General features: G+C 47.2%; 1 protein-coding gene and 1 pseudogene across 1 annotated transcript; one reads left to right on the top strand and one right to left on the bottom strand.

Annotated features, from left to right (window-relative positions):
- Nucleotides 1-59,773: 59,773 nt before the first annotated feature.
- Nucleotides 59,774-123,084, top strand: NECTIN1 (nectin cell adhesion molecule 1). The gene is made up of 6 exons (XM_054592435.1): nucleotides 59,774-59,901; nucleotides 106,183-106,533; nucleotides 107,035-107,337; nucleotides 107,729-107,846; nucleotides 110,086-110,237; nucleotides 119,078-123,084. The coding sequence occupies exons 1-6, from the start codon at nucleotides 59,823-59,825 to the stop codon at nucleotides 119,623-119,625; spliced, it is 1,551 nt and encodes a 516-aa protein (XP_054448410.1). The 5' UTR covers nucleotides 59,774-59,822; the 3' UTR covers nucleotides 119,626-123,084.
- A 14,754-nt stretch (nucleotides 123,085-137,838) lies between these two features.
- Nucleotides 137,839-140,269, bottom strand: LOC129085856 (asparagine synthetase [glutamine-hydrolyzing]-like; annotated as a pseudogene).
- Between the last annotated feature and the right edge of the window lie 3,910 nt (nucleotides 140,270-144,179).

The raw sequence follows: 144,179 nt of genomic DNA, 5'->3' as shown, positions 1-144,179 counted from the left end.
TGACTGGATCTAAAAATTATGGTACATTTACACAATGCAATACTATGCAGCACAAAGAAAAAAAGAAGTACTACACTTCGTGACAGCATGGATGGAACTAGAGAGCATTATACTAAGCGAAATAAGCTAAGGGGTGAAAGACAAATACCATATGATCTCACCTATAAGTGGAACCTAACCAATAATACAAAGATGCAAGGAAAATAAGACCAGAAACACTGAAAGGAAAAGAAACCACAGAGACAAGAGGGAAGGAGAGGGGGGGGTGGGCGGGGGAAAAGGAAGGGAATAGGCAAGTCAAGGAACATATAGCAATGACTCATGGACAAAATCAAAGTAGGGAAGGACTGAGCAGGGGAGAGGGCAAAGGAAAGTTGTGGGGGGAAGGCAGAGACAAATGTATTTGGAAAAATACATTAATTTTAAAAAAAGAAACTGAAAGAAAAATAAAATAAAATATTTTTAAAATTAAAAAAAATAAGTATTCCCCTCCACCAAAAAAATGGTAGCACATATTATGAATAAAGCTTATTTATCATAGTTCATTTTTAACCCTCACATTTTAATCCTTACATTTATAATATTTTATTGCTAATGAAACCCTTCCACTTTTGTCATTTCATTTGATCCTTATAACAAATTGTGAATACAGAAGACCAATGCTTTTAACGCCATCTTACAAATGAAATAGCAGAAGCCCAAAAGGGTAAAAAATAATTTTTTTAATGTGCAATTTCCACAGGCCGTCATGAGCATGCAAAACCAGAATTAAAACCTGTGGTTTCTAGCATGAATTTTTTCCCCACTGGAATTCCACTTTTCCATGCAAATCCCTACCTCCTGGGATCCATTGGGTTCAGCATGCAATGCAGCAATCCAAAGATTTCAAAGTCTTTGTGGGGGTTTTATTAGCTGAGGCCCTTTTCTTCCTTCTGAAGGAAAGGGTTTGGGGAATACACATCTGAAGGTCTTTGGACAATGCTTTTGCTTGGGAGATGGGGGTGAGGCTTCTGCTGGCATTGGGGTTGGGATAAAGAATTTTCCCCAAAGGAGTTTGGAAGGGAAGTTCACAGGAGTAAGGAGGAGGAAGAGAATACCAATTGGAGGGAAAGGTAGTAACATTAGGCCCTCCTCCCAGCCTCCTTGATGGGAGGTTCTTTTAAAACATATGAATGGTGGGAGGACCCAAGAGTGTTGGGCATTGGTTCTTCCAATAGCAGAAATTGAAAAGTGAATTAAAATTCTTCCTGCAAAATGTCAAATACCTGAGAGAGACAAATGCATACAAAGTACATTAATTACCTATTGCTGTGTAACAAAAAAATCCCAAAATGTAGCGGCTTAAACAAAGAAATATTTATTATCTCAAAGTTTGTGTGCATCAGGAATTTGAGAAAGGCTTGGTGGGGTGGTTGGTTCTGGCTCAACCAACCATGGTTATGGTTAAGATGTTGACTGGGAAACAGGCATCTGAAGGCTTGACTAGGACTAGAGACCCACTTGCAAGGTAGCTCCCTCATGTGACTGTGGGCAGGAGGTCTCAGTTCCTCCTCACATGAGCTTCCTATAGGGCTGTTTGAGTACCTGCGTGACATGGTAGATGCTTCCCCAGAGCCAAGAGAAATCCACAATATTTTTTATTACCTAGTCTCAGGAGTCACACACTCATTTCTGCCTTATTCTATTTGTTAGAAACAAACCTCTAAGTGACTCAAGGGAGGAGAATTAGGTTCCACCTTTTAAAGGGAGCACCAAAGAATTTGTGGGCAAATTTTAAACCATCACAAAGGATTAAACACCCTCAGCTAGGCAAAGTATGCTCAGGGCAGACCCAGGAGACAACTTGTAGGTCAGGACAGCATACTGGAGGCCCTCTCACACAGAGCCAGAGAGGCCTCCTCTCACCACCCAGAGTCCCTGACTCCTGCCCTTATTGCTGCAACAACTTGGGTTACCCTAGATCATAGGGAGCAGGTGCCCCAGGGCAGTAGCTGAGATGAAGGAAGGGAAAAGCTGCCAGGGCATCAGGGAGGCTGCCTTTACTCAAGCCTGAGCATATGAGGAAAGGAGACATTGTGGTATTTCACCCCAATAAAGAAGATTCCTACCAAGAAGGGCTCTTACCTGAGCTCAAATTTAAAAGCAGAGCCCAGCAGCTTTTTCTAAACAAGGGCTTCTTATACAAGCTATCCCCATCCACCAGCCTTCCTCCTCCACACTGCCTGCCTGTAATGTATTTCTGCCATCTGAGCCAATCCTTATAAAGGAGTTCCTGGAATCTTGCTTCAACCAACAGGACTGAGACTTTCCCCATCATATCTGAGTTGTGCAGCTATATCCCTATTAGCATTTTTCACTAACCAGAGTGATTAGTTGAAAGAGTGCTTCTTGGACCAAACTGTGAGGATTTGGAGTCCCCATTTGCATGAGGATGGACCAATCAGGGACCAGAGGCAGGGACCTCTGTCTATATAAATTGGCTCTCCTCTGGCTCAGGGAGTGCCTTTTCCCTTTCTAACCAAACTAAAAACAGCATTCACATGTTCTCATCTGACCTGAGCACAGCAGGGCAGAGCAGGTAGAGCAAAGTAAACCAGACCAAAAAGAACAGAGCAGAGCAAACAAAGCTGCCTCACCCCTGGGCTGCCTCACAGTCATGCTGTTTTATACTTGAGATATAACTCTATTGAATTGCTCTATAGCCATGTTATTCCACAGCAGTGTTGTGTCATGACTGAGCTGTTTACACTGAAAAAATGTTTTCTTCTTCACTGCTCCCCAAATGGGCCATTCTTTTTAGCAATGAATTGGCTACAGCATCCATCAATTGACAAGGTACTGCCCACTCCTGGCCCTGTGGTGCCCTTTCTGCAGCTGAGGTGAGGAGAGCCCCATCTCTGTCCAGCAGAGATTACAGAAACATGACTGGGTATAGCCTTGACAATACTCATATGTCTGGAAAGGAAACTGCCTCCCACTGAATCTTGGCTGTCCTAGAGTCAAAACTCAGGTAATCAAGGTGAAGGCTGCCTAGTCCAGCTTCCCCTTCTAACAAACCTGCTCAGTCACTATCCTAAGAAGACAGCGTTGGATACCACCTACCCCTGCCTATTGGCCTCATACAATTAGGTCAGATGTGGACACCTGACCCAGCAGGAGACAAGCCATTGGCTGACCAAAAGCCGATCAGGTACTCTTTCTTAAGATATAGGCACTAAGGGTCTGAGATCCTGGGAGTCACTATGGGGCTGGGGCTGGGGCTGGAGCTGGAGCTAGAGGTCAGGCAGTCAGAGCAGGCTTAGGGGATATGGGAGCAACTATTTTAGGACCATGATGTGATGAGCAAGCAAAGAAAGTTGATCTGAAGAATAAGGTAGGAAAATGGAGGATTTTGAATTATTCAACAAACATTTGTTGATCCCTTTCTATATGCCAGGCCCTGAACTGGGTACAAAAGTGAACCCAATACAACCCCTGTCCTCAGAGAGCTACAATCCAGTGGCCATGATGAGATATGAGGAGCTAGTTTTCCTTCCTAGTAGAGGTCCAGCAAGTCACATGTCTAGAGTCACAAAACACCATGAGACTGCCTACACAGCACAAAATACCGACAGCTCAAAACATTCAGCAAGTCTCCAGATGTCATCAGTTTCCCAAATACCTAGATGCTTGCAAAGGGCATGAGAGTAATGGGCTTCTCTGCTCCTATCCTTCAGGGTCCCCCCAAACCACTCTTTAGAAAGGCAGCAAAGATGCTGGCCAAGGTGCTGGGCAACCCCCCACTCTCATCCAAAACGACACCACATGAGTATTTCTATCACATCAATCGAGAGCAGAGCCTACCCTGGATGGGCTCAGGCAGGCTGAGTGGAGCTGTACTATGAAAAAGGAATAGCACACACACACACTGCAATCAGCTGTGGCATCTGAAGCTATTGAGGTGATAGAAGGGAGTCTGGTAGGGGAACAGGGAAGCAGCCTCCCAGAGCTCCACACCCATGATGCCCTGGAAACATCCAGAAGTCAGGCTCCTGACACAAAGTGCTGCCTCCACACCAGCCCCTTACTGAGCCAGAAGCCCCACCAGTAGTATTCACATCCTGCTTTTTCCCTGCAGGCTTCTCTACAATGGCCAGCTTGGAGGGCCTTGTGGGACCTACGGGAGCCTTGAATGAAAGGCAGAGGGACCACAGGCCAGTGCTGCCTAGGGGTGGAGGACAGTAAGCACCAAGGAAGCTGGGCAGAGCAGGATATAAAGGGCCTATGCTGTCCACTGAAATGGGGGACCTACTGCTGTTGCCTCTTCTGTCTACCATCTTCCTGTTCTGTTAGGAAGCACAGCTGCACTGAGAGCCCCTACAGAGACTGTGTCCCTTCAGGATGGGAGGTTAAGTAGGCAGCCTGGGTGCACAAGTGAACCACACTGAGACTCAGAAAGCCTGTATTATGAATCATTTGTGTCACTCTGTGACAGACAGGGCCCCCAGCAAGGGTCTCCCCTTTCTGGCCTGCATGACTCTATCTGTAAAATGATGGGGATGGAATAGAACACAGACATCCCAGATTCTCTGAGCCAGCAGCAGCCTGAGCATAGAGTGATGGGTGCTTCAGGGGCCCTGGTCACACTGCCTCCCCTCCATCCCAGAGTAGAGGACTCCAAGCTAGGGCAGAGCTTGACCCTGCAAAAGGAACTTCTCAGTGCCCCCTTCCAGAGCAGAATCCCTGGACACTCTACAGAAAATGGGCTGATCTGGGATGGTTTGGGAGTCATTATCCTGTCCAACCAGAACTGAGAAGACTCTGTAAGAATGGGGAGAGAGATGGGCAGGCAATGAGGACACCCAAGTTATCAAAGTAGAAGGGACTCTAAAAGCCATGCTGTCCCACATCTCCATTTCACAAACACTGGAGCTAAAGTGAACAAGAGGCAGTTGAGTACCAAAGACCCAGCTGGCATGTGCCCATGTGGCAGAATGCATGAACATTTGGAGGCAGGGGCCAGGTCAACTTTTTTAGTACTTCCCCCAGATGCTGGTCCTTCAAGTGCCCCTTCCACTGGGGCCTCCAGAACCCTGACTTATCCCACATCTAGCCCTCAGCCTCACAGATGAATATCTCATCCATCTGTCAGCCTGCATATGAGAGGGCATGGGCTACTGTGTTTGCTGAATTTGTGGAGGAGCATAAATCTGCACCAACTTGCTTCAGAACCATGTTCAGATGGCAGACATCTTAGAAAGATACTTTGCTACCTGTCCCAGAACATTTTACATCCTCACATGAAGAAGCACTTTGATGGATCACTCCATCCATCCCCTTACTTCACTCCCCTCGCCACAAACATGCCAAGTCAGCCTCCTTAACAAAATGTCTTGAATAAATGGGCTCAATAGCTGGTTAGCCCTGCAGATGTTCAGCAGCTCATCAAGTCCCCTGCCACACATGGGAACTGTCCTGCTGCCTTCCCTCCCAGGGCCAAGTTGAACATATGCTCCTAAAGCCAGTGACAAGAGGAAACATTTTTGTTCCCTTGTCCATCTCTAGCTGCCCTGCAGGCATCATGTCCTCTCACCTGGAAGGTGGGTACCTACACCCAGGGTGTGAAGCCTAGAGCACCCCAAGGATGACTTATGGCAGATCTACATAGTGCATTACTGTGCTATGAACATGTGGTGCTTCCCATGTTTCCTTAACACCTCAGAAGGTAAAATGAGAATCGGTAGTATGACAGCCTCAGGCCGCACAGCCTGCTGAATGCTCAGTCACACACCTAGCAATGTAGGTGTCTAGGCTGAGTTGCAGGGAGGAGTCATCAGCTTTCTCACTGCTGCTGCTCAGCCTGGAAGATCCAATAATGTCTACCTCCCAGGGCAGTAAGGGAGGACCAGAACTTCTTCCTTATTCCAGGGTGGCCAGCTAGACAGTGGTAGGTTTAACCACTGCCCTCTCTGAGCATGAAGAGGCTTTCTGCTAAAGGCTAATATCCCTCCAAAAGCTTCTGCTTGTGAAGGATCCAGAGAGGTACTGGTTGGGACTCAGTAGAGGGTGAAAAGAAGAAAACTGCATGAAAAAGAGGAGCAAGAAGATGGGTATCTTTCCGAAAGAGCCAAGATGACTTCTCCCAGAAGGCAAGATGAATGTCCATACTCCAAGCCAAGGAAACATTCACAACTGAAAGGAAAGAGACCCTGGGAGGGCCAGAGCAATAAGGAGAAAGTGGAAAATTGGAGGTGGGTTAATGCTAACCCTTTCTCTCAGCAACATATAAACTATAAATTCTCACTATGTCTCATTGTTGCCCCACTCTTAGGAGGAAAAGATCTCTGCTTGATAGATAGGAAAATTGAGGTTCAAAGAAGTTGAGTGACTTGGCTACCACCACACAGCTAGCACTGAGACCCAGAGGGAAACCCCATTCCTAGTTTAGACATGAAATCACCAATCCCCATGAACCCTGGGTTTGCACCATATATTCCCCAAAGCCCTGAATAGTGAAGCCCACAGCCAAGGCTCACATACAGCAGGGTAGGCAGTCTCATGTGATTTCTGTGGGTTAAAGATATCCCCTTCTCTGGGGCCCTTTTCCAGCAGCCTGTTGGGCTGCTAGTTTCCGGTGTGAAGACATCCTGGAAAGTCTGTAGGTGTAAGACAGCAGGAGGGAATCTTGGGCCACTTCTTGGAGGAGCCCCCTAAAATAAATATCATCAATGTATAATCTTTTTTAGGGCAAAGCCAGGGGCAGGATCCAGCTGTGTAGTCTGAAGTCACCTGTCCCCCACTCCAGTCTCAGTTTCCTCACCTACAAAATGTGGGAACCGGACAAAGGAATCCCTGAGGTCCCTGCAAGCTCTGACTTTACGACTCTAGAAATGAAGAAACAAAAGCCAGTGACTCTATCCCTGACCTCCATCTCTCTCCATCTGTTGCTCCATCTGTTCATTTGAGCATCTCAGTGTCTGTCTATGAGACCTGTATTTCTCTCTACATATTTTTCAAACTCCTTTTGAGTCTTCCCTTGTGTCTACCTACTTGTGTCTTCCTCTCTCTGGTGATGTCACTCCAACTGAGAGTATATATCTTGAGCTGTGCTACACTTGTAGAACAGCAGCCAGAAGGAGGGAGGTCAAGATCCAACTCTCCTGAAATTCTGTATTTCAGTCCTGAATCTCCCATCATGAAGGGAACACTGACAACCAAGGCCCCTAAGTAGGACAATGGGGGGGGGGGCCATGCAGTGACAAAGGTCATGTGCTTAATTTTACAAATGCTTATGTAAGGCTGTATCCACAGCTTTACTTCCAGTTCCCAGCACAACTATTAAGTCCTATATCCTCATGATGACTCTATAAATCAGGTATTATTATCAGCCCACTTGTGGGAAGAGAAAACTGAAGCACAGAAAGCTTAATCAACTTGCTCAAGGTCGTCCCCCAGGTAAGTTGAATAGTCAGAAGTCACATGCAGGAGATCTGGCTTCAGAATTCATATTCCTCATCCCTATACCCTGCTGTCTCTCATAAAAAATGCTGTGCAGAAACCAGGGAGTCTCTATCCTACAGAGGAGGCTCAAGAGCCGCAAGTAAGCAGCAGCATTTCCTGTCGCACAGGCAGCTGGGTGTCACAGGACTGCAGCCTGAGCATCAAGACATGCGGAAGGGCCAGAATCCAGCTCTGTATGAGGAAGGACAGTTCCTCCTCACTTTTGCTTCCACTCTGTGCTCTCAGGGCTTCCACACTCTCCTACTGTCCCAGTCCTCTAGGGCACCTGTGCCAACACCTAATTTTTCTGGAGAGTTTCTGTGTGTCTGTTTTACCTCTCCAACTAAACTGTACATACTCTTTGGAGGCCAAGACAGCATTTTATGCTTCTTCAGGTCCCTTAAAATCTACTTCCACTCTAGGTGCTTGATGGAATCATGGAATACCAAAAATGGGAAGTTACTCTCTGAGGTTCTTTTGCTCAACTTCTCACTGCAGAATTGCTGGGGATACAAACAAAGGGGTTTGTATCATCCCAGCAACAATAGTACATTAGCCTTGGTAACTTCCAGTAATGGAGAGCTCAGTACCACTTGAGGCACCTATTTCAGCAGTGGGTAGACAATTCCATTAAAATTAGAGCTTCCCAATATTCTAGAACAGCTTGTTAGGAGTGGTGTGAGAGGAGGGAAAGGTGATGCAAAGTAAAATGTAGGGCCATATAGGCTAAGATCTTTCATGCAAAAGGAAATATAGCACCTTCTATTTGTAGGGATCCTGAAATAGCAGGTTAGAGCCTCTGGTGCTATAGAGAGGAAGCCAAAATGATCCCCACCTTTTATAGGAGCAGGTGACTGAAACACAGAGGATCAATCCCAGATAATAGTTGCAGAGTAAAGAAAGAGAGGTAAAGCAGGAACCCAACATTCTGGCTTTCAGCTGCTCTCTAACCTTGTGACACCCAGAAAAAAAGACCTTCCTGCATGTACTCAGGTGACCTGTTCTCAGCACCTAAAACTTTAAACATGCTGTCCACCACACCTGGGACTACTGAGCACTGGAAATGTGACTATTATGAAATAAGTGCTCAAAATAAAAAACACACTATGTATTTTTGAAAGGAAGAATGTAAAATATCTCATTAACATTTTTAGTTTTTTTATTTTTTTAATTTTAATTTATTTTTTCAAATCCATTTGTCTGCCTACCCCACACCACTTTCCCTTGCCCCCTCCCTCCTTCCCTCCCTCAGCTCTTCCCCTTTGGTTTTGTCCATGAGTCCTTGCTATATATTCCTTCACTTTCCCCTTCCCTTCCTTTTCCATGCCCCACCTCCCTCCTTCCCTTTTGTCCCTGTTGATCCCTTTTCCTTCAGTGTTGCTGGTCTTATTTTCCTTGCCTCTTTGCATTGTTGGTTAGGTTCCGCTTATAGGTGAGATCATGTGGTATTTGTCTTTTGCCCCCTGGCTTATTTCGCTTAGCATAATGCTCTACAGTTCCATCCACGCTGTCGTGAAGTTTAGGAGTTCTTTTTTTCTTTCTGCTGCATAGTATTCCATTGTGTATATATACCATAACTTTTTGATCCAATCATCTACTGATGAGCATTTAGGTTGCTTCCAACACTTAGCTATTGTCAATTGTGCTGCTATGAACATTGGGGTGCACAGGTTCTTTTGTATTGGCGTTTGGTGTTCTTAAGATATAGTCCCAGCAGGGGAATGACTGGATCAAAAGGCAGTTCCATTTGCAGCTTTTTGAGGAAATTCCACACTGCTTTCCACAGTGGTTGCATCAGTCTGCATTCCCACCAAAAGTGTACTACTGTTCCCTTTCCTCCACAGCCTCGCCAGCACCTGTTGTTTGTGGATCTGTTTATGATGGCCATTCTGACTGGTGTGAGGTGGTACCTCATGGTGGTTTTGACCTGCATTTCTCTGATGGCTACTGATGCTGAGCATTCTTACAAATGGCCCTGGGCCCTCTGTATCTCTTCCTTGGAAAAGCATCTATCCAGGTCCTTTGTCCATTTTTTGATTGGATCATTTGTCTTCTTGGAGTGGAGTCGAGTGAGTTCTTCATATATCTTGGAGATCAAACCTCTATCTGATGTATCATTAGCGAATATATTTTCCCATAGGGTTGGCTCCCTTTTCATTTTGCTGATGTTTTCTTTCGCCGTGCAGAAGCTTCTTATTTTGGTGAGGTCCCACTTGTTTATTCTTTCCTTTATGTCCCTTGATTTAGAAGACATATCAGTGACAAAATTGCTGCGTGGGATATCTGAGAGTTTCCTGTCAATGTTCTCCTCTAGGACTCTGATGGTGTTGCGACTTCTATTTAAGTCTTTTATCCATCTTGAGTTTATTTTTGTGTATGGTGTCAGCTAATGATCCAATTTCAATTTTTTGCATGTAGCCGTCCAGCTCTCCCAACACCTTTTATTGAAGAGGCTATTATGGCTCCATTTTATGCTTCTGCCCCCTTTGTCGAATATTAAACGCCCATAGAGACCTGGGCTTATTTCTGGGTTTTCTATTCTGTTCCACTGGTTTCTGGATCTGTTCTGGTGCCAGTACCAGATTGTTTGGAGTATAGTGGCTTTGTAGTAGAGTTTGATGACCGGTATTGTGATCCCTCCTACTTTGTGTTTCTTTCTCAAAATTGCTGGAGCTATTCCGGGTCATTTATGGTTCCATATAAATTTTTGAAATGTCTGTTCTATTTCTGTGAAATTGTCATTGGTATCTTAATAGGGATTGCATTAAATCTATAAATTGCTTTGGGTAGTATGGACATTTTGATGATATTAATTCTTCCAATCCATGAGCATGGTATATGCTTCCATTTATTTGTGTCTTCCTTAATTTCTTTATTGAATGTTTTATAGTTTTCTGCATACAGGTCTTTTACCTCTTTGGTTAAATTTATGCCTAGGTACTTTATTTTTCTTCTTGCTATATCGAATGGTATTTTTTTGCTGATTTCTTCTTCTATTTCATTGCTGGTGTACAAAAATGCCTTTGATTTCTTAATATTGACTTTGTATCCTGCTGTTTTGCCAAAATCACTTACTAGGTGTAGGAGTTTTTGGGGAGTCCACAGGGTTCTCTATGTACACTATCATGTCATCTGCAAACAATGATAGCTTTACTTCCTCCTTTCCTATTTGGATGCCTTTTGTTTCATTTTCTTGTCTGACCGCTGTGGCTAGGACTCCCAATACGATGTTAAAAAGAAGCGGTGAAAGCAGACATCCTTGTCATGTTCCCGATCTCAGTGGGAAGGCTTTTCATTTTTCCTATTGAGTATGATGTTGGCTGTAGGTTTTTCATATATGGCCTTTATTACATTGAGGAATGCCCCATTTATTCCCATTTTGCTGAGTGTTTTGATCATAAGTGGTTGCTGTTCCTTATCGAATGCTTTTTCTGCATCTATCGATATTATCATGTGGTTTTTGTCTTTTCTTTTATTTATGTGATGTATCACGTTTACAGATTTGCGTATATTGAACCACGTCTGCATCCCTGGGATGAATCCCACTTGATTGTGGTGGATAATCTTTTTAATGTATTGCTGGACGCTGTTGGCCAATATTTTGTTGAGGATTTTAGCATCTATGTTCATCAGTGAAATTGGCCTGTAGTTTTCTTTCTTTGTAGGGTCTTTATCTGGTATTGGAATCAGGGTGATGCTGGCATCATAGAAAGAGTCTGGGAGTCTTCCCTCCTCTTGAGTTTTTTGAAATAATCTGAAAAGGACAGGGGTTAGCTCTTCCTTAAATGTTCTGTAAAATTCTCCTGTGAAACCGTCCAGCCCTGGGCTTTTGTGTGCCGGGAGTTTCTTGATTACTGCTTCCATTTCCCCAGCTGTTATGGGTCTGTTCAAGTTTTCTGTTTCTTCCTCCTTCAGTGTTGGAAGATTATACTTTTCTAAAAATTTGTCCATTTCATCAAGATTTTCAAATTTCTATACATATATTTGTCCATAGTAGTTTCTGACGATCCTTTGAATGTCTCTGGTATCAGATGTTATTTCTCCTCTTTCACTTCTGATATTATTAATTTGGGTCCTCTCCCTTTTTTTCATTGATGAGTCTGCTTAAAGGCTTGTCAATTTTATTTATCTTTTCAAAGAACCAGCTTCTGGATTGGTTGATCCTCTGAATTGTTCTTTTTGTCTCTATGTCATTCAGTTCTGCTCTAATCTTGACTATTTCCTTCCTTCTACTTGCTCTGGGATTTATTTGTTCTTGTTTCTCCAGTTCTTGAAGTTGTAGTGTTAGGTCTTTTATTTGAAATGTTTCTATCTTTTCTAGGTAAGCCTGTATTGCTATGAACTTCCCTCTCAGGACTGCCTTTGCTGTGTCCCATAGGTTTTGGGCTGTTGTCTGTTCATTTTCATTTGTTTCTAGAAATTTTTTGAATTCTTCTCTTATCTCATTATTGACCCATTCATTGTTTAATAGTGTACTGTTCAGTCTCCATGAGTTGGCAAGTTTTTGAAGTGTCTCTTTGAGGTTGATTTCCAGTTTCAAGCCCTTCTGGTCCAAGAAAAAGTTTCATATTATTTCAAATTTCCTGAATTTGCTGAGGCTTGCTTTGTGTCCTATCATGTGGACTATCTTTGAAAAACTGCCGTGAGCATTTGAAAAGAATGTATTTTGCTCTTTGGGAAGTAAGGTTCTAGATATGTCAGTTAAGTCTCTTTGATTCAGTGTGTCATTCAGCGCCACAATATGTTTATTAATGTTTTGTTTGGAAGAGCTGTCCATTTTTGACAGCGGGGTGTTGAAATCCCCTACTATCAGTGTATTGCTGTCTATATCTTTCTTGAAGTCATCCAATAATTTCCTTATATACTTGGGGGCTCCTATATTGGGAGCATATAAGTTTACAATATTGATGTCTTCTTGATAGATTCTTCCTTTAAGTATTATAAAGTGCCCCTCTGGGTCTCTCTTTATGGCGTTTGTTTTGAAATCTCCTTTGTCTGTTACAGGTATGGCAACCCCGACCTTTTTCTCATGCCCATTTGCTTGGAATATATTTTTCCATCCCTTTACTTTCAGTCTGTGTAGGTCTCTTGCTCTGAGGTGTGTCTCTTGTAGGCAGCATATGTGTGGGTCATGTTTTCTTATCCATTCAGCTACCCTGTGTCTTTTGATTGGGGCATTTAGTCCATTCACATTGAGAGATATTACTGATAGAAACTTACTCATCTTTTCTCTTTGTACCTGTGTTCCTCTCTCTCTCATTCTTTTCCTTCATCTGCTTAAACCAGTCCCCTTAGCATATCTTGGAGTGCAGGTTTGGTAGAGATGTATTCTTTTAGTCTTCTCTGGTCTGGGAAACTCCGTATTTCCCCTCCTATTTTAATGGAGAGCCTAGCTGGGTAGAGCAGCCTTGGCTGAAGGCCCTTGCTTTTCATGGCTTGGAATATTTGGTGCCATTCCCTTCTGGCTTGTAGTGTTTCTGTTGAGAAGTCAGCTCCTAGGGATATCGGGGCCCCCTTGTGTGTTACTTTCTCCTTCTCCCTTGCTGCCTTGAGGATTCTCTCTTTGTCTTTGACATTTGCCCTTTTAATGATGATGTGCCTTGGAGTGGACCTCCTTGAGTCCCTCTTGAGTGGGGTCCTCTGTGCCTCCTGGATCCATGAGAGCCTTTCTCTCCTCAAATTAGGGAAATTTTCCATCATTACTTTTTCGAGGAGGTTCTCTATCCCTTGCTCCTCTTCTTCTCCTTCTGGTATCCCTATTATATGGATATTATTGCGTTTCAGGTTGTCCTGCATTTCCCTAAATGCCTCTTCATTCTTTTTGAGCCGTTTTTCCATTTCTTGTTCTTTCTGGAAGCTTCTTCCTACCTTATCCTCCATCTCACTGATTCGATCCTCGGCTTCATCCAGCCTGCTTTGGATTCCTTCTACTGTGTTCTTCAATTCAGAAATGGTACTCTTCATATCCTCTTGTGTCTTCTTGATAGTTTCTATGTCCTTTCCCAGGCTGATATAGTTTGCTGTAAGATCCTGCTAGTTTCTCTGCAGTTTCTCATAGTTATCTTTGAGCTGGCTGAGCTCATTGAGCTTCCTTAGAACCATTGTTTTGAATTCAGTATCTGATAGTTCCCTTGCCTCTATTTCATTTAGCTCTCTCTGTGGGGAGTCCCTTCTTCCACTCATTTGGGGGGAACTTCTCTTTCTTCCCATTTTTGTGAGAGTCTGTTAAGTATTTTTGTCCTTTACTTTTCTTTCTGGGCCTGCCTCTGATGATGTCAGTTGTTGACCCTATAGGACCTTGGGTTGTTTGTTTGAGCCTTCCAGGAGTCTACTGTCTGTGTCTGACTCCTGCTTGGGGCACCTCTGTGACCCCTTCGGTCAGGGCTGGGCTATTTTTTGGGATCTCTCTGCACTCTCACGCTGGCTCCTTGAGCGCGCTCCTGGCGCGGCAGGATCCCCCCGCCTGCCTGGGCTCGCATGTGCTTGCCCCAGACCAGGGTCGCGACCTCGCGTACTCATCTGGCCCCCCTGGCCGGCAAGCTCCGCTGCACTGGTCAGTTTAGGGCCTTCTATTGTGTGTTTTCCCCGCTTTTGGCTCTTTGGGTGCGTTGCTTGCCCTCGCCAAATGGGGACTACGGACATGGGAGGAAGTCAGCTCCAGGACTCTCCGGTTAATCCTGTCTCTGGTCTCTCCTCCAGGGAGTCTGGGCAGCTCTACTAATTTTGTGGGCCGCTCCGCAATCGCGGGCGGGCGGGTCAATTTACGCCTGCCCTTGCCGCTCTGTGCACTCCCTCGCAGGCCGGATCGGTGCCAATCTGTGGGAGGCCTTGCCGTCCGGGGCAAGCGTTCGCCAGCCCGCGCCGGTCACACACACGTCGCCAACCCTCGCCGGTCTCTTGGCGCAAGTGTGCGCGCCTGCACTGGGTGTTTTTGGGGTGTCTATGTGTGCTTTTCGGCTTTTGGCTCTTTGGGGGTGTGGCCTCTTCCTGCGCAATGGAGACTACGTCAAGGAGAAGGAGTTGGGACTGCCTGGTTCCTCCTCCCTTTCTTTCCCCAATGCCTCGGTTTCTAGTCTCTCCTCAGGCGCCTCTGGGCAGTTGTGTGACCCCTTCCGCCAAGGATCCACCACCTGTGCGACCTGCGTTTCAATCGCAGGCAGTCTGGTTCCTGCGCGCCCCTCTTCTGCCTCTTTGGTGTTGCGCCTTTCCTGCCCACAATGGAGACTACGGAACGGGGAGGGAGTCGGGGCTCCCTGGTTCCTCCTCCCGTTCTTTCCCCAATGCCTCCATTTCCAGACTCTCCTCAAGGCTCTCCCAGCCAGTCTGCACTCAGCCCCGCAGCTCACACACATACAAGCTGTGTGTGGAGCGCACAAAAGGCAGGTTAATTGATTCCCTTATGCCTGAGCGAGATGGTAGCTGCAGAGTGGGAGGTGAGTTATCACCCGGGCTCCACCGGCCGCTGTGTCAGGTCTCTTCACAAAGTTTTCCTCACCAGTCTTTTCCCAGGCACCAGCCCACCCTGCTGCTGCCTCTACCCAGAGATCAAGGAGGGTGGCTGCCACTGCAACTTTTGCGTTGGCCCTTTAAATGTCTCTTTGCATCCCCAGCCACCTGTCTCTGGCAGAGAGCGCCCCTAAGCTTTTTGGGGTTGTGTTTTGTCTGTATGTCCTTGGTTTTAGCTGCTATAGTTTAGGGGTCCCTGTTTATGATTCAGACGCCATTCTTCTCGGGGGAAGCTAACTGGCCGTTTCAATGTCCCTCTGGCGCTAGTTTCCATGGGTACCCAGCCCACCCTCTTGAGCCTCCACCACACTTCTCACTCGTTGGGATGTGTGAGAGTCGAATCCACTGTCCGTAGCACCAAGGCTCCTCTCCCACTATCGATCCACTTCTTTCCAGGTGATTACTCCACTATGTAGTTGCAATTCCAGTTTGGTCTTGGGAGGAGGTCAGCGTGACTCTCATTCATTCCTCCGCCATCTTAATCTCTCATTAACATTTTTAAAACATGGGACATGTTAACATAATGCTACTGGACTGTGTAAAACATAGTATAATTTTTTTTAAAAAATACTTAAATGATGGCATTCCAACATGGACCTGAGACACATGTACGTAAAATACAAAATTTTCTTCAGTGTGAAAAGGGCGGGAAATTGATGCAAAATAGAATGTAGGTTCATATAGAGAAAATCAGAGCCCTGTGAGTTTAGGAGAGAGAAATCTCACCAACCTACGTGTCAGGGAGTGGGGAGGTGGTGGCCTTGGGAGAAGTATAAAATGACATATAAGAGGTTAGAAAACATCAAGAGAAAAGAGTATGCATGGCTGTAGAGAAGTGGGGTGCACTAGGGTGACTGGTGTGGAGGTGGGCAGTAGAAAGTGAATTGGGGGGAAGATATCTCCTGTCTTCGTTATCATCAAGTTCCCAATCTAGTCTTCACTCTCTGTGGCCTCTTTCCTCAAAATTCCATCAATAATTAATCACCAAAAAGCACCTGCCATGGGCCAGTTACTGTTAGTTGTCAGGAGCATAGTGGTGAACAAGATATACTCTGTTCCTGGCCTCAAGCTTACAGGTATTCAAACAGGCACAGTATGATAATGCTTGTTCACTGACATTCTCAAACTCAGTTCCAGCAACTTCAGTCCTCGATGCATGTCCATGAGTCCACCCCGAAGGAATAGCCCAATCTCTGCCTCCCTTGGGTTGGCTGACCAGTCCTATGCATTCTTCTGAGAGTCTGGTCATGACAGCCCAGTCCACCCACTAGCCTGGGCAGCCAGATATTTATGTATTAGAAACTGAGGCCCTGGCCAGGTAGCTCAGTTGGTTAGAGCATTGTCCCAATACACAAAGGTTTGGGTCTGATCCCCAGTCAGGTGACATACAAGGAATAACAAATGAATGCACCAGTAAGTGGAACAACAAATCTCTCAAATCAATAAACCAAAATTAAAGGGTTAATCTGAAATGGCAAAAAGTTCAGTTAATTAAGAAAATAAAAATAATTCTAAATTTTTTAAAAAAGGAAAAAAAGAAAGAAAGAAACTGAGTGTTAGCACCATGACCATTGTGCCTGCAGGCCTGGTGGGGACACCAAAAGGCATGAAGGGCCCTCTTACCTTTATAAGCACTGTCGTGAATCCTGTCCATGGTGCTGAATCCATTGAGAGGACTGGCTTCTACCAAAAAAAATACTGTTTGACACTAATACCCAACAAAATAATCCTCAAGAAAATGGTGTCCATGAACTTTAGCTCATGTCCTCAGACCTGCCAGACACGAGTTCTAAGTCCTTTCTCCTCTGATCTAATTTCTTCCTTAGTCAAGTTTATTGAAGGACCAAGCCACAGAAAGCAGGAAAATGGGGGCTGGGACTAGCTCTTTCCCCAAACTTACCAGCTTCACCCAAAGGAAGCCAACAGAGTCAGGAAAAGCATCCTTGGTCCTCCTGAATTCTGCTCTTTTATTTATTTGTATGACTCCTTGGATCTCGCAAAAACACAAGGGGAGGTTGAAGAAACCTCATTATATCACACAAATCAGAAATTAAGATTGAAGCTCTGCATGCATATTAGTATTAGAGCCTCACACAGTCTGAAGCCCTCCTCCATCTCACCCCACAACCCACACACATGGGAAAAAGTGAAAACGACTAAGGAAACAGAAAATATCTAAGGATTCCCTAGGTATAAGAGGCACTGCCACATCCTAGGTTTTGTCAGTAGGCTGGCAAGCTCATTCTAGTCACTAAGAAAACCAGGCCCACCACTCAAGAAAGGAGCTGGATTAAGTTCAGAGGCAGGGGTTCAGAGAGGCCATCCTCATGCCTTAAATCTCCTTCACTAAAAACTTTTACTCTTCTTTACCATTTCCCCTGCAGCTCAGAACCTCTCAGTGGCCATGTCCCTGACTCCAAAGGAGAATTAAAGTGCAGTAGGAGTAATAAAAGCTGAATATGAGAACAAACTCTAGAATGGGAATTGGGAGAGGCCAGTTTTATAAGACTTTGAGCAAGTCATTTTCAACTCTAGGGAAGTGAATGAGTACTAAGGCCACTGACAGCCTTGACATTGAAGGCTCCTGGTTTACCTGGGCTTGTTCTCTGGAGCTTGGCACACTGAGAACATGCATATCAGAGCTAACATGTGTGATTTAGGTGTGAAAGGATGGCAAATGTGTATACAGAAAATCAGCCTGTCACTGCCTTCTGTAGGAACATTGTAAGAACACATCCCTCCCCTGCACTGCAAGACAGCCTGAAGCATCTTTCTATTTACATTGTTAATCAGAACAAGTCAAAGAGACTTACCCAGTGCTTGACACACAGCATCTACTCCAGAAGGGCCCAATTTTTCTCTCTTGCCCTCTCATGCCTTGAATTTTACCTTTTTTCTTAGAGGATGGTGGAGACAGGGGGAACTAGAAAGAGGAAGGGGAATAACAAGGTCAGGGAGGCTGGGAAAGTCAGAGGACAACAGCTGCCATTCATTAATCACCTTCCTTGGAAAACTATCTCAGGAATCAGCATATGCGATACTGATAAAGGCTGCTGAAGGGATGGAAGTGACACAGTCACAGGCAGGATATGACTGCATGGAGTAGGAGGTAAGGTTGAGTCTTGCTTTCAGGGTTTAATCCTAGTTGGAAACACACACACACACACACACACACACACACACACACACATTAGCATTGCTATTCTGCAGGCAGCAGAGTCCCCTTCACCTGCTGCCACCCAATCTATGCTCAGGCTACAGGCCCTTCTGTCTACTTCCCATAGCCAAGCATGACAAAGAAGGCAACTGCTATGTAATATCTTACACCTTAAGAATTGTACAAAGCTATGTCCCATTAGGGGAGCAGGGACTGTGTAATGAGGCAAAATGATATTATAGGAAGTGCCTGAAATGGCCTAGGACTCATCTGCCCTCTCCCAATCCTCACACAGGACCTCCTTGATAAACTTAGTAGACATTGGTTCATTCCCAGTAAACCTGCTGGGTTTACCTTGGTGTAGTCTACCTGGTAGAACTAGCTGTGTGACCTTGACAGCTCACATCTCCTCTCTAGGCCTCAGTTTCATCATTTGTACAATGACTCGGTTGACTTACAAGATCCACAAAACCCTCACTGTCTCCAACAGTCTGTGACTCTCTGATTCTATGAGCTATTTTCTTGTCCCAGCAGATGGCCAGCAGTAACAGTCATTGGTTGAGCTGGTTCCCACCAATTTCCTGTAAGAAATGAGCACATAGAGCAAATACTCTTTTTGGTTCCTCTCCCTGCAATAGTCATTGTTGACAGTTAAAAATCTGAATTAACAACTGTTTTTATTCTATGCAAGAAAGGGGAGAGCAGAACAGAACAAAATTACAGGTGGACTCTTCACAACTCTTGTTCTGTGCTCACCACTCCCTCTTATCAAATCTCTCTCTCTCTCTTTCTCCCCACCCTCTCTCAATTAAATATCAGGATGGGCAGAATTCTAAGATAGTCCCAAGATTATTGCCTCCTTGTCTATGCACACCATACAATTCTCCTCTCTTGTAGTATGGGCAGGCTCCTGAATATGAAGGCATGAGGTAATGAAGGTCTCCAATCAGTTGATTTTGAGTTAATGAGAAAGAATATCACACTGACCAGTGTGGCTTATTTGGATGGGCATCATTCTGCAAAGCAAAATATTGCCACTTCAATTCCTGGTCAGGTCACATGGCTGGGTTTCAGGTTCGGTCCCCAGTCAGGGCATGTATGAGAGGCAACCACTTGATGTTTCTCTCTCACAATGACTTTCTCTCTTCCTTCCTACCTCTAAATAAATAAATAAAGTTTTTAAAGAGGAAGATCATCCTGGTGGAGCTTGACTTAATCAAATAAATCCCATGTAAAAGGGACTGGTCCTTCCTGGGGAGAGAAAGATTCTCCCAGTGACTTTAAATAAGTAAGCTGCCATAATGTAAGGGAGCTGATGAGACTGATACCAGGCAAGAAACTCAGCAGCTTCTTGAAGCCAAGAGGGACCCTTGAATGATAGCTAACAAGAGAATGGGATTTCAGTCCTACAACCTCAAGGAACGGAATTCTGCCAACACCAGGTGAGCCTGGGAGAGAATTCCACACTCCAGAAAGGAAAACAGACCAGTCAACACATAGACTTCAGTTTTATGAGACCCTGAGCAAAGAACCCGATTAGGCTATGCTTGAGCTCCTAACAGAAACTGAGGAGACTGGGAGGAAATAAAATGTGTGTGCTTTACGCTGCTAAGTTTGAGACAATTTGTTACCCAGCAATAGAAAAGGAATATGAATATCTAACCAAATAAAATATCATACAACAGCACCTCCTAATAGGATTTTGCTTGTATCCCATCCTAATGTCAAGCATAAGTGGCCTGCCTTCTTTATTGTTTGGGAATTGACCAAGACCCTCCCCCTGACCCCAGCCACTGAGACTAGGCCATAAAGGTAAACAGCTCCTCTACCTTCTCACATGAAGGCAATGACATCTGTCCAGCCCTGTGCCCAATACACAATGGCAGAGACCACCCCAGGGGACAAGTGCCCTTCTATTTCTCTCAGCGAATCTGGTAATAACATGCAAATAACTCTATTAGCTTCCAAGCCAATTGACACCCAAGTCATGCATTATGTAAATTGTCTCCAGGAGGATATCCATTCCCAACTCCCTAACAGAGCACCTTGGTACTTAGTGCAGATGCCTGCCCTCTGCCGTTCCTTTTCTGTGTACTCCCTCTTGTCTTCCTCTCTGCCTGCTCCTTAGGACACCAGCCCTCACTGCCTCTGCCTGCCACTTTTGCCTTACTGCAACAGAAGCCTCATCCAATGTTACACCAGAGGACAGGAGAACAGGGAACCCAGCTGAGCCTTTGGAATGTGCCATACAAAGGCCCAGAAGATGAGAATGGAGCTCAGGCCCTATCCCCTTATCCAAGTATCCCTTCCAACCTCCTCTCATCCCCATTACATATATCCCATTCCTTTCTCCATCCACACAGGTTGAGTGTGAGCCAGAAAACTCCCAGAGATGAGTAAATCCTATGGCCAATCCCAGGGCCTAGAGTCTTCATCTGCCCAATGCCACTACCCTGTATGTGCCAAGAAGGCAACTACACCTACCCCCTGAGCGGAGGCGTCTGCCAATTTAGCTCTCCCTAGTAAGTAGCCAGGACTTCTGTTTCCCTGCCATCCTTCCCACATTTCCTGGTCACCACACCCCGTGGAGCAGGCAGGAAGTGAGGAATGGACCTAGAAGGAGCAGTGAGGTTTCTGGGACCTTATCCAAGAAAAGACTGAAAGGCTTCTATAGTTTATCTTTTTATTAAAAGCAGGAAATAGCACTGGCCCTATTTCTGGGCACTTGAAAACCACAAGAGTAGAGGGAAAAAGAATTGGCTCATAAATAAGCCATAGACCCTGAAAAAAGACTTGATGAAGTTGATTTAGCACCCTTGGGACTTGTTTGTGCATATCTACACATGGCTTATCCTCCAAGGCTAAGGTCCTGAATATTCAGGATTTATAACCATTCCTTCTGGTGCTCCAGAGTCTGTATGCACTAAGTGCAGAGGAGACCTTTTTCTTCCTGTGCATTTGTTCAGGCTCAGTCGGAGCCTCTCACAGTGTGGTATCTTGATGATGAACACCAAAATCTCCTGGGGGGCTTATTAAAAGTATAGAGTCCTCACCCATTTAATAAGATCTCCAAGTGAGTCTCATGCACACTGAGGTTTGAGACATACTGTCTAATTTCTGTATAGGCATTACTCTGATATTTTGCTACCAAGTAAATATTTATCTAGAGAGAAAACAATGTAAGGGCAAGATCACATGTATGATCCACTTATTAGGTTGTGTGGTACTTACTGGACAATTAACTTAACCTCCCTAAGCCTCAGTTTTACAAGGATAAAATAGGAATATCCATGTTGCAGTGCTCTTATAAAGATTAAAATAACATCTGTTTAATCCACAATTATTAACTGAGCTCATACTCAGTCTTTATTCACAAATGGCATTATCATCTATGCATAAAATACAAAAAAACTGTTAGAACTAATAAATGAGTTTAGCAAGTTTTCAGAATACAATCTCAATATACAAAATCAATTGTATTTCTATATAAGATCATCAATCAATTGGAAATTAACCTTTAAAATGTTTTTTACAATAAAAAGCATTATAAAATGTGAAATATTAGGGATAAATCTAACCAAAAATGTGCAAGACTGGTATGCTGAAAATTATAAAATATTGTGAAAGAACAGAAAACCTAAATAAATGCATAGATATACCCTGTCAATAGACTGAAAGATTTAATATTGTTAAGATCTCAATTTATCTAAATTCAATGCAACCCCAATTTTTAAAAAATCACAGCAGCTTCTTTTTTAAACAAATTAGCATGTTGGTTCTAATTTATGTGAAAATGCAAAAGACCTAGAAGAACCAAACAACTTTGAAAAAGAAGAAAAGAAGGGCTTACACTACCTGACTTCAAGGCTTATTATAAAGCTAGAGTAACTAAGCTACCGTAGTATTGGCATCCAGATAGGCAAAAAAACCCATGAAACTGACTAGAAAGACTCAAAATAGACCCGCATGTGTCTGGTTAATTGATGTTTCACAAAAGTGCAAAGACAACTCAGTGAAGAAAGGAGAATCTTTCAATAAATTGTGCTAGAATAACTGAATATCATATGTAGAGAGAGAAAGAGCTTCTATCCATACTTCATACCAAATACTCAAAATGCAAAATTATTCTATAAAATAAATGCAAAGTACTAAAGTTAACTCAGAATGGATCAGAGACCAAAATGTAAAACTTAACTCTATGCAACATCTAGGAGAAAACTTTCCTGGTCATGGGTTAGGCAAAGGTGTCTTAAATATACCAAAATCATGATACATAAAAGAAGTAATTGATAAATTTGATTTCAGCAAAATTAAAAACTTCTGTCCTTTGACAGACACTAAGAGACTGAAAAGACATCCTGGAGACTGGGAGGAAATACTTACAAATCACATATTTGATAAAGGACTTGTACCCAAAATATAAAAAGTACATCATACAACTCAATAACAAGAAAACAAATAACCCAGTTTTAAAAGGAGGTATAAAATATTTGTACAGTTCACAAAAAAAAAATCTACAAATGGCAAAGAAGCACATGAAAATATGCTTCACATTATTGATCATTAGGGAAATGCAAATTAAAACCACAATGAGAGACCACTACATAGCTATTAGAGTAGTTAAAAGAAAAAAATGGACTGAACATCTCAACATACTAATTTTTGTCAAGGACATGGAAGAACTGGAATTCTCACACACTGCTGGTGGGAATGCAAAATTATACAAACACTTTGGAAACAATTTTGGACAGTTTCATTTAAATATGACCCAGCCTTTCCACTCATGGGTATTTAACAAAGAAAAATGATCTATACATAAATGTTTATGCAGCTTTATTCTTAATAGCCAACCCTTGCAAACAATCCAAATGTCCATCAGCAGGTGGATAGATCAACAAATGGTGGTATACCTATGCAGTAGGATGTTACTCAGCAATATAAAGCAATAAACTATTAATATATTAATGTGTATAAATCTCCAAATAATTATGCTGAATAAAAAAAATCCAGATTCTCTAAAAAAAATAGAATACATCCATTTAAAAGAAATTCTAGAAAATGCAAATGAATTTATAATTCCAGGAGACGAGAAGGTGGGAGGGGCAAGAGGCAAGGGTTACAAAGGTGAATGAAAAACTTTTGGGGATAGTAAATACATTTACTACCTTGATTATGGTGATGGTTTCATGGGTGTTTACATATGTCAAAAATTTATCCAACTGAACATTTTAAATATGTACATTTTATTGTATGTCCATTACATCTCAATAAAGTTATATTTTTAAAAAATACAGTGATAGGATATAGTGTCTCAAGGCTACTTCAGATTAGTAATCAGGGAAGTTATCTCTGAGGAGGTGACATTAAGCTGAGACCCAACTGATGAGAAGAAGCAGCTAACTAGAGGCCTGGGGAAAAGCATTGCAGAGGAAACAGCATGAGCAAAGGCCTCAGGAGGTGAGAAGGAGACCAGCCTATTTGCTGAACGGACTGGTTCACTGTTGGGGGAGGGAGTGCACAGTGGGTTCAGAGAGTCAGACAGATCCCAGATCAGGGAGAGCTTTGTAGGCCAGGCAGGAAGTTTGGGTTTTGCTCTAAGTAAGTGAGAAGTCATTGAATATCCTAAACAAAGGAGTGACATGATCTGACCCTAATATTTTTAAATCATTCTATTTTGTACAGTGGGCATGTATTACTTATTAAAAATATTAAAAATAATATATATTATTTTTAAAATAATATATAATATATAAAATATATTATATACTTATATATAGATATAGAGATATATATCATTTATATATAAATATCATTTATATATAGATAGACAATAGATAGATAGATAGATAGATAGATAGATAGATAGATAGGTAATTTCTGCTATATATGGAGAACAGACTGCAAATGGGAGCCCTGTTAAAAAACAATTGCAGTCACCAGGTAAGAGGAGAATGCTCAGACCAGGGCAGTAGACATGCAGGTAATGATGCTACCTGTGGGATCTGATTTGGGGATTGGGCCTAGTTTGGCGGGTATGGGATGTTCTGGTTGCTGCATAAGTGCAAGCGTCTGGCCCTCAGGACATGGTGGCTCTTAGATCTCTACTTCTTTACTGTCCTCTTCCCTGGGCAGCCCAAGCATCCAGTGCAAACCTTGACTACACTGGCTCATCTGACTATGGTTGGTTATGTGTCTACCTCCCTCTCTGGTCAAAAACCTCTTCTTTTTACTCTAGCACTTAGTACAGTGCCTGGCACAAGGTAAGCATACAATTAATGTTTGTTAAATAAATAAATGAATGGTTAATTCTCAAATTAATTGATGAAAGTGAAGCAAGGAAAACATTTCAACCTGTCTTGACCTCAGTGTTAGGCCTTCTCCTCTACCCCCTGCTACACTGCACCCTCAGATATGACCACCTGAGTTCAGCAGCTTTCTTGCTCTTATCATCTAAAAGGGGCAATGCTGCAGCTAGGCTGCCAGGCAGTCACTGCTGGCTCCTCCACCAGCAGCAGGGGCTGACCCAGTTTGGAGCTGACTGAGGTTTATGACATTATGGCAAACACAGCTCCTGAGACTGGCGTAGCATGTTGGTGCTGAGGCTGGATTTAGCTTTGAATGCCAGAAATTTGATAGAGTGCTGTCCATGGGGATATTCCAGAATGATGGGGAGCGGGAAGGACTGGGGGAGGCTTTTGAAGATTCTCTTCTTTTCCTGGGAGCCCAGCAACAGCTTTCCTTCTGTGGGCATCCTGGGCTGTGGGCCCTGAGCCCTACTTCCCCTGTCCCATGGGACGTGTTGGGGACATTTGGAAGGAACAGAGGATGGGGAAGACTCCTTGAGCCCTAGTCATTGATTTGCTTTTTAATTCAAGCATTTTACAAACATTTTAAAATATCACCAATGCCCTGAGGTGATGAAGACACTGTCTCAACTCAGTTGCTCACTGTCAAGTGTCAGAGAGAAATATCAAACAGCCAAAATATAAACAGATAAGAGTTACAATAAAAATGTATGACCTATTAGGTAGTATTTCACAGGAAAAGAGGCCAGAGGATGCCTCACAGTGAGGTGGATCTTTAGGGGAGACAGGAAGGATGAGTAGGTTCTTTTTTTTTCATTTTTATTTATTTTTTAAATCATTTTTATTATATTACAGTTGTCTCAATTTTTCCCCCTTTGCCCTCCTCCACCCATCTCACCCCCCACCCTGTTCCCACAATCAATTCCCACACTGTTGTACATGTCCATGGGTCAAGTAGGTTCTTTCTATGCAGAGTAACAGTCGGTCCTACAAGGAAGAGGTCAGCATGCATGAAGGTCCAAGAGGAAAGCAAACATAGTGTGTCTTGGGTTGCACTGGTTCACATGGCCAGGACACAGCCCTAGCATAGGGACTAGGAAGAAGCAGAGTACAGATGGCAGCAGGGCTGAACTATGATGAGCCAATGTGGTCCTGTTAGCAATGCGGAGCTATTAAAGGATACGGAGAAGGGAGAAGACATGGTCAGCACTTGAGGTGTCAGCAGCCTAATGGATGCAATGGGGATAGGGTCAGTGGGGGAAGGCTGCAGGCAGGCAGGGCCCTGGGGATACTAGAGTCTGGGTGGGCAAAGAAAATATATGGGGAATGGAGCTGAAAAGGCTCAGGCCAGACTCTGAGAGATAGTTAGGAAGGCCTTGGCAGGAGAGGGATGGACACAACTGAGCCCCTATATTCTGGGGCTTAGTTCTATTCCCCCACCTCTGATTCTTCCTGCCAGGTACACCACAGAATCATGTGCTCCCCTCAGAAAATACTTTCTTCTTCTGGAGAGTAGACATGTACCCTTTCTATTAACCCATTCAGCCATCCTCAACCAAATGATGTGTGCAAAGGGAATGGGGGAGAGCTAGAGGAATAAAACTGAAGATGAGAAAGGCAGGAAAGGTACCAGCCTAATAGGTCTTCTCATTTTGGGAAGCAAGGCCTGAGGTTCTCCTGTGCAGTCTGTCCTTGCACCTAGGCTCTGCTGAGTGCCCCCTTTGAGCTGAGGATTACCTACAGAGAAAGACTAATGGATCCTTAAAGCCTGAGCTCTTCCCCACCAAACCAGGAAACAGGAGCCGGCCCCTTGGGAAGGCCAGATGGAACTGTTGAGGGGTCAAAGCTTTCTGTCCCCAGTTGAACATTGAGTTCCTAGGAAGTGGCACGTTCTGATGCCCAGGAATCCAGGAGACCCCAACTCTATCCCCAAGGGTCAGGAATGCCATCAAGCAAAAGAAGCATCCAGCAAAAGGGCATGCCATCAAGCAAAAGGGAATCCAGCAAAAGAAAAAGAAAGAGGGGCAGGCAGCTGATCTGTTGGTTCAAGGAAGTAGGCTCTAGGTGCCCACTTAATGCAATGTGACACCTAGACCTCTGTAGCAGTATAAATATTCCACGTCATGGTAACTGAATCTGACATTTTCTTCCTAGCACGTCAGGCATACACCTTTGCAGCCATCTTTACCCTCAGACCCAGAGGGTCAGGGCCAGGGATGAAAGCGCTCCATACCCCATAGTGGTCATACCAGATTTCCATTGCAGGAACAGGCCTGTCCATACACCAGCACAGGGTATTAAGAGAAGGGGATTCTCCCAGGCCTTTGAGTCAGCTGGGGCAAAGTGAAAGACAGGAAAATAGTGGGAGAGGGGCAGGGAGAAGATAGATTCATTGATACAACTGAGGCAGGGAAAGGAAGACAGTTTGGTATGATAGAAAGAGACCTGCAAATAAGTAACCTAGACCTCATCCGAGCTGGGACACTATTTTTGGGCAAGCCTTAACCTCCCTGAGCTTCAGTATCTTTAAAAATGGAGGAAATAATATGCCTACAGCATAGGGTTCTTGTGGGAAACAAATAATATATATGGGAAAATTCATTAAAAAGAAAATGCTAAATAGAGATCATTCAAGGATATGAAGAGATGAGGGTAGAGTCTGTAGCAGTATGAGAGGGGTGTGGTAGGGCTAGGCAGTGTTAACCTTGAGAAGAAAAAATAGATACCTACTAAGAAGGGCTCCTGGTGGCTAACTGCGCTCAAATTTTTAAAAATAGAGCCTAACAAGCATTTCTGCATGGGACCCTCTTACACAAATTGCACTTCATGGAGAAGCCTGCTCTGAAACATGTCTGCACTGAACTGCCTGCCTGCACTGTATTTAGTTCCTGGAATCCTATTTCAACCAATAGGACTGAGGCTTTCCTGGTCCTATTAGAGATGTGCACCTCCAACCAATCAGAGTGGCTGTATTCTGACCAATCAGGTCAGTGGCTTTTGGACCAATCAAACAGTGATGATTTGGAATCCTTTTTTGCATGACAACAGACCAACTGGGGACCAGAAGTGGGAACTTCTGTCCATATAAGCCAGTGCCCTCCGCAGGGTCTGAGATTGCACTTTCCCTTTTCACAGAAGACTGGAGATGTCTAACCAGAGCAAAGTGAACATCGCACACAGCAGACCAGAGCAGAGCAGACCATTGGAGATCAGCTAGCAGAGCTGTCTAGCAGGACAGCTCTGTCTAGCCTGGCTCCTGAACTGCCTCACAGCCATGCTGTTTTCACAGCCATGCTGTATCACAATTGAGCTGTTTTGCACTGAACAAAGTTTTCTTCTTCACAGCACCCCAAATTGAGGATTCCCATTGGCATTGAAATGGCATCAATGGCCATTGGTTGACAGCAGGAAGGCCAAATTATCTTTCCCAGTGAACAGAGAGGAGGGTGGGGCCAGTTCCTGAGTCTAGTGTGGGTCTGGCTCCAATCCTGGCCCTGGGGAATAGTCAGGAATCAAGATTCTGGGAGTTCACCTTCCCCAAGACTTAATAAACTGTTCATTCCCATAGTCTATCAGCCCTCATAATAGAAGGAGCAGGCAGAGACTAGGCAGGAGGTATCCCAAGGCCACAGATATCCCCATCACTGAGCCCACTCACCATGGGCTGTTCTGATGTGCAGCTTGAGAATCTGCCTTGATCTTCAAGAACTATGCAATCCAGCAGAACCCATTCTATGAGTTAAATTGTATCAAGTAGAACTAAGTAAAAAAGCTGATTACCCATATGTCCAGTAATAATAGTAACAATAGTTACTAACATTTGCATAGCACTGTAGAATATACAAATCACCCCCACGTTTAATTATCTCCTTTAATTCTTACTGCACCCTCAGGCTGCTAGGTGCTAAATTATTATGCCCATTTTTCAGGCGAGAAAACTAGGGCTCAGAGAGTTGTACTACTTGTCTAAGATCACACAGCTGTGTGGTGACAGAGCCAAACTCTGAGCTCCTGCTTGTCCAACCATAGCACCAGTCAGCTGATATTGGCTGAGCACCTATTAGGTGTGGGCATTGTTGGGGCTGCTGGTGACACAAGGATGAGTGCAACTCAAACCCTCAGGGACGGAGACGAGAACTGTGTAATGCAGAATCCCATCTTTTCCCATCAGGAAGGAACCTCTGTGGTACCTAATTTAGACTCTGCATTTCAAAGATGAGGAGCATAAGGGGCAGACAGTGGTTTCTATACCAGGGTCAGCAAACATTTTTTTGTAAAATGCCAGAGGGTAAATACGCTGGGCTTTGCAGCCATATATGTCTCTGCATATTAGCCTATGGTTGTTTTGTTCTGTTTTGTTTTGTTTTACAATCAATCTTTTAAAAATGTAGATGACATTCTTTGCTTGAGGACCACACAGGGCAGGCTGGGTGCAGGAGGAATTGGGCCACAGGCTATAGTGAGCCCTCACTTCTTCTAGGGGACCATGCAGGCAGTTGCTTCCTGAACTGGGGTTAATTTAACCAAACAACCAATCCTTTGAACACCTGCTATGTTCTGAGTACTATGCCAAGAGCTGGAAGTACAGAGAATGATGTCACATCATCCATGCCCTAGGGTTGCCTATAGTTGATGGGCAAGATAAACAGGTAAGGAAATAATGTCACCTCAACACATGATTGGAGGCTAAGAGGGACAGGATACCAAAGGAGAAGCCAGCTCTTCCTGGGGTCTCCTGTGTGCTCTCCCCTGTGGTGGGAGACATCACAGCATATTTTAATCTCTATTTAATTCTCCCTGCCCCTGCCACATCTGTATGTTACATGGGGGCAATGACCTACTCCTGTTGTTCACTGCACAATCTGAGGACCTAGGACAATGCCTGGAAGTAGTTAAGTAAGCAATAAGGAGTGGGGAATAGTAGGTTTACAGTTGTTCATATAGAAAAAAAGACATGCAAATATTATTACAATAGCTTTATTAACTGTTTCACATACAACTGTAAATCTACTTTTGCTCACCCCTATATTTGCTGAATGAATAAATGAATGAATATAACTACAGAACCACAGCACTGGGTACTAGGGTAGAGTGGCTGGTGAGACCTACTAGAGGAATTTGGAGTAAATGAAGGGTTCACCCTGTTCCTCTCAGCTTTTGAACAAAGTGGGTTGATTGAGCCTGGAAATACAGCTCTGGGCACCAGAAGCCTTTTGCTCCATTCTCTTTCCATTCCCTCCATCTTCTCCCCATCCTGACACTCAGCTGACTCACAGCAGCCACTAATCACATCCCAGTCACACATGCTTAATTAAGCCCCAGTTATCCACAACTTCCTAGCAAGAGAAAAGGATGAGACTCTAGTCACATTCCAGGCCAGAGAGGACTGGGCCAGGTGTGGGATACAGATGACAGTAAGGCATTCACTGGGAACCTGCAGTAGAAATGGTAATAATAATCATATAAATAATAATAATAATAATAATAATAGTGCAGATTTACAGAGCGCCTACTCTATGCCAGGCATGACTCTAACACTTTCTATGTATTAACTTAATCCTTCTGAAAGCAAACTTATGACATAGGTACTATTATTCTCTCTACTTTATGGGTGAGATTAAGACTCAGAGAATCCACATGTCTTGCTCAAAGTCACACAGCTAGTAAGTAACAGACTTTAAAGCACTCTTCTTTTCCTGTGTTCCATGGCCACAGAGGTGGGCATGTTTAGGAAAAGGAAAGGCAGCCTTGTCCAGAGCTCTGGCCCCACAGCCCAGTAGTTTGGGCTCCTCCAGAGAGAAAGGCCATCTCAGCCCATGCCCAGGGATGCAATTCTATTTTTAACTTAACCCGTATTTATTATACACCTGTATGTGCCAGGCCCTGGAGGCATGAGTTGAAGAGATAGACACCTCCCCTTAGGGAGCTCAAAGACCAGCATGAGCCAACATGTCCACCTTGAAAGCAGCACTATAAATGCAGCAATAAATACATCCTGGTGCCAGGCTGGGGCAGGGGGAGAAGAGTAGCATTTATTAAATACCTTCTAGTACCAGACACCAAGGATATCACACTCTTTACTTTTCCTTCATAATCTATAATTAAATATGTATTGGTATGTCCCTTTATTTTTATGGTTACTGATGTGACGGCTTCTTTCACCCCAGACCACATGCTCCATGACACAGACCAAGTACCTCATCATCTGGCTCAGAGCTCAGCATATAGTTAGTGCTCAGTGTGCATTTTAAATAAATGTATGGATAAAACAGTTCCTGCCCTCAAGAAACTATGGTTTAGGAGAGGAAATAGAGATGTGAACAGGTGGTTGCCATAAAGGGTGATAAATGCAACAGGAAGAAGACAAAGGGTGTATTGGAAGCAGGGAGAAGATACTCACTTGGAGCAGGAGAGCTAGGAAATGTGTCCCAGAGAGGGCAATGTGGAAACCAGGTCTTAAAGAAAGGACAGAAAGTTCCTAGGGAGATAAGGGTATGGGTGGCAGTGGGGGTAGTTTCTCAAAGCTGAGAGCACAGCCCTAGAAAAGGCACAAAGGAATGACCAACCAGCTGTGTTGAAGAAACTCTAAGTGGCTTTATAGGGCTGAATATGGGTAAGTGTGAGTGGGGAGGGAGAAGAGGGACACAACTGGAAGAAGTACTAGACAAGATCTTAGAGGGCCTTGACTGCCATGCTTAGGAGACTGGGCCTCATTCTTAAGCAATAAGGAGTTCTGGTAGGGTTTTTAAGCAGTGCATATGTGGTTCAATATATTTTAGAAAATGGCCCTGGCATGGGATGTGGAGAATGCTTTGGAAGAAAGTAAACTTGGGAACAGGTGGACCAGTTTGGAGACTGGTGAAGGACTATGAGTGTTTAAAGTGAGCAGGAACAGTGGAGATGGGCAGGTAGATAAAAAGAGACATAACAGTGAGCATAAATAGATAGATATGACTGTGGCTATGAAAGAGCAAAGAGGTCACTGAAGTTCTTAGACTCTCAGTCTCTTCCTCATTAAAAAGAGGATAAAATGATCATGAAAGAGGGTCATTGTGGCCTTCACAGAGGCAAAGACTAGAAAAACCAGATGGGGTCTAGCAGGCAGTAGGTGGCTTTTTCCTCTTTGCACCTTGCTGTTTCTTGGTGCCCATCTCTCGCTTATGCAGCAGAGTCAAGCTTAGGGGGGATGAACAATTCTGGGCTAAGAGGGAGATGTCACCTGGGCTACAAGAGCATCTCTGTATCTCTGTATCTCTGTGCTACCGCATGGACCTTGGGGATGGGATAAGGTGTCCTGCCCAGAACAAGGCTGCCTGTATGACTCCAGGTCCCAAGCAGATCAAACCTGTTCAGATCTGCTGCTCATACAGTCTTCTTTCTGACAGGGATAGGCAGCATATTCACTCACGCATCCCGCTGAGTCCACAGAGAAAACAAAAATCACTCTAGACCCATTGAGCCAAGGGATTTAAACCAGGGATTTGGACCTACAGGTGACAAAATAGGTAGGATGACCCTGAGATTAGCAATAACAGGAAGCTGTTACCTTCCTGAGGTTGGAAGGAGAAGGCAGTGTTCCTGGAGCTGAGGTCACCAGACTGTAGTTGGAACCACCACAGACCTGCCAGAGGAAGCAGAAGCTGAGCCATGCAGGACGCAGCTGTTTGTCAGGAGCCAGAAGAGATACACATGCTGCAAAGACCTGGCTGTTAACAGAGAAGAGAAGAAATACCCTGACTTTCTCTCTCCTCCCAAGCTCCACCTTTTTTTTTCCAGTGGCTCTGATTGGCTGAATCTCTCCAGAAGCCTATATGAATGGGAGCCTGGGAAATGTAGTTCTGTGTGCCACAAAAGAGGGCAGAGCAAGGCAGGAAATGAATCTGGGAGCAAAGGCAAATATCAGTACACTGATTCTGGCTTTCACTCACTCATTCAGTAAACATTTATTGAGCACCTAACTGCTGGGGAGATAATGACAAATAAGAATTCTGGGTCCTATCCTCAAAGAGCTTAAAGTCCAGCAGTACCTAGACTGTACCTCCTATTACCCAACCCCAGATAGTCACGGGGACTTGTTCAACCAGCCTTGGGGGAAGGGGGTTGGTACAGAGCTTTTGGGGGGGCCCTGGGAAGCTTCCAATGTGCAGAGAAGATGGAACCAGACTCTGCTTAGGCTGTGGATTTGGAGGAACAAGGAGCTCAGCCAACTCTACCTACTCCCCAGGTGAAAGCTCACAGCTCAGAATGAAATGTCTCCAAAGAAGGAAGAAACCCCTTAAATCCCTCTGTTTGTCTTTGGAGCCTGGGAAGCCAGGATCTAATGAACATGAAACATGCCCGTGGCTCAGAAGTTGCCTTTGAAACCTCCCCAGACCAGTTTTGTCAAGAAGTAGTACTGCCTCTCAAAGCTTCCTGGCTCCAGTCTCCCTCTCCTCCTTCATAGGTAGCAGGCAGCAACTAATTAGCTGGAAATGTTAACTGCTCCCTAATTTATCAGAAGTTTCCAGGCTTCTGGGGAACTGAGAGCAGGATGGGCAGCGGGGCTGGAGAGCTGAGTACTTGCACTCCTTTACACACGTACACATATACACGCATCCTAGCCCATGTCACTCCTCCCCTGCCAGCATGCTTCCAAACTAGGACCTCCAAGATCTCCTCTACACCCAATTTGCCCTCCCTACTCCCTCACGCCAACCTGTGCTCAAACAATGCTGTTTCCTAAAGTCACCTTCTGGAATCTAGCTCTTCCAAGAAGACTCCTTAGATGTACCAGCCACTCTCCAAGTCTCTGCCCTTAAGGGGGCCCTTATGCACCTTGCCTCATGTGCAGGCCAAGGGTTTCCCTCAGTGGCTACCACTCAGTGCAGCCTCCTTGCAGGAAAAGAGCTCCAACCTAGCCTGTCCCTGAGTGTTCAAGCCAGCCCAGGAGAAAGAGGGGCAACAAGACAGCAATACCCAACACTTCACACATGGACTCTTACAGATAGGCAAATTGACCTAGAGTCACAATCTGATAATAACACTACTTTCTGAGACCTTCGGTAAGATGCACCCTGCTCTAGGCCTTAACTCCACATCTGTAAAGCAAGAGGGTTGTTCTAGTCCAGTACTGCTCAAGTGACCAGGTGACTCTGATGCAAGCTTGAGAAGCTTGCCTCAGGTGATTCTTCTCAAGTTTGCATCAGAGTCACCTGGAGGACCTAGGCATAGACTTCTGGGCCCACCCCCACAATTCTCATTCAGCAGGTCCAGGGTAAGATCTAAGAACTTGCATTTCTAATAAATCTGCAGGCAATGCTGCAGCTTCTGGTTGAGGCATCACACTGCAGAAGGAATGGGCTGGGTGAATTGCTTTTAAGCTGTATTTATCAAAACTCCAGAGGTTACAAGAAGTTCGCTCATTCAAGCGGCAATAGGAATGGTGTTGGGGTCAAGGGGATGCTGAGTAGGGGGCCGCCAGCTCCCACCCATTCTAATCTCATCAGTTCAGCTCTAATTGGTTTTATTTGTTTTCACATAAGAGTTGGTCAGAACCAAAGTCCCATGATGTAAGTGAGATGTTTGGAGACCTGTTGACTAGGGAGGTCCCTGCCAGCTCTGACATTCCAAGGTCCCATGCTTATTCCACACCCATTCCTGGGCGTCTCCCACCTCCCTTTTCTTCTTTGTAGTCAAGAAAGGAGGGCAGCAAGAACAAGCCTGAGGATTCAGGACTTTTCTAATAAGGGATGAATAGAGAGGCTGGTGACTTCCTGAGTCACTGTCTGTCATCTGGAGGCATGTTTCAAGCCAGAGATGTTCCTTGGAATAGTGTGGAATGTGTGTGTGCATGCACATGCACATGCACTCACACTCCTCTGCCTGCAGCCTCCATCCTGAGAAGGGGCCTAGAGCCCAGATGAGTTGGAGAGTTTCTAGAAAACAGGGAGTAGCTAAGGGGCATTTGGATGGTAAGGGGTGGTACGTGTGTGTCTGCACATTAGTATGTATGATGTCTGTGCATACAAGCACACAGAAAGATTTTAATTGGAATGATGAGAATGCAGACAGATTCTAAACAAAGCGAAAGTCTCCTAGCATCTTGACATTTTAGAACTAAACTAAAGATTATTAGTTCCAAACCCCTCAGATATGTGATGAGTAAACTGAAGTTTTTCTGGAGGTTGTACCTAGGGTTCCTGACTCCTGGGCCTGCAATCTACTCCTGCTCTATGTGAATAGGAAAACTTGGCCACACACCATAATGACATTGGCTGAGATCAATGACAATGAAACACCATGGCAAACAGACAAAAATGTCCATAGAGAAGAATTCAAGGCAAACAGATACCTTCCTAGCCCTGACTGCCCCACCCCCACAACAATTGCCAGCCAGTTTCTCCTGGGTGCCATATCCAGGAGGGCCCTGTCAGTCTAGTACTGGGCTGCAAGAGCCTGCAAAATGAGCAGTGAGAAGAAAAACAAGAGAAGAGATAGCCTTTAAACATTAATGAGGCTCTCTGGGACCCAGAGTTGTACACATGGATTGACGTGAAAGACCATCAGACAAGAAGCAAGGAGATAGACATGTGTGTGCGCACGTGCATGCACAAACAACACAACAGAAATAGTATCAGATTGTGAACGTGTTTGTGCAAACCCAGGAGAGGCCAACAGATATTAGGGAATGATGCAAGCTGAGGGGGGAAACCCCTCTCCCCTCCACACACACTGGATGTGGGTGGGGCTGAGAACAGGAGAACACCAGGAGATGAAGTGCTGTCAGAGTGAGCCAGGGCAAAGTTCTGCTTGTGTCTGTGATGGGTTGTGAGACAGAGGATGACAGACCATATCTGTGCATGTGTGGTTTGGGGCATACCCCAGGGACCTGGGGAGAGAGTAAGGGCAGGTAGGCCATGGGTCCTTTAGTCAGGAGCCCACAGGATGGGACACCCCTCCCAGACATGCTCTCACACTTCTGGAGGCCAGGCAACACCGCCCCCTGCCACCCCCTGCTGCCACCATGTTCCCTTCCCTGGGACCCGGCCGACTGATAGTCTCTCTCAGCTGCTGCACCGTCTTCTCCTGCCTTCACATCCCATGCTTGCCACCCACTCTTCTGCTGGAGTTCCCTCTTTCCTCCCCAGGAGTTAATGCCCCTGTAGTACAATAGTCTCCATCCCTGAACTAGTCTCTCTCCCTCACTACAGCAACAATCAAATACCTGCCCACCCCTTGCCCAACCTCCCCACCCTACACCCACTTCTATACCTAAGCAGTACACCTCAACTTCAGATTTTTTTCTCTACCTCTTATATTGTGTTACCTTGAGCAATACTTAGGTCTTTGTAAGCTGTAATTTCTTCTGTTTAAAAAAGAAAAAAGAACAGAGTTCTAGTAAGGATTAAATGAGATAAATATGTGAAGCTCCTGGCACTGTGCCAACCATAAAGTTGGTATTTTCTTTTCTAGTCTTTTTAATTCATGTTCCCAGGGGTAAGCTTTTGTTTTAAAGCCCCAGGAGCTCCCCAAATAACTCTATCTTCTTAAAATCCTAAAGTTGGAAGTGTCTTTAGTAGTCACATAGTCCAAGTCCCATCTCAGCCCCATGTTTTAAGTGAAGACATGAGGCTTGTACATACAAGACACAACTTGTATTAATAATAGAGCTGAGACTAGAATATAGGCATCCTGCTTCACTACCAACAGCCTTCAGCTTTCTTCCTTCAGTCAGAGCCAGAGGATATTCACAGTGATATTCGTGGAAGGTTTGTTCCCCATTGGTTTGGAGATGAGACTGAGCTCTGAGGTGTTGGCTGGGGCAGAGGTCAGAGAAGAGCTCCAAAGGACAGAGCCATACCTCCCTCTACTGTCCTGACCAAGTTAGCTCTGGCTGCAGTCTTGCATTCTCACTTAGCAAAGCCAAAGTTCTGCAGAAAACCAATCTCATCCCCACTCTCCCCACTGCCACTTAGAAGACAGTTAGTGCCCCACTGCATCCCTCTCATATGTCCCTCAGCAGTTAGTCCCCCCACTCATAGTAACTGAACAAAGGATTTCCACAAGCTGTACTGTCCCTGAAAGTGAGATCTCAATTCACTTCTCTACAAAGTAACACTTCTGTAGCACAGAGCAGGCCAGATAGCCTATAAACCTGGCTCTTTATCCTGGCTCTGTGTGCTTATCACATTCCAGTCATGGCCAACAGAATCAATGGTGCTAAGGACTGCAGGACTGTGCTGAATTATGCCCCTCCCTGGAGGACAGGAATCCCAGGGGAGGAGCTAAAGCTGGCTGCTGAAAGGACAGCAGAGGTCATGTTCCTTGTGTTTGTTCATCAGACACAAAGGGAAAGCTCCTGGGACAGGGAGCTAGTACATGGGAAGGAGGTGAATGTGGCAGATGGAGGCCTGGCCAGAAGAGAGAGCAGGACATGCCATGAACCAAAGAGTCAGGAAGAGAAATGCTGAGGGAGGTTCAGGGATATCTGGCAAGAAGAGGGCACAGCTGGGGGACCCATGTGCCAAGAACCCCTCCTGCAATGACAAAGCAATCCCCCTACCCTACTCAATCTGCATGTGCTAGAAGCACCTAGAAGGGACACAAGAGGCCTGGGAGGAGGCGAAGACCAAGACAGGGAATTCAGAGGTTTCCTGTATCCATGCAATTCCTTAATCCTAGAGGGAGCCAAGAACCCCAGTATGTTAGACACACCTGAGTGCAGTCAGTACCCTTCAGCCCCTGATTGGGAAAGGCATGGGCAATGGGAAAGAAACTTTTCCAAAAAGCCCTTCCTGGGTTCCCTATCCCTCCTCAGAAAACAAGGTTCCTGCTCATCACTATTGTGCAGCCTAATATACAGGGGTCACTCCATTCACTCCTTCCCTCAAAACTCATTTGTCCAAATGCAGTATACATTGCAAATACATAATGTGGTTCATTCATTCATTCCTTTGAAGAGTCATTGTAGCACAGCAGCTAAAAGCATAGACTCTAGAGCTAAATTGCATGCTTTGAATTCCAACTTTACCAGCTGATGGCTGTATGACCTTGGGCAAATTACTTAACTTCTCTGTACTTCAGTTTCCTCATCTATAAAACAGGGATCATATTAATAACTACCTCTTAAGAGTACTGTAAGATTTAAATGGGTTAATATTAAATGGGTCTGTCCAGAAAAAGTCCAGCCATTGTTAACATAATGAGAACTGTTTCCATGACATCGATATAACCTGGCAGTCAGGGAGAATGTACTGGAATGTACATGCATGGACAATGACAACTTCACTGTACTACTCAGTGGAGTCATAGATGCCATTGAATGAGTATGTGTACTATATAGCCATCCTATTCAAAATGACTGAGTGAGTAGAGCAACTAATCTGCATCAAATTTTGCATTAAGCTTGAACATTCCTCCATGGGAACTATTCAGATGAGTCAGAAGGCCACAGCTATGGACAAATGGTGATCTGCAGCTTCATCACAACACCACACTCACTCATGCATCATATCTTGTGCAGAGTTTTTTAGCTAACATCAAGTCAGCCCCAGGTGACTTGGCCCCTCTACAGCCCAGATTTGGCACCCTGCAACTTCTGGCTTTTCCCAAAACTAAAATCACCTTTGAAAGGGAAGAGATTTCAGATCAGCAATGAGATTCAGGAAAATACAAAGGGGCAGCTGATGGTGACTGTGAGAACTGTGTGAGGTCCCAAGGTGCCTACTTGGAAGGATACTGAGGCATCATTGTCCTATGTACAGTGTTTCTTGTATCTTGTACCTTCTTCAATAAATGTCTCTATTTTTCATAGTGCATGGCTGGATACTTTCTGGACAGACCTCGTATGTCAAGAGCCTAGTATAATGGGTGATATATAATAGAAGATAAATAAGATCTAGCTACTGTTATTATTCAATCATCAAGAAGTTGTTGAGCACTGACTACATGCTCGGTGCTGTTCCAAACCCTAGGATCCAATGGTGAGACATTCAGACATAGTCTGTACACTCAGGGAACTTACACTTTAGTGGGAGAGACAAATATCCAATAATAACTTAATTATTACATATTTACAATTGTGATAAGAGCTATAAAGGCAAAGAATAGAGAACACTGAAATCATATAACAGGGGACCTAAGAGATTTGCAGGTTAGGGAAGGCTCTAGAGGGTATGATATTTATCTTGCTCTCCCTTACCTGCCACTGGGTTCGACCACTCTGGGTGTCCCATAAACAGAAGCATATACCTGCCAGTGGCAAAGCCCAGCTGTGCTCTTCACATGTCTGGCAGTGTGTCTGCTCACTCTCAATATGAGAAGCCCAGGCAGGGCCCAGATCCCACCATCTTCCCTGCCACAACAACCACCCCACTTCTGGTCCTAGGGAGGCCTGGGTATGAACCAGGAGTCCTGCTCCAAGTCTTCCCATTATCTAATCAAGGGCAGATAATCTTCCTATGGAATATTCTGTCATAATTTAGTCATTCTGAAGGTCGCAATTATTTATCAGAGTCCCGCCTGCTTCCTTAGAGACTGTCCTAAATCTGATCTCCAGACAGAAGGATGAAGTAATTATTGTGCTATGTACTGTACAATTAATTTGGTAAATTTATTTAGTTGTCTCATTTAATTCACAACAGCTCTATGAAGTTGGTATTACCATTATTATATCTGTTTTACAGATAAAGAAACTGAGGCTCCAAATGGTAAAGCCACTTTCCCAGGTTCTTTGCGACCTAAAGGTCACACATCTTTATTAGTGGAACAGCTAAGACTCCAACTTAGCTTTGCCTGGCTCTAGACCCACAGTCTTAAAACAATATAATATGGCCTTTTTGATAATATGACTAATAATAATTATAATAATAGCTATACTTATATAACACTTTCTATGTGACAGGTACTATTTTATACACTTTATATATTTAAATCATTTACTCCCCATAATAAGGCTATGAGGTAGATGTTATTGTTATTCTCAGTTTGCAAGTGAAGAAACTGAGGCACAGAGAGGTCAAGGCCAATTAAATGATTCAAGAAGTAGAGTTACCATGGAAGAGTCACAGAATGGTGCGACTGGGAATGACCTTATGATTAAAGGCAGCAAAGGACCTATGAAGCTGGAGAATTGTGTTTGCTTTTGTCTTTGCACCTGTGGCAACATCCTGCAGCACACCATGGTTTGCATACCTTCCAATAGCTTAGCCTCCTTTTCCTTGGGAAAAAAAAATAAGAGGAAGAATTTATTCTGGAGTTGCCCCTGGCAGGACAGTGGAAAGCCCTTCCAGTGGATGGCTGGTGTGGGAGCACAGAGGGTAAGGGGTCAGGAGCAGGGGTCACTAAGCAGCCTGCAGGCCAGCAGGGTGACTTGTCATTGTTTTTCTCCCTCCTCTGGCTCCCTGGGCTCCACACTCCTCAGATCTGTGTGGAGGACAGAGCAGAGCATGGAGCCCACAGTGTGAGGCTGAGCATGCCCCATGGGCTGACTTGATGCTGGTCTTGGTGGTCCCTGTGGGCAGAAAAACAGGGTCAGCATCGGGTTGGGGAGGGGACGGCCTCCCTCCTAGTTGCTCAGAAGCATCTAGATGAGGCCTGGTGCTGAGCTAGCCTATGTCTGCCTCCCAGCTGGGCCACAAAATGAGAGGAAACATCCATAAACTTTCTGAGCCACTTACATGGCCTGAAGCCCTGACAAGGGATTGCTGGTTCCCCTGCTAATTGGGCTTAATTTCCATGATTTGCAAGTCCCAGCCTCAATAAGTGTCATTCCTCCATCATGAGCCAGCCCCTACAATCTCTGGGTTGACCCAGCAGGATCCTACGGGAACCAAGGCAACACAGTCTTCCAGCCAGGCCCACCTAGATAGAGCCCAGGACCCTAAGAGCACAATCCTTTCTCCCAGTTAACCTCTGCAGTTAATCTTCCCATCCCTTTAAAAAGCAGCAGGACATAGAAAGACAATGAGCTTAGCACTGGGGCACAGGCTAGAAATCTGTCACATCCTTTGGAGAGCACCTCCCAGGGCCTGACAAATAGTGGTGCTCAAAAGACACATGTTACTCTACTGCTTGACTGGTCTAGGTTGACTTGGCCTTATCCCATATGAAACTTAACCACATCTGCCTCCTGTTCTTTGCTTCTGCTTTTGTCACAATGACAGCAGCCTGCCTTACTTTTAATACCAAATACAGCCTGTCCACCTCTTTTTCCTCTCTTGCAGAAGCCCTTTGCCTCCAGTTTTCCTTCTCAGTGACACCCATCCTCCCTGGTTACTGGGCAGGCCTCAGAAATTTGGTTCCACTAGATCTATTTATTAAGAGCCAGTAAGGCCCAAATTAGTAGCCTCTCATATTCCCTACTACTGGCAAGGTAATCTGGGGTAAGATATTTAGCTTCTCTGTGCATCAATTTTCATATTTTAAAAATGAGGAATAATAACTTTATCCCAACCTTCACTGGTCCATTAGACAGAAAAGTTCAAGTATGAATGGTGTTGGGAAAACTGGATGGACAGACACATGTAAAAAAAATGAAATTAGATCACTTCCTTATACCATACACAAAAAGAAACTCAAAATGATTTAAAGACTTAAATATAATACCTGAAACCATAAAACTCTTAGAAGAAAACATGGGCAGTAAACTCTTTGACACTGCTTAGTAATATTTTGGGGGTTATTGTCTCCTTGGGCAAAAACAACAAGAGCAAAAATAAACAAATGGGACTATATCAAACTAAAAACTTTCGCACCTCAAAGGAAAGTATTAACAAAACAAAAATGCAACCTACTGAACCGAAGATATTTGCAAATAATATGGCCAATAAAAGATTATTATCCAAAATATTGGGTTGGCCAAAAGGTCTATTTAATTTTTTCCATAAAATAAAAGACAAATTTTTCATTTTCACCAATAACTTTATTGATTTGGATATTTTGAGGATGTCAGATATCTCCCGCTATTAGCTTCTAGTGGGTAGAGGCCAGGGGTGCAGCTAAACATCTTCCAATACATAAGACAGCCCCACAGCAAAGAATTATTTGACCGAAATATCAATAGTGCAAGAAACTTCGCAAACCACTTTTGACACGATCAGTCACAGCACCTTGTCCATACACTGCACAAATCATTTTTTGCATTTGTTTCACTTTTACCTTTCTTGAAATAATAAAGAAAACATAATACACCAAACATGTTGCATATTACCTTCCATTTTCAATATTAAAATGGCTGCACAAAAATTCACCAATTCTGATTTTTTTTAAATGCACACTGATATGACAGCTGTCACAATACAATCTAACAACATTGTTTCAAATGAAGTTAAAGATGACTAAGCACTACTAGAGCCATTGTATGAAAAAAACTAAATAAATTTTTTGGCCCAAATTTATTGTACTGAGTGAAATAATTCAGATAGAGAAAGACAAATACCACATGATTTCACTTACATGTGGAATTTAAGAAACAAATGAAGAAACAAACTCATAGATACAGAGAACAAATTGATGATGGGAAGGGAGTTGGGGGTATGGGTAAAAAAGGTAAAGGAATTATGAAGTACAAATTGGCAATTACAAAGACAGTCAGAGGGATGTAAGGTACAATATAAAGAATATAGTCAATAATATTGTAATTGCTATGTATGGTGTCAGGAGGGTAGTAGATTTATTGAGATGATCATTTCATAAGTTGCATAAATGTCTAACCATTATGGTGTACACTTGAAACTAATGTAATATTGAATGTCAACTGAAATTAAAAAATAAAAAAAGATTTTTTAAGAAAAATTAAATTAAAACCTCAGAAAAAATATATATGCATATCTAATTTTATGTTCAAGAGTAGAAACTTATCGCTTGCCTTAAATATCACCAACTTTTTTAAAAATTTCAATATGTTGTGGTGGCAGAATAATAGACCCTCAAATGTTCATTCCCTAATCCCTGGGACCTGTGAATATGTTTTGACGTGGCAAAGGCACTTTGTAGATGTGTTTAAAGTATGACCCTGGAGATGGAGATATTATTATGGGTGGGCCCAACCTAATCACATGAGCCCTTAAAAGCAGAGAACCTTTCCTGGTTGGGTTAGAGAAATGTGACCATAGAAGAAGATTCAGAGATGCAATGTTGCTGGCTTTGGAGATGGAAAAGGGGACCACAGGCCAACTAAGGTAGGCCTCAGGAAGCTGTAAAATGTCAGGAAATGGAATCGTCCTTAGGATCACCGGAAAGGAGTACAGCCCCTCCTACACCTTGATTTTTAACCAGTGAGACTTGTATCAGACTCCTAACCTATGGAACTATAAACTAATAAATTTGTGTTGCTTTACACCACTAAGTTTGCAGTCATTTGTTACAGCAAGAATAGGAAGCTGATATATATGTGTAAGCACTTAGAACCGTGTCTGGCACATAGTAAGAGCTCAAATGTTAGCTCTTTAATATAAATACTATCATTATCATCATCAGCAGCAGCAGCATTGTTATAATACTAGGTAGAAGACACAGACACACTGCTGCTTTCATCCCAGGGCAGCTGCTCAGAACCCTCTCTCTCTTCACTGGGTGTAGGGTGTTGGTTTTACCTCTGATGTAGATGGACTGATAGGAAATTTGTGCAAGGCAGCTGGGGTTAGAGAACATACTCAAAACAAAATGTCACTTGGTACAGGCACCTGAGAGTAAGAGACAGATGACCAGCCTCCCTGCAGTCCCTTTCTTTTAAAGAACAGGAGTGGAAAGCACCCTGAGAGGGCAAGGTAGGCCTGCCTAGTTCAGGCAGGAGAGCATGCCTGTAGCTGTCACTGCAAAGGTGACAGTTTCAAAGCTTGAGTGTGCTTTGAACCAACCCTACATAACTGGGACTACTGCGAAGACAGACTGTCCAGGAAAAGCTGGGCTATTCTGAGGGTTTGGCATCCAAAACCTGTGCCTGCTGTGCTCTATGCCATAGAGTCTATGGGAGTGATGAACAGAACATGCTGGAGGAAGGACTTCAAGTGAGACAGAAGAGGAACTTTCTCTTGTGAGAAAGCACAGAATGCCAGGTAATGTGAGATTTACTGGGAAGATCCAAAAGAATGAGAAGGGGCACTTATTCTGAACAGTTGTGTGCTGAGGAGAGGCAGGGGAGGGAAGTGAAATGGTCTCCAGAGGCCCAGTCTGTGATGAGCAATAGGTTGTCCTCACAGAATAAGCCCTTCTCCCATGCCCCATCTTTCTCAGTCCCTCTCCTGACCAAGTGAAAGTGACAGAAACCCCCCTGCCCACCCACCTCTCCTTCCTCCCTTCCAGAAGCCCTTTGCTCTTCAGTGATCACCCATCTTCCCTGAATAATAGGGGACCTCAGAAATCTGTTCCCAGTAGATCTACTTCACAGGAGCCAATGAGGCGCACATTGGCAGCCTTCCACAGTCCTCAGTTCTAAGCTAACACCTTTCCCCTCAGACTGAGCCCAGCATAGACACTAGACCTCCCCGACCTCAGAGGACAGGGGCCATTTCCCCTCAGGCCTATGACAAAAGCACTATTAGAATGAAGAGCAGGATTCATACCTATCTATTCACCACAGAGCCTGGCACAGAGTAGGCCTCCAAAACCATTTAATGAACAATGGAACACCCTCTAAAAGAGTCTATAGCCTTCTAAGAAGGCCCCCCAAAAAAATCCAAGCTCTTCCCATCTCCCTCTAAATGGGAGCTCAGCAGAAAGAGCCACCCCAAAGAGGCGGACTGCTTTGGAGTGACTGGAGACAGGAATGGGTTAGGCTGGGGAAACAGGGAGAACATCATTGCTTTCAGGAGTAGCTTAACCTCGGCCCAAGGGCCCATGAGTCTATCACTGTCTGCTCAGACCTGCCTCCCTCCCTCACTCACTTACTCCCAACTTCCCTTTCTGAGGTTGAGCTCTGAGCCCATGTTCTTCCACTGCTCCCTGCTCAGCCAGCATTCTTGGGCAGTTCATAGATAGTGGAGCTTCTCCTTGGTCTGCCCTCCACAGTCGTTATGCTCCATCCCTCAACTCCCATCTCACTTTCTGATAAAGAAACTCCCCTTACCACCACCCCTCAAATCTGCATGGGGACCTTGCGGGTCTGCTGCTGATCCAAATTAGAAAAAAAAATGCCTCTTTGGGTGGACGCAGGCCCCACCAGGGTGTATGCCTGATGAGAAGAGCCTAAGCTGGATTTCAGCCCCTTTTACCTCTTGGCCAAGTGTCCTTGCACAAGTGCACTGCCTGCCCACCTGCACACAGCAGACCTATTTGACAGACTTCAGGGGATATACCCATTTAAGAGGCCTGATAAACCAATGAGTGCTAGCCTCTCATTTTACAAGTGAAGGAGTAGAGAGAGACCCAAAATGGCAGGGTAATTTATCCAAAGTCACTCACCAATCTGGTGGCAGGCACAAGGCCAAAGATCCAGGTGTCCTGACTCCCAATCTAGTGCTTGTTCCCTTGCACTACTCTACCCAAGCCTCGCTCTTGAGAACAAAAGGCAAAGCCAGGACAGCAGGAGAGCTCCCAAAAGCAGTGTCTGGGAAAGCCTTCTTGCACTGATTAGAAGTGATAACCTCATCCCAAACTCTGTCCAGACATAAAATTGAACATAAAACACTTCGAACCTTGTATTGCCTAACACTTGGCCGTCATGGACCAGAAATATAGATCTTCTCCCTTTACTTCCCACCTACCAACCAGCACAGACCAGTACATCTGTCTTGCCCTAGAAACTCCCAGAGTTTCTTGCTTCAGAGCCCCTGAACCCACAAGTACTCAGAAGATGACTTTTAATTCAGGTGAAGGCAAGGCAATGATGATGGCGCTGCATGTGTTGGTAAACACTTCAAGTTGGGGGAGGAGTGGAGAAAGGGAAGGGAAAAGGAAAGAGCAGGGAGAGAAAGAAGAGGGCAATTTCTGGTATCTTGAATTTTTGTCCAGGGTTCCCAGTTGCCAATAATACCTGTGAGTTCTGCTTCCCCAATGAGTTCACCAGTGAGGTTGAGAAGATACACATACACACACTTTCACTCTGTCACTCTCTGTGTTGTGTCTACAATACAATGTGCTGACTAAGCTCAGGCAGACTCATAGCTTCTGGTTTTGAATCCTGGCTTTGCCACTTTGGGCTGTGAAATTTCAGACAAGTACCTTAACTACCTTGTGCTTGAGTTTCCTTTTCGGTACAACAATAACATGAGTTCACAGAGTTTTTGAAGATTATGAGAGGGAATATAGCAGGTGCTCAGGAACCATTGCCTATAACTATATTGTAGTGGTGTTTTTTCGCACCTTGTCTTGGCCTTGTTTTCCTGCAGTGAGGATGGGTTGCTGCTTATCATAGTTTTCAACTCATTATTCCAGTTGTCAGAGCTGAGATGAACTGCCTTGATAAGTAGTGAGCTCCCTGTCACCAGGAGCAAGCAAGTAGAATCCAGGTGAGCATTTGGCATGAATGTAGCAGAAGTGGGTGGGAGTGAGGGATCTCTTCCAAAGTCCCTTCCAGCCCAGAGAGACTGTGAATGTGTGAATAAACCCACACCTCCCAGCACCCACATGGGCAGAGCTTTACCCACAAATGGGGATATACATACAAAGGCACACCCTCAACACTGGCTTTAGGAATCAGGGAGGAGTGTTTTAAACCAGGCAAGCCAGTAGCCCCACTCAGCCCCTCCCCCAGCACCCAGCCAAGTCCTGTGTACACGCAGGCATCCAGGTGGCAAGCAGGAGCTTTGAGATGGGCACTGAGCAGGATTTCAAGTAACCTACTTCCTACCACTGCCAGTTGTCTTTTTATGGGTACCAACTGCCAGCCCCTGCCCCTTTACTGCACTCTAAGACAGGGTTAGGGCCGAGACCAGGACTAAGGCAAGGTTGTAGGGTGTTGGTTTTACCTCTGATATAGATGGACTGATAGGAAACCTGGGGCAGTCTTGGTTTACCTGAAGTGTCAGGGTGCCCAGAGAGGTAAGGACTTCCTATCACAGAAGTGAAGCAGGAATTCGTAGAAGGTTCAGAAGCACCACCTCTAGTCAAAGTTCAAATCCAGCTCCACCTCTGGGGGTAAGGTCAAAAAAGAGATTCAGGAAATCCTTGCTGGCAAAACTATTCCTGCTCCTGCCTCCCCCAGCTCCACCCACCCCTTTCTGTGGAGAGGATCTAGCACTGATAAACCAGAGCCGCAGCACATTCAAACCTTCCCATCAGCCCAAGATGCATCACTGCATATTATTTCTCCTTGCAGCAGCTGTGACAGTTGTTAGTCCTCCCTAACAATATTGGCTTCACCTGGTATTAAAAAGCACCCCTAAGTGCCACCAACATCTTTGCTGGGAGAGAGCACACACTAGGAGGTGGCAGAGGCAGGCCAGTCTGCGATAAACTATTTGCTGCAGATTCACCCAAAGATGGATGCAAAAATTAGGCAGAGATGGGGGAAACAAAGAGCTAGCCTCACAGAGGCAGAGCTTTCCCCAGGACCACACATCCAGCCCCATGCTGCCTGGGAGTGTTGAGTGCTGCAGGAGGCAGTGCGTGTGTGTTTGCGTGTCTGTCTGTCTGAGTATCCCCTCCACCTTTCCTACCAAAACCTGGCCTCTTCCAAATCATTCCTTGTCCCCTTCTGAGACTGAGGAGGGTCAGGGAACAATAGAAAGTGTGGGGGGAGGGATGGAAAGCCACCTCATGAGTACTTGCTGCCATTGAGCCAAGGGGCTTAGGACTCCTCAGAACCCAGATGAAGTATGCTCCTCTGGAGGCTCTCCACAGTCTCTAAACATAGAGGATGGGGCCAATAGAGGCAGTGGCTGGAGCCTTCCCAGACTGTGATGCAAGTCAGTCCCATCCTACACTCCAGGGAGCACAGAGATATGTTGGCCTCTGGCCCCACACCCACTGGGTGATGCTAAATAAACAGTCATCCACCTCTCACCAGCAGCAGCCCCAATAGCACAGAGGATCCTAAGGTGCCTGGAGGTGGGCTGCTGGTGGCAGGAGCCTAGTCTAGGACCCACCAGATAGGGGAGGGAGATAGGAGCAGTATTCCCTCCTTCATTTATTCATGTCCACTGAATTTCCAAGGCCTTGGCACTCAGTTGCATGTCCTTCTCTTGACAGACTAAATACCTTCCTGGTGCTCAAGAAGCCCACACTCAGAGAGACAAGAGATACATGTAGGAAGAGCTCATCTAAGGTAATCTACGCAAAGGCCAAGTGAGAGGTACAACCAGTGCTCTGAGCTCAGGAACGATGTAAAATAAGACACTACCAAACTCTGAGCTGGGTTATCTTAACCATTCTGCTCTGGACCAATCAGATAGATAGGTGAGACTCATCATTCCTTCCAGTACCAGGCACAGGGCTAGGCCTTGAGCATTCAGTTGTGAGCAGGTAACACAGTCCCTGCCCTTGGAGTGTTTGTAGCCCAGTGAAGGAGGAAGACACTAGGCAAATAACTACACAAATAATTAACTATAGCTGTCATAAGTGCACGGGTATATAAAGATTTAGGGAGGAAGTTTGCACACTTAACTCTTGGTCACCTGCTCCAGTCCTAACCAGAATTGAAAATGGGGAAGTTTATGTTGGGGAGAACAGGAGCCCACTTCCTCTTAGTCCAAAGTAGACCTAAGAAACTGTTGCTAACATCCAAAGCCCAGTCAAGGTTAGGGTGACTTGTTCCTCCAAGTAAAATGGGAAAAGAACCAACACTTACTGAGTTCTATGTGCCAGGCATGGTTGATGTCTTTTCAATCATCACTTCACTCTGTGAAGTATATGTTGAACCCACTTCACAGAAGAGGAGACTGAGTCTCAAGGAAGCAAAAAGACAGAACCCAGGTGCCAAGAGACTTCAGGGAGAGCTAGGATTGGAACCCATACTTGCATGAGTCTAAATCGCATATCTCTCCTGCTGTAGTATGCTGCCTCTGGGGCCATGTTTAGATGTCCTGCTGGGAGCCCAAGCAGGTGGCATAGGGGAAGAGAGAAATGGAAAGAGAAAGGGGTAAGGCAGGCTAGGAAGCACCAGACTGTGGCTCTTACCACCTCCCATTCACCACCTCCAGCCTTTTCTCAGCATTTCCTGACCAAACCACCACATGCTTAACATTCTGCTCAGTTTTCACTCAGCTCCAACTCGAAGTGTTTACCAACACATGCAGCTCCTGGGAAAATACACACCAGGAATGGATGCTGATAAAAGTGTCAAACAGATGCCCCCCTCCCTCCCAGCCTCCCAGCCAAAGCAGCACACCTAGCAAGCACCTTTTGCCCTGCTACTCCCACAGTCCTACAGTGAAGGCCTCCTCAGGCAGCAGAGACAGTGACCTGGCAGTATGCCAAGCATGGTGCGGAAGGTGAAGGGTGCTTTCCACACCTCATCTCGTCAGGTCCTCACAGCAACACTGTAAGGCTGGTCTTTCCGTCCCCATTTTGCAGGAGTAGAAACTAAGACACACAGTGATGATAAAACCAGAGTGAAACAGCAGCAGCATCAGAAGCAAAGGAAGAGATGATCTCTCTGCCTGTTCTTTCACCATCAGGACACCTTCTACTCTACAGGGCATAGAGCTTTGAAGGAAGCTATCTCACCCCTTTTAAAGTTGTTGGATCTGAGGCCTGAGGCCCAGGCCTCCATGCACTTGGCAGGCCAGATATAAGGGGGCTGGCAGCCTTTTCCCCATTTCTGCCCAAGCCAGGTAGGGAACAGGGTGCTCAATGGGTCCTGAAGGATCAGCATGAGCAAAAAAAGGGGGTTCACTGTGATGGGAGAGGAATGAGGGGCTCAGAGGGAGGGGGCACTTCCCTTGTCCTTTTCTCTCCCCTTCTCCTAGAATAAGACCTCAAAGCCAGCCCAGACAGAGAGGAAAAAGCATGCATGCAGCTGGGAAGAGAGCCCAGATGGGACAGGATTGCCCCATCCCCCACCAAGACCTCCAGGATCTCTCAGGATCAGCTCATGTGGCTATACAATCCTAAAGGAAATCAGAATTTGCTTTTCCCTCCAACAGTCAATTGTTACTTTCTTCTGATGGGAGACGTAAATGAGACCTTATGGGATTTCTACTGATGGTTATATCCCTTTATTATGCTCTAATCCCCACTTCTTAGCCAAGGTTGACTCTGGGAAATGTTTTGGCCAGGAATCCAGAACCTAGTAGCAGGTCCCTGTCCTTGTCCTTGCTTTCCATTGTGAGACCTGTAAGTTGTCAAACAGGCATGGGCCATGGGACATTCACATGGGGAAGTCAGATCTGGGTTCTATGCCACCTCCCAGATGGCATATTTAACCTCTTCAGTAATGTCTTCTCCACCTACCTACCTCACTGGAATGCTATGAGGATCAAAAAGGCTGTAGTCCTGAAAGTCTTTTAAAAAGTATAAAGCAATCCCCCAGCCTGGATTTGCTACTACTATTACTGTTGTGGTTGTGTTTAGGTACAACTGAGAGAGCAAACTGGCATTCTCCGTGAGAGTGAGTTTGTTGTCCACAGAAGGATGGAGTTCTTGTGTTTGCACCTGCCTTCAAAGGAGCATATAGGGCAATGTATATGATTCTATATTGGTGCATATTCACCCATTTTAGCATTTTAATATAGTATCAGATTAAAAATAATAATATAATAATCTATATTCCAGGCAACACAATACACGGGTGTGTGCCTCCTTGGGTGAACAAGCATCTAATAGAATGTGTACTCATTCATCTCATTCAGGTAGCAGGGAATCTCTCCACATGTTTGCCTGAGTTTCAATGAAAGTGTGGGCATAAATGTCAGTGAATCTGTGTGGACACATGCACATGTGTGCAAATATATGTAAATGGGTGTATGCCTGCCTCCCTGTACCTGGACCGATTGGTGTAATTGTTCATTATTTATCAGCTGCCTGGGATGTCCTGAATTCATTGTCATGCAGCCATCAAGCCCACACATACATTGTGGTGACAGCAGCATGCTTGGAAGGGTGGAGAGAGGGGTGCCACTCTGCTCTCTGGAGCCACAGTCTGTGCCAGGCAGCAGGGCCCCTGCCAGGGGAAGGTTCAAATTGACTATAACAGGCTTGGAGCCACAGGAGTACTCAGGAGATGGGCCAGGCTCAGGGACTCTGGGAGCAGGACAGACAGAGCTGGCACCTTCAGGTTCAGAGGACATGGCCATAACAGGCTAAACCTGGTGCCTGGCCCCCGAACACCGTCTTAGGAAAGTAGGGGGTGGGGCTGCTGAGTGGCCAGGTGTGAAACATCCTGGCCTCCTTGGCACTCTCAAGATTAAGTCTAAACTCCTTAACAGCATGAAAGGCCCACACAACCTGGGCAAACACCTCCCCAGCACCTCTCTCCCTCTACTCAGGTACTGCACCAGACAGATTGGACTACTCTCAGTTTTTGATACACCCAGTTCCCTGGACCTTCTGGCTGCTCTCCTCTCCGCCTGATTTCTCTACATGACTCCCCTGGCTAGCCAGCCCTCATCCCTCAGTTCTCATCTTACCTCTGCAGGAATGCCTCCCTGACCTTTCCTTACCTCCTAGATTAGAAGCATCCCCCCACACAGGAAGTTCCTAATGACATCTGAATTTACCTTTTATCCCACTTCCTGATAGATCCTTTCTTCCCTATTAGACTTTAGCCCCAGGATGGAAGGGAGCATGTCTCAGTAATTCATGGCTTTATTCCAATGCCTGGCATGGTATCTGGTCAAATATTTGTTAAACTATTGTTAAAAGCCTGCTATGTGAGAGCGGTTAAGCTCTTCCTATCTAAATCATGGTATGCATCTGAAGAGGCTCTTCATCTCTCAGATCTCAGGGCTGGGGAGAACTACCCCTTCCCCCACTCCCTCTCCTCTGTTCCACCCCACCAACAGTAATCATCATCCTGAACAGGTGTAAAGATGGTAGAGTTTATAAGATACTTTTACAAACGCCCTGAAAGACATAAACACCATTTTACAAATAAGAAAACCAAGGCACAGAGAAGTTAAAGTGGCTCATTAATAGGGTGACCAATTCATTCTGGTTGTCCAGAACTTTACTAGTTTAAGCACTGAAAGTCCCATGTCCTAGGAAGCCCCTCAAGTCCCAGGCAAACCAGGACAGTTGGTCACCCTTCTTGTACACAGTTAGTAATGGTAGATTCAAGACAAAATCCTTGGACTCCTGACTTTAAATCACATGCCCTCTCCCCGCTCAACTTCCTCCTGAGGTTCCTCAAAATTCAGTGTCCTGCCTGGGCATTGTCTACTCTTCGTATGTCATTTCCAGGCTACTTGACATCTTCCTGGAACATGTCTTCCCACAAGCATATGCTCAAGGAGTGCTGGGCATTCGTATTAACCTAAATTAAATATAATTCAGAGGCTGATTTCTGGAGGTAAAGCACTTTACATAATATAGAAAAATTAAATCTACTATTACAGTAATTTCAAAATGATATTGAAGTAAATTTTAAAATAAAAAAAAAACCTTTACCCACAGATTGTTTTCATTTATCCATGTTGCCTTCACTTCATAGGTGCATTTCTTTTTTTTTTTTTTTTTTTACAGAATTGTAATGCAATGTATATATCATGCTTGTTTTCTTTCTACTTCACATTATAGAAATCTGGTTTTGATTTTCTTCATTCTGGATCCTCCACATCACTAACACCCCTCATTAGCCTGGATCATAGGGAGTCTGGGTTCAGGGCTGCCTGCTTCCTGAAGGACTCCCTCCTCAGGGCCCCAGCTGGGCTTCTACAGGTTGCCATGTAAACACTGTCTTTGTGCATGTGTGCTGTTTGCAGGGCAGAGGGACATAGCTTTCATCAAATCCTAAAAAGATCTGAAGCCTAAAGAAGTTAATTAAGGCCCATAACCCCCTAGAGAAGGATATGCAGGCTCTACACTCCCAGGGCTGCCTTCTCTACTGGGTTTGGGCTGATCCAAGAATTCTGTTCTCCCTTACAATTAATTCCATTACTTAGCTTCCATATGACTCTCAAAAAAAAAAAAATCAGGTTCCTCTATAAAGTAGTCCATCCTGATAATTATTTTGACCACAGCATCCCCTCATCCTGGATCTAAAGGCACCATGGAAAGGAAGAGAGTGTGGGTGGGAGGTTGAGTATCTTTTTCCTCTTTTGAAGTCTTTTTCCTTTTTGCCTCCTTCTATATTGGGCATGCTCCAGGCTAAAGCCATATGCAACCCTATCCTTTCTGCTGGTCTAAGCTTCCTGGTCCATGAAGTTCCTCACTGAAAATGAAAACCTCTTCTCAGTACCACTATCGAGTTTTAAGTATAGGCACCCCAAGTCAGGAAGGAATACCACATCCAGTCATGTCCAGAATGCCTTAGGATTTTTGATGTGGTGATTCACAGGAATGTATTGAGGGCCTCCTGACCAGATCCAGAGCATAGACACATTTATCTTCCAGATTCCTTTCTTTCTGAAAAATTGGGTGGTTTAAGATGGAACTGGGGCCTTTCTACCACTGCTTAGAGCTCCAGCTCTCAAAGTAATGCAGATCCCTGTCACACCACAGACGACAAGGGAGAGGCTGGCTGCCTGTTTGCCATCGTAGCACCACTTCGAGGTGGTAGATCATTGGACCTGGGGGGCAGCTGTGTTCAGCTGCACCATTGTCCCCAACAGCAATGGCAGTCATGGCAATAAGGAGGCTCTATAGTGATCTCTGTAAGACTAACAATAATTAAATGTTGCATAGCACTGTGGGATAAAGGGGCACCATCATAATCGCCACAGCTACCAGAATTGTGGTAACAGTAATTAGATGCTGTGGCTTCCCAGCTACCCCCCAGGAGCACTGCCAGGGGTGAGGTTGGACTGTCAGGTTACAGAAGGGGGCACCTATGCCACGCCAGTGGGTCCTCTCTGGGGCTGGCTAGAGCTTTGACCATACTCCCTCCATGGGATTTCTCCTCATCCTCTCCTCTCTCCTTGCCCTCAGTTTCAACTGACCCCAGATTGAGGACACAGGAGAGGGTGACCCCCATTCAGCATACCACTCTAATGTATGTTCAAGTTTATTTTCTCCTAGCAACAGATAACAGGGGGTTGGGGCATCTTGGGGACTTCTTAATAGGATTGACCTCACATCAAAGTGAACTTTATTAGCCAATTACTGAATGACAGAGAGGGGCCTGCAATATGGCCTGGAGAGATAGTCATTATTGTATTGACTTTGGGCCTTTGCCAAGCCTAATAGATGCCTCTGAAAGAGTCTTTGGAAGCCGAGGAAGGGCTTTGGAGACAGTTTCCTGGGGATCTCACCTCCCACAAGACTGATCTCTGTTTGGTCACTGCTCCCAACCATGGAGTAGATGAGAAAGCTGAGTCCAAGTGCCTGTCCTTTGAATGCACTCCTGCAGTCATCCAGTCCCAGAGCCAGTAGGGAATGTGGAGCTCATCTTGCTGACTCTCCATGCCAGAGCAAGTACCCCATCTACAGCATCCCTAATAAATGGACCTGTGCCTCAGTCTGAAAAGGGACAGGGAGTTCATTCCATTGCCAGTTCCCTAAATATTCTTCCCTAGAAAAAAATTAAAGTTTACTTCCCCATCACATGTACCCACTAATTCTGATTCTTCTCTGTGAAGGCACATAGACTACACTGGTTCTTTTTCCCTTCAGGTTTTGGAAGATTGCTAAGTACATTTCCCTTCCACCTCCTTTGGTTTTCCCATTATGAGATCTGAAGCCACCTTCTATCCTCACTCTACATGTAACCTCAATTCCTACTTAGCTGCAATGACCTTATTATTAACTTCCCTGCTTTCTACCCCAAAACTTCTATCTTCACTGCTCTCTTCATCTTCCCTCCAGGCTCAAAGAAGGGTGAGCCCCCTCCTTTCTGAGGCTGACCCCTCCTCCACCCTAGTTTCACCATAAAGGACTTCTCCAGGGCGTGATCTGTGAGGTACACATTGCCACTTACTATACTGTTTCTCCAGCCTTCTCTGTCTACTACCACTTTTCTCTCTGCTTACAAGATACTCAGTAGCTTTTGATTTCCCATCAAAAAGGAGAAAATAAGTTCCTTGGTGTATGTTATGGTAACTCCCTCCAAGCTCCTGATCCATTTTGCTCATTCTGTCTACCACCAAACTTCTCAGAAGTCGGGTGGACACTTGCTGCCTCTGCTTTTTCACATTCCATTTGCTCTTTCTCTCACTTTGATCTGGATTCTGTCCCTTCCCAGCCACCAACACCACCCTCTCAAAGGTCACTAGCGTTTTGCCACTGTTTCCAAAGACTCCATCTGATCCCCACCTGTGTTCTCCAGTTTCAGACAGTGTTGGCAACTTCCTCCTCCATTAAATTCTCTTCTCACTTGGCTTCCATGACCACATTCTCTCCTCACTGACCAATCCTCATCTGTCAGTCCTACTTATTGCCATATTCACCTGAAAGCACAGCTCCAACAGCCCCCAATAAGTGCTTCTCTGTTCAGACGCCTTCAATGGCTCACCGCTGCCTGCAGGGAAAAAAAAAAGTCATGGAATTATAAAATAATGAAACTATATGCAATACATAATATATATTGCAAGAATATATCGGGGGGGTCCAAACATTTTTAAGTAGCAGAACCCAGAACCCATTAAAAAGAATTTTTCTCAGCACCCCAATGTTTAAAGAGCACGAAAACAATGTGCTTTTTAAACATGGATCCTATGAAAGTGGGGAGTAGGGAACCCAGGAAATTCTAGGGCTTTCACAACACTATTGAAAAAACACTGAATAAATTAAATTTCTCAGTCTGCAGATGAGAAAACGGGCCAGGAGAGAGGGAAAATGATTGGTATAAAGCAGCACAGGATGTGAGGCAGTAAATCAAAACATTTTCATTAAGTGCCTACCAAGTTCCAGGCACATTCTAAGTACTAGGGATAAAGCACAAACTAGACTACATGGGCCTACCCTGGAGGGGCTGACAGCCCAGTAGGGAATTAATCAAGTGTTATAAACAACTACTGAAGTGGCTACAAACATGCAAAGGGAGCCGTGAGAGCATGTAGGAAGAGACGCGCCTGGTCCGAAGAGCAGAGTGGGCCTCCCTGGGGAAGTCACATATGTAAACTGAGCCCTAAAGGACAGATAAGTAGCTGGCTTAAAAAGAAGGAGAAGGCCATTGGTGCAGATGGAACAGCTTAGGTTAAGGTCCAGTGGATGAGTTTGATGGCTGGAATCTCAGGAAAGCCCAGCAGCTCCTACTAAAAGCCCTGGAGCTGTGTGGAACAGGTTGCAGAAGCAAAAGACCTACAGGCCTTGCTGAGGACTTGATACCAGCCTCAGAGGCTGGCAGGCCAAGGAAGGGTTCTCAGGTATTGAGATCTGATCATTGAATTGAATTAGAAGACAATCCACTACTAAGTTCAATGTGGAATGGAATTATGGGTTGAGTCCTGGAACATAAAACAGACATTAGTGGAAAAATGAGAAATCTGAATAAGTTCTATAGTTTAGTTAATGGTGTTATATACCATGCTAATTTTTTAGATTTGACAAATGTACCATGGTTATATAAGAGTTACTATTAGGGGAAGCTGAATGAAAGACATACAGAAACTGTATTATTTTTGCAACTCTTCTGTATATCCAAAACTATTTCAAAATAAAGAGCTTTAAAAATACATATATGCCTAAGGCATCATAGCAGAGAGAAGCAAAACTGGATGTGGAGAGAAAGATAACAGTAATAATAATGACTAACACTTAAACAGTTCTTCCTGTACACTAGGCATTGTTCCAAGCACTTAATTTAACCCTAACAACTCCATGAGGTAGGTGCTATTATTTCCCCCTCATTACACAGAATGAGGAACCTAAGCACAGAGAGGTTAAGTCACTTGCCTAATGATAACACAACTACTGAGTGGAAGAACTGGGGTTTAAGGATTTGAATCCAGTCTATCTCCAGGATCCTGGGGATTTGACCATTACATTTTATTCCTCCCCTTCAGTGTGTACATGTTATACTGCCAGATCAAGTAGAAATTATGTGTGCATGGGCTAGGGTGATAACAGTAGAAATGGAGCAATATCACTAAACTTAAGATATATATCGGAAGCAGAATCAACCTTTTAAATTGGATATGGTGGTTGAAGAAGAGGGAACAAACAAGAACAACTCCTGGATTTCTAGTTTAAGAGTAAGGACCAGAACCTAGTCTCCTGATGGTCCTGTGCTTCTTCCCACCACTGAAGGGAAGCTTCTAGATGGTTCACAATCTGTCTGCCCCTTGCTCTTACACATCCCCAGAATGCAAAACAAACTCGATCACTTGCTGTTCCAACATAGACCCTGATCTCTCCTACCTTCATGTCTTGTACAAGTTGTTCCCTTCACCAAAATTCTCTCCTCCATCTCCCTTGGTTCAAATCTGATCCACATCTCAGGGCTCATTAAAACGTCATCTCTTCCAGAAGCCTTTCCTGCTCTTCACAATGAGAAACACTCACTCTCTCCTCTAGAGGCCACCATGTTTTAGCTCTCTTTGGCGGCAATCTCCCATCCTGCAATATATTTATTTGAGGAGGGTATTGGCTGTTGCTCACTCTTGTATCCTCAGCACCTAGCATAATAGGTACTCAGAAAGACATATGTTTACTTTCTGAGTAAATCCGCTACACACAAACACACACCATCTGGCACCCATGTTGGTGCTCTGCATGTTTTAGGGCCTTGTTTTTAAAGATGCTGAGTGGGCGATCAAGTGATCTCATTTACTTGCCTCCATCCTCTCCACCCAACCCATCCCAAGCAGTTCTGCCCACACCCAGATGCATCCTCTCTGGAAGCCCATTAGCAGAAGATCAAAGAAACTTTACCCAAAGATGGAGAGGTGGGAGAGCATGAGCAGGAAGTGAATGGGCATTGGTGTACCTGGAACTGCCCCCTCAAACCCATTCATTCAACTCTTACAACATGCCAGGCAGAGTCTGAGACCACAGCAATGAACACAATTCAGCCCTGGCCCTTAATGTATTTAGAGGCCATTGGTGAGCTCCCTGGCTGTCAGACTGAGCTACCACAAATCATGATTAGGCATTTCCTAGTGTAAAATCCTCCTGGTGGCTGCCTGGGATTCATGGATCTGCAGGCTTTTCCTTTCTCCAAGTCAGGCTCATGCTACAAACAACCATTCTGAGGTGCTACTCACTCAGCTGTTGCTGGCCTTCCTGCCTTTTTTCATGCTGACTGTGCTACTTTGAATCCAGTCTCTTTACTGCCTTCGCCCTCCAGTACATGCCTTTGTCTGATAGACGACTTGCTCAGCCCCTGTGGAGACCCCCTCACCATCTCTCCGCTGAACTATGTGTCTTCCTCCCTATTCCCCAACTAGACTGAGTGCCTTTAGGACAATGACAACATCTCTGTATATCCAAGCCTGGCACAGTGTTTGGTCACAAGAATGCACAGTTAGATTTGTTAAAGGTAAACATTTGAGTGTGGGAGTACTTCTGTGAGTGCAGAATTAAACTGCTTCAGCCAGAAACCCAGAGAATAGTGGGAAAGTGGTGCCCTGCTTGCCGCCCTCTTGCTCCTCCTACTCCCTGGAAGTAGCATTTACATTTTGTGAGAAACAGCCACTACCCCTCTGCTCCTGCTGGCTGGACAAAGCGCAGCAATGGGTAAGGAGCAGCATCCTATGGCCCAGTGTCTGAGTAGGGCTAGGTTCTACTTAGTGGGAAACCCTGTCTGTCTGTCTGTCTGTCTGTGCTTGTCTGCCTGACTCCTTCTGGGGGAGAGGGTGGGGATAAGAGGTCCAGAGGGAAAGAGAAGAGGGTAGGCGTCGAACTGCCAAGGACCCCTATGGCCCGGGCGCCTTGGCAAGAAACCAAGCCGACAACACCGGGATGTGGTGGGTGATGAAGAGGATGGGACAGAGAGTGTCCGCCTTGCTGAGAACGCTGACGAGATAGACCACTTTCTCAGGAATCCCCCAAACGACTCAAAACAAAAGCGCCATCAAAGGGAACAGAGAGCCTTTTAATGCTCTATTTGGGGAGGGAAGGGGTTCAGTTTTTAGGAAAACGAACCCCTGAAGGGAGTGGGAATTAGAGAAGACAAGAAACCTCAGTGGCCCCATCTCACCCTCTACTGTCCACCGCTGGTTTCTCCAGAAGCTTCCTCTCATAGCTGTTTCTCCATTTGGCATCCAGATGATGCAAAGGAGCTCTGGCTTTCAGTTCTAATCCGACTCTGCCATTCTCTGCCCTTGTGCCCTGGGAGAGTCGCCTTACCCTTTGGGGGCCTTTGTTTTCTCATCTGTAAAATGGGGCCAGGATTGGAGTAGAGGTCCTGTGGAAGCCCTTTCAGCTCGGACATTAATAGATCCAGTATTCTGGCGGACTGCGGGCTTGTCCTTCCACGGATCTTAGTTTCACCCCAACCGAGGAGCTCCTTTCCCGACGCCGGCCGCTAGGGGTCACTGCCTCTCTTTTTCAGCGACTGAGGAGCGTGGCTGGCCGGCCCGCCCTCTCCCGGGCAGAAGAGCGACGCAAGGGGTATTTCCAGAACCAGTGGGCCTGAGCTGGACACCGCGGCCCTCGCTAGGGATCAGCCTCCGCCTGAAGCCGGAAGGTGTGTGCGGTCGGGCGGAGACCGGGCCGGGCCGGGAGGGGGTTAACGCTAACCCCTCCCATCCCCCTGACATCACGGGGCGAGCGAGGGAGAGGCTGGCGCTAGGCGAGGGAGAGAAAGAGCGAGAGGAGGGATCACCGCTCTACTCGGTGCCCGGGCAGCTCCACATTGTTGCGGATCGCCAGGGCCCAGCTGAACGGCGGTGGCGGCGGGGACGCGAGGCGCACCCGACTGACTCTCCTCGCGCAGAGTCGCCCAGCCTGAACCGCCTGGGCAGCTGGCTACCGAGCCGCAAGCCTACTGCCTGGGCCCCGAGCCCACCGCGCCGCCTGCTCGCCGCCTGGGCTCGTCCATCCTCCCTCCCCCCTCGGAGGACCGCGGGCCATGGACGCCTGCAAGTTGGAGGCGAGCGGGAGGGTGTGAGCGCGCCGGGGCCGGGAGCCCGCGCAGCTGGGCAGCCGGACGCCTCGGGGGTGGGTCCCTCTCTCCAGACCGCTCTGCGTGGAAGAAGAGGGCGGGGACCGGCGCGGGGAGGAGAACTGAGGAGGAAAGGGGGCATGACTCGTGCAACTTGCGACGGGCATCTGCCGAGCCTCTGAGCCGCCGGCAGCCCAGGGCCCGGATTGCGGCCGCGCCGAGCCCACCCAGCCCACCCCGCCCCGGCCAACCGCTGCGGCTTACCTGGATCCTCAGAGCGCGCGCAGGCCGGCAGCGATCTGCCTTCGTCTTCCTCCTGGTTTCTGCAGCGCGAGGAGCGCTCTCCTCGAGGCCCTTCTCGCCGGACCTCCGGCCCCCGATGGCTCGGATGGGGCTAGCGGGTGCCGCTGGACTCTGGTGGGGACTCGCTCTCGGATTGACCGCATTCTTCCTCCCAGGTAAGCGCGTCCCGCCGCGGCCTTTTTATTATTTTTTTTCCCACCCAATGCCTCCCCGGGGCAGGAGCTGGGTGGCGGGCACGTCTGGGTTGTAGGGATTGAAAGGAACCAGAAAAGTTGGGTCTTGGCTTAGGTAAGGAGCGGTGGGGGTTGGGGGGGGTGGGGGGGGGCGGGTAGCACGGCAGAGAAAGAGAAGCCAAATAGCTTGCCCCGTAGGGAGGCAGTCGAATGCAAGTCTCTATGTAGCAAGAAAGCACCTTCTCCCCTCAGTTTTTCACACACACACACACACACACACACGTATGTGTGTGTACATATAATGGCGTTCTATTTATTTAATAACCAGGTCTCTGCTTGGGAAGCAGTTTGGAAACACTGCTCGTTACGTAAATGCAAAATAACCACCGCAGTCACCGTCTCGGGAAATGAGATAGGAGACCCAGGGGGGAGGGCGTCAGTCTCCGTGGTGGTGGGCTGTAGGTTTGGAGGGTGGTAGGGTGCTTCGTTTCTTTCTCAGGCCCCTTTGCCAGACTGTTGGGCTCTCGGGCCCCTCCCGCACCAATCTCCCCACGTCAGGCGCGTAGACCCCGCTACTGCGGCACAGGCAGCTTGTCTCTCACCTGCGCTTCCTTTCCAGAACGGTGAGGCCGGGCCAGCGCGTCAGCGCAACCTACCAGCCTTGGCGGGGCGGGGCTTCTCCTCTGAACTCGGCTCCGCGTTTAGGGGCTCTCCTCCGAGGAGGTGCCGCGGGCTGCGTGCCAGCCAGGTGGCTGCATGACCCACTTTCCCGAGGGTGGAAAAAATGTCTCCTTGAGGGTCTGGCGGCCGAGGAGTTAACCGGACGCTCGACCCCGCGGTGGCCTGCTGTGGCCCCTCTGATGGGTAGGGTGGGGGCGGAGGCTGGGACCAGTCCCAGCGTTTAGTGCTGGAGAATCGACTGGAAAATGCGTTTAGGAGGCAAATCCGACAGAGTCCCCTTGCCTAGATTTAACCCTTTGTCTCCCTGAGGAAGCTGCCGGGCTCCCTTGGTAGCTGGCGACACCAGTGCGCCTCGGAGACGGGTGGGGGTTCCTCCAGGAAGAAACCCGAAACCACCCCCCAACTCCAGCTAGACGGGCGTTTTAGGGGCAGGGTGAGGGCTTGGTTGGAGCATGTGGTCGTGGCCTTAGGGTGGCAGAGTAAAGGGTCGGAGTACAGAGAGACCAGCTCCGCGTGGGACAAGAATATGATATAGCGGGCGCCGCTGGCAGCGACCGAGATGAGATTCCTGCGGTGTAGCAGACTCGCTGGGCACTTTGTTTCCAGGAGCCATCCTGGCTGCCAAGTTTCGGGGCTGGAAGGCGGGAACCTGGCCTCATCACGTCTGTACCCCATCTGTCTCCAGCTCACTGCCCGAGCTTCGAAAATCTCACTCAGAGAGTGGCCAATGATATCTAAAACACTTTGTGGAAGCTGGCACCACGGTCCTCCGACTCCTGCAGCCTGTAGGTGCTGCGCAGGTAGATGTGTGGGGGAGGGGAAAATTCCGGGGCTAAGGGGTGTCACCACCCATTTCAAATCGGCTTGACTGAGTCCCTCCCAGTCAGGGTGGTCTCATACTGGGCTTCTTGGGAAATCGGCAGGAAATTGGCAGGAAATTCTTCTGACCCCGGGATCTGGACTTCTGTTCAGTTTCGTATTGCCCACACCCGGGACCCAGCTGAAGGAGAGCTTTCCTGGAGTTCTAGTTGGTCAGGCACACTAGGGGTTAACCTAATCTTGGGTCAGATAAAGGGATGGAAAGGTTTGGGGGAAGGGGAATAACTCAGGCCCATTCTCCCCTCCTTTGGTTGTTTATTACCCTAGCTTTGGGATGTTTAGTGGTTAACTCCTGCTTTGGGGCCTGGATGCCTGCCCTGCTCCACCTCCCTCAGGAGACAGAGAGGTGTCACCTGGCTCAAATATGGACACTCTCTCCACCAAAAATCCAGAGGGAGGAGGAGGGATACAGAGAAGTAACCACAGCCAGAAAGGCACTTAATAAGAGCTCACTGATTGATTGTAATTATTATGGCTGGTTAGCATCAGCAGCTGCCAAAGTTCCTGGACTCACTATGCTCCTGAACCTAGAGCCTGTACCCTTTGTCCCGCTGAAGGAAGGCGCATGGATATGCCAGTAGGCCCAGAAGTTGCTCCCCACAGCCCTCCTATCCACCTCTCCCAGGCTTCCTCCTCATTGTCTGCTGCTGCTTCTCTCAGGGGGCTTGCCATCCTGATGTTCTTTTCTGGGTTCTCCTAAGCATGGAAGGGTGAGGAGAGGAGCCCACATGCAGGGTAGGAGGTCAGGGAGCCCCTGGTGTGTGTGATGGCCCCCTGACCTCAGAATACTCCCTAACTGGCTATTGAAGTGTAAACACAGAAGTATGTTTTCAACAACACAAACTTTACCGGGCAGGGTGATTGGAAGCCCCACAGGCCTCTGAGACTACATCCCTTTAGTTAGCTCAGAGGAGAGAGCAAGTGAGGCATAGGGGCTATGTCCCAAAAGAGGGATGGGAGGAGCCCAGGGAAGAAGAGGCAGAGAACCTGCCTAAGAAGCAAAAGCAGAGCTGGTGTCCCACCTATATACCACACCCTCCCTAATTGGCTTCCCCAAACCTTTTGTCTAGAAAGAAAACACACACCCCAGGTGTCTGCATACCCTCAGAAGACCTGTCTGGCCACAGCACAATCCTTCTTTGCACCTGTGCAGACCTTGCTGTTATGTTGGCTTCCTTTGAAATTAGGAGCGTCAGGGTTGTTGGCTTATTTTTCTCTCTCCCCATTTCTCACAGTGGCGTACTTGGCCACTGTCTGACCCAGGATCCAGTAGTATGCTGCCAGGATGGCCTCACAGGCCAGAACCCTTGTACTGATGGCTAAGCCAGTGGGCCAGGCTGCAGGACAGAGAGTAAGCCCCAGGTGCTGTGTCTATGATACTGCCATTGTTTAACAGCTGACTAATGTTCATTGTTCATCACAAACAAAACACCCAAGGGAGGTGTAGACTATACCTTCAATTTTTCCTGATTGTTTCTTTCATAGTTCATCTGGTAAACTGAATGGCTCCCACTGAGAGAAGGACGGAGAGGGCATCTGTATGTTCGCCTGTTTTTCTGATTTTTTAAAAAATTTGAATGTTAGCCAGTGTGCCAGGGTAAAATGTACATTAGCCAGCTGCGGAGCTTAGGCTACAACTTTTCTGACAATCTATGTATAGTCTCACATTCAGTATAGAGTGGGTGCATGAACACATATACAAGGCTTTGTGTGCTTGAGTTAGTTATCTACACCTCACTGAGATGTGAATGTGCAGGCGAATGGGCACTAGGACAAGGAGGTATAAGCACTGATATCTATGGGTCACCATGGTCATAAATCAAATATACTCATATAAATAACTACCTGTGTCTTTCCAACTAGGATTTTGTAGTGACTCTGAGCCTTAATAATGTCTGTGGCTATGTCAGCATCAGTGAGAATGATTTTAGGAGGAGACTTAGGATATGCCCTTAGCCAGCTCCTTCTAACATAGGCTGCCAGGTCCTTAAGGAGTAGAAAGCCTGGACACTACTTTCTTTTTGTGCTCTGCCCTTGACTTTAGACTGGGCCTCTGCATCCTTGCAGGAGATGCTTACCTAGAGGGACTTTTCCCTCTTGTTTGCCTCCCCAGCAAACAGAGCTGTACTGGAACCTGTGTCAGCTGGGGCCTGGCTTGCCCTGAGACTTCTCAGTGTCCCTGAAAGGCTGGGGGGGACCTCAGGAGATAGGTTTTCATCTACTAATTTAGCACCTTTGCTTCCAGCATGGATACTTGGAGAGAAGCATCATCTGAGGGGAAATGTAGCATACTCTGGGCATTTAAAAAGGGGTATGAATGTGAGCTTCAGTCCTCCATGAACAGCATGTAGAAAGAACCATATGTGCGTCCAGGTGTTCAACATAATGTGCCTGAAAGCATCCCTGGTCCATGCAGCAGAAAATGGCAGCCCCTTTTTTGGAAAGGGAAGTGAGTATGAGGGGCAAGGAGTGGGAAAGAGAGCTGTCCTGGGAGCCCATCACCCTGTACTGAAGTTCAGCTGGCAAGTGTTTATCCCCGTGTTGCCCACCCTCTTCATAGAGACCATGTCTGCAAAGCCAGCAGCAGATGTGCTGGCTTGGGCAGGAGGTAACTTAAGATCTGAGCAGGGATCATCTTGCAAAGGAAATGCCCTGAACTGAAGATAACACCCTTTAGTCCAGTTAACCCTTTAAACTCTGGATTCTGTTGTGCTATTTGGAGTTGGGAGATGGAGAAGGGGAAGGAATAGGAGAAAACACATTTTACCTAATATACAAACCCTGATCCACTCTACAAGGAAAGATGAACTCTGCAGCAGGAGAGACCAAAAAAGGATACAAAGACTTCCTAACAGCACAGCAGATTGGGGGCTCTTCAGGGAAATGGATATTTCCAAGGTTTATCCTGGTGTGAGGGAAGAAGCAATCGGTATATGTTCTCAGGGACCTATGGCATCTGTGCCTTCATAGCCTTCCAGGGCAGAGCAGCAGTCGTCCTAGGCCCTGGTTAGAAGAAAACAGCAGATAACTCAGTTCCCTCCCTACAAACTGGAGATTACCCCATTTGGCTGCCCAGCATAGTGAAACAGCAAAGTGGGGCCTGGTGGAATAGGTTTGAATCCCAGTGCAATCAATTGCTAGTTGAGTGGACTTGGTAAAGCCACTTTGTAGGCCTGAGCGTTCCCATCTATAAAATGAGTTTCTGTTAATACAGATTTCGAAAGAAGTTTGTGAAGACTTGATCAACAATAATGTATGAAATATATATAGCATATCACAAGGCATGTGTTAAATGTTCAGTAAGTGGTAGCTACTACTATTCCCTGTGCCTTCCCTCTGAGTGGTTCTGGTCTGCTCTTCAGCTGCCTACACACTGCTACCTCAGTTCCCTTGTCTCCAACCAAGAGCTTCTTTGGGCAATATGCCCCTGTCCCTACCTGGAAATTATGGTAGAGCCTGCAGCAGCCCTGAGGGGCTGGAGTGGCCTGGCTGGCTGCAGACACCCCATCCTGGGGGTTGGGTGCTCCATGAGCATCAGGGGCTATGTGGCCTTTGTTCTGTATTTCACCAAGGGCTCTCCCCAGCACCTACCTTTCTCCTGGCTGTGGCCCATCTGGGCACCATTACCCAGCTGGAGCGCTTGCTGTGGCAGCACCCTGTGGCCATCAGGGAGGGCCTGGAACTGGCCTCTGCCTTCCCTCCAACTTACACATTTTGGGAAAGGGTAGGCAACAGGACCCTCTCTCCAGCAATTCATGGTACCATCTCATTCAGTGAGATCCTACAGCCAGGTAGATTGAGAATCCTCCCAGAGTCACCTGCTCACTGGCAGAAAGGCCTCTCAGTTTCTCCTGTTGCAGACTGAACCTTTTGCCAATAATAAAAATGTCTTTGGCACTTTTTACAGCTCCTACTTTCAGTTGACCCTCAGAGTAACTCTGAGTGAATGGTATTAAATCTTCCATTTCACAGAAGAGGAAAGTGAGACAGCTTTGGTAATTTGCTGACCACCTCACACCACTGTAGCCAAATTAGATGCCAGGTCTTCTGACTCCAAATTTAGTAGATAAGGAAATGAAATGAGCTGGGTAGATGGATACAGAAGAGATTGAGCTGGACCATGATAGAACATGTCTAGCAAGATGGGCATTTGCTTCAGCAGCCACCACCACTCTCCCTCCACAACAAGCCAGGGCATGGCAGCTCCTTGGGGAAGTCGGGGGTCAGTTGAGGACATTGGTTGGAGGGTGATCCAACTAGAGCTGACCACGGAGCCTAGGTCCCAGGTCGGCAGAGTGCAAGACATCCAACAGAATATCAGGGGGGCCTTCAAGAAGCTACAGCATAATCCCTAGGGATCTCCTGAGACAAAGGCAGGGCCCCTGAAGTGTGAGCACAGAGCCCCAGGGCACAGGCAGGCATAGGGCCAGGGTGTGGGCCTAGCCCTGGGGCAAAGAACAGTACTCAGAAAGCACTGTGGACTAAATGGAGCAGCAGAGAGGAGAAGGGGATGAGATTTGGCAGGCAGAGTCAACTCCCTCTCCTGGGCCACCTCACACCCCCATCCCTGCTCTATGCAGACCCCAGTTTTATTCCCAGTTTATGAGGAGTCTCATTACCAAGCCACAGACAATAAAACATGCCCTGCCACTCTAGTCCGGATCTCATTAGAGAACATTAGTTCCGCTGGCTGGTAGCTCTACTGAGACACAGCTGCAGGCCTGGCCCAAGCAGCAAAACAGGACAGTGGCCATGGTCACAAGAATTTCCCTCCCATTGGGATTTTGAGTTTGATCTATGGGCTTAAATGGAGTCCTTTCCCCTCCCTACTTCAACCCCTCTCCCCAGTCCTAGAATTCAAGCTTCCAGAGCTGGAAATATGGGTTCCTCTGTCCACTTGGATCCTCAGTTCTGCTACCTGCCTGAACGTGACAAGGGCACTGCTCCCTCCAGGGCTATACATAGGGGTCTGCCCTCTCCATAAGGAGCCTGCTAAGAAGCTTAGCAAGTCACCATTCCATGGAGGAGAGTCTTTAGGCACGGGTAAGCATACTTACCCATGCCCATAAGTCTGGAGACACAGAGACATGTCCTAGCAGAAGAGATGAAGTCTGGCATCCTCACAATGTCCTTGGCCTCAATCCTGGCTCATCTTTCTGTTCAGAAGGTGGGGGTAGAGACCTGGGGACCTCATGGTGGAAGTACCATCCCTCCGCTACAGATACAATTTCACCAGCTGGAAGCCTTGGCAGGGGCTTCCTGGTCCCACCCTCTTCCTGCAAGTATAGTAACTTGCCCACAATCACTGTGATGGAGACTTGGGTTCCATCTTGGGGTTCCTTTTACTAAAGACCAAATTGTTCTTTCTTAGCAGAATCCAATGCCTCTTGACAACCAGGGGCTCCTCCCTGCCTGTATCCTCCCTTCTCTGCTTTACTTCACCTGCAGTCCTACATACTTACTGGTCACCAGAATGCTACCAGGGCTCAGTGGATGTCGTCAGGAAAAATGAGGCAAAAGCAAAGGAAAGTTTGCCCCTTCTCAGCGCCTCAGTCTTGAGGAGGAAAGTAAGTGCCAGTCCCAAACAACTGGTTCTTAGCACATATGGGCTGACTTGGTCTGCTCCCGTGGAGGGGGTCACACCGGCCAGCCCACACTTTGGTGCATGAGCTGGTATTCCACCAGATGAGTCAGCAGAAATGGGAGTGCTGAACTGCAGACAGGAGTCTAGCCCTGCTCTGGAGAAAAGGGGGCTGGAGAGACCTGTCTGGAATGTAAGCCCCAAGTGGACTAGATAGGCTGCCTTCATGGGCTCCCATTCTCTGGCCCCTGATCAGCACCCCAGGCACCCCTTTCCTCACTCCTAGTAACTTGTGAGCAAATACTGCCAGCTGCTAAGACAAAGGAAGTAGAGAAGTTTTCTCTGAGCCAAACCAGCCTTGCTGCCACTCAATGTGGCTCCACTGCAGGACAGACTGGTAGCAACATCCTTATATGTGAGGCTGGGGCAGCAGCCCCTGGCTCACTTCTCTCCCTGACTCCTGGCTCTCTGGTTCCAATCTACCCATACTGCTTCTTGGATGAATGTACCTCAAGCACATTTGAGAAAGACACTCACAGGCTTCGAAGTATTTATTGGCTGCTCTGCCCTGGCTCATTTCCACTGGCCTCCCCAACGTGGCTAGGCCTACACAGCCACATGCCCCTCTATTCATGCCCCAGTGTTTCCCACTGCAGTGCCTTTACACATGCCATTCTCACCAGAGTTCTCTCTTATTTCTCATATCTAATTACTGAGGTCAAAAGCCACTTCTGTCATGAAGCCTTTATGAACCTTCAGGTGGGGTTAACTCCTCATCTCAAAGCCCCCACCCAACACTTCACCCAGTAGTGATACAGTTCTGTATCTTGCTATTATATAGTTATGAGGACCTGGGATTTATCTTCTCCATAAGACGGAACTCCAAAAGGATGGGGTCCATTGCTGACAGGGCTTGGTATCCTCAGGGCCTAAAGCAGCTTCGGCCCATCGTAGGCTGGTAGATGGCTTCATGGTTGCTTATTAGCAAACTTTTGTCAAGAGCTCTTGGACACTCAGACACTGTCGTAAAAGTCTTATGTATAATAACTAATTTAATCTTCCCAACAACTGATATGGAAGGTACTTCTGTTCTCCCCATTTTTATATATGGTAAAACAAGGCCCAGGAAGAGGTTATGTTACCTTGCTCAGGGTAATACAGCTAGTAAGTGGCAGAGCCAGGATTCAGATCTGAGAAGTCAGTGTCCATGGCTCAGTGTCAATGATCATACCACTTGGCTAAGCTGCCTCTCTTCTGGATGGGTGGGTAGGAGATGGAGGAAGACAGCTTACTAAGCCTGTAGTAATACAAGACCTTGCCTCCAGAATGCCCACAACCCCACAGCATAGCACCTTACCTCTTACCATCCTTCCCCCTTTGATGATGCAGAAATAACCTGGTGCATCCCTGGAGTATTTGGGGAGTTATTAGTACTTATCATCAGAGAGTCTCAGTGGTCATTACTGTTGTGTTGTATGGATACCTTACAAGTACTACAAGCACCATAATTACATTCCTGGTATATCCTTCCAGTGTCACTGTTGTGTCTTGGGAGTATTAATGTGACTCGCTACAAGAAAATGTCTTGATATCATCATTATTTTATCTCCTGAGCCATTGGGCTTCACTGCCATTTGAGGGCCTCCTAACATGTTTCACTGTGAGACTAGAGTTGGGTGTAATACCTTCTCTTGAAGAATCTGCCTGGCACTGCCCCAAGAAGGTGACCCCAGATCCTGGATTGGTCCATGGTTCAGCAAGGTAATCCTATCCCAGGGCCTGTCCTAAGCTTCTGGAAGGTTTCAGTCACTCTTGCCCTCACCCAGAATCCCAAAAGATGGCAAGGGAGGGGTCTATACCTGGGGATAAGAGCAGGGAGAGGACTTGGGGTGTTCACCTGTGCTTGCTCCTTTGATCTTGGAATGAAAAGACTGGTGTTTCCTGTGCCCCAGGCAGGTTCAGGACAGGGAGCATGGCAGGGGAGGGGGTTGGACAGAGTCAACAGCACCCTTGCAGCTGAGGTAGAGCACTGTCCCAGGAAAGAGGATCATGGGAGCAGAAAAATCAAAACTATTCCCAGTGTTGAGGTTGAGGACTGTTAGTACACTCCAGCTGGCCCTGCAGATCACCATGTGGGCTCAGACCTCACTAACTCCATTGTTTAATTAGGAAGGTAGCTGCAGAATTGTCATCTAATATCTTTTGACACCAAAGAGAAATTCATCCTAGACCCTCTGCTGTTCTAGGTTATACATGCTTCATTAGTTTGAATTATAGTGCAACCTCTGTGGCCCAGACACAGGTCAGAGCTACACAGTTGGTTCCTAAGACTGGAATGTGACTTGTATCCAGGAACTGTTTGGAAGCAATAGGAGGATGAAGAGCTTAAGACCCACCTGACCTCCATCCATACCTAAGGATTGCCTTTTCAGTACAAAGGGACCAGTTTTGCCCAGAGCCTGCCTGCCCCAGGATGGTACTATTGAGCTCAGTCACTTTCATGCCTCTCTTCTCTGCCCTCTGAGCCAGGCTTCCTTTGAGGGTTTTGAGTCAATGGCAGAGGTTTCTACAGCAGCTTCTGGGTAAAAATTGGAGTGGAGGCAGGGACAGGCTTCTTCCCCAGTGTAAATACGTAAAATCAGAGCCAAGCAGCACCACTGCAGTGGATGATTTTATTATGATTGCCCACCTTGCCCACCCCCAAACTGTCCTGATCTCATCGGCCTAGATTGCTGCATCTCTCAGAATGATGGATGGACCTCCTCCCCCTTCCCAGGTAGGGTGACCAGCCCTGCTGCCAAGACACCGTCCTATTCAGCCCATTCACAGATTTATTCCCTGTGTTTATGGTACCCAGACAGTAATCAGTGCTGAGCACCCTGATTATCCCCACTCAGTTGATGAATGGGCCTTTGGAGAACTTACTCAGCAGACCCCTGCTCCCCCATGCCTGCCCCTGCCAGGCCCCAGCACCCCTCCCACCCTTGTCCTCCCCCAGGAGTCAGATAAGGGGGCTCCAGGAGTCAGTACTGAAGGGGGTGGTAATGGAGTAGGGGAGGCGGTGACAATTCTTGGCACCCACTTTTCAGCACTGCTTTAGGGATAGCTGGGAAAGATCTCTGTGGCTCCCCCTTCCCTACAGGGAGTCTGGGGCAAGGGTTAGACAGTGCCATCTGGCAGCTTCTCTGGAGACCTGCCCCCAGAGAATACCTGATTCTCCTCTCCATCTCCCATCACTCCATTACTCTCATCCCTCAGCACTTGTGTATAGTTGGTGTGATAATGATAATTTGTGCCAGTTTATGTATTTCTTTTCAAGTGTTTTCATGTGCTCTGTGTGTATGTAAGAGAGGTTTATGGTTTACGAGTGTGTGTGCACATGAAGTACATGCTGTGTGTGTACACAAGGTCACATGTTCTGTAAGGGGGACACCTGTGCCTGATTGGAGTCTGATTGCCATCTTCTCACTCCACGGAAGCAAGAGACTCTCACTGAGCTCCATGGAGTTGAGGGAGAGGTGGACGATGAAAGATAATGACTAAGGCAGAGTCTGCACTGCCCCTCAGCAGCCAGTTATAGTATGGAGAGGTCCATCTTAGATAACTGTTTTGCCTATAAGATCACCAACAACTGGCTTAGCTATTTTTTCCCCAGAAAATTGACTGAAACCACTGGGTTATTTTGGAGCCAGTGGTCTCTACCTCTTATTACTAACATGTGCCTGTGTATATATCTGTGTCTTATCTTTTCTAAACTTGAATTGTAAAATGGGAATGCGATCACTGGAGGTTTCAAAGAAGTAAATAACACAAGTGATTAGCACAGAGCCTGGTATGAGCAAGTCTTCATACCATTTGGCTGTTATTAGCTACTGTGCAAACAGGGACCCATTGTCTAGAGGAAGGTTGGTTCCCTGGGACTGGAAAGCAAGGCTCAGGAGCCCTACCTGCACTTCCTGACCCAACATGCTGCATGAGGGTTTCGGTGGGGGGAGGGGTCCCTCAGCTGGGCTCCTGTGACTTCTGCAGAGCGATCAACTCAGGCAGAGTACATTAGTTAGGGGCTCAGGCCCATGGGCTCCTGAATACCACCCTAATGCCCAGAGGGCAGCCTGGGAAGGAGGCTGGTGGTCCTTTGGAACTATCCTCTGCTCCCTTCTTAAAGGTAGTTGGAAGCAAAAGTTATATGCCCTTGATCAAGTACCCCAGACTGCGGCTGCCCTGAGTGTCCAGTGTCAGCACTTGGAGGAAGCCCACTTCCCTGGGGTGACGTGATGGGAGAGGAGCAGACAGTTTCATTCCTGTGCTCACTTGACAGTGTGTGCCTCCTTTGCTCCTGGAGTGACGGGCAGGGGCTAAACAGCAAATGTAACATCTCTGCTCTTCCTGGAACTTCCAGTCCAACATCAGGCCTCCAATCTCACGTACAGCAGGTGACACCTGAAGGTGCCACCCAGTAATGCCCAGCAGGCAGTGGCCTGTCTGGGAGTTGGAGAGAAGGAACTGGGGCCTTGTGGGGTAATGCCCCCATAAGCGTGTCACTCTCCCTAAGCCCTCCATGCTTTGACACTAAGTGGCAGGTGTGGCTAGGCAGGGAGCTGCATTCTCCTTAACCCTTAAAAGTGGGTTAAACCTCCAAACCCACCTGTTCCCCTCCTAGTGGGACCTTCAGCTGAGAGTACCTCCCTGCCCAACAGGGAACAGTAAGAGAGGATAGAAAAATTAATTCAGAGAATCCTAGAGTCTCAGCATTGGCAGGGTAGTCAAATAATGTACCACCAATTCAATTCATAAAACGCCTGTTGATCATCCAGCCTCAGCATGAATAACCCCAGTGACTGAGAACTCACCATCCTACATAGAAGACTGTGCAATTCGAACTACCCCAAATTTTTATTTGCACTAAGCTGAAATCTATATCCCTGAAGCTCTGACCTGTTTCTATGCCTTTGGAATCATGTGGAGGAGCACTTCAGATTTTGCACATGATGTCTTTAAAGATGGGCACTGGCTCCCAGGGTCTTCTCTCCCATTCATTAGCTCATTCAGCCAAGTCTGACACACCTAACCAGCTCAAGTGCTCTTCTCAGAACCAAATTCTCTAGATTCCAGTCACAGTTATGCTGTTCCAATGTAACCTGACCAGCCCAGGGATTTTATCTAGGATTTCCTCACCCCCCCCTAAGTGCCCAAGGATCTAAGAGGAGGCAGAGTGAGTTGGCTGCCTTCATACTTTCCCACTTCATCTCTCTCCTTCCCAACCCTGTTTTCCTTGGATTAACAATAATTTGCAGTGAAAGACCCTTTTACCTCCTGTGGAATTAAGGAATTAAGTTGGTGTGGGGAGAGAGAGGCCTAAGAGAGAGACAGTGTATTGCCCAGATTCAGGGCATAGAAAAGACAGTGGGGACAGTGGGACCTGGGAAGCAGGACCTCCAGAAGTCACATTACCCTGGAGGCAATGGTGGCAGCCCCCTAATAAACCAAACTGTGCCCCAAGGTGCACAGGGGATGGGTGGGGGCCAGCTGGAATGGAATGGGTGTGGTCACCTAGTGGGAGGTCATAGATGGGGTGATCTGGCAACCTCTCATGTCACCCATCAGTGCTTCATGACATGATGCAGCAGCTCTGTGGCATGTCACAACATAGGGTAAGGGAGCCAAGGCATGTGGCAGGGTGAGGCACCCCCTGTCTGACATTGATTCAGATTCTGTGGTTGGATGCCTACCACCCACAGGCAGTTCATTACTGTCCTGATACTAATAATTCCCAGGCAGACCCCTGAGGTTGCTTTGCTTCTTTGGTGATACTGGCTTATCCATGGATTTCTGTGGCTAGTGTTTAAATGTGCCTTTTACCCCCATAGAGTCTTGACTTACTTTTACCCTAAGAGTAACCCAGAAGCCTCCTTCCTGAACCCCAAAGAAGAAGTTACTCAGGATCTGGCCTCCCCAAAGTGCCTTCAGAAGACCCCTCCCTGGCAGGGGATTCAAGGCCCAGCAGGATAGCATACCACCATGCTTCCTCTTCCCTCCTCCAGGTACCTCCAGCCTCCTCTAGCTAAACCACGAGGCTGAGCAGGGAGATAGGAGCTAGGAGAGATCCCTAGGATTTCCTCCAGGTCACTCAGAACAAACAAGCACAAGGACATGCTCCAAATAATAGTTTCAGTCACTGTCATCCCAGTCTCTCTTGATATCCTGAAGGTCTGGGAGTAGGGGTTGATACTCCAAAACAGCAGCCACAGGGAAGGCAAGAAAAGGGAGGGAAGAAGGCAGGGGGAAGGGGGACGGGGAGATAAAGAACAAGGCCAGGCTGGGCATAGTCTGCGGGGAGGCGGACTGACTCAGAGACAGGGTGGGGGTGAGGAGTTCCAGAGGGAACTGCTTGGGATTTAACGGTGATGAAAGATGAAGCCAGAAATTGGGCCCTTAAGTCCAAGAGTCTAGCTGGTTAATAATTGGTAACTCTGGTTAATAAATCTTTGGGTTTTTTCCCTCATTTTTTTTCTCTCCCACCTCTAACTCTAAATATACTTCTAGGCTCTTCCCAAGCCCCTGAAAAGGAGTCCCCACTTCCACCCCTTCCCTGGGCACCCCCTCCTTCTTCCTGTCCCCCATCTGGTTTCTGGCCTCCAGAGCCATCCTGGTATTTAATCTCCAAGAGAGATTAGTGACCTGTTTTGGCCTCCTCCCATAGGCTCTTTGGATGCCCCTAGATATTTTCTGCTGGGAGGGCAGTCCCTACAACCAACCAAAAGGGCAGCCACCCCAAAGGACATCTCTAGTTATTCATCTTGTCAGTGCCAACAGCCCCATGGACTCACTTGACTGGCCAGATGGAATCCTGGGGTAACCCTATGGGTAATCCTTTAGATGAGGCTAGTCAGTTAACAGATGTTCTTTGAGCATCATGTGCCAGGTACTGTGTATAAAGAAAAAGTACTTTAAACAATGCAAGTTGAGGTTAAAGGCTTTATTCAAAGGCTGATTTGTCTCAGGAGGCACCTGACAACCAGAATTGGAGGTTTAGAGTGAGGAGGCGAGTGGGCCACATGTCCTTGAGGTTTGGCCTTCTGGTGGCATTTTCTTCTCTAACTACTGGACAGCTTCTCATTGGAGGATGTCCAGGTTTCCATGCCTCTTCCTCAGGGTCCTTGGTGCAATGCCATCCTGATGTCTGTCCAAATAGTTCTTTCTACCACAGTTTTCATAGGTTATGTGATCAGGACAGGGGGATGTGGCAAAGAAAGGGCAAAAGGGAAAGGAGGCAAGAATTGAAGTGAGGGAAACAGGAACCTCTCCTGCCTGTTTTAATCCTCTGCATGAACTGGGGCTAAGAGTCAAGTAGCAATGTCCTGTACTCAAATCATGTATCATCACTGTTGCCTGGGTGGTACACAGGGCTGTGAAGGAGACACTGGCCCTCACATGGCAGGAGTCTTTGGGAGAGTGACCTTGATACTGAAACCTGGAGGCTGAGTAGGAATGGCTGGAGGATGCTGCAGAGGAGAGTGACCAGGCCAGCCTGAGGGAAGCCAGACATGAGCACACATGGAAGAAAACTAGTATCTCTTGGAGTGTCTCCTGCATAGGGGAGAGGGAGCCTATGGCCATGGGAGAGACTGGGAGGATTTGGGACTTAAGAGAACAATTTCCCAATCTGTTCTGTCCAATTCCAGCTGAACCTGCACCCAAAGTCAGCTCTTCTGACTACCAGCTGGACACTGTGGCCTTATGCCATGTGTGCCGCCCAGAGCCACCTCACCTTTTCCTAGAACACAGTCCATGATGGGCTCTTCCCTTTCTGCTCATGGACCCCAATTCTGCCATTCCCTGGAGCTGTAACTCCCTCTCCTTTATCCTCCATATGTGATTTGTTACCTGTTTTTATTGGTTCATTTCTGCAGGACCCCTCCCCAGTGTTACCACCACCCGACTCTGAGACATCCCAGAGCCTCTCCCCCTCCCTGTGTAGCCTGAACACAGTCAGAGCAAGAAGATTACAGGTCATGCTCCTGCTCTGTCTGAGCCCTTGTGGGCTCCCCAGTGCCACTCTAATACAGACCCATGTTCTAGGCCAGCACTGTTGATTTTGGGCCAGGCTGTGTGGGGCCATCCTGTGCATTGGAGGATGTTTAGGAACATCCATGTCCTCTACTCACTAGGTACTGGTCGCATCCTTTCCCTCCCCAACCATGTGACAATAAAAAATCATCTTTACACATTGCTTAATGTCCCCCGGTCAGGAGTGGGGGACCGGGATTACAGGGCAAACTCACCCCCAGTTGAGAACCACTGGTCTAGGTTCTTGCTGTGCCCAGAACCTGTTTCCAAAAATATCTCCCACTGCTAGATTCCAGCCAAAGTTAAAACCCAGCTCCTCCACTCCTGCCTGTGCCTTGGCTCCTGCTGCTTGCTGAGCCCAGAGTCCCAACATATCCACCTATGAAATACCTATTGCCCTAATAGCTCCATCCCCTGAGGCCACCCTCCCTGTCTCCTACTTTCTCTCCTCCCTTCACCCTAGACCCTGAGCACTTTGGAAGAGAGGACTCAACCTTAAAATCTCTGCAAGCTCTAGTTCAGTGCTTTATATACCGTTGGTGCTCCATAAATGTACAGCAAACTGTTGGGAGCTGGCTGGCTCCCCTCCTTCTCTACCCCAGTGAGGTTTCCTTCTGCATACCTTTCTTGGCACTTTGTTTAAACCCCATAGTCAAGATGGGAAAACTTCTGATGGTTCCCTCTCTCCTGACACATCCCATACCTGCTCATGTTGTTTGCAGCAAACAAAAGCATCTTTATTTAGTCAGCATTTACTAAGTACCTCCTATGCATTGAGCCCTGGGGACCAAGGGCTCTGTGGTTTTGTGTGTGAAGTTGTGCATGGATGTGTGGCTCTGCAGGCAGGTGTGTGTTGTCACATTCCTATGTGTGGATATTAGTGTTTAAGTCACAAATTATACCATCCATACCAGGAGTTGTTCTGGAGTCTTCCCTCCCACTAGCTACTCTGTACTCCAAAGTCTACTTACACTGGGCTTGTCCCCTCTCTATCCCCTCTATATGCCACGTCTCACCTTTCATTCTACCAGGCCTGTGCTCCCTCTGTCACCTTTGCTTGGAGTGCCCTAATGCACTGCCTGGCAAATTCTCCCTCAGTCTTCAAGGCACTTCCTTCTCTAATCCCCAGATTCATCATTTCTTCCCAGTGTTATCATGCACTTCCTGCCATATTGTCAGTTAATCTTTGAGCCTGTGACCTTATCACTTTGTGTGTGTGTGTGTGTGTGTGTGTGTAATCCCTATTTTAAGGCACTTGATAGATTCATAATATTTGTTCATTAAGTAAAATGAATTAAATTACTATATTTTTCCAAAGCATTTTCTTTGTAATGTTCCAAGAGTGTGTCTCTATTGAATGACTTTAGTTAACCTTTCTGCACATGATCCCATGTTTCTGTGCCTGGAAACATGCACATATATATACATATCTACATATACAGAACTATTTGCACACTTGTGCTTTGGTGTGCAAATATGCATGCAGGTGTCTTTGTTTCAGTGTTTCTGTAGAAGTACATGTGTGCCCCACACCTTTGAGAATTGAAGGGGTGGGAGTAGGGGTGACTGGGTGGTAACTACCCACCTCCTAGGCAACTTTCTCCACCTACCTGAGATCCCTCACCCTCCCAGAATATATTTCTGGCCTAGCTCCTGCTCTCCTGGAAGTGACCAGAGGCAGGTATGGTTATGGGGCAGAGTCTCCTGTGGCCTAGTCATATCACACTCCCTTCCTGATCCATCTCTGCCCTGTTTAATTGGAATTTGGCTAGTGGAGACCATCTGTTCTATTCCGGCCTGTTTCCATGACAACCAAGTGGCTTGAGACTGAGGTTTTTAGTGAGAGAAGTGGCGTGGGGGATGATGGGAAAAATCACTGAAGTCTTCCCCTCACACCTCCTCTGCCTCACCTTCTCTTCTCTGCCCTGTCCTTATCATTAAGCCCAGAGTTAAAATAAAGTTAATTGCCTGCCAGGGAGTCAGGAGACCCATGGCATCACTCTTCCATCCCAACCCCGTCCCTGCTCTTTCCCAGCCTCCTGTGGGCTTCCCACACATGACTGCTGTCCCCTCCATTCATAAGCTCTTGCCAACCATGCAGACTGGGGAGCAAGATCTGCCCTTCTGCTTGTACCTAAGACTGCAGGGGAACCTTGGAGCATGAAAGCTAGCCTCTGCTACCCCTGCCTCCACACCACTTCCTCACTCCATTCATGTACCTCAAAATCTTCTTCAACCAGGGATCTCTCTCATACACACTCCACTTTACAATATCAGAAATTTCAACCCACTGTGATAGCTGATATATTCCCCCCTCCCCAGCCTGTGTCTAGGGAACCCCAGTCCCTACAGACCTTCCAGGTGACAGGGTTTGGAGAGTAGGGTCCTTTGTTCCCCTCCCTGTGGAATGAACACTCTTACAGACCCACATGAAGGACTCTGTTGGAGTCCCTTGTCCCAGGACTTTCCTCCCCTCACCCCCCACACCCTATCCCTAGTGAACAGAGCAGGCCCTGGCAAGTGGCAGTGGATGGTCCCTGGATTCCCTGTTGTCTTCCTCCCTCCCTGACTCAGAACTGATTCTGTTGGGGTGGGGAGTGCTGGAAAGATCCTGGGACCCCAACCTCGGGCAAGCTCCCTCCTGTTCCCACTGCTCTGAAAGGCTCTGACACACTTGGGTGTGAGCAAGGCTTTTTTTCTCCTAGTCCTGGACAGACAGTTCTCTTTACATGGTGTTATTTTCTGCCCTAGTTTCCCCATTTATAGCAAAGCCTCTTCTGGGACTGCTGTGCTATCAGGGGATCTGCCTGTCTTTGAAAAAGTGGTGCTGCTTGTCAGATGGCCTCTCTGTCACTCTGATCTTAGGCGTAATGTTCTACTACACCTCTTAGATATGGGGGCAGGAGGAAGCCTGCCTGAGGTGGGGGTCCCAGGATCTCTCCACTGCTCCCCACCCCAACAGAATCAATCCTGGGTAGAAGAAAGGAAGACAACAGTCTGGGACCTCGGATGGCTGTCACTCAGAGCATCTGTGCTAAGCAGGGGACCCCCTGCATTTGAGGAATGCTGCAGCTTTGCAGAGGCCTCTTGGTGGCCTATTTGCTTCCATTAAGGGTAGGCTCTAGATCTCCACTATCAGTCCTACTTCATGTACCTCTTTAGATTGATGTGTAATTCACATAGAATAAAATTTGCATTTTTAAAGTGTACAATGCAGTGGGTTTTAGTATATTCACAAAGTTGTGCAGTCAACACCATTTCCTAATCTAGAACATTTTCATCACCCTCAAAAGAAACCATGCACCCATTTGCAGTCACTCTATTTTTTTCTCCTCCCAACACCTGGCAACCACTGATCTGCTTCTGTGTCTATGTCTTTGCCTGTTCTGGGCATTTCACATAAATGGGCTCATATACTTTGTGGTCTTTTGTGACTGGAGTCTCTCACTTAGCATTACATGTTACTACCCTTTCTATCTCACTAACCTGCTTAAAGAGCATCAGTGGTGCCCAGTTACTACAGAGTGAAGTGCAGACTCTTGTCTAATACAAAGCCCTTTTAGGCTGGTTGGTGCCCTTGCCTTTTACCTCTGCACCAAAGAACCAGTGCTTTAGCCACATCCATGCTTTTAAAGACACTCTTCTTGTGCACCTGAAACCTGTGTAATTTTGTTAACTGGTGTCACCCCAATAAATTAAATAAAGAGAAAAAAAAGACTCTCTTCTTTTTATTCCCTGTTCTCTGAAGGATTCCTGCTTATTCTGCAAGACCAAGTTAAAAATCTCACTCTTCTGTGATTCTTCCATCACTCTCAGAATCAGTCTTCCTTCTGAACTCCCATTGTTTGTGGTTCATACTTTAAAAAAAAAAAAAACACAGCACTTGTCACTCAGTAATTATTTGTTTTCACATCTGGGTCTGCTGCTAGACTGATCTTCTAGAGGAAAAGAAAAATTCATTCTTCTTTCTTATTCCTATTCCTTCCTACCACTTGCTACTCCCACCATCACCTCTACCCAGATGAACCTAGCACAGTGTTTAGCACATAGTATGTGCTCAGTAATGCTCTAAACAAAAACAAGAGGAATAGAAGCACCAAAGCCAGTGGATTTCATCTGGGAGATGTGACCCTGGAGAAGGGCCTAAAAGGAGGGCAGTCTTGAGCAACCTGGCATAATAGGGATTAATGGTAGCGGCTGAGTCTGGGCACTACCTAATAGATGCTTGAACATGAGAAAAGTTGAGGAAGGGTAGTGCTCTCAGTTTTGTGGAGCACCTAGGTGGTCACTGGCATGAGAGATGGGGTGGAAGGTTTGGCAAAGGGAACGGCAGGGGTGGGAACAGAATGTGACAAGGGCAGCAAAAGAGACAGTGAGAGGGTGGCCCTTACCCAGAAAAGGAACATAGTGGACACAGAAGATGATGCTCCCAAAAGCAAGTGAGAGCCAGTACATAATATATCCTGGAGGAGAAAACCTAGCATGAGGCTTAGGCTGGTGGAATGAGCAGGAACCCATTGTAAAGGTGGTGGCCTTTACACCTGTGTCTGATGAAAACCTTCACATCTTTTTAGGGTCATTTAGGGAGGGACGGACCTTCCCTGACCACACCAGCCAGCAGAGGTGTCAGTGGTGCTGCTGTCCTTTGCAGATGGAAACTACTAAAAGGCAAACAATGGGTTCTAAAACCTTCTCCTTCCTCATCCAACCCCACAGGGAAGGATTGAGGGACAGGGGTGGATTTGGGTTCTCTGACACTTACCAGCTTTGTGCCTTGGACCATCTACTTTGCTTTTGGATCTCAGTTTCTCCTCCTATGAATATTGGCCAACTGAGTATAAAAATAGGATTATACTTATCTAAGGGTTTTTGTGAGGATTAAATGAGGTAGGGCAAACAAATGCTCCAAATGGGCTGTGTGAACATTTATTTTCACATGTGCTTTCAGCACAAATTAACTGAGTGAAGGAAGTAGAGGCCCAGGGTCTCTGGTTTAAAGTAATCACCGAGGTCCCTTCTCTCTTATCTTTTCTCATTTCCAAGAGATTAGAAACCCTGCCAGGGACAATTCCATGCTGTTTATTTGAAATAAGCTTGAAAGCAATCAGCACTGTATTTTCTAGGGGGTAGGGGACAAATTTAGCTTCCACTCTTATTCGCAGGATATGCTATATAAAGAAAAGATATGGTGGTACTTGGTTGGGGGCATATTCCTGGGCACCCAGCAGTTCTGAAGCTACTAGTGGGTGGGTGAGGTGGTGGGGCTGGGACTTAGCTGAGGTGGTCAGCCTTCTCCACAGGGAGTCACCAGAGCCGCTGGCCCTCCCCATAGTGGGATCCAGTTCCCAAGGAGGGTGCCAAGAGGACCTTCTGCCTCTACAGAAAAAAAGTCATTTAATTGCTTTTTAATCTGGGGATGTCAGTTGCTGGTGTTGGTGCTGAATTGTAAAGGAAGATAGTATCTTTCTCTTTGAGTGAAAAGCTATTTGATCTCTGTGTGTCAGAGGAAAGTCTGTGCTCAGGGAAGAGGTGGGACAGAAGGGAAAGGTAGGAGCCAGGCCCTGCTTCCCAGCCTGCCAATCGGAGGCATGAGGAGAGCTTTATTTCTCCCAATAACAATCATAAATAAAGGGGAACAAATATCTCTCCTGTCTTGGATCAAGGCCATTGTTTCATGCAAGGTTTCTTCCTCACCCCTGCACCTCCTGGCCTCCCTTTCAAGCTCAGGATGGGAGAGACAGCTTGTCTGCTGGGAGAGAGAATAGGCTGCCAGCTGTCCCACCTGAAGAGGTTGGCTCCTGAACCCTAGATATACCACCCACCCCACCCACCTCTGCCCTGTTTCTGGTCTTGGCTGTCATTTCTACAGCCTCTTAACTAGCCCCCTATTCCCCACTCCCTACATTGTATCCCCAGTAGTCTCAACAATCAATTTGTTCCTCTTCTGCTCACACTATCCATTGGCTCCCATCTTGCTCAGAGGAGAAACCTGGGCCTCCATCATCTGGCCGCTGCATCTCTCCCCTCCAGCTATACCAGCCACACTTAGAGGCAAACTCCTTCCTTATGGCCTGGGCACCTCTTACTCCCTCGCAAGAAATGTTCTTCTCCCAGACAGCCACATGGTTGACATTAGGTTCTTAGCTCAAATGCCCTCTCTCTCAATGTGGCCTTCCTGGCCACCCTTGAACTAAAATTAATTAGTCCTCTATACACACACATACACATCCATGGCCTCCTTCAATTGCGCTTGCCACAGCCTGCTCCATCCCTGACAGTGCCCCTCTTCCTGCAGGAGTTATAGCATCTACAGAGCACTCTCAGCTTGTCCTCCTAGCAACCTCCAAGGTCAAGGTGGTTATCTCTGTTTTACATTTAAGGAAAGTTTAGACAGGCTCAGGACTTGCTGGAGAATTGCACGTGGGAGCAGTAGGCTCTTAGCCAGGGCTGTCCACATTTTCCACAGAAGCTCCCCCTTGGGCTGTGAGTAAAAGAATGTCCAAGCCCTCTACCAGCCTCAGGTTTGATATCCTGGCCTGGGATGCATGCTGCCTCGTCCTGCGAGCTGCTTTCCACCCACAGCCAAGGGCAGTCTGGGTCTTGCCCATGTTCCTACTCATCTGGGTCTCCTACCTCCTGAACATGCACACAGACATAGTTGATCTGTGCCTTCTTCTGCATGTGTCTGCCTGGCTGGAGAGAGCCTCTGGTACTGCCAGGATGTTCTCAGAGTCCCCATGGCCTGCCTTTACCCCAAGGACACGAGTCAGGCCTGCTCTGAGCCCTCACAACACTTAGCTCTCAATGGAAAAGTGAAAGCTAGGAAGACCTGGGGGACCTCTTACTATATGCTCAGGGTTGCCCTCTATCTCCAGAAGCACTTCTCTCACAGTTCTGGGCTCTTTCCCCCTCAAGAAACACTAGAGCAGTCTGGGAAAGATTCAGAGGGAGGGGAGAGAGAGGCCTGCCCTCAGGAGCACTTGCCTGAATGTGATGGCTGCCAGGGAGGAGTAGCTGTATGGCCTAGGGCAAGCCACCAGGGGTGCTTCTTTCACCCCAGATCAATGTCTCTGTATACTAAAGCAGGGTCCCTGAGTGGGGAGCTAATGGAACTCACTGGAGCAGGCTTCCTGGAGGAACAGTGACTGGTCTTGGAGAAAGAGGCATGGATACAGTGGAGGGGACCTGGTGGTGAGCTACCTTGCATTTACATGATCCTTTTGAAACCTCACATGAAACATTGAAGAGGAGAGTTACTTTAACAATAATCCAGGATGATGAATCAAATGTGAGAGTCAGACAGGAAGCAGGTTCGCTATTGTGGGCCAGGAGAGCTTTGGGGAACGAGCACCAGCCTCTGAGGAAGGCATCCTACCTGAGCCACTTGCTGGCCAATTCACCCTCGGGATTCTCTGGCCTCAGTGTCCCATCTGCACACAAGAGGGTTGGACTAGTTGTTCCTATGCTGTCTTCTTGGCCCATCTTGGAACATAGTGTCTGTGCACAGACCAATGACTGTGCTCTACCACTAGGCCAAATACAAGGCACTTGGGGACCAAAAAGGGCACAAGAGAATGAGGCACTGGGATTTCCCAGGTCAAGCTAGCCTCTGAGCTCTGGAGATGTGTGAGTGCCCTTGCTGTAAAACACTTCTTTGTCCCTTTGGCACCCAGCATGAATCCTTTTCTGACTACCTTTGGGCCTCCAGTGTGTGAGATGCAGAGAAGTCAGGAGGGGAAACTTGTGGTTGCAACTGGTACCTCCAACCTGCCTGAGCCCCAGACCCTTTCCACTGAAATGGGTAAACTTTGAGATACCTTGGTTTTCCAGTCATGAGGATGTCTCAGATGAATGAATTCTCAAGTGATGGATCACCTATATGCAGGCCCTGGCAGGGTGCTGGGGCCCAACTTGAGCAGGCAGGTGCCATTCATGTTCTCATGGAGCTTGTGGTCTAGTGAGGGACAGACATCAAACAAGTTATTTTATGCCAAAGGAGGTAGCCTGGTGGGTACATGCGGCAATGAAGTTGAACGCAGCCTAAGGCCTCTGAAGGATATGGGGGCACTGGAGGGAGAGGAAAGAAAAAGGGAAGAGTGCATATGCAGGTGCTGCATCAACAGAAGGCACGGATGCCATTAGGGATCAGGAAGGCATGGTGGCCAGCAGGACCCCAAGATAACATTTACTGAGGACTTCTCCTGCTCCAGGCCCTGATTTCAGTGCTTTGCTTACAGAAATTCACTTAATCTTTCCAACAGCCTACAAGGAAGTTACTACTACTGCTTCATTTTTGTATATGAGGAAACAGATACAGAAAGTCTGAGATCACACAGCTAGCCAGTGGCAGAACTAGGATTTGAACCCAGGAGCCTGGAGCCAAAGCCTCTCTGCTATGCACCCAGAGAGAATGTAGGCTTCAGCAAATACCGCTGAGGGAATAGGACCAGGAGGGAGACAAGTGACAGGGCCACACCCAGCCCAGCCAAAATCAAAAGGAAAGCTTCACTGTCTTGCAGCAGCAGAGCTGGTGTGGCAGTACACAGATACCTCTTCCTGCAGCCCTGTATCAGCTTGGATGGCATCTGACGGTGGCTGACCCTTTCCTGGGCTCTATCAAAAGGCATGGGGAATTGCACTTGCTCTTCAGCAAGAGGGATCAAGATTAAACAGCAGGAAGAATTTCCCAGCTGTCATGACCATATGCTATTAAAACAGGCAGCCAAGGGAGGTAGAGGCCTTCCTGGAGAAGGTCAATGCCTTGGTTGCTCAGAGCTGCAGCAGAGGTGAATGGAAGCATGTTAGGGTTACAGGGATGTCCAACCTTTTGGCATCTCTGAGCCACACTGGAAGAAGGAGAGTTGACTTGGGCCACACATTAAATACATTGTGACATGTAATCACAGAAAAGTCTCATAATATTTTAAGTAAATTTACAATTTTGTGTCGGGCTGCATTCACAGCCACCCTGGGCTGCATGTGGCCTGCGGGCCACAGCTTGGACAGCCCTGGTAGTAGGACCCTTCCTGCTGGGTTGCAGGTTGGCACTGAAGGTAAGATAATATCAGACAAATGGAAGACACCGTCCCATAGAAAGAGGAGACTATCAGCCATCCCCAGGCTGGTCCCACCCTCTTCCTGGGACCCTGTCTGCCCGAGCCCAGACATCAGACTTCAGTAAATTGCATTTTCCCAGAGCTGAGCAGGCTTGTGACAGAATGACTCAACACCAGCTTGCTACAAATGTCGTCCCTGGAGCCAGCAGGCACACAGGGAGATAATTGGGTGTGGTTTGACAGCTTAATGTCTGGGGTTGGCTTCCGGAAGCAGTGGCAGGGTGGAGTGAGTACAGGTAGCCAGCAATGAGAAGGCACCTTGATATGGGCTGAACCTGTCTTCAGACTGACCCACCGCTACCACCTTTCCCTTCCATTTCCCTAGCAGCAGCTTGTTGGGCAGGGGAAAAAAAGCACAGAGAAGGAAATTAGAGCTAGAGAATAAATTAGGCTCTCTCTATTAATTTGTCAGAACTAATTAACATCTCCCCCAGGTTTATTTCCTCTTCAGATACCCCTCTGAGCAGGAGGAAGAGAGGAGACTGGAAGAAGCCAGACTTTGGGCTTCATGATCTCACTCTAGGGACTGCAAGCTGAGAGGGACCCCACAAAGTCATCTTGTGCACTTAACTGAGGTGCCAAGTACCATCATTGATGACATACCTTGGTGTGGAGCCCTAGAAAACCTCTAGCACCAAGACTCAGCTTCTTCACCTCTCTAAGCTTCCACCACTCTGTTGGTGAAACTAAGGTATAGCCTGCCTCATCCAGGGGTGTTGGGAGACTATGAAGCAATAGTTACCTGCCTGGCTCAAAGGCAGCTCTTTGGGACTTGACTTTGGGAGATGGAACTTAAGAAGAGCACTGGAAAGTTCTTAAGAGTTCCTTTATTCTCACAAGGTCATTTTGGTTTGATCCTAATAATAATTTCAGGAGGTGTTAAAAAGCAGTCATTGGTATTCCTATTTCACAGGTGCCAAAAAGGAAGCACAGAGTGATTAAGTCCATACCAAGACCACACAGAGAATTGCTGTAAAGGCAGGACCAAAACTTGGCTGGGCAAGCACTCTGCTTGCTCCTTGGCCTGGGTCAGTCCCACCCTACCCCCATCCATGGGCTCTGCAGAGACCTGCCTCACTGCCAGAGTCTCACTTACTCTAACAGATACCTCACTTCCTGGGTGTGAGTTCAGGTCTCCAGCTGAGAAGCCTCTCCCAGCTACCAAAGTCTGGTTGCTTCTGCAGACAGCCACTTGACCTGGGCAAGAGCCTGGATTCATCGGCTAGAGTTGGTACTTTCCCTTCTGCATACCCCCCACATCCCCACCCCTGCCCCAGAACAGGGCAAACCCTTCCCTTTCAGAGACTCACCAGCTCTGAGAACGCCTTTCCAAGCCAGGCATGAGACAAGCCCTTGAGAATCAGCCACACCTTATTTGTAAGTCTCAGAGGGTTGCAAAATCCAGTGTGTTCTCTCTCCTGCCATGACATGATAGCATCTCAGAAAGTCCATTTCTGCCCACAGGCAGCTCCCAGACCCCTGGGAGCACCTGGAGGCAAAGGCTGCCGACCCCAGCAGAATCTCCCTGATGCCTGAGAGTGCATCGCCTTCTGCACCTGCAGCCTGTTGGGGACTGGCTATAGAGCAGGGACTCCCTGACTGGCCAAGCTCGAGGGAACCTGCAGGAAGCATCAACTGACCAGCTCCTGTAACTTAAAGGAGGAAACCGAGGTCTAGAAAGACAAAGTCTCATGCTTAATTCACTAATTCGTGGCAGCACCAGAGAACCTGAGTATCCCAGGCCCCTTTCATGAAGTGGATGTTGGTGCTTGGTAAATTCATCCATAACAAAATGAATTTGTACATCAGTGGCCCTCAGAGCCAAGAACAGGCTGAGGGGCTGGTGCCAGCCACATAGTGCAACGTCCTGCGAGAGCAGGACATATTCCCAGTGGGGCCAGACCACAGGCCCTCATCCAGGGACAAGGTCATTCCTCCCACCCCACAGGGCATACAGTCCTGTTAGTACATTCAGATCATGAACTGGTAGCATCGGGCACCTCCTCTCCAGCACCACAGTTCTTTTTTTCACAGATTGTCTCATTCAATGTCCCCACAAGCCTGCCAGTGCACCTGTGGTGGTGGTTGTAATTCCTACTGTACAGAGGGGAACAGAGACCCAGACAGGCTCTAGGTTTTCCCATCTTCATGGGCCTACAAAGCAGCCTCCTCATTCCAGGGGCCTTGGAGAGGAGTGGTAAGCCAGTGAGCAGATCTGGGTTTTCATTCTGGCTCTACCATTAACTGACTGTGGCAGTCCCCAGTGCCACTAGGCCTGTTTCCTCAGCTGTCTCCTAATGCCGGCTCTGGGAGATCATGCTGAGGACTTAGGTCTACCCAGTGTCTTTCAAAAGGCCCTATCCCAAGTTTCTGCAACTTTCCATCACACATTTGTGGGTGATGAGGGAGAAGGGAGAGATGTTGGAATAAGGCCCTCCCAGCCATCCTGTGACTCCAGCCAGGCCCATAGGCCCGGCCACACCTGCCCGCCTGAGGTGCCAGAGTGCAGGGATGTGGCAAGCAGCTAGGACAGGGCCTCTGCTCTTCAGGACTCAGGGATGGGCACTAACAGAGCTGGGTGTAGCTGGCCTGGGGTGGCAGGGAGAAGGATGCAGGGAGAGGGAGGAGCTGGCATAGTTGGCATCTGCTGATGGGTGTGGGGAGGAGTCTAGAGTTCCTATGAGGACACTCAGAACTTTCTTAGACTCCCAGAATCAGGGAAGGAGGTTGGTGGAAGTCCCTCAGCTCACATCAAATCTATGGCACTTCTGGTTCTTTTTTTCTGCATCTTTGGGGCTCACATTGAGAATGCGGGTCTGTGCTCACACATGCCCAGGAGGCCAGCTGGTGGAAACTCTTTGCAGGGAGCACAGCCCAGCACTTGATGAAGTTCTGCTTGGTCCCCAGTGCACCTGCTGTAAGACTCCAGAACCAAGGCTGTCAAAAAGGGTGCTGATGTTTGTGTGTCGAGGGGCAGGGGACAATCAAGCTATCTGAGACATATTGTGGAGCCTTGAGGCTACCCGTCCTTCTGCATGAGGGCACAGGGCAGCTTCTAGAATCCAGAAAAATGGTATCCTTGGCCTTTGGGGAGAGCCTGGAGCCCACTTTGGTGTACAGGAAAAGGACTATTCCAGCCTTAAAGGATGATCTCAGCTTGTTGGCTCTGTCCACGACCTCTAAGTACCTAGATACAAGCTCCTACCTCCTAAGCAATTACCCTATGTCACACTAACATGGACATCCATTTTATTGAACCCTTATAGCAACTTTGTGATTAAATACTAAGTCCATTTTACACATGAGAAAATTGAGGTCTGCTGGGACTTAGTGCCATTGAGTGGAACTGGTCAGCCCAGTCTGTCTGCCACGCAAGTTCCTTTCCTACTCGCCCTGTTCTCGCTTCGAGAGGAAGACTTTTCTGATCTCTAACTGATACCTGATCCAACAAGCCTAAGCACACCACAGTGGACAGAGTGTACTTCCATTGCAGCAAGAAGAATTGAAGGCAGACATCAGGAAGAACTCTGCCAGTGAAGGGTGTAGAACATTTTAGCAATTTCCCCGAGAAAATGATAGAATCTCCTATTACAAAGAGCTTGAAAGAAGGGGAATAGATTTATGTAGTCACCTGGGTGGAGTTGTTTGGAGTAAAACCTTGTTAGAGGCAGAGGGTAGTATATTACAGTCCCTCTCTCAAACCTCTGGTTGGGCAGTTCAGAGGCTCAGATCCCCACCTCTGATTGGGAATGACTGCCCTCTGCTGTTGCACCCTGGCCCAGAGGATCAAGCACAGATGTCATCTTTCCAAAGACATACTTCCTTGTCCAAGTGTACTTGGGAGCCCTTGCCACCTGGTGCCTGGGGCAGCATGTCAGGCAGGACAGGGCCTGAGCAGGCATGGTCTCCAGCTACCTGTTTGGGCACCAGTTGGCTCCATGGTGAGAACTCAGCCACTACAAAACCCCAGTCTTTGCTTCCTTTCCCTTTTCTGCTCCCAGAACAGGGCTAGGAAGAGATCTGAACTGGGCAGGTCACCAAGGGCTTCAGCTTCTAATACCCACCCTTATCTATCCTCTGGGGAAATCCATCCTATTTACTTCAGCATATCTGCAGACAGCCAACGAAAGTCAGCCAGAGAATTAGGCACTGTCTGCTTAGAGAGCTGGAATCTGATTTTAGGAGAGGTTCAAATTAAGCAGACAGAAAAACAGAAGGTGGTCTCATTTTGAAAGTGAGTACAGTGTACAGAAGCCAGAATACCAAAGCTCAAGTTCTAGACTCACCACTTTTTAGCTATGCAACTTGGCAAGTTTCTCAGCCACGGAACCTCAGTTTCCTCCTCTCTAAAATGGGAATATCAATACTTGCTCCAAAGAATGGGAATAAAAATGATATAATCCTAAACAGAAGATACGTCCCAGTGCCTGTTAAATAGGAGCTGTTTAATCAATATTGGTAAAAATAAAATAACTTGCTGTTAGAATACTATGAGGCAGAAAGCATAAATGCTGTCCACCAGTATTTATTTTTAGGGATGAGAGAGGCAAAAAGGAGGGGTCTGAGCCTTGTAAGAATTTAGGGACACACTCAATCTATCTAATCACTTTGAAGATGAGTTGCTGTGAAATGCCAACCATTCTGATGGCACTAGGGCTGGATGAAGGGACACAGCAGGGTAGATTGTGTCAAATAAAATGCATATTTTAATTGCTTGAGTTCACATCTCATAAAAGAAAAAAATAATAATGCACAAGCCCTAGCCATCCATGCTCCCCGCCACCTTTTTCTGCCATGAGTCAAGAACCAGTTCCCACCAGTGTTTCTTAGGTTCAAAGCATCTCCCTGCCCTAATCCTTACCTGACTTCCCTTTCCCCTATGTCTTCTTTGGGTGAGAGGCCATAGGGACTGCTCCTCCCCAACCAGCCTCTGACCATGATGGACAGCACCCAGAATTGTCAGGCCTGATGGGAGGCAAGAAGAGGGTTGGGAGATAGGAGATACAGGCAACCACTTCCCCACTCCAAACACACACACCTCTGCCTGCCAGGCTTCCTGTTGGTTGTAGCTCATTGTCGGGGTGAAGTGGTGCTGCTGCCTCACTATTATCAAGCCTCAGCGAGGTTCTGGTCCAGACAATGCAGGCTAGATGTTGTTTCCCACCTTGCCTCTATCCGTTGCCTACAGCCCTGCATCCAGGCCCTGTCTGAGCATGTAGCCAGGGAGGCAAGGACCTTGGACCAAAGATTCTGTGAGCCAACACTGCTTCATTCCAACCCTGGGAACCCACCCTCTTTCCCTTTTCCTGCCAGCCACCGTCCCCATGTCCTCTGAGCTGGCACAGACCTCCCAGCCCCCTGCCTGTTCCTCTCTGTTCTCCCCTTCACTCCCCACCCCCCAGCCCTGACTCACTTCCCACTCAAGCTGTTCTTTGGGACATGTCAGGACAGGGTGCCTGGGTTCTCGTCCTGCAGGCTCTGGTCTGCCTGCTCTCAGTGGGGGTGGGGCACGTGGGAGTATTTGCTCTGACCTGCTTCTTCAGGCTTCCCTCCCTCATCTACCTCCACCCCACAGGGCAAGCAGGGGTGAACTCCAGAGCACCTCCTGATTACATCCACTAGGGGCCCAACCTGGGGCTGCTGGGGCCAAGTGTGGGACAATGGGGCAAAGGGGTGCTTCCCATTTTCCCTTGATCTAGGCCAGTCTGAGTCTCTGAGCGCTAGGCTTGGGGCACCAACCTGCCCTCCAAAGACTCCTAAGCCGGAAGGCTTCACTCAGCCACTGTCTGTTTCTGCCCCACCTCTTCTTTGTCTCTTTGGGACCAGGAAAGTAAAAGAAGGTCAAGAGATTTAGATTCCCTCCTTGGATTTTTAGTTAATTTTTTGTATAACCTCAAGTAAGTCACCTCACCCTTCTCGGCCTCAACATCTACAAAATGGGCAGCGCCATCCTCTAGATCATTCCAGGGTAAATGGGGCTAGACAAACAATGATGGATTAGCCCTGGCAGACTGGACTAGATAGCAAAGGAAGGAGGGGTCTCCCACCTCCCACTGGGGACTGGAATCAGGTACATGTCCTACATAGGGGGCATCTCAGCCATTTTCTTATAGAGAAATCATCCCCTTTTACAAATAACCTTGGCATTCTCCAGGGAGTCTGTTCTTCCTTTGATCATGAGCTTCCTAAGAAGTCTTGGTTAAAAACATCAGTGATTGGAGAAGTCAACAGAGTCCCATGTCCCTGAGTCTATTCTCTGAGAGTTGACAGTGTAGTCTAGCTCCAGGTTCATTGAGCAAATATGAATCAAGGGCCTTTCATGTGCCATGTCTGGGACTTCAGAGAAAACATGTCTCCTGGCACAACCCAGCACCGTGTGCTCAAGGGGAGCTGGTGCTGTGAGAATTGAGCACAGAACTGGTGACAGTGTGAGACCTGGATGTTGAATGAGGGTAGGAGTTTTCCACAGGGGTTGCTGTGGTGGATGGGGACATGGGAGGGACATGAGAAGCTGGAACAGACTGTGAAGGCTGATTAGTAGTTTAGATTTAACCCAAGGCAGTAGAGAGCTTATGTGATAAGATCTGATTTGTAGTCTAACCCACTTATTTAGTAGCATGGCTTGGACAGACCATTTTCCCATCTGAGGTTCAGTTCCCCAGAATTAACTGCAGGACCTCTCTTGGAGGATTTTTATGAGAACGAAATGAGATTCAGTGCCTAACAATACCTCTTAGATTGTAAGTATGACTATTAGAGGTATGCTGTTTTTGGTGTTATCAATGCCAGGGTACTAGATAAGAAGCCGTGGGAGCCTAAACTCCTAGTTGATCTGCAATGAGGATCAGGAGATCAAGGAAGCTATATTCTAGAAAGTCAGAGGAAGGAGAGTCAAACAGATATAATGAGGTGACTGATGTGATTGGGCCCTGGGGAGGATGAAGGTTAGGGAGCAGCTATAAAGAGAAAGGGACCTGCAGAGTGAGATGCCTGTTTGGCAGCTGAACACATGATTTTGAGGCCCTCAACATGGAGGCATCATCAAGGCCATGGGGGAAATGTGGCCCCACCCTAAAATGGACCAAATATTCACCCCCAGGCAGCCAGTCCTCTCTCTCCTCCTTATCTGATATTTATACTCCTCCCCATCACTTCAGAAGAAGACTAATAGGTATGAGCCAAGCAGGAAAGATATAGGAGGTATTTGAGAGATGTCTCATCTAGCCCTTTCAGTATGACCACAGGAGAGAGATCCACATTAGAGGGAGTGTGGAGGTGGTGGCCTTCCACTACCTTCCAACCACCCTTTCTTTCTACACCTGGCTGCCTCCTGGCTTGATGAGCTATTTGCTTATCTACTGACCCAGAGGATGGGCCTCTGTAGCCACAACAAAAGAAACCACTCAGAAATGATTTCTATGGACTGGTGTCTGTCTGAGAACATTCCCCAGGTGCTCTCTTGTCCATTATCACATAATTGAGTCAACAGCAGGCTAATGTCACAGGATCCCACTCCTGTTCTCCCAGGGTCCTGCTCTACCATCTACTCCTTCCCAATTCCCACCAACTTCATGGCAGCCTTGGATGTGTTGCTTTTCTCTGCACCTTCTTCTCCTAAGCTATGACTGGGATAGCTGAAAGGTTCTCAGCCTAGCCTTCCTCCCACCCCAAGCTATTTCTGGGTTTCACTGTGCGTTCTCTGTCCCTTTAACTTTCCTATCTATTTATACATAAAATTCGCTCACAACATATCAGTTTTCCAATAGAATCATTAATTACCCCAGTAATTAAACCCAATTAGCATTTGTAGGAGCCTTTCTGAGCTAGGAGCCATTAGCCAGGGTGAAAACAAGCGGGAGTCAGGGAAAGAAAACTCAGTTCCCAGCGTTTACAATGAAAGGAGACAGCACTGCAAAGCCAAGGGCCCCAATTAAAGCTGGGGCCTCACTCATTAAGCTAATTTGACCTGCTATCCCAGCAGCCTCTGGTGAGAAGCCTGCTGGCAGAGCTGGCTGAGAGGTGTGTCAGAGCACCCTGCTCACCTTGGGGGCAGGGCCAAGGCCAAAGTACCCACTCCAGACCTTCAGGTCTTATTCTGGAAGAGTCGGGGTGAAGAGTCTCTGCAGGTTTTTCATTAGCCTCTGCTGTCCTCTTCCTGGGCTTCAGGGCAGCTAATAACCAAGAGTGGGTGTGACGGGGCTGGACTGGGGGTAGGAGATGGTACATACCAGATGAGAGAGGAAGTATGAAAAATGACAAGGAAAAGAATAACAGAACCTCACATCTCTGGGGCCTTAGGAAAGGACAGAGTTTGGCAGTCACTTACCTCTCTGGGCCAGAGGGGAGGGGATTCCCCTCAAGGGATGCTCCTGAAGATTGAAATATATGCAAATAACTGATACAGCATAGGTGCTTAATCAATGGTAGCCCTCATTAACCCTTTGCAGTTTCCATAAGTGCCTAGGCATACCTGCTCTTTCCAGCCACATAACCCCAGAGGGGAAGATGTGAGCATCAGCATTTCACCGGTGGAGTGACACTGGCAAATTGGGGAAGATGCATAGCCAGAATGGCAGCATGGAAATCAAGTTTCCTAAATCCTGGATCAGGAGGGAAAGGGAGCAAGGGAAAAATGTACTTGGAGTGCCCAGTAATGTTCCCTTGGCGCGGGACTGCCCTGGGCCCAGCCACCCCTGTAGTCCTGCATGTAGTCCTGCAGGAGTGGGATGGGGGTCTCAGCCTCACCCAGAGCCAGGATGTGAGGGGATGGGGAGGGGTTGGGGTGGGGTTGGTCTGCTCTCTTACAAAGGACCCTTCCTGGCTCTATCACCATGGCTGCCAACAGGCAAGGGTCCATGTATGGTGTGCACCCTCACCACAATTCTGGGGCCTGGTAGGTGTGTGCCAGGCACTGACCTCCCCACAGGAGAAGAGAGAGGCCATGGACAACTGGTATAGTGGCAAAGAGCATAGCCTTTGGAGCCGGCTGCCTCGTGTCCAGTCAGCTTCACATACTGTGTGACCTCGGACAGGTTGCTTGACCTCTCTGTTTCCTCATCTCCAAGATGGAGACGGTAATGGTGCTGAAGCTCCTGGAGTTGTGAGGATTAACTGAGTAAATATATTTAAATATTCATATTTGGACCTGGCACAGGTAAGCTCTTGCCATCCTTTAGCAGGGGCCAGCAGGGAACGTCATCTTTCCTTCCTTCCTTTCTTTCTTAGGAAGGGAGAGGGACATGTGAAGGCCCTGGCTTCTGCTGCTAAGGGGACCAGCCTGATCCTGGGGTGGTTGAAGGAGGCAGGCAACACCCTTCTCAGACTTGGAAGAACATGGAGATCTGCTCTTCTCCCCAGCTCTTCCCCCCTACAGACACCCCCGCCACTGGCCACTCTAGGGCTTTCAGAGGCCACTCTGGGCAGTGTGGTAGGCAGGGCAAGGAGGGCCAGGGACACAGGGATGGAATGGAAAGGAGGGAAGCAGGTGGCCCTAGAGGCTGGGCTGCATCCCTGCAGCTGGGCACTGTGCCCTGCTGCCTACGTGCTTGCTGTTTCTGCAAGACAGGACAAGAAGCAGGTCCTGGCATGCCAGGCCCCTACCCAGTGACTCCTGAAACCCCAACAAGTTTGAGCTGGAAGCAGGCCTGGGCGAGGCTCCTGACAGATTCATGTTGGGCAGAGGGATGGCGGGGAGGAGGGGGCGGGGAGGTTGGGAAAGACCCCATACTGGAAACTCTGACCCTGCCAGTGATGGGAAACTGGGAGAGAGGGGGCAGGGCTGGGGAAGTGACTTGGGGCTTGGGGTTTTCACTTCCTATCTCTTGGGTCCTCTCAACCCACATGCTTCTGCCCAGTGGGGCAGAAAGAAAACAGACTGTTACAACGGCAGGGACTTGCTTCTCTCAGCATTTTGCCAAGAAGAGGGTGATGATCTCAGTGCTGCTCAGATAGGGAGAGGGGAAGGGAGGGGCAGGAAGGGAAGATGGCAGCTCGGCGCTGGGAGCGTAGCAAGGCCAGGCAGGAGGTGTCTCAGGAGACCCCAGAACCATGGAGGTCACTCTGTACAAGATGCTCTCTCACTCTTCCTCGCCCCAGCAAATGAGATGGCTGATCTCAGCCCATTTTACAGGTGAAAAGGCTGGGTTTCAGAGAGGTTGTAGGACTTGTTTCTGGGTCTTAGCACTAGTAAATGCTGAAGCTGAAATTATCAGCAGGACAGACTAGAATGCTTGTGCCCTGTTCAACCTCCTAGGTGCTAGGGGGAGGGACAGCCCAAGGGAGGGCTTTCCAGGGACTAGATGTGTTCACAAGGCCCTGCTATGGGGTGGCATGGAGTGGGAGCAGGAGAACATGGGAAGCCTATTGCCCCCAGTCAAGTAGCGCCTACCCCGCAGGGGCAGCCTTCAAGGTCAGCTAGCCTCTCCCAGAAACACAATGAGAGACCCCTTTGAAGACCCACCTCCTCTGACCATCCCAAGGGGGAGGACTGTTAGGTAGAAAGAAAACTGAGCCATGACTGCCTTCCTTCTGAGTGCCACCAAGCTAAAGCTGAGTTCAGACCTGGCACTGAGATTAGATCTGAAATGATAGCTGCACATGGACCTTCAACCTAGTGGTTAAAACCAGGAAGACATTAGCTTTAGGATTAAGGCCATAATCCATATCTTGTGGTCTAGTGGGGTTAGTACTGGGGTTTACACTGGTGCTTGCGGAGGATGCTTTTCAGGGTTAACATTGGGGTGTGTCCAGAAAGGTTGAAGAGTTTGTGGGATCCACCACCTGTTGCTTATATTTGGAAGAGAAATATTTATTTTTCACTTGTGCCTTGAACTGGGCAGAGGATTCGTAGGTAGGGGTGGTAGCCAAGCCAAAGCAGGTTGAGTGTGGGGGTGTGTAAGGAGATGGGTTCTGAATGTGATGGAAGACCATTGAAAGACTTTCCCTTTCCTTTTCCCTAAGTTCAACTCACCTCCGTCTCATCTTGTGATCCATTTCACCCCAGGCCCCACTCAAATGCTACGAACATATCAATCTGAATTTTAGAGGCATCAGAAGTCCTCTCCTTTGTGGGGGTTGGGTTCTCACATCAGCCAAGGGACAATGAGGACTAAGGGTTTGCCTCCTCCTCTGCACCCCAGCAGGCCTGAGGCCCTGATCTTCTGGACCCTGGGGAAACTCCTGTCCTGGCCCACTTTCAGCACCCCCACTAGAGACTCTTTAGATAAGGCTCTTGGGGCAGCACCAGCTGAGGAAAGCCAAAGAGAAAATGTAACCCCAAGCCTTTGCCAGTTCCCTGTTTCTTGCCTCTTCCTCTAGTCTGCTTGCTCTACGCTGCCCATTGAAGAGGTTTAATACTGCCCAGAGTGCATAAAGACTGCTACCCTCTCACATGAAGTCCAGGATCAGGGCTCATAGAGTTGAAAGGAAGGCTTTTGGGGAATGGAACAGCCCTAAACTAGGAGGTGTGGAAAGGGAGGCTGAACCGCTGGACTCTGGGACCAGGTTGAGGCAACTAAGACATTGCGTGAGAGGCTTCACCCAGGAGAGACTGTATCGCTGTACCCTTTCCCAGCACCTCATGAGTCCACAGCCAGAGGAGGTCCCCTCTAAAGGCCCCAGAGCAGCCTACTGCACTGCCCCTGGCCAAGTCTGGTTCAGTTCTTGCATCATGTGTATGTACAGTGAGGGATTCAGGAAAGACCCAGTTCTTCCACCCTGCCTGGCAATCTTATATCCAACTCAGCCTTGGGCTGCAGTTTGACTATGGTGTCACTCATCAGGTCCAAACCAGTGAGTCCTCTCCAGAACCAAAACAGCAGTTTTGGTGCCTGCAGCAGGCACCTTCTCCTTATGCTGCTTCAGAAGCAGAAAAAGGAAGGAGATTGCCTTAGACCCTAATCATTGACCCCACTTCTCTGTCCATGAATCCAGGGTCACCACAGTACTGTGGTTCTAAAGCATCTTCACGGAGGTCACTGAATTTCAGCACTTGGAATTGGTGAGACCAGGGCCTTCCTGGCGGGTGGAGGTCAAGAGACGGTCTCTGCCACCCCATCACAGTACTGCTCCAGAGACTCTCAACAGCACACCAGCAGTGCAGTCAAGCACTTGGGCCTACCACTTTGTTGAACGATGTGGACATGGTGTCCTCAGCTATAGAGTTGCCTTCTCTTCATTGTCTCATCCACAGCAGTGCCCCAGCCCACACCCTGAAGCCTGCACAGTCCCTCCCAGTCCAGCCGTAGAGTCCCTCCTGGCAAGAAGAATTCTGACCAGCAGGCCCTTCCTAGGAGGAGCCCCCATATAGAGGAGGCTGAGGCTTGGACAAAGGTACTAGGAGCAACAAATACCAGCCTAGGGTGGGACAGGAGCAAGGGCTGGTGCTGTAGGGTTCGAATGCCACAGGGAGGGGCTGGTATGTGTGTGAGGCTGGAACCTGCAGTCTGCCACCTGTGTTAAAAGGAAAGTGAGGAGATCCAGGCCTGGGGTGAGAAGAGCAAATGCAAAACTTAATGACTTTAATATGAAAGAATTTGCCACTAATTAAGCACAAACACTCCACTAATGCAGAGAACATGTGTCATGGCTTTCACTTAACCAGGAACCAAATGAGGTAAAAATCCTTCCAAAATGATGGTAGTTTACCAGCTGAAGGAAGATGCTGTCTGACCTCATTTCTGCTCTTAGAAACACAGCTCACTCACCTTCACAGCCTTCTGCCTTCCAGCCACAGTTCCACTTTGTGTCTCCCTCTCTGTCTCTTCCCCTGCTCCCCTTTCCCCATGCTCTGCTTTCTCTGAGGACATGCATGCCATTCCATACCCACATAAACAGCAGTCAGTCCAAACTCCCCAGGTCCTCCTGTCCTCTGCACTTGTCTTCCCCCAACACACACCTCACTGCCCTCCTCCTACAGAGCTCAGAGCAGGCCCTCCAGGCAGGAAGGCCTGCACCTGTGACCTGAAACCACCTCTAAACCCTCTTCCCCTCACAGTGCAGCCCAACCTCACTCCCCATTGCCCTCCTGTACCCAGCTTGCTCATGTCTTCCCCAAACATCCATTATGCACTTCAACATCCTGCCTGAGATTCATCCTCTTCCTCTGGACCAAGGGTCATAACTGGAGACACTTTTCCCCTCCAGGGAACATTTGACAATGTCTAGAAACATTTTTGGTTGTCACAGCTGAGGAAGGGTGCTATTGGCATGGAGTAAGCAGAGGCCAGTGATGCTGCTACACATCCCACAATGCATAGGACAGCGCAACAAGAATTATCTAGCCCAGATAGCAACAGTTCCAAAGCTGAGGACCTCTGCTCTGGGAAAGTAGCCTTGAGACACACCAGGGACTTGCTCAAGATCACAGAGTGCAGGTTGAGCCAAGATGGAGATCAGCTTACCTGATTCCTAGGCACCTTCTTTCCCCATGACTATAATAATAACAATATACAGCCACTCATGTAGCATAACTGTGTGCCAAGTACCATGTGAAGAGCTTATATGAATTATCTCATTTAATCCTCATACTAACCATAATTGACCCCATATTATATATAAGAAAACTGAGGCACAGGGAAATTGAAGCTTGTTCAGTAACCCAGCTAATAAGTAGCAGGTACAAGCCCTGGTCTGTTTAAATCAAATTCAGTGCTCATGGATGAATTATTTTATTCACCACCACCATATTCCTCTTAACCCCTTCCCTATTAGTTTTCCATCCAACCTTCTCCTCTTAATGAGCTTTCCCTGAAGCAGGTACCATAAACTCACCTGTCCGCCCTCCTGTCCTGCACAGACCCAACGCCCCTCCCACCACCCTCCACTGTCATGCAGGCAGATGCCTGGAACTGGACAGGAATTTGGTGGAGCTGGGCACTGGAGTGGTTCAACAGACCTGTCCTGGTAAGAGGTAGATAGATTAGAAGACCTCAACTTCCAAACAGGTGAACATCAGCACAGAACCCACAGGGCTGGAGAGGCCTTGGGAATTCTTTCTCTGCTTTCTCTGCAGCCTCTCCCACCACTACACAGGCCTTCCAAAGGGGTTGCTTCCTATAGTCTCCAAAATGTGTCATTAAAAACACACCCTTGCTAAGGGGAATCCAGGCTTCCATGTGTGTCTATGTGAGAAGATATTGTCCGCTGCTGCTGAGGTGGAGAGGGTTGGCCTCAGTTACAGAGACAGGACCTGTCTGAACCCTGGCGTAAGAGCAAGGTCATTCCAGGTCTTCTGGACTTAAATAGCCAAGCCAGGAGAAACCCATGCTATGTTAGGAGGGATAGGGAGCCAGGTAGCACGCAGGCTGCTCAGGGCTAAGACCTTGGGAGCAAAGCCTCAGAGCTACAGCTTGCTTGGGGTGAGAATATTTTTCATCAATGGTCTGGAGTGAGGAAGGAGGTGGGGCTGGGTGCTAGAAACTGGGGCAGAGGAGAGAGGAAAAGAATCAAGAAGTGGCAAGTAGAAAATGAGTGTAGCATATGGGCAGTGGCAAGGGGGGACAGGCAAGAGGTCAGGCAAACCTAAACCTTTTTGTGGTATAGCTTCCTGGTTGCAATCAGGATTCCGGCCCTGGCTTGCTTCCCTCCCATGCCGATTCAAGACTTTACCTTCTGTCTCTGTCATCCTACCCGACCTGCCCACACCATGCTATGACCTCCTGCATAGGCCAAACTTCTTGGTTAATACGCAATTTCCAGGAAGCGTCAGTCAGACCTGAGAAATGGTTAACCCTGGCCCGGGACCCCAACTGTCTCACAGTCTTCTCCACCAACCACTTAGGGCCCCCCTATGCTTACTATATGCCAGGCACTACGTTAAAGTCCTGGCCTTTCCCCTCAGTAGGAAAAAAGCTATGACTGATGTATAGGGCCCTCAGAATGCAGGAACACCTAACTCATGGGAGGAGGGTGAGGTTCCAGGAAGGTAAAAAATTGAGGCTAAGGTCATTCAAGACAGATGAAGAGGACTGGGGGCAGGTGACAGGGAATGTGTTTTCACATTTAGTTATGGCATTGTTCCACTTGGCAGGAGAAAGAGAGCAGGGACAGGAGGTGGCTGGAGGCTGGGATACCCTAGGTGAGGATCAGAGCCCAAAGGACTTTACTTTGAACTTGATCCTGAGGGCTGCAGGAAGCCATGGAAGAATTTTGAATAGAGAATCATTTCTATTTTATAGATTGGAGAATGGGTTAGAGCAGAGAACCTGTACATTTGCAGGTATGTACATTTGGCATTATACTGCAGTAAACTAGGTAAGAGATGATTGTGGCCTGCACCAGAGGTATGGGGAGGAGGGCACAGGGTGGGAGGGATGAGATGGTGCGTGCTAAGGGTCAAAGGAAAGGGACTGAGATTGACTTAACTGGGGTAGAATCTCAGTCCAGGAATGTTGAGAAAATAAGAAAATGAGTCTCTGCTAGGGGCAGAAGGGCTGAGCTGCTGGGAAGGGGCTTGAGAGGAGTCTGGATTGTGGCCAATGAAGAAGGAGAACAAAGATGAATTCAAAAGCATTTACGAGCTAGCATCATCTGCACTTAGTTACTGTGTGGCTGTGGAAGAGCCCTGTGTACCCCAGTTCTGCCATTGGGCAGTATACAGAGGTAGAGCAGCCACTTGGTAAAGAAGTTCCAGAGGCTGATCCAGGGGAGGTACAGAGCCAGGGCAGAGAGAGCTGAACAGTTGACATGCAAAGTATAGTCCCCCGGGGTCATAGGGTCCAACACTTTCATTTTACAGAAAAGGCAACTGAGGCCAAAGAGGGAAAAATTTCCATGCCTAAGTCCACAGAGAAGAAAATGACCAAGTAGTGGGGACCAGAGCTCATGTCTCCCAGTGTTCAGTAGGTATCCTTCTTCACCACCTGTCCAAGAAAACGTGGCAGGTTCAGGTTAGGCAGCCCAGAAAGAACCAAGAGGTGGAGCCTGAAGGCTAGAAATGGAAAGGGGTGGAGCCAAGAGGCTCCCTTCGAGAGGTGTGAGGTAGAATTAGGCTGCTCAGGATCAGCCCTGTCCTGGGCCTCAGGGATGGGGTAGCCAGCATGAAACAGACCTGTAGGAGAGCAGTCCGGGTGTCCCTGACCACTTGCTCCTCAGTGAGAGAAGGCAAAACCCAGCCCCCCTGATTCATCCCTGTCCCCCAACCTGTCCTGCCAGGTTTCAGAGAGAGATAGAACTTGCCAGAGCAGCCCCCACTGCCACCACCACCCTGGGGCTTCCGTGCTGCCAGGGAGCAGGGCCGGCCCAGCCTGTCTGGAAGATGCTGGACTCCCACTCTGACTCTTTCTTGGGGCTTTTCCCAGGCTGCCGCACCCCTTCCTCTCCCACGCACTGTGCTTACCCGCCTAAGGCACCAGGCGCCAGTCCCACAGCCCATCATTAACTAGCTCCATGTGGGGATTTGGAGTTGGGGGTGTTGGCCAAGAGGAAAACATCGTCAGTTTCTGGGACCCCAACTGAGGGGCAGAGGTGCCTGGGTTTGGATAGTAGCAATTAGCCCCTGACTGTGGGTTTGTGGGATGTTATCACCTCTACTGGTAAGGTGGAGTGGAAGGGATTCAAGGCCCCAGGATACCTGGAGTCATCTAGTGGTTGTCCAGAGAGAGTACCCCAGGGTGCGCTCCAACCAAGCAAAGCCCTGGACTGCAGGAGGCAAGGGAAGCAGTCCCACTGGGCTAGCAGTGGCACAGGACAGGAGCACACAGCCCATACTTGGCCCTCATGCCCCAGCCCCATTGTGGGACAAGAACTGGGTCAGCTGCTGCCTATTTCTTCACTCTGACCTGGGTCACATTAGATGCCATCCTGGGTGCAAAGGGGAGGCTGGAGATGCAGTCTGGTCACTTGGGGAGCTACCTGATAATGAGGAGAATGCCTGGGGTGTAGAGATGAGACAGGGCAAGTTCAAAGGACTTTAGTTAGAGCCCTGCTCATGTGGATCTTGATGGAAGAACAGTTGGATTCCAGTGACACTGACTGGCAAAACGTTCCCAGAAGAGTGGATCTAGAAAGGTGATTCCCTCCTCACTCTTTTCCTCATTGGCCAGTTCTAGGAATTGACATTTGTGAAGAAGCTGCACTGGGAGGAGGGACCTTTAGGTCTCTGTGTTTTCAGCTGGAGGGTCCCTGCTTTGGGTGAGTCATTTGCACTTACCACTTAGCTGGTTTCTCACTTGATATCCTCTTCCCTTCTGCCAGTTTGCAGCGGGTAGGGAGGGGGGTTAGTGGTCATGTAGCATCCTTGGAAAGCCCTAGAGATGGATGCCATGCCAAAGGATTTTGATTTCAGAGATGCCCTTGTTGGGGAGTCCAGTGCCCCTCCCCCAATGTACTTCCACTTTTCTCCAAGCCGGGCCTGCCACTTATGCCCACCCAACTGAAGGCACCCAGGAAGAGTCTCAGAAAAGGAGTGAGGGGCAGAAGGAGTGGTCCACACCAGAAATCCCTGAGCCCCCCACCTTGCCTTGGCCCGCCCTTCCATCCACCCACGGCAGGCCTAGCAGTCTGCTTGGCCAGGAGGAGAGGCCTGAGGTTTCAAAGAGTGGGAAGGGAAACCGCTCAGGGTGACTATGGGAAACAGAGCTCCGCCCCCCACACTCTGGGCTGCACCCCACTGCGTGGGAACTCCATGGCCCGAGCCTGGGATTAGCTCCATGGTAGGCAGGGCAGGTGGGCAGGGCCTTGGGGAGCAGGTTTCTTGGCCACAACTGAAGAGCCTTTGTGTTTTATTGCTGAGCTCAGGTTTTTGGAGGTCCACAGTATCTCAGGGAGCCAGCCTAATGCCTGCCCTGTTGGCTCAGCACTTCCGGGAAGCCATGAAAGTAGCTCAAACTGCCCAACCCGTGTTCTGGTGGGAAAACTGAGGCACTGTGCACAGGCCTCCAAGGCCTGAGTCCCAGATCCTGGAGCTCTCATGGTGGTTAAGGAGAATAAAAGTAATGTTTAAGGTCAGGAAATGAAGAGACTCATTCTTTGATATCCCTAGGATGCAAGAACCCCCTCTGCCGAGGGCACAGGTTCGATGGATCTCTCCACCCTTCACTCCCCATCTCTCTGGCTCCTTCCTGCCCTGAACATAGCAGCCTCTTGCAGGTATCCCCCAACCTGGGCTCTCAAAAGTCCCTGTTTCTGCCCCACCTCCTGACATTCAATCACTGGAAATCAGCTGGCGCTCCATCACTGGCCCACAAGCACTGGCTTCAGTATTGTAACTAGTATTTGTGCTTTTTCTCCAAAGGAATGATGGAGGCACTGAAATTACATTCCAGAAGGGATATCATCCAGAATGAGGTCCTGGGGTGTTAGATTAAGAAGTTGAGTGCTTTTATGGCAGGGTGGGAAGAACACTAAGCTGAGTGCCACCGTTGTATGTCTCTGAGCAAGTGACCCAACCCCTCTGGACCCTGGTCTCTACAAAATGATGGATTGTGTGGTCCACTGAACTCATAGACTGTATTTTACTCATCCCATTCCCACATCTGGGACAGCCTCTGCTCCTCATGTAAGAAGGAGCCTGTGGGCAAGGAAACATGGTACCTTCTGTGGACCAGCCCTGACTGCTTGGAGAACCAGGGAAAGTCAACAGGGTCCTCTCTACTCTCTGAACCCTGCCAGTGTCAGCTTCACATGATCAACTCAACACAAAGCAAGCCTTCTCTTTCCCTCCCCCACAGGGGCTTACAATCTGTTGGGAGACAGAGGGTAACACAACAGGAAACACTAGACACACATGCCAAGAAACAAAAAGTAACAGGGTACAGATTCATGTTACATGTGGTTGGGGTATAAATATAGATGTCAGCTAAGTAGGAACGAATGAGAGTCAGGAAGGGCTTCCCTGAAGAGGGGTCCTAGAAGTACCCAGTATAGTGCATAGTACTGGGTAGGTGCTCAAAATATATTTGTTGAATGAAGTTACAGAAAGGGAAGCCTACTGCTTCATAGAGGAGAGATGACTGTGATGATGGTGATAGTGATGATGATGACAATGATGGCTATGACAATAGTGGTAGTGGCGATGATGATGATGACGATGGCAATGATGGTGGTGATGATGACAGGAACTAACATTATTGAGCATTGAATATTTGCTAAGTGCTGTTTCTCTAAGTTTCACACGTACTCACTCATTTAATCCTTACAACAATTTTATGGGGTATGTGTTGTTATCTTCATTTTACAGATGTGCAAATTGAGGCACAGAAAGGTTAGGTCATTTGCCCAAGGTTTCACAGCTCGCAAGTGGCAGAGAGAGAATGCAAAGCCACATTATTTGGTTCTTCACAACCTCACCATACTGCCTGACAGGAGTAGTGACTGAACAGCCCTTTAGAAGGTAGAGGCAGCTTTGGCATCAGTTTTCTGGTTGTCAGAGCCAGAGTGGCTGTTGGAGAGGCTTGGACCACCATGGAGAGGGGCTGTGATGGTAGTGATAACGATGATCTTCATCAGTCATCATTCCCCAAGGGGCCTCCCTCAATTCCCACCCCCTTCTCCCAGGCTTCCAGATGAGGCTTACTGGCCACCTCTTTTTGCATAGAAGACAACTCTGTTTCTGCACTCCTGCCCCCATCAGCCCTTTCTCTCACTTTTCAGTTCTGAGTCCTGTTCCTTCAATGACTAGCATTCTCGCAGTTCCTGTCAGAATCACCAGGGGTCTACCTCCCTCTCTGAAAGCCTCCCAATCTGCCCAATGTAAAAAAATGAATGACATTCCCCCTGACCCTGCATCATTGGACCAAGACAGGAATCCCCAAGCCAGAAGCTTGGATTCTGGATTCCTAAGCACAGAGGGTAGAGGAGTGAGTAAGGGAGGGTCTTTAAACCTACTCAGTTTCTTCTCAGCCTCTCCCAGTTCTGTAACTCTTGGTTAGGGCCACTGAGATTGGAGAGTTAAGAACGCTTTGTTGGTCATGGAGGAGGAAAATAGGGCTCAGAGTGGGGAGTGCATGGCCAGGTTCCTTTGGTGAGCTCAAGACAGACCAGCTAAGAACCCAGCCCTCCTCAATTCCTGGTGTGTGCTCCCTCCTCAGACTCTCACCAGCCTGCAGTGCATCTGCTCAGGGATATGTCAGACCACACAGCCTAGTCAGTCAGTGGACAGCTGCAGGGTGTGATTATGGTTACCCCAGGGGACCCTGGAAGAGCTGTGTAGATGTGAGGAAGTGTGGAGAAGGGGAAGTAATCAGGGAATCTTTCAGAGCATTGCAAGGGCCCTGCTTGGAGGGACCAAAGAGATACTTATTCAGCAAGCATTTCATGAATACTTATGGTGTGTCAGGCACAGGAAATACTGCAGTGACCTAGAGAGAACTGTCCTGTACCCTTTTAAGGGGAGGAGTCAGGGGCAGCCTACTTCACTGACCATGGGCTTTGGAGCCCTCAGAGGTGCCCTGATCCCATGTCCCCACCATGCAGAGGCAAGGGCGAGCTACAGGCTCCTACTCTTGAACCCCAGACTCCCCTGGGGAGCCATTTAGGCCATTCCTTTGCATCTGGGCTGGTACAGGGCCTGGCATTGATATTATTGATGGCACTCCATAAATTGACTAAGTGAAGTAAGGATGCTAGGACATGATGTGTACAAATGGCCAGAAAGAGCTGAAGCTACCTATTAGAGAAGATGGCTGCACCAAGCTAAGTGGGCTTAGCCAAGTACAGGGTTAAGGAAGCTCATACAAAAGCCATTCTAGGTGGGAAAAAACAGCTGGTGGGGAGACCATAGGGAATATATTTATTCAATTCCACTGATCACTCCTTCCTCCTTGCAAATCTCTACTCTCACAGCTTCCATTGTGATGTGTAAATATTTTTAAAACAAATATTTACTGAGCACCTACTGTGTGCCAGGTGCTGGGCTGGGCACTGAGGATACAGAGATGTCAGAGACACAGACCCTGCTCTGGACCAGACTGAACTGGTGGAGGAGTCAGGTGTGAACATCCAAATACAAAGGCAGAAAAGAGCTTCGTTGGAAGTGGTTGGGTTAATACAGCTGGATCAGGGAAGATTCCAAGAGTAGGTGGCCTGAGTAGATTATGCACCAGTGGAGGAAGGGTAGAGCTTTCTAGGGAACTGTGTGAATAAGAGTCAGGAAGTAATGCATCTATCAGCTCTGCGCTTCTTGGTGGCTGAGACTGAAGTGCTCCTTAATATGGTTCAAGTGCTGATAAATGGAAGGAGGGTGAGAGGGAAACACAGAAACCTGGCATGTTCTCAGTGTAGTGCCTACGTCTTTCTTCCTGGCTGGGTAAGAGGGGCCAGTGCAGCTCAAGGGACAGGACTTAGCTGTGAGGGAGAAGAGAGCAACAGTGGTTCAGTGACAGCCACTGTGGGCCCTTGTGCTTCCCAAGTGTTTTCTGCCTCCTGATACAGTTTCTCATCCATCATATCATTTGGTTCTTCTAGCAACCCTGTGAGGTAGGGACCACTAGATTATCTGCCCCATTTGTTGGAAGAGACAACGAGGCCCAGGAAAGTGAAGCAGCAGGGTGGCTCCTCGGCTGGGGTTGTGCTCAAAGGCAGCACATTCCACCCTCTTATTAAAAACGAAGTAAACACATACTTAATGCCATGCAGGAACACTGATGGTATACTACCAGGTGAAAGGCAGCATATGGAACAATATGTAGAGTATGGTTCTGATTTTGTGTAAAAAAAATAATAATCAAATATGTGATTGCACAGATACAGAGGTAAAAGTAAAAGAATATTTCCTACAAGATTATCAGTGATATTTCTGAGTGGTGGGATCATGGGTTATTGTCATTTTCTTCTCATTATTTTCCAGTATTGCCCAGAGTGTTTTTATAACAAGCAATTATCCTTTTTATAATCAGAATAAAAAGAACAATAACTTCTAGAAAATACAAGACCAGTGCCCAGGTAGTTTGAATGGGAGTTTGTGCCTGTTGCTTACCTTTCCCTGCCATCTCCCTTGACCAGGTGCCCACACCCAGGTGGTCCAGGTGAACGACTCCATGTATGGTTTCATCGGCACAGATGTGGTGCTGCACTGCAGCTTCACCAACCCACTGCCTGGTGTGAAGATCACGCAGGTCACATGGCAGAAGGCCACCAATGGCTCCAAGCAGAATGTGGCCATCTACAACCCAGCCATGGGCGTCTCCGTGTTGGCTCCCTACCGTGAGCGTGTGGAGTTCCTGAGGCCCTCCTTCATTGATGGCACCATCCGCCTCTCCCGCCTGGAGCTGGAGGATGAGGGTGTCTATATCTGCGAGTTTGCCACCTTCCCTGCTGGCAATCGAGAGAGCCAGCTTAATCTCACTGTCATGGGTAAGCTGGCCCAACCCTGCCCTCCCCGCTTGTTCAGAGGCCTGTGGCCTGGGGGGTTGGCCATCCTCAGTGTGTGTTTCAGTGGCCCAGACATTCTCCTTCTGTTGGCATGCTTCCAAAGCTCCAGCATGGCACCTCAAGTCCTTCTGGCCAGGCTGTCCCATGGTTCACTAGGGATTAGGGGCAGGGCCTTACCTGTGCACAGAGCTGAGGCTCAGTATTAAGATTGTAGTTCCACTATGGGGCAATCCATGGGTGGCCAGGAGGCATGCTGAAGCATTAAACACCATGGTAAAGAAAAGAGCTGCTTGAGTCGTTTGCCTTGATCATGACAAGACTCCAAGAAGTCCTGTACTTGCAAATAGCAGAGCAGGAGGCTAGGCATTGTGAAGTTCCTGAGAGAAGTGCTGGGAGGGGCTTTGGTGAAGCGCAGCTGACAGGTAGTACAGTCAATCTCATGGATCTCTCTGATATTCCATGGCTCTCTCTGGTGTCCCACAGCCAAACCCACCAACTGGATAGAGGGTACCCAGGCAGTACTTCGAGCCAAGAAGGGTCATGATGATAAGGTCCTGGTGGCCACCTGCACCTCAGCCAATGGGAAGCCACCCAGTGTACTGTCCTGGGAAACACGGTTGAAGGGCGAGGCAGAGTACCAGGAGATCCGGAACCCCAATGGCACAGTGACTGTCATCAGCCGCTACCGCCTGGTGCCCAACCGGGAAGCCCACCAGCAGTCCCTGGCCTGCATAGTCAACTACCACATGGACCGCTTCCAGGAAAGCATCACCGTCAATGTGCAGTGTGAGCAGGGGCCAGATGCAGGCGGGTGGACCTCCTGGGCTGGACACCACTATCACTCCCCACTTCCACACCCTTACCCATCCTCCCTTCTCCTTTGCTTCTTGTTTCCTGTCACTCTCCCACCCCATTTCTTCCTCACCCACTCTATCCTTCCTTCTCCCTTCTTTTTCCTCTGTCTCCCTTCCCCCATCACCTCCTTTGCTCATCCTTTCTCTCCTTCCTTGTTCCCCTTGCTGCTTCTGTGATCTTCACCAACCCTCTCTCTCTTCCCCTCTTCTAGCTGTTTCCATGTCACTTCCAATTTTAACCATTTGCTGTCTGAGATTCTCTTGTCCCCCATGTCCTGCTCTCTTGACTTCATTCTTTTCAAACATCATCCTTTGCCCCACAGATGAGCCCAAGGTGACCATTGAGGGATTCGATGGGAACTGGTACCTGCAACGGATGGATGTGAAGCTCACCTGCAAAGCTGATGCTAACCCCCCAGCCACTGAGTACCACTGGACCACGTAAGTGCTGTGGGGCTGACTGGTCCTTGCAAGGTACCTTCCTGGTCACAGAGATGCCCACCCACGCAACCTCCAAGGGCCTTAGGCAGGGAGGAAATTGGGGTACAGGCTCAGGTTTTCTCAGTCAGAAGGAGAGGAGCCACAAGAGACTCCCACACACACACATACACTCACGTGTTTGACAGAGTCATGGTCAGTGGGACAAACCATTCTGCCAGAGGGGGTTTACCTTCTGTGATATACCTCTCTTCTGCTCCCTAAAAATTTTATCATTTTCTGTTGGTGATTCAATCTGAGTCACTGCCACCTGAGCCCCTAGAATTTATTTTTATCAAAGTGTCCCCAGGAAAGCTGGCTTTTTGAAGCATTCCAGAGCTTTCTTTGCTCCTATTCCTTCTTACCAACACCCCTGGATTCTCAGGGAAGAGGCAGCAGTCAGCTTAGAATACCTGTGTTCATAGAGCACTCATTTCCTATCCCATGATCCCATTCTTGGCTTCACAGTCTTTAGGCCTGACCCTTGAAGGGTTCTGTCTCCCCCAGTTAGTGCTTATGGCTTGAGCCAAAATTCTTCCCAAAGAAGGGCTCGATAGAACACACAGAGAGACAGGGGTGTAGGTGAAGGCAAGAAGAAGCTTGACATGGGTGGTCAGAAGACAGCTGTCCAGATTATATCTACACTCTTTTCCAGGAAGTAGGAGGCATAGGATACTCTGGCTACTTACCTTTTACTTTCTGGAATCAAAAGTGATCCTGAATGGGCAGGGCCTGCTTGCCAGTTTCAGCTTTGTGGACCAAGCGTTACCGAACAAAAGGATCCGTTGGGGGGTGCCCAGATGCTATTACCAAAAGAATGACACACTCCTTCCCTGGGATCCCTCGGTTGTGGGCCCTTTCCCCGCTGCCCTTGGAATTATGGCTCTGAATGGCAGAGTTTGATGAAAAGGAAAGGAACTATTTATTCAAAAGTTATACAGGTTTGATTAATGGCTAAATGTCACCCATAAACCTCAAAATCCCTTCAAAACAATCACCAGCACACACACCCTCCTGCCTTTCCCCACTTTGCCCAGTTAGGCCAGTCAGGCCAGTCAGGGATACCATCCTTCAGAAGAAAAAGAACAGAAGTCCGGGGCTCAGCTAGGCAGGCCTCCTGCAGTTCTCAGCACCATCCACTGCATCGCCTCAATCTCCTGCTCTTAATCCATAACCATGTGGCACCTTCTCATGGCCCACTAGCAGGAGTCCTTTCTCCCCTCTTTCTTCCCAGTTGGTCTGCACATTGTTCCCCAGAGTCTGTGTCCCTCTGTCTCTCCTGCAGGCCTGTCTCTCCTCTTTCTCTCCAAGTTACATTATGTGTAAGTCTTTTTTAGCCTTCCTGATTAGCTTTGGTGATATGCAAAATAACCCTCTTTGCATATGAGGAATGAAGCTATCCTGTTATTGACATGCAAAATAACTCTCAGGGGCCCTGCTCAAGGCTGCCTGCCCTGGGGTGGGGAGAATATATTTTTCTTGGACACCCCAATCTCTGGACCCCATTACAAATACCCTTTGCGGGGGTCCTGGCTGTCCCATTACACAAGGACCTACTAAGTCCCACAGAATAATTGCTTTGTGACACTGGGGATCAGGAGGAAGGGAGAAAATTTCCTATGTTCTGAAAACTTCCAGGATGCTCCCAACAGGAAAAAGTCCTGTGACATGCCCAGCAAGGAGATAAGATAGTGAAATGGAGGAATTCCTAAGCATAGGTCACACCTCATTACCTGAGTAGCTTGTTAAAATACAGATTCCCAGGCCATGGAACCAGTGGTCCAGCTTCAGTCAACCTAGAGTTAGAACCATGACATATGTACTGTTAACCAGCTACCCAAGAAACTAGGCATCAACAATCAGGAACCATGAGTATTAGAAAGAGCGCTGTGCCAGGAGTCCAAAGATCTGGGTAAAGCTCCCTTTCAGTCACCTGCTCTCTGTTTCCTTGGCCTTGAACCTCAGGTTCCCTATCTGTTATCTGCCTAATCTATCTGCATTTCAGAGCTGTGATGATCAAGTGTGAAATGCTGAATAATGTAAAACTGCCAAATGCAAGAAATTATTATTATTGTTATTGCTTTTACTCCTTCCAAGATAGACCCTACCAATTAACTCAGAAGAAGGGCTGCTGGTGGGCTTGGAGCCACATGGGTGGCACAGGAGAGTCATAATCCTCTGCCCTGTTTCCCAATCCCTGCAGGCTGAATGGTTCTCTCCCCAAGGGCGTGGAGGCCCAGAACAGAACCCTCTTCTTCAGGGGACCTATCAACTATAGCCTGACAGGGACCTACATATGTGAGGCCACCAACCCCATTGGCACCCGCTCAGGCCAGGTGGAAGTCAATATCACAGGTAGGAACCTGTATCCTTCCCTGCCTCTCCCCCCCACCCACTGCTTCCTCTGCAGCCATCATCCCCCACCTTTGGGTTGTTTTGTTGCAGGAAACTTGTGTCTCCTTTTCCTGCTTCTCTCATTCTTCCTTGAACTCTGGCCATTGGTCTATATTTGCTTTTTTCTTTCACCTGTTTAAGGCTGTATGTGAGACAGTCAGGGTAACCCTCAATCAGGGAGAGGAAGTAAGTGCTGTCTACAGCAATGATGTTGATGGTAGGGATGTTAGAGACTGCTGCCATGTGATGCTAGATTCGTGGGGCTGAGCTTATAGGTGGAGTTCATCTCCTCCACACTGTGCTTCTGCAGTTCAGGAAACCTTCATAGGCTGGAAAAGGCTTGCCTCAGCAAGGATATTGGAGGGAAAGCAAGGATATACAGCACAAGGCCATGGTGGTTTGTGTGCTCTGACACTGAATTGCTGTTTTCCCTGCATTTTTCTCCCTGTCAGTGCAGATGGAAAGGTTCATCCACCTAACCTTTCAGAGCAAAAGGAGGACATAGGTTAAGATGTTCTGGAGGAGGAGACTTCACATGGAATAAGAAAGGAGCATGGGCTTCAATGTATGGCAGATGGGACTCTGGTCAAGCCCTCATCTGTAAAATGGGGATGCTGTGAGGTGACTTGAAGGGTCAGAATTATACATAACTTAGGCTAAGTACTTAGCACAGACCCATCTGCCAATAAATGGCCCATGCTCTATGATTATCTTGACCTCTATCGTTATTATTAAGGGAAAGATCAAAACAAACCAACAGCGGGATAAATTGTCATCACAACTTCATGACAGGAAGAGGGAGTGACTTTAACATTGTACCTAAGCTAGATGCAGGGTGAGAAAGTGAACAGAAAGTGACTTTGTGTGGCTGCTGAGATGATTAAAGTGACATCGGAGGGTAAGTTTCATGCACAGAATGTTAGGCCAGGCTCAGAACAGTAAGTGAGATGGAGGTTACTGGGCTCTAAGTGAAGGGCTTGGGGAAACCCTGAGGCCTGTCTTAGGAATATGAAACCTCCTTTGTGGTACAAGGCCTAGCTGCAGAAGGAGCAGGCAGAAGCAGTCCAAGTACTACACTTAGCTAGCCTCAGGGCAGTTCTGTCACCTCTCTGGGCAGAGAAGGGTTCTGGAGCCACTTGTCACTTTTTCTTTTCATCTACTCTCTGCCCTTGGCCTTCAGGCTACTTAAGGGAGAGGAAGTATTAAAAGTGGAACCTGAGGACAGCTGAGGCAGCCCCTCCCTCAGGCTAGGGTTTAGTGTTCCCAAAGGTTGACAGGAAGGGAGGGCTAGAGTCAAAGACTTCTTCCTTCCTGGAGAGAATTTGAGCAAAGCTTGATTAAAGCCTCATAGTGCCTGAGCTCTGGCCCTGGGTCTGTGGTGGAAGACATGGATGAGCAGTAGTGATGAGAGAGCATGACCGCCCCAGAGAGAGGCTTGTCATGGGAGGGATAGTGCAGATTTGGCCTGAGTGTGTTCACATACTGGCTCTTCTTGGTTGTGTGGCCTTGAACAAGTCCTTCACCTCTCTGAGCCTCAGCTTCCTAGTCTGTAATATGGAAATAGCCAGGTTTTTACAATCACATCAAATCTATATTCTACTGCCTGGTACATGGCAGGTAGTTCCTTCATGGGGATACCTCTCTCTCAGGTGGACCACCCATACCACCAATGCACACTGCATCCCCCACTACCACCAAGTTCTCCAGGGAAAGTACTGATTAGAAAATCAGAGGATGAGGCCAAGAAACCAAGGAGCAACATCCTCCCGTTGACCCTAATTCCCAGCATGAGTGGACTGCCCAGAGGCCAGAGGCCCTTCTAGGCTTATGTGGCTCATGGTACTGCTCAGCCCCAGAAACAGGGCTGGGGCAGGAAAGTCAGGCCTTCATTTTCCCAAAGCCCAGGAGGATACAGGGCGACTGTTTCCTCAGTACAGACTACTCATCAGGAAGTCACTCCAGATCTAGAAGCAGGGAGGAAGGCAAGGGTGCATTTCCCAGGCCCTGGCTACAGAGAAGAGAGGAAAGGAATGAAGAGAAACTGGCTGTGGAGGTGGCCATCTTTCTAGGAGTCAGGCCTAGGCAGCCTTTGGGCAGGTGGTCACGCCTTAGGGCAGGTTGGCTGGGGCTTCCCAGGGCACACAACATGTCCTCCTATGCTCCCTGGAGGTACAGAGTGGGACAAGGTTGTTAACTAAAGACACACACATGGGCGGTGAGAAGGGCCTTGCATAAGGGAACTCTGTTGTTGGCAGTCCAGTTGGGCAAGAGCCATGGAAGCATGACATGTCCTGAATCATTGATAGGCCCAGGAGCTGTTTAGCTGGTCACCCTAAGACAAGGTCTGACAGCCCCATCAGGAGAACTCAGCCAGGAAGCCCAAACCTTTTCAGAGTTATTTGTTCTTGTGCTCAAGGGCAATCTCCAAGCAGCAGCCAGCCCCACCAGCCTTTACTCCACATTGACTAGTGCCTGTCACATTCTCTGGAGGCCCACTGTAGGAGGCACAACCATGCCCTGTGCTCTGAAGCCTCACTGGCCTAGAGGGAATGCATCAGTGAGACAGATAAGTGGAAATTTAAATTTTCATTCTGTCCATCCATTCAGGTAATAGCTTTGCCCTGAGTGCCTATAGAGAGGAAAATGAAGAGTAGTTGGAGCAGGGACAGAAGGTGTGCAGAGGAGAATGTGTCACAGACACATGCGTGTACAGGTCATGTATGTCCCTGCCTGCTGCACCACCTGCACAGACACACTTTGGCACAGGATTCTCAAGGTCCCAGATCCTGGAGAAGGTGTTACTTGAGTTGTTCCTGCAAAGATGATTGAGTGGGCAGTGGTGGAGGGTAGGAGTTCTCAGGCAGGGGAAGTATGTGGGAGGAAATGGAAGGAGTGGGGCTTGCTTTCTGTTGGCCCAGGGGAGCCTCTGAAAGGCTCCTGCAGAGAAGCAGTGTGGCAGAGCAGGTGGGTCAGACTGAGCAATTAGGAGGCTTTGTGGATGGCACCTGGGGACCAGTGAAGGGCTGTAAGGTAAGGTTTTTCCCAGTGGGAAACAAGAGGCCTGGGCTGTGACTGTCAGGATGAGAGCAAAGGAGACAAACTCACCCGAATTTCCACAGGGCCTGGGGCTCTCCTACTGAGGAGCAATTTCACAGGGTTGGCCAAATAGTCACAAAATAAACTACTGAGCTCCCCTCTACTTTCCACTTGGGGGTAATGCTGAGGATGGGGATGGGTGCTTGGAGTATGGTTTTAGCCAGACAAAAGAGGCCAAATTAGGCGGAATCTATGTCCCTGGGACGGGATGTCAGGAAGGGAGTGTCCAAGTCACTCCCAGAGCCAGTCAGGGAGGTCACTGGGGGTAGGGTGTTTATCCCAATTCCCATTTCTGGTGAAGTTAAGAGAGCGTACCCATTAGGTAAGGGATTCTTCAGACCAAGGGTTGGTGGGGCTTCAAGGTCCATCCCTAGGAGGGAGGGGGTGTGTGAGCCTGTGAGTATGTGTGCCTGATCCTGAGTATGGGTATGTGTCTCTGAGCAAGTGAATGTGTACCCACAGGCAGGCACATGGCCGTCTGCATGCTGAGTGCACACATGGAGCCTGTGGCTGTGCAGTGGGCACGTGTGCCTTTCTTCAGGCTGGGAAACAGCAGTGCACTGGGGAGTCTGTGAGGAGGCAGCAGCACCTGCGCCCCAGGGGAATACAGTTCTCCTCCAGTGTGATGAGGCTTGGTCTGCTGGTCTGACAGATACACAGCTGCTGCAGTTGCAAGGGGAAGAGAGGGGCTTCTTGCCCTCCCTGTAGCCCACTGCACTGCACACCAGCAGATGTAATTCTCTCAGCTTCCTAGCCCAATCCTCTGATGCCTGCCCACATTGCTTTTAGAAGCAAGTACAAATATTTCTTTTTGACCCCAAGCCTTCTCCAGATCCTAGACGCAGACTGTAAACTCTAACTCTTCACTCCACTTCCCATCCATCTGAAGTCCTCACAATCATCCACCTACCTCAGGAATGCAGAGTCCCCACTGCCTCAGAGGGGAGGCCGCAAGCCTTCAGGAATGGGGGCTAAGCCGCCCCCTTTGTAAGAGGATATGAGGTATGCAGGTGGACCCCTGCCAGCAAGCACAAGTGAGCCCACTGCTCAGCTCTTTTCTCCCCTCCCAGCTGCAGCTATTGAGGCTGTGCTCCTGGCACAGAGACAGCAGCTACTGGCTGAATGTGACATCTGGAGGGACAGAGTGGGAGGGGGCAGGTCCTCCATTCCCTACCAAACAGCCCCTTCTGCTTATGAATTAATTAGATCCCTATATCTACTATTTTCTCCTGCGCCCTCCCTGAGCATCTTCACTCTCAAGTCTGCAATGATGGAAGGTCATCTTAGCCATTCTTCTTCCTCTACACAGGCCTTATCCTAAAGCAGCCAAAGCAACAAGGATTCCCTTTGGTCCAAAAAGCTCCCTAGCTATCCTAGGGAGAGTAAACCTCATTAGAACTAGAAAAAAAAAAGTTAAATAGAAGGGCCTAGTAGGGAAAGAGACCCAGTATCATCTTTCCCCAAGCCACCTCTCTCCTCCTCCAGTCACCTGCTCCAATGAAATGAGGTCCCCAGTGCATGCATTTCTTTGAGTGTCTCCAGGATACTTGCTCTGCCTAGAGCAAGGCTCACCTATATGATATAACCTTGTCTTTAAACAGTTTATTCAACTAATTCTTGAACTCCAGCCACATGCCTGGCAATCTAGGTGTGTGGGGACACATAACTGAGCCAAAAAAGTCCCTGTCCCTATGGAGCTTACATTTTAGCACAGGAGAACAGACAACAAGCAATAGATAAAATACATTTGAAAAATTATATAGTCATTTTGAGAAAAGAAGAGCCTCATAAAAGGGTCCCAAGTGTTGGGGGTGGGGGTTTGTGAGCTGTAATTTTGCATAGGGTAGTCAAGGAAGGCCTCAATGAGAATGGGACACTTGTGCCAACCCCTGAAGAAGGTGAGGGAGTGAGCATGGGACACCTGTGGGAAGAGCCTTACAGGGTTGCAGAGCAGCCACTGCCAAGGCCCTGAGAGTACCTGGGGTGGAGAAGAGCAGGAGATGAGGTCAGAGGTGGAAGGCAGAGGCACAGATTATGTGGAGCATATAATCTCCCCAGACTAACAGGATTTCTGTGGCTGTTGTGTTAAAAAATAGTCTATGGAGGAAATGAGTGGAATCAGGCTAGAAAGGTGGCTATAGAAATAATCCAGGTGAGAGAGAGTGGTGGCTTGGATCCTGGTGGTGGCGATGGTAAGAAGTAATCAGGTTCTAGATTTACTTGTAATACAAATGTACAGACTAGTTGGGATACCAGCCACTCTCATGAAACAGGTAATACTGTAAACTCTACCACATTGTGATTAGTGGGGTCCAAGAAATTCAATCTAGTCTAGTAAAGTGTAGAAGAGCTTTATTTTTATTGGGTCTCTGCCATTGCAGAAAGCATGAAAGTAAATGTAGTGGAATTCACATTACATGCCATTGTAACACACTAAATTGAGTCAATCCCAATTATCTTGAAGATTCACTCCCTCCACCCTTCTCAGGCATTCCTGCAGAAAAGGGAACCTCAGCCATTTGAACACTGGCAGAAGGACAGGAGCCAATCCTCACTAGTTTGCATTTGTCGCAGAGTGTGTTATCACAGGCTCTACTATAATATGTCAGTGTATGATTAATGGAATAGCCTTAACTATTGTTTATACCATAATGAGAGGTATAGACCATTAATACAAAAAACTGTAGAGAGGGAAGATAAGTGTGAGTTGAAGAAGAGAAGGCTGAACAGAGAGGGGCTGGAGGACTGGGATAGGCACAGGGTGAGCAGAAGCACTTCTGGAAGAATGGACAGCAAGAACAGGGTGTCAGCCAAGCCCAAGATCAAGTTACGTGATGGAAGCTTTGAAGACCAGACTAGCATGTGTGACAGGTAGTAAGGAAATCATTAATAGTCTTGAGAAAGGGAGTGGTAGTGAGTACACAATGAAAAATAAGACTGGTGATTGTGGCTGGAATGGCTAAAGAGGGGCAGAGACTGAATGAAAGTGGGAGATTTAGGAATCTAAGACAACACTAAAACCTGGCATAAAATGTAAGATATTGAATAGGAAGGGTCAAAGATAAATGAAGATATAGGCCGGAAAGGTAGATAAATGATGGTGAGAGTTGTGGTGTTGATAGGAGAGAGTTTGGAGGGAAGATGGTGAAACAGATAGACACAGATGGGTTGAGATGGTGGAGAGAAGTCCAAATGAGGATATGCTAAAGAAGAATTTCCAAAGTATGTACCCAAATGAGAATGGCCCTTGAGTCTGGAAGGGTGGGGTTTATGCTCTAGTAGGCTGGGGAACACTGCATCCTCCATGTTTCTATTGGAGTTCACAGTGTACTTAAAAAGATGAAGGGCTCTGATGCTTTGTTTAAACCAACATTCCCCAAAGTATTTAACCCCAGTATTTTTGCCGACATCTAAGCCAGTGCTTTGAGATTCCATGGGCTACAGTTTGGGAAATATCTTCTGAGAGTCCTTTGGAGAAAAAGTCCGAAAGTTTGAAAAGCTAGCAGGATAAAGGTAACTTATGACCCTGGGCCAGGTCTGTCACTAGGAAAGTAAGCAGACAGTAAGGGCTGAAGGTCCACTGATGGAGTGTTCAGCCAGGTGGCTGGAACATAGCTCAGGCCCAACAATGCAGCCAGAGACAATCAGAGAGGAAAGCCAAGATCTGGGAATTCTTTTATTATAAGGCAAGGGAAACCTTTTCTAACTCCAGGCCCCATGATCTCTTCTCATTTCCTGAACTCCTGAGGCACTTTCTCTGCCAGTGACCTGGACATCTACATACAGCTTTGTCTCTAAGAATGTCCTTTGATCCCCCAACTAGGTAGTGAGTTTCTTGTATCCTGTGACAACTAGCAAAGTAGATACTCAGTACATATTTGCTGATTGGGTGGACGGATAGATGGACAGATGAGTAGATGGGTGGATAGATGGAGGAGGTGAGGAGGGGAGAGAGCATTCCTATATGGGGTGAGAACTGAAGAGGTAACAGGCAGGTGGAAGGTACAGAAGAGGCCAGCTGCCTCTTGGGTTCCCCTTATGGAGGCAGCTCCCACCTCATGGGAAGCAGGGCTGCCGCCCCTTTAAAGGTAGTAAACAGATGAGACCTGGTGAACCAGAGGAACCTTGAGGTTCCAGGGATACTGCTTTGGAAGGAGGCAATAAGGACAAATAATTCAATAAATATTTATTGGGCAGCCACTTGGGGCGCTGCACTGAGGACACAGTAGTCACAAGTAGTTGAGCTTCTCTCTGCCAACTCCTGCATGTGAAGAAGCCAGGAACACATATGGAGAAGTGTCTGGGTAGCCCCAGCTCAGCCATGTGCCTGAGCAAATAGCCTCCCCTTCTTTGGCCCCAGTGTTTTCATCAGCCCATCCAGCCTGAACTCCTGGAAGGCCTTTACTCTTCTCTTCTAGAATCTCTGCCATGCTCCTTACCTGCTGTAGATAACACCACACACTCTCACACACATTGGCTGGCCAGCTTCTGGGAGAAACAAGTGTCTCATGGGAGGAGCAGCATTCCCCTGAACTAGGTGAAGCTGAGTCAGGGAGAGAGCTGGCAGAAACCAATTCCTAGAGGCTGAATGCTACCCAAATCAACCCTTTACCTTGGCCTGAATAAAGGAAGGGTGAGAGCATGGGCACTGAGCCTCCAGGTTTGCCTTAGACCTGCCCATCAGCACCTCTGGACCTAGGCTAGCTATGGTCTCCAGTGCCACCCTGTGGTGATGGTGGGAACCACCTCCCTCATCCTCTCCTTGGCCCCTTTTTGCCTCTGGGCTGGCCCCACAAACAATGAAAGTCACCCATTCAGCCTTCTCTTTCCTTCCTCCCACTTCCTTTCTCTTCTTTTCATCTTTTCTGCCTTTTGTTTCCATACCATCCTCAGTATGAACATATTTGGACACACAAACTCATCACATCAGCACAGGCATATGGGCTCTCTGTGAGCACAAGGGGTGTGTGCCTGTGCATATGCCCTCTGAGTATACATGTCATCTTTACTATATACTCCTGTGCTCTCATGTCCCATTTCTACACATCCATTCTAAGCATCTTATGCTCATGGCCCAAGCTGGTAGCATCTCTGGCCTCCACCTTGCCCTGTGGGGCCAGACCACAACCAACAACCACAGTCCTGGTGTCTGGCACTCACGGACATCTATGGGGTCAGAACCTGGGAACCTGTCCCTTCCCTCTACCCTATGAGCAGATGAAATCAGGTGGCACCTAGTGACCAGCTGGTGCTGGGCAGAGGGGCAGTAGTGACATTTGCACAGGCTTGTCATGCAAAAGAACCAACATTGCATCACTGATGGCTTTGGGAGTTCTTTATCCCCTCTAAGCCTCTGCTCTCTGTGTGTTAAGTGGAAGTTGATAGCAAACACACTTCACAGGGTATCATGATAGTGACTGCATCTAGTGAACACTGGTCTGGCACCTGTGCCTCCCTGCACTTCTAGTGAGGATGATCTGAGCTGGCACAGCATCCATGGAGACTCTGGGGCTACACAGCTCTCTCTTCCTCTCTTCTCTCTTCTCTGCCAACACTCCTGCACATTGGGCTTCTCGAGGGGAGAGTTGTGGAGGAACTGGAGCTGCCCTTGGGCTCACCTTCTGGCCTTTCCCTCCCCTACCTCCCTCCTTCCCTTCCACTGAGCAGACAATGACACTGTACCTCCATCTCTTTTATTCCCCCAGAATTCCCCTACACCCCATCTCCTCCTGAACATGGGCAGCGGGCCGGGCCAGTACCCACGGCCATCATTGGGGGCGTGGCAGGGAGTATCCTGCTGGTGCTTATTGTGGTTGGCGGAACCGTGATGGCCCTGCGCCGGCGCCGTCATACCTTCAAGGGTGACTACAGCACAAAGAAGCATGTATATGGCAACGGCTACAGCAAGGCAGGCATCCCCCAGCACCACCCGCCCATGGCCCAGAACCTGCAGTATCCTGATGACTCAGATGATGAGAAGAAGGCCGGCCCACTAGGAGGGAGCAGCTATGAGGAGGAGGAGGAGGAGGAGGGTGGTGGAGGAGGCGAACGCAAGGTGGGAGGCACTCACCCAAAATATGACGAGGATGCCAAACGGCCCTACTTCACAGTGGATGAGGCAGAAGCCTGTCAGGACAGCTATGGGGACCGGACTCTGGGCTACCAGTATGACCCTGAGCAGCTGGACTTGGCCGAGAACATGGTTTCTCAGAACGATGGGTCTTTTATTTCCAAGAAGGAATGGTACGTGTAGTCCCCTCTCCAGACTACATCCCTTCTGTCTTCACTCCTCTCCAGCCCCACTCACACACCTGCCTGACTCCCACCTGCCCCTCACCACCTAATCCTCCACAAACTGACAGGAGACTCGCTCAGCTGCCCAAAGCCAGACCCTCACTTGCTGGGAGCCATTGAGCCTTGGGCAGATACAACCTGCTTTGTTTTGATTCCCACTCTCCCCCACCCCCCTGTCCCCTGTTCTCCCCAGGATTTCATGCTCATTGTGACTTTGATGTTCCTGAACCTTTCCTCCCCAACTGCAGCCTCCTGCCCTCTGTGCAGGGCACCGATTCTCATCTTGTATACCTAGGCATCTGTTCCTCCAGGGTTTGGGGAGCCAGCCCTCCCCTGTCCCAACACTGGAATTTCTCTATGTTCTCTCCACTAGGGGAAGGAGGCTGCAGAGCCTCCCAGAGGAAAAGCCTCACCCCCAGATGCTGCTCTTTTGTTCCCAAGAAGAGGGAACTCAACACCCCCAATGTGAGCTGACGCAGCCGGGAGTTTGAACCCCGGTCTAGACAGCAATTGCACCCAAGAGGTAGTGTGTGAGGTATGGCTTCTCTGAAGCACCCAGAGTTGTCTGGGTAAATCAAGTTGAATAGAGTTGAGGTCCCACCTGGGGCCTTCGGCAGTATGTTTTCCTAATGAGGTTGGTTTTATATATTTTTTCCTTTTTATCCTGCAGACAGTAATGTCCTACATGACCTTCCTCTTTACCCCAGTTTTTCCCCACAGAGTGGGACTCCAAGGTGGACTCTGGCCCACACTTCCCACACAGCTCTACTGACACAATACATGTACCCACATACACACACACCACTCATGTCTGCTTCTGTGCACCCCTAGGGGTACATACCTTACCCAGGCTGGACACTGCCCAAGGCTTGCCTCTCTGCTCCATTTCTTCCCCCTTCCCAGTTGACAGTGGGGTGGCCTTCAGAAGCTTTCAGGACAGCTGAGACTATGCCTCCAATGCCTCCACCTAGGATCTCAGGCTGGCCCTAAACTGCTTCTTACAGCATGGAAGTTCCTCAGATTTTTCTTAGCTATTCAATGCTAGCAACTCTTGATTCTCTTGGGGAGTCAGGGCTGGGATCCCAGAAGGGAAACGTGTCCAGGAGTTAGAGGTGAGCAAGTAACCAGGTAGAGGGCATGGGGAGGCTTCCTCCCCTGTGTTAGCAGCTCTGCAAATATAGTCACAAGACTGAAAGATGTAGGTAGCACCTCACCCACAAAGGCCAGAAAGTGCAAGGGGAGTAGGGGAGCCAGGGATACCGAGTCAAAAGCTCCTACTTGCTCCTGCTCACCACTCTCTACTTCCTGCTCAGCTATCCCTGGTCTTTGTTTTGAGTGAGGGCACCTTGGAGAAGCTTTCCCTTTGAGTTGTAGAATACCCCCTTGAATGGGGTTCTGAGTTCCTGTCAGCCACCCAAGACTCAGTCTTCCCAAGACTCAATCTATAAAATGGGGGAAGACCCCTCCCAGCCCTCTCAGTTCCCCTAGCTCAAAGTGCCTCAGTTCCTCCATCTGCCCACTGATTGCTCCCTATACCCCACCCCTGGCACTCTAGATAAGAAAGATCCTGGGATGGGAGAGGCAGGTTCATGCCTGCCCATTAGGATTCCAGCTAAATCAGCCTAGGGTGTCAGGAGCTCTATGGGATGGCAACTCTTGGGGGGAGGTGACAGACCACTCTGTTCGCCACTAATGCTAGACTGCCCTGCCATAGGCTTCCCAAAAAAGCTCCCAATTCCAACCTCCACCCCATTTCTCCCCTTCCTGGTGCTGCTATTGGACCCCTAGCCAGCTCCATCTCGGCCCTAACAACCCTGGGCCCACCAGGTGGGCCACCCTCATCTGGCTGCCACTGCCCAAGCCACCCAGTAGCCACGTAGCAGAATTCTGAAGCCATGCCAGTCCCGGGGGCATTTCTCCCCTCTCGGCATTGAGGGTACTGGGAGGGTACTGGATAGAGTGGAATTAGGGGAGAAAATTCTGGGATCTTTCTAGCCATAGGGCAGAGGAGGGGTAGAGGAGCTGGGCTGCTTCTCCCAGCAGTATTAGTGCCCCCCCCCACCAGGCCAAAGGACCATTTTCCATGTTTTACCACTGCCCCATCCCACCTCATTCCACTCTGACTCCTGTGTCTGGTCCCCTTGCCCCAAGGCAGGAGGAAATCCCAGGGGCCTGCCTGATGGAGCCATTCTCTGTCCCCTTGAAACCATAAGACTGAAAGGATTCCTCCTGTGTTGACCTGACCCTACACTGCCTACCCCTATTTCTCACTTTATGATGGACTTAGGCCCCCAGGCCCAGCCAAAGCACTGAGTCCCCTTAAGTCACCTCCACACCCTCCCCTCAAACAAAGCACAAATTGTTGTGCCTGTGCCACACGCATGGGCCACATGGGAACTCCTGCCTAGCCCAGAACCCAGCTGCGACACTACCAGCAAGGAAGCTGCTCCCCAAGGCCAAGAGTAGACATGAGGCTGGGGTAAGCACTTGGGCTGGAGTAATGGGGTTTTCTGTACCCCAAGTTTGTGGGCATGCAGGCACAGCTACTGGGCCCACAGACACAGCCTCTGACAAAGGGAAGGTGTAGCCCATCAGAAAGAAGAGGATGTTCTCCTCCATGACACCAGCATGAGCGAAGCTTCTGCCCTTGCTGGAAAAGAAATAAACTTGGTATTCATTGTGCCAAGAGCTTCCCAGTTGTCATCCTGCCTCTGCTTGCCCTCCCTATCCTTGCCCAGCCTCTATTCCATCTATACTTGTATTTCCTTAAGATTTTGATGTTCTAATGTGTAATAGAAACTTCTGAGTCCTTTCTCTCAGAAGAATCTGAAAGGCAGCAGCACAGGAATGCACATGTAGCCATCTGAGACCCCGCCCACAAGCACATGGGGCACACACCCCCAACAGACCCCCAGCACAGGCAGAGGCGCACACACACACACTCAGGCATGGCAGAGGAATGGGTTGGTCCTGCTGAAGCCCTTGAAGATAAACAGTGATTTCCCAGTGCTCAGGCCATAAGACAGACTCACAGAAGCTGTGTCTCTTGGACATGTGCCCCTCTGCCAACCCCTTCCTGTGTGCCCAAATCACTGGTGCAATAATTCTGCCATTCTCCAAGCAGAGGAACCAGGGATTGTGTTAGGTGGGTATGGAACTCACCTGGGAGGAAGGGAGTGCTTCCAGGCCTCCTGGAGGGCAGACAGAGTCCTCCAAAGTCTGACTGCCACCAGTAACCCTCTCCTGATGAATAGCACGTAGGTATCACCCAGTCCCCACATATCCACAGGGTGCCATGCACTGCCGACGGGTGCCTGGAAAAACAGGCCTGTGCTGCTGCTGCCCAAGTGTGAGGCCAGAGGAACCCTGCCCACTGGTGCTTCAGCTCTTCCCACTACTGCTGTGAGGAATGGGATTCTTGGCCGGAAAAAAAAAAACAACAACACAATTTTCTTTTTTGTATAAATGAAAACAAAATCCAGGAGAAGCTGCCACCCTCCCCTCTGAATGTGAGGCATACACTTTGCTTCAGTTTCTTTGTCCATATTTTTGTCTTTGGTCCTAGGGATGGCTCAGCAGATTCTTCTGGTTCTGACCCAGGGGTGTTTGCATCACCCTCTTTTACTTATATTAAAAAAAAAAAGTAATGGGTTGAAAAATGTACTGAGGGAAAAAAATGTACTTTTTTATAATAAATGTTTAAAACAATGCTGGCTGCCTCGTGTCACTTCTTTTATCTCCATGGAGTGGCTGTGCCCTTTCTCTAGGCGGCCACAGGAGTGGGGACAGGGCAGAACTGGAGACCCACCCAGCACCATAGTTAAGGAAAGGGAGCCTCCATCCCCAATATCCAGACTCCATGGTTCTGGAGCAGTGATGCAAACCCCTGCAGGAACCCTAAGCCACCGTCTTGCAAGAGCCACAAGAGAGAATGTACATGTCCAGCCTTTGTCCTCACCCACAGCTCACAGTTGCCATTGAACCATCTTCCACACAAAGACTTTGGATAGTAGCACTCAAAGGATTTAGCCTCTGCAGGTGTAGGCAGGGGAGCCTTTAAGGATGCCTGACCTGAGAGGTCAGGGGCTAGAATCCTCTGCCCTCCTGCCCCAGAGCTGCAGAGATCTCACTGAGGCCCTTTCATTTCCACTTCTCCCTGTACTCCCCCCAACAGCCTCCTGTGGCTGTTTGGAGAAGAAAACAAGCAGTGTCATACCTATTGTGTTAGACAGATTCCTTGGGACAGGTAAGAGATGGGAGCTTATTCTTTCATCTGTTTTGAGGATACTGCCAAGCCCCATCCCCTGTAAGCTCTCTCTCAGACCCAACTCCATCTCTCCAAAGCACTGGTTGCAGGGAAGTTCTTACAGTTCCTTAGTTACCTACCCCCTCCTCACTCCTGCACCATCTGTTTCCCATCCCCTGGGCTGGAATGCGGGACAAATCAGTGCTGGGGTGGGAGTGGCAGAGGCTTCAGTGACTGCCTGCTCTCAGCCACCCCGGTAGCATTTCCTTTCACTGAAATTCACACCATGCAACACTGAAAAAAGGGGGTGGGGATGTTGGAAGCCAAGGAGGCTGCTTTGCAGAAAGCCCTCCTGGTCCACTCTGGGGCAAGGCCAAGTCCTCTACACCTAGGATTGGGACAGGATGTAGAGCCCAGGGCAGATGGTTGCAGGCATGGAGAAGAAGCCAGCAGCTGTTGGCAGCTGGCTGGGCCCCTCACTGAAAGACCAAATCCAGCACCCTAGATTTAGATGTTGATACTTGAATGAGATGCAAATTGGTTAAGTGGTTACTTCCTCAGTTTTCTAGGCTGTCTGTTTAAGTTAATTTTTAATTTGCACAGGCAATTAAATGCTAGTTACATTATTAATATATTGGAAGAGAGCAGTGGACAGACATCCTAATTGGCATTTAACTAGAGCATTCCAGAAAATTAACTAAGACTTTCTCCTGCAGTGGAAGGACAGCAAGCACAGCCTCTGTCCCTGGCACAATTAGTTCCAGGCATAGCCTCTGCGGGCTGGAAAATCCAGACCTGGCCCCTTCCCCCAGGATACCAAGAGTCCAGAACACACTTAGCTGCTAGTTGAGCTAAGCTTAGGAAGAACTTTCTGCTAGTTAGGCTCCTTCCACTCAAATCTCAACACTCGTCCTCAGCCCCCCACCCAACCAACACTCAACAGAGCAGAGGACCAAATGCTGAATGGCCTGGAGACAAGACCCACCTGGGGTGTGCTTATGATCACCCAACCTCAGCTCTGGGCCCAGGACTGACATCTGGGTGGTCAGAGCTCTTCTCTCTGGATACCATGGAGGCTGCTTTCCCATCCTCCTTACCTTACCTGCTCTGGTTGCAGATGGCTAAGGGAATGAACTTGATGAACTGAGGTATACATTTATTCACTTACACATTCACTCATTCATTTGGTCACACTGAGCCAGGCACTGTGACAGTCTTACCCAGAGTCTCTACTTTTAAAGAGTTCAGATCCTCCAGGAGTCTCAAATTCCAAAACAGCCAGTGCCATGCTGGATGTGGGCCGAAGCAGAGCTGTGTGTAAGACGCTATGGTGGCACAAAACAGGAATGGCTACTTTTGTTTGGGAAGGTCTGAGAGGTTTGATGGATGAGGTGACATTTCCCCTGGGCTTTGAAGGATATACAGGAGTTCTTCAGACCAGAGGTAAGGTAAGAGTATTCCAGGCTGATTGAGAATTTAGTATCTTATATTAGTTGTTCTAAAAGAGGTCATCCTAGTCCAACATGAAACCTAGAGAGGAAACTATGGTTTGGCAACCAGACCATCAGAAAGCATGTTCTAAACATGCTCAAGGGCAGGACCATGTCCTGAGAGCAGTAGGAGGGTGGGAATCTATGGTAAGGGGGTGACACTGGCCCAGCTCCTGGGGGATACTATATCTGACACATTTCATTCCATCCACATAGCAGTGCAAACCCCATGGGCAAAACTGACCTTGTCAGAAGCACAGTCAGGGCTGGGGAAAGGGGAAGATTTCTTTGAAGAGGTGGTACATTTCTTACACCAATTTCAATATGTGTTTTCTTTTCCCACATAGCCAAGCATTTAGCTAAATTTCAACACTACCTGGAGGTAACATCAGATGCCACAGGCTAAGTGCTCAATCCCACAAAACTACCCCCACTTCAGAGGCCAACCACAAATCCAGGTGCTTCTGATTGACTGGCTATAAATCAGAGGTCCCCACAACCCCCTTCATGTGTTTTATTAATTTCCTAGAGTGCCTCACAGAATTTAGGTCACCAGTTTACTCACTAGATTACTTGTTTATTATAAAAGGATATTACCCAGGAACAGCCAGATGGAAGAGATGCATAGGGCAATGTAAGTGGGAAGGGACATGGAACGTCCATGCCCTTTCTAAGCGTGCCACACTCATAGTGCCTTTATGTGTTCACCAAATCCAGAAGCTCTCCAAACTCTGTCTTTTGGGGTTTATATGGGGGTTTAATTATGTAGGTATGATTGATTAAATAATTGGCCATCGGTAATTGAACTCAATCTCCAGACCCTACCAACCACACTCAAGCAGGCATTAACTTCTGCTGGACTTGTATTGTACATCACATCATCATGGGTAATGTCTGTAAATGGTTTTGAAGAATGGAAGGCAGGTGGGATGGAAGAGAAAAGCCTTCTGTGAAAGCTGGAGAGACCCTACACCTGGAACCACCTCTGTCTTGTTCCCACAGCTGAACACTTCTGAGGACCAGTCGTCAGGATCCATCTTGGTACTAGATACTGTGTCCTCCAAACCTTATTTTCTCTCCTGGTTTACAGGCTTGATGGCAGAGCCAGGACAATTCCCATTCCCCATCCCTACCACCAACTCCCAGAGGGGAAACTTCAGGTACTACCCTCTTTCCTTCCTGCCTTCTGCCAACCACTCCTTCCCCTGCATGTGTGGCATTCACACATACACATACTTTGTTATCTGAGGCCTTGTGTAAGCTGGAACCCTCTGGCCCTGCAGTACACAAGCTCATCTTGAGCTCCTCCCTAGGAAGACCACAGGAAGAGTCTTGCTTCTGGGTATCATCAACACACAGCACAAGCCCTGTTGAGACAGACAGCTAAACCATAGGCGTACATCAGAATCACCTGGGGATTTAAAACATCAGTGGGGCTAGAGCCTCTGGGACTGGGGCCCAGGCAGGTGTATTTTCAACAAGCTATCCAGAAGATTCTAATGGACGGCCAGATTCAGAGCCCCTGCCCTGAGGAAGGGGTGGGTCCTGAGATAGAAAGCTGGGACTAAGGGGTATATATTTAGTTGGGTGATGTGGAGAGTTAATGTACAAAATCTTGAGTGCCAAGTAGGCTACTAATTGTCTTATCAGCAATCATTTTCATCATCACCATCATCGTTACCTCTGAGATATAAGATCCTGGCTGATAGTGACTGCAATGGAGGTCAATACCTGGAGGAAAGTAGGGAGCCAGGTTGGAGGCATACTTACAATTCTAATGAAGCTGGACTTGTGGTTTTAGATATCTCTGAGCTCTTGGTCTCTGGCACCTGCAGGAAGGGAAAGTGGGATTCTGAATTAAAAGCCGAGGCAGGCAGTCCTGCAGCCCTCCCCAGATGGAAAGTCTCACTCCATAGTGTCACCACCTTGGAAGAAGTGAATGTGCCTTATGAAAGACAGTGACTGTCCCCTTAGAACACTTTTAGGCAAGTGAAGGAGGGCCCTCTGAGAGAGAGGGGAGGAGGGCAGGCATGTGCCCTGTAAGCTCTTCCCTCTCTGCCCAAGGACCAACCTCTAGAGAGCCTTCCCTGAAGAAGATGTCCTAGTCAACAGGGAACAAAGATCTTTTAGGGGTTTTTTTAAAAGATATTTATTAATTTATTTTTAGAGAGTGGGGAATGTAGGGAGAAACAGGGGGAATGAAACATTGGTGACCTTCCAGTTCACAGGCCAGCCCCCAATCCACTAAGCCATACTAGCCAGGGCAGGGAGCAAAGATCTTTTGGGAATGTCTGGCTCACACTCAGTCCTTTCAGTTAGTGGCCAGCTTCTTTCCATTTTACAACATTCCTGGGACCCCTCAGCTGTGAGAAAGCCTCCATGAATAAGAAGAGTGGACAAGTAATGGAACCATGCCAGGTGCCTTCTGTCCTAGTCTGTAAACCCCTTGCGGGCTGGGATTGTGTTTTATTCATCCAGAGCAGTTAGCCCAGGGTAGGTACAGAGTTGGTGTTCAATGAAGCTTGAACCAAATTGAATTTATCAAAAGGAGGGTCAAGAGGCTTTGCTGGTGATAAGGCCCATCATCCCCCAAGGCAAATCTTCCCTCCAAGCATCCCAGCTGCCTCTGGTGATGGGCAGCTCATGACCTCTTGAGTTACCATCATAGGGGAATTCTTCTACTCAAACAAAATTTCCCTCCTCTGAGTTTTACCCATTGGTCTAGGTATTTCTATAAGAAGCTACATGGTCTGGCCTTTCTACGATAGTCTTTTAGATATTTGGAGACGGTTACTCCTGGCCAAACCTCTTTTTAATATGCTTATCCCTTTGGTCCAGTCATCAGGCCACTTAGCAACACATTTGCTTGGAGTCTGGACTTGGAAGTCAGGCAAACCTGGGTTCAAGTCATGGTTCAGTTGACCACTAGCTGTGGAAAAGCATTATCATAATTACCAGTGCAGAGCAAGCTCTTAAACCTACATCAAAAATCCTCATTATCTATGGATTTTGGGTGGTCATAATACATCAGTGGAGGTTCACTGATTGTTACATGTACCATTCAGGTGTAGAATTTTGGTAGTAGACGAGGCTGTACATACATGTGATAGGGACTTTGTGGGAACTATATGTATCTTGCACTCAACTTTGCTGTGAACCTTTGAGGCTATAAAAAATAGTACTTTTTTAGGAGAAAACGGAACCCTAGTACTTTGTTGGTGGGAATGAAGGTTGGTGCAACCACTGTGGAAAACAGTATGGAATTTCCTCAAAAAACTAAAAAAGGAACTGCCTTTTGATCCAGCAATTCCACTGTTGGGATTATACTCTAATAAACCTGAAACACCAATTCAAAAGAACCTATACACCACAAAGTTCATAGCAGCATTATTAACAATAACCAAGAGCTGGAAACAGCTTAAATGCCCATCAGTAAATGAGGGGATCAAAAAACTGTAGTAAATTTACACAGTGGAATATTATGCAGCAGAAAGAAAAAAGGAGCCCTTCACAACAGCATGGATGGAACTTAAGAGCATTATGATAAGCGAAATAAGCCAGGCGGTGAAAGACAGATACCATATGATCTCACTATAAGTGGAACCTAATCAACAAAACAAACAAGCAAGCAAAATATAACAAGAGACATGGAAATAAAGAAAAACTGACGGTAAAGAGAGGGAAGAAAAGAGAAGGATAATTAGGGAAAGAAACATCAAGGAACATGTATAAAGGACCCATGGACAAAGCCAAAGGAAGGTAGGATTGAGGGTGGGAGGTGGGCGTGCGTGGGGTAAGGGGAAAATGGTGGCAAGAAAATGGAAGCAACTGTACTCGAACAACAATAAATAAATGAATAAATAAATAAATAAAAATTTAAAATTGTACTTTCTTTTTAAAATCCCACTTAATTCAGCTATTTGAGGGGGGAAAAACATATAATGACTGGGGAGAGGCAAGATGGCAGAGGAGTTAATGGAAGTCACGCTGACCTCCACTCAGGACCAATCTGGAATCACAATTAAATTGTGGAGAGGATCTCCAGCCTACAACACCAGAGCCAAAAAAGTACACAGATAACAGCCAGCTGCAAAAAGTGGCAGGGTTGCTCTCTGCTAGAGACAGGCAGCTGAAAACGCAAAGAGCTGTTTAAAGGGCCAATGCATAAATTTTTATTTCAGACCACTTACCCTGGGCATAGGTAGGGACAGAGTGGGCTAGAGACACCTGAAGAGAGACTGGAGAATGGGGCTTTGGGGAGAGAACTGAGGGAATAGCCAGCAGGATCCTGGTGCTGAATCATCCCCCATACAGCAGCAGCTACCTTGCTCAGGCAGACCACTCCCCTGAGTGGCAGCAGCATGAGAGGAGGGACTCTGCCCCGCCCTGTGGTGCCTAAGCCTGACTACTGAGGACAGAGTGACTATATTAACAGCTGAAGGAGACAGCCACAGACAGTAGATTCCTGGAAGTCTCAGACTGCCTAAGGTCAGACAGGGCCATTGTCTTCTCCATGTTTTGTGATATTTTCTTTACTACATAGCGTTTTAATGCTCATTACAGGTCCATCAAGTTTTGCACATTAAGTCATTAGATTTTTGTACTAATAGTTTATTTCTTTCCTTTCTTATAACAGTCTTACTCTCTTTACAGCCTTATTAATACTGGTTCATTTGCCGTTGATAGCGGGATTGCATGGGGGAGCTATTTGGAGGGATGTGGGTTTGTTTCCCAGGCTGTGTGATTTTCCTCTGGCAGCAACAGCACAAAAACAACAAAGAGGTGGTGGGCACAGTGAATCTCAGTCAACCACATGGAGGGTAGGACCCACCAATGAATGACCAAACAATCAAAACCCAATTACTTTCAGAGAGTTAAATGGCATAAAAGGCATCCAAAAAACAAGTTCAGGTGATCAAGGAGACTGCACCACTCAATCTCACAGGTCTCTTACCATAGAAGATTGCACCACAAAGTCAGGAAGTCAAGACAGATCAATTGAAGAAGAAGAAGCAAAAAAGAAGAGTCTCACAAATAATGGGAAGACAAAGAAACACCCCCTGGTTGCAGGGACAGAAGGAATCCCCATGAAGAGAACTAAATGAAAGAGAGGCAGGTAAACAATCAGATATTGAATTCAACAAAATGGCTCCATCTAAGGAAGCTCAATGAGCTTAGTGAGCTCACAGAGAATTACCAAAAACTACAGGGAAACTATGAGGAACTTACTGAAAACTATATCCACATGAAAATGGGCATAGAATTATCAATAGGAGACAAGAGGAAATGAAGAACACAGTTTCTGAATTGAAGAACACAGTAGAAGGAATCAAAAACAGGCTAGATGAAGCAGAGGATCAAATAAGTGAGCTGGAAGACAAGGTAGAAAAAAGCTTGCAAAAAGAGCAAGAAATGAAAAAAGACTCAAAAAGAATGAAGAGACGTTGAGAGAAATGCAGGACAACCTGACACGTAATAATATCAGTATAATAGGGATACCAGAGGAGAAGAGGAGGAGGAAGAAATAGAGAACCTGTTTGAAAAAGTAATGATGGAAAACTTTCCAAACTGGAGAAGGGAAAAAGTCACACAAGTCTAGGAAGCACAGAGGATCCCATTCAAGAGGAACCCAGTGAGACTCACTCCAAAACACATCAGAATTAAAATGGAAAATATCAAAGACAAACAGAGAATCCTAAAGGCAGCAAGGGAGAAACAGGTGGTAACATAAAAGGGAGCCCTGATAAAGCTAGCTGCTGACTTCTCAACAGAAACACCGCAGGCCAGAAGGTAATGGCAAGAAATATTCCAAGTCATGAAAAGCAAAGGCCTGCAATCAAGACTGCTCTCCCCAGCAAGGCTCTCATTTAAAAGAGTAGGTGGAATAAGGAATTACCCAGGCAAAAGAAGGCTAAAAGAATACACCACCACAAAACCAACACTGCAAGATATGATAAAGGGACTGCTTTAAGAGGAAGAAAAAGAGTGAGGAAGAGAGGAACATAGCTACAAAGGGAAAAAATGAGTAAGTACCTATCAATAATAACTTTAAATGAAAATGGATTAAATGCTCCAATCAAAAGACACAGCATAGCTAAATGGACAGCAAAATATAACTTGCACTTATGCTGCCAACTAGAGACCCACCTCAGGAGTTTCTGAATATGGCGGAGGAGTGAGTGGAAGTCATACTGACCTCCTCACAGGACCAAACAGGAATTGCAACTAAATTGTGGAGAAATCATCTGGAAAACAACAGAACAATAGAGAGGAGCCTTAGAGCCTCGGACAAACAGTGAAATTGGCTATCGCACATTCTAACGGGTGAGAAGCGTGGTGGAGGCTCGAGAGGGTGGGCTGGGTACCCACGGGCACCAGCACCAGAGGGATATTGAAACGGCCATTTAGATCCCACTAAGAAGAACAGGGTCTGAATCATAAGCAGGGACCTCTAGACTACAATATCTGAACCCCAAAAAGCCCTCAGACAAAAGACAATCATGAAAAGTGTAGTGGTGCTCTCTGCCAGAGACAGGTGGCTGGAGACAAAAAAAGATGTTTAAAGGGCCAACGCAAAGATTTGCAGTGGCAGCCACCTTCCTTGGTCTCTGGGCAGAGGCAGGAGCAGAGTGGCCTGGAGCCTGAGGAAAGATTGGTGAGGAGACCTATGTGGAGACAATGGAGATGGTGGCCAGTGGGGCCCCAGTGATGACTCACTTCCCACTCCGCAGCTTCCATCTCGCTCAGGCATAAAGGAAACAATAACCCTGTCCTCAGGACACTCCACTCAAGACTTGCCCACAGGCCTGGATGCTGAGTGCACTGCAGCTGGCAGAGATAGTAGATCCCTGGCCAAAGGGGACACAGAGCTGCCTAGGGACCATTGAGGAGAGACTGGAGATAGAGGCAATGGGGAAAGAACTGAAAGAGTATCTGGGGGTTCCCAGAGCTGACTCCTTCCCCATTCCACGGTCTCCATCTTGCTCAGGCTTACCGCTCCCCTGAGTGGTATCAGCCTGTAAGGATAAATAGCTTGGCTCTCAGGAGGCCCAGCTCTGCCCTGTGGTGCCTAAGCCTGACAGCTGAGGGCAGAGTGACTAGATTAATAATTGCAGGGGATAGACACAGACAGTAGATTCCTGGAAGTCTCAAACAGACTACCTAAGGTCAGACAGGATCAACAACTGACGTCATCAGAAGCAGACCCTGAAAGAAAAGAAAAGAAAAAAAGACCCGCCTACTATGATAGAACTTTAATCCACAAAGTCAGGGAATCTAAACTGATCAATTTAAGATGCAGAAGCAAAGAAGAAGAAGAAGGAGGAGAAGGAGGAAGAGGAGGAGGAGAGGAAGAAGGAGAAGAAGAAGAAAAGAAGAAGAAGAAGAAGAAGAAGAAGAAGAAGAAGAAGAAGAAGAAGAAGAAGAAGAAGAAGAAGAAGGAGGAGGAGGAGGAGGAGAAGGAGAAGGAGAAGAAGAGGAGGAGGAGGGAAGAAGAAGGAGGAGGAGGAGGAGGAGAGGAAGAGGAAGAAGGAGGAGGAGAAGAAGAAGAAGAAGAAGAAGAAGAAGAAGAAGAAGAAGAAGAAGAAGAAGAAGAAGAAGAAGGAGGAGGAGGAGAAGAAGGAGAAGGAGAAGAAGAGGAGGAGGAGGAGGAGGGAAGAAGAAGAAGAAGGAGGAGGAGGAGAGGAAGAGGAAGAAGGAGGAGGAGAAGAAGAAGAAGAAGAAGAAGAAGAAGAAGAAGAAGAAGAAGAAGAAGAAGGAGAAGGAGAAGAGGAAGAAGGAGAAGAAGAAGGAGGAGAAAAAGGAGAAAGAAGAAAGAAGGAGACTCTCACAAATAACGGGAAGGAAAAAGAAACACCCCCCTAAATAGGGGGAAAGGAGGAATCCCTACAGAAAGAACTAAATGAAATAGAGGCAAGTAAACTATCAGATATTGAATTCAAAATAATGGTTCTAAGGAAGCTCAGTGAGCTCAGGGAGCTTAAACACGATTATGAGAAACTATGGGGAAAGTATCAGGAACTTACTGCAAATGATATCAACCTGGAAAAGGACATCGAAACTATCAGTACGACACTAGATGAAATAAAGATTACCATTGCTGAATTGAAGAACACAGTAGAAGGAATCAAAAGCAGACTCGATGAAGCAGAGGATTGAATCAGCAAACTGGAGGACAAGGTAGAAAAAAGCTCCCAAAAACAGAAAGAAATGGAAAAAAGACTCAAAAAGAATGAAGAGGGATTTACGGAAATGCAGGAAAACCTGACATGTAATAATATCCACATAATAGGGGTACCAAAAGGAGAAGAAGAGGAGCAAGGGACAGAGAAAATGTATGAAAAAGTGATGATGGAAAACTTCCCTAATTGGAGGAGCAAAAAAGTCTCACAAGTCCAGGAAGCACAGAGGGCCCCAGTCAAAAGGAACCCAGTGAGACCCACTCCAAGACACATCAGAATTAAAATGGAAACTATCAAAGACAAAGAAAGAATCCTAAAGGCAGCAAAGGAGAAACAGGTAGTAACATACAAGGGAGGCCCGAAACAGCTAGCAGCTGACTTCTCAAGAGAAACACCGCAGGCAAGAAGAGAATGGCAAGAAATATTCCAAGTAATGAAAAGCAAAAGCTTACAACCAAGACTGTTCTACCCAGCAAGGCTCTCAATTAAAATGGAAGGTGAAATAAGGAGTTTCCCAGATGGAAAAAAAAAAAAAGACTAAAATAATACATCTCCACCAAACCAGCACTACAAGATATGCTAAAGGGACTGCTTTAAGAAAATGAAGGAAAAGAGTGAGAAAGAGAAGAACACAGGTACAAAGCAAAAAAAAAAAAAATGAATAAGTTCCTATCAATAATAATTCTAGATGTAAATGGACTAAATATCCCAATCAAAAGACACAGGATAGATGAATGGATAAGAAAACATGACCCACACATATGCTGCCTACAAGACACCCACCTCAGAACAAAAGCTACACAGCCTGAAAGTAAAGGGATGGAAAAAAATATTCCATGAAAATGGACAGGAAAAAAAGCAGGGGTAGCAATAATTATATCAGACGAAATAGATTTCAAAACAAAGGCCATAAAAAGAGACTCAGAGGTTCACTTTATAATACTTAAAGGAAGAATCCATCAAGAAGACATAAATATTATAAATTTAAATGCACCCAACAAAGGAGCACCCAAATATATAAGGAAAATCTCGGAAGACTTCAAGAAAGATATAGAAAACAATACACCAATAGTAGGGGATTTTAACACAGCACTGTCAAAAATGGATAGATCTTCCAAACAAAACATAAACAAAGATATTGTGTAACTGAATGCTGCTTAGATCAAATAGATTTATCTGACATATATAAAACCTTTCATCCCAAAGAAGCAAAATACACATTCTTTGCAAATGCACATAGAATTGTTTCAAAGATAGGCCACATGATGGGACACAGAGCAAGCATTAACAAATTCAGGAAAACTGAAACAATAGCAACCATTTTCTAGGACCACAAGGGCTTGAAACTGGAACTCAACCTCAAAGAGAAACTTCTAAAACTTGCAAACTCAGGGAGACTGAACAGTACACTATTAAACAATGAATAGGTGAATAATGAGATAAGAGAAGAAATCAAAAAATTTCTGGAAACAAATGAAAATGAACAGACAACAGTCCAAAATCTATGGGACACAGCAAAGGCAGTCCGGAGAGGGAAGTTCATAGCAATACAGGCCTACCTAAAAAAGATAGAAACATTTCAAATAAATGTCCTAACCCTGCAACTTCAAGAACTGGAGAAACAACAACAAATAATTCCCAGAGCAAGTAGAAGGAAGGAAATAATCAAGATCAGAACAGAACTGAATGACGTAGAGACAAAAAGAACAATTCAAAGGATCAACCAATCCAAGAGCTGGTTCTTTGAAAAGATAAATAAAATTGACAAGCCTTTAAGCAGACTCATCAAGAAAAAAAGGGAGAGGACCCAAATAAATAATATCAGAAATGAAAGAGGAGAAATAACAACTGATACCACAGAAATACAAATGATCATCAGAAACTATTATGAACAATTATATGCCAAGAAATTTGAAAATCTTGATGAAATGGGCAAATTTTTAGAAAAGTATAATCTTCCAACACTGAAGGAGGAAGAAACAGAAAGCCTGAACAGACCAATAAGAGCTGGGGAAATTGAAGCAGTAATCAAGAAAGTCCCGGCACACGAAAGCCTAAGGCCAGACGGTTTCACAGGAGAATTTTATAAAACATTTAAGGAAGAGCTAACCCCTGTCCTTCTCAGACTATTCCAAAAAATCCAAGATGAGGAAAGACTCCCAGACTCTTTTTATGAGGCCAGCATCCCAAAACCTAATCCCAAAACCAGATAAAGACACAGCAAAGAAAGAAAACTACAGGCCAATTTCGTTGATGATCATAGACACTAAAATCCTCAAAAAAATATTGGCAAACCACATCCAGCAATACATTAAAAAGATCATCCATTGTGATCAAGTGGAATTCATCCTAGGAATGCAAGGATGGTTCAATAAATGCAAGTCAATAAATATAATACACCACACACAAAAAAGGAAAGACAAAAACCACATGATCATCTCAACAGATGTAGAAAAAGCATTCGATAAGGTACAGTGCCCATTTATGATAAAAACTCTCAGGAAATGGGAATAAATGGGGCATACCTCAGCATAATAAAGGCCATATATGAAAAACTTACAGCCAACATCATACTCAATGGGCAAAAACTAAAAGCTTTCCCACTAAGATTGGGAATAAGACGAAATGTCCACTTTCACCACCTCTATTCAACATAGTATTGGAAGTACTAGCCACAGCGGTCAGACAAGAAAAAGAAACAAAAAGCATCCAAATTGGAAAGGAAGAAGTAAAACTATCATTGTTTGCAGATGACATGATAGTCAACATAGAAAACCCTATAGACTCCATCAAAAACTACTTGACCTAATAAGTGAATTTGGCAAAAGAGTGGGATACAAAGTCAATGTTCAGAAATCAAAGTTATTTTTGTACACCAGCAATGAGATAGAAGACGCAGAAATCAGAAAAATAGCATTCTCTATAGCGACAATAAAAATATAATATCTATGAATAAGTTTAACCAAGGAGATAAAAGACCTGCACTCAGAAAACTATCCAACACTGAAGAAAAAATTAAGGCAGACACAAATAAATGGAAGCATATACCGTGTTCATGGACTGGAAGAATTAACATCATCAAAATGTCCATATTACCCAAAGCAATTTATAGATTCAAAGCAATCTTTATTATTTTAATTCCCAATGACATATATCACATATATAGAACAAATATTTCAATAATTTGTATGGAACCATAAAGGACTCCAAATAGCCTCAGTAATTATGAGAAAGAGGAACAAAATAGGAGGGATCACAACACTTGACATCAAACTATGTTACAAGGCCACTGTAATCAAAACAGTCCGGTACTGGCATAAGAACAGATCCATAGATCAGTGGAACAGAATAGAGAGTCCAGAAATAAACCCATGTCTCTATGGTCAATTCATACACGACAAAGGGGACAGAAGCATAAAATGGAGTAAAAATAGCCTCTTCAACAAATGGTGTTGGGAGAGCTGGATAGCTACATGCAAAAAAATTGATATTTGATCACCAACTGACATCATACACAAAAATAAACTTAACATGGATAAAAGATTTAAATATGAGTTGCAACACCATAAAAGTCCTATAGCAGAACATTGGCAGGAAACTCTCAGATATCCCACACAGCAATATTTTCACCAATATGTCCCCTAAAGCAAAAGACATAAAGGAAAGAATAAACAAGTGGGACTTCATCAAAATAAGAGGCTTCTGCACAGCTAAAAAAAAACATCAGCAAAATGATAAGGGAGTCAACCCTATGGGAAAATATATTTGCCAATGATACTTTGGACAAAGATTTGATCTCCAAAATATATAAAGACCTCACAGGACTCCCCCCCAGGAATACAAACAATCCAATTAAAAAATAGGCAAAGGACCTGAACAGATACTTTTCTAAGGAGGACATACACAGGGTGCAGAGACATGTGAAAGGATGTTAAACTTCACTAGGCATCAGAGAAATGCAAATTAAAACCACAATGAGCTACCACTTCACACTGGTCAGAATGGCCATCCTAAACAAATAAATAAACAACAAGTGCTGGTGAGATTGTGGATAAAAGGGAACCCTGGTACACTGTTGGTGGGAATGCAGGTTGGTGCAGCCACTGTGGAAAACAAAAATGCTAAAAATGGAGATGCCTTTTTTTAGATTTAAGACTTTTATTTATTTTTTTCATCACTACCCTTCTAGCCCCCTAGTCCTCTACCTTTCACAATAAAAAGAAAGGTTTTCTTTCACTCTATAGCCTAGAGCATGCCTAAGCTTTGGCCACTAACTCGTAATGGGTCAGAGTACATGCAGAAGGGTCATTGGCATTAATCCACCTGGGTATCCAGTAATGGGTCTGCTAGTCAGCCCAGCCTGGGTAATGATGTTCAAAGATTTTACGGAAGTAATAACCTTCTTTCATTTTAGGAGTGTTGAAGGGGAACTTTTGGGCCGCAGCTGCCATCATTGCATCATCAACCTGATGTTCTATATATTCCTGTAAAATCCTAAACCAGGAATTCTTCACTGAGGTTATACCATCACTGAAGGCTTCTTTTGGTCGCCAGAGAATCTCTTTAGGTATCAGGTTGGAGTCATCAAACATCTCTCTCAGAAGATGTTTTTCTATCCCATTCTTAGTAATTCTCATATTTGGTGGCAGAGACAAGTAATAGTAATAGGAAAAAAATCAATGATCCAGGAATGGGACTCTCAATTCAAGGCCATGGGCAGCAGTAGTTCGATATGCATGGAGAACATCAAACAAATAGAGTTCCTTCAGGAATCTCTCACTCTCCTCCTCGGCTACTTCAGGGGAAGGAGCCTTGTGAAAATATATGTAACCCTGTGTAAGTTCATCACCTTCCCCAGAGTCGATCACCACACTATCTGTGTTCTTCTAAATGTACTTGGAAATTAAGTACATACGCACTGAAGCACGAACTGTTGTAACGCTGTACGTTTCCAAGGAAAATATGACTTCATCCAGGGCCTGAATATCTTCTTCAGCATTGAAGGGGACTTCATGGTGTTCATTCCCAATATGATTTGCCACCTTTCTGGCAGCTAGTAAATTAGTATTCTTCCATGCCAATTGCAAATGTCTGGAAAGGGTATTGGACTTGGGTCTCTTTTAGCCGCTTCCACAGAGTAGTAGCAACAAAACTGGAATCCAAGCACCCTGATAAACAACAGCCAATCCTTCTTTCATCAAACGTTTCTTAATGACATTGTTAAAATGTATCCGAAGGTTTCTCTTCAGTTTCTGTCTCAAAACCTGGGAATAGTTTCTCCACATTGTCATAGAGGGCGTGTAAAGGCTCATCTCTGCAGTGATGATATTTAACTATTTCCACCGACACAACTTTGCCATTTGGCTTTAAGTCCAATACTTCATAATGTCCCTGGAGAAAAGGCTCCACTTTTTTTTTTTTTTTGAAATACTACTTTTATTTTATTTTATTTTATTTTTAATTTTTTTTATTTACTTTTTAAATACATTTGTCTCTGCCTCCCCCCCCACCTCTTTCCCTTGCCCCCTCCCACCTTCCCTCCCTCAGCTCTTCCCCTTTGGTTTTGTCCATGAGTCCTTGCTATATGTTCCTTGACTTTCCCCTTCCCTTCCCCTTCCCTGCCCCCCCCCTTCTCTCTTGTCTCTGTTGATTTCTTTTCCTTTCAATGTTGCTGGTCATATTTTCCTTGCATCTTTGCATTGTTGGTTAGGTTCCGCTTATAGGTGAGATCATATGGTATTTGTCTTTCGCCCCCTGGCTTATTTCGCTTAGCATGATGCTCTCCAGTTCCATCCATGCTGTTGCAAAGTTTAGTACTTCTTTTTTTCTTTCTGCTGCGTAGTACTCCATTGTGTATATGTACCATAATTTTTTGATCCAATCATCTACTGATGGGCATTTAGGTTGCTTCCAAGACTTGGCTATTGTAAATTGTGCTGCTATGAACATTGGGGTGCATAGGTTCTTTTGTATTGGCGTTTTGGTGTTCTCAGGGTATAGTCCCAGCAGGGGAATCGCTGGATCAAAAGGCAGTTCCATTTTCAGCTTTCTGAGGAAATTCCACACTGCTTTCCATAGTGGCTGCACCAGTCTGCATTCCCACCAACAGTGGACTAGTGTTCCCTTTTCTCCACAGCCTCGAAAAGGCTCCACTTTTAAAAAAGGAGCTGTGGAGTGCTTCAAGTTAACAAGACATTTAGCTTCTGAACACCCATCCAAAAACCCATCTTCTGTCATAGCTTTAAACAAACGTCTGACTCCGTAAGTATCTCTGCCCAGGAACACTTTCTTATTGGCTGTATCTAGTAAAATGAACGCAAATACCCGATCCAACATGCAAACTGTTTGCTCAATTCCTCCTTTGCCATAAAGATGAAGAATTATCTCACCATCCACTTTGGTCAGATATTCATATTCAAATTCAAAATGGCATTGCAGCTTCTGGTGGTTGTAGATTTCTCCATTGTAACACAGCCACAAATAAGGAAATTTCTTCATGTGAATTGGTTGCATTCCAAACAATGGGTCAACCACTGCCAACCAGTGAAATCCAAAGCAGCAGTTGGTATATCCATTGACATTCTCAAAGCAAAATGCATCTGGGCCCCTGTGTGAAATCTTCATAGCACTCAGACACTGAACAGAAAGGTGGTCATTGCTGCCAAAGAGGGCCCAAATGCCACACATGGTACAGTGGAGCTACGGGCTCTGTGGGCACGAGCAGCGAGGGTGAGCAGATGGTGGTGGAGCAGGGACGCGGGCTGCCATCAGCAGGTGGATGGGGGCTGGAACTGTCTTTTGACCCAGCAATTCCACTGCTGGAATTATACCCTAAGAATCCCAAAACACCAATTCAAAAGAACCTGTGCACCCCAAAGCTCATAGCAGCACAATTTACAATAGCCAAGAGCTGGAAGCAACCTAAGTGCCATCAGTAAATGAGTGGGTCAAAAAACTATGGTACATTTACACAATGGAATACTACACAGCAGAAAGAAAGAAAGACCTAGTATCCTTTGCAACAGCATGGATGGAACTGGAGAGCATCATGCTAAGTGAAGTAAACCAGGAGGTGAAAGACAAATACCATATGATCTCACCTATAAGTGGAACCTAATCAAAAAAACAAACAAGCAAGAAAAATACAACCAGCAACACTGAAAGAAAAAACAAACTGACAGTAAAGAAAGGGAAGGAAGGAGGAGGGTAATGGGGAAAGGAAGGAAAGGGTCAAATCAAGGAACATGTATAAAGGACCCATGGACAAAGCCAAAGTGGGAAAGGATTGAAAGTGGGAGTTATGGGTGGGTAGGTCAAGGGAAAGTAGTGGTGGGAAAATGGTGACAAATGTATTTTGAACAATTAAAAAATATATATAACACCTCCCTCTCATTCTGTAGGTCAGGGATAAAATACTGTTCCCTGGAATTGAAACTGATCTGACTAAGGGATGGGGATGGGAGATGTGGAGGAATGGGGGTTATCTGCTTGTCCTCCCTGAACCTGGCCTACTTCCTCTTATACTGTGGGCCCAGCCAATGCAGCTGACTCCATGGTAGTGGCATGGAACACAGAGGGGTTCCATCATGTGGTTAAATTTCTGAGGGTGGGAGTTGGATGGGTGGAGGGAGAAATGGATGGATGAGTCTTCTTCATATGTGCTACCTTTAAACAGATCTCTCTTACCTTGTACTTGAGCTATGTTTTCCCCTAAATGTGCTGATTTTCAATTATCTCTGCTATATTTTATCTTAATGATTAGGGTCAGCATTTCAGCCTGCTGTGGTCCTTCTAGATACTGGATCTATTAGTTTAGCTCACAGCAGTCATTTATTTAAAAACTGGTAAAAGGAAAGAGGCAAGATTTCAGACTCCAACTGACCTTGATTCAATCCTTGGTTCTATCACTTAGATGTGTAGACCTTGGGCAAGTAGCCTGCTTTCCCTGAGCATGATTTCTCAATTCTAGACCCAAGGATGAATAAAGATAGTGGCATGTAGAGAAAGTTATCTGTAAGCAGGTAACGGTGACACCTGTCACAGAAGCCTGCTGTAGGAATTAAAGGAGAATCATCCTTTTGTAAAGTACTTAACACAATACCTGAAACTGAAAGAGTGTTCAGTCAAATTAAGCTAGGATAATATTATCTCTTGCTGTTATTTTTATCACTGTCTCTCCGCCTTAAGCAGCAAACTGCAGAAGCCAAATGGTACCTGTCATGGAAATGACATCAAGTATTAGAATACTTGCCAAGTCCCAAGTAGTGTCCCAGCTCTGCTCCTTTCTGGCTACGTGGTGACCACCATCCCCTTAGTTTCTGTCTTCCTGATTTGCATCATCCCACACAGGTGTGGAGGACCTGGAATGGGTCTCTCAAGGTCATGGCCTTTGTGGGTATACCTGCACTGGGTCCCCCCATGGTGGGGAATTGGGCCAGCTTTTGGAATGAGGCCATGTGTATTACAGAGTGAAGGCTTCCAGCACATCCCAATTTCATTTACAGAAATGCCCTAGGAGCCACCAGAGGTATAAAACAAGAGGGATTATAAACTTTTGTCTGTTTTACTTTGTTGTTGTTATTGCTATTGTTTATGAGATATAACATTTTTTATTATATTTTTTCCATTACCAATTATCCCCCTTATACCTTCTCTCTCTTCTACCCCCGCATCTGCCCCCTCACCCCCTGCAATCAGCACACTGTTGTCCATGTCCCTGAGTCCTTTTTCTTTTCTTTGCGAGATACCTTCACGCACCGCCCCCTCCCCCAACACAAGGCTGTCAGCCTGCTCTCTATCTATGAGTCTGTCTCTATTTCCCAGGATATTGTGTAAGGCTTTACTACTTTGTTATTTTTAACTAAAAAAAATTTATTAAAGAAATGTATTTGAAAAAATAAATTAAAAAATAAAAAAGTTAAATACAAATAAATGAAAAAAAATTTTAAAAAAGAACTCAAATGTAATAAGCCATTAAACTTGTCTTTGAAAGAATAAAAGAGGAGAATAATTTGGAAAAAAAAAAAAAGAACACAAACAGTAAATTGTATAGACCTTCAGGGTACAGATAGGTATATATACCCTGGATATATTAATGCTGTTGTCATGCTGCCTTCATACCCTCCAGCCTTACAGCCCAGTCCCGGGAAGGCAGGCTATGATTGCAAGATCCCCTACCAGGCTAGAAGAGAGGGGAGGCTCTCTCATAGCCACCTAGACCACTGGAATTCCCAGGGGACAACAGGGGCTCCATCAGTGCAGGAACTCTCCATGCAGTGCCCAGCAACCGAGAGTGGGAAGGTGGCTGGAGAGACCTGGTTGAGACCTCAGGCAACACTGACTCCAAGCCAGTGAGGTTTGGTTTCTACAGCGACAGAGTCTGAGCCCCCTTGCTATGCCCAGGTCTCTTGCTGGGTGCTGGACAGCGATTCCAGGGACCGCAGTGGGCAGTGAGGAAGGAGGATCTTATTGTGCTGGGAGAATCTGGAGCTACGCACATGCTGCTTATGCCACCACTACTATCCAGACAAAGTGAAGAACTTCCCTCCACACCAATACCATACTTTAATGTCAATACTGGTGATAATAGTACTAATAATAGTATTAATGTTAGAATACTACCACTGCTGGTACTGTGATTTACAGAGGCCACTCTACATGCATCATCACACCTATTTTTACCATTTTACAGGGGAGAAAACCGGGGCTCAAAACAGTTATGATCACACTTCTAGAGTGGAGAATCAGTCATTATTTTTCCCACTGCACTATTTGTCTGCTCAGATTTGGTCCTTCTTTCCCCCCTTCAAAGAGGCCCTTTATGAAAGAAGATGGATAGGAGAGGTTAGGAGCAGGCAGGGTAAGGGAAGAAGAAATGCTCAGCCCACAGGATGTGACAGATAAATGGTTTCCCTGTGCCCCCCCTCCAAGGCTTTCTCCACCTGGCTGGGCAATATCCTTGCTCATTTCTCTCTTTAAGAGAAGGCTGGGGGTCAGGTTCCTGCCTGGCAGGGTCCCAAACAAGGAGATCATCCCTCTCCCCTCAGGAATGTGCGTGAAATCCCAGTAACTCCCTCCAGCTGGGCCTGACCTAGGAAGGGCTGGAGCACAAACCCTGTGGTGGGGGTGGGGGCGGGAGCCAGGTTCCATCATGTTCTTTCTCCCCCCTAATAACAACTCAGGGTATGAATGCCTAGGTGGGAAGGGCTGGGACACTGGGGAGACTGTTCCAGATGGTGGGCTACTATATGCAAATTGGAGACCGACTGCCCTTAACATTCTCCAAGGAATGTCAGAGTCACACACACACACACACACACACACACACACACACACACACGCACGCATGCAGATGCCCTGACCACCGCCCTGATGCCTGTGTAGACTTAGACAAGCTGGGATTTATTTGTGGATTATGACCAGCAAGGATCTAGGGAAAACTGAGGACAGGGACAACATAGGCCAGTAGGCAGGATTAGAGCAGGCCCCAGCCCTGCAGCCTGGGATTGCCCAGGGAGCAGACATGGCCCTGCCCTTCTAGAACCAATGCTTACTAAACACTGACTAGGCACAGACACTGTGCTAAGAGCTGTAATAG

Source organism: Pteronotus mesoamericanus, unplaced genomic scaffold (genome assembly GCF_021234165.1).
Source record: "Pteronotus mesoamericanus isolate MK-2021 breed Mesoamerican mustached bat unplaced genomic scaffold, CSHL_Meso_final scaffold_36, whole genome shotgun sequence".
Lineage (NCBI taxonomy): Eukaryota > Metazoa > Chordata > Mammalia > Chiroptera > Mormoopidae > Pteronotus > Pteronotus mesoamericanus.
The sequence above is the reverse complement of the archived record's forward strand: the minus strand, read 5'-3'. Positions and strand labels throughout refer to the sequence as shown.

Excerpts from the sequence above, each read along its gene's own strand:
- NECTIN1 (XM_054592435.1), top strand. The coding sequence starts at position 59,823 with ATGGCTCGGATGGGGCTAGCGGGTGCCGCTGGACTCTGGTGGGGACTC. Across the intron at positions 106,534-107,034 it reads GCTTAATCTCACTGTCATGG|CCAAACCCACCAACTGGATA; the intron begins GTAAGCTGGCCC and ends GGTGTCCCACAG. Across the intron at positions 110,238-119,077 it reads GGTGGAAGTCAATATCACAG|AATTCCCCTACACCCCATCT; the intron begins GTAGGAACCTGT and ends TTATTCCCCCAG.